At 41.8% G+C, this 117,921-nt stretch overlaps 3 protein-coding genes across 5 annotated transcripts; all 3 read right to left on the reverse strand.

Moving 5' to 3' along the window:
• Positions 1-2,703: 2,703 nt before the first annotated feature.
• Positions 2,704-59,858, reverse strand: LOC139414208 (interleukin-17 receptor D-like). Of its 2 annotated transcripts, none has more exons than XM_071162097.1 (14): positions 59,707-59,858; positions 18,571-18,637; positions 17,651-17,776; positions 10,760-10,878; positions 10,396-10,516; positions 10,133-10,177; positions 9,502-9,653; positions 8,460-8,525; positions 8,272-8,326; positions 7,948-8,058; positions 7,021-7,205; positions 6,384-6,543; positions 5,266-6,132; positions 2,704-4,506 (listed from the first exon to the last, which is right to left on the reverse strand). In XM_071162097.1, exons 1-14 carry the CDS (start codon positions 59,824-59,826, stop codon positions 4,379-4,381), a joined length of 2,322 nt encoding a protein of 773 aa, XP_071018198.1. In that variant the 5' UTR covers positions 59,827-59,858; the 3' UTR covers positions 2,704-4,378. The 2 variants fall into 2 exon arrangements, with proteins under 2 accessions (XP_071018198.1, XP_071018199.1); XM_071162098.1 differs by lacking the exon at positions 59,707-59,858 and adding an exon at positions 22,765-22,804 and having other exon boundaries at positions 4,258-4,506.
• An 8,920-nt stretch (positions 59,859-68,778) lies between these two features.
• LOC139414209 (homeobox protein ANF-1-like) lies at positions 68,779-71,716 on the reverse strand. Its single transcript, XM_071162099.1, has 4 exons — positions 71,578-71,716; positions 71,300-71,484; positions 70,866-70,967; positions 68,779-68,886 (listed from the first exon to the last, which is right to left on the reverse strand). The coding sequence occupies exons 1-4, from the start codon at positions 71,714-71,716 to the stop codon at positions 68,779-68,781; spliced, it is 534 nt and encodes a 177-aa protein (XP_071018200.1).
• Positions 71,717-72,605: 889 nt separating this feature from the next.
• Positions 72,606-105,262, reverse strand: LOC139413243 (DCC-interacting protein 13-alpha-like). 2 transcript variants are annotated; one of them, XM_071160384.1, is made up of 23 exons: positions 105,091-105,262; positions 90,921-91,019; positions 90,684-90,743; positions 90,411-90,482; positions 82,636-82,723; positions 82,328-82,361; positions 82,167-82,233; positions 81,879-82,025; positions 81,150-81,232; positions 80,817-80,975; positions 80,354-80,542; positions 80,159-80,201; positions 79,985-80,041; positions 79,654-79,745; positions 79,126-79,311; positions 78,922-78,974; positions 78,515-78,689; positions 78,390-78,426; positions 76,524-76,670; positions 76,161-76,211; positions 75,976-76,065; positions 72,804-75,783; positions 72,606-72,768 (listed from the first exon to the last, which is right to left on the reverse strand). In XM_071160384.1, exons 1-22 carry the CDS (start codon positions 105,142-105,144, stop codon positions 75,628-75,630), a joined length of 2,139 nt encoding a protein of 712 aa, XP_071016485.1. In that variant the 5' UTR covers positions 105,145-105,262; the 3' UTR covers positions 72,606-72,768; positions 72,804-75,627. The 2 variants fall into 2 exon arrangements, with proteins under 2 accessions (XP_071016485.1, XP_071016484.1); XM_071160383.1 differs by lacking the exons at positions 82,328-82,361; positions 82,636-82,723; positions 90,411-90,482; ... (1 more) ...; positions 90,921-91,019; positions 105,091-105,262 and having other exon boundaries at positions 78,922-78,971; positions 82,167-82,220.
• Between the last annotated feature and the right edge of the window lie 12,659 nt (positions 105,263-117,921).

Consider the following 117,921-nt stretch of genomic DNA (forward strand, 5'->3'; position numbering starts at 1 on the left):
ATTTGCTCACATCGTATATAGACTTGTTTATACTGTATTATTGACTGTATGTTTGTTTTACTCCAGGTGTAACTCTGTGTTGTTGTATGTGTCGAACTGCTTTTCTTTATCTTGGCCAGGTCGCAATTGTAAATTAGAACTTGTTCTCAACTAGCCTACCTGGTTAAATAAAGGTGAATTAAATAAAATATTTATTCTCTCTGTGTTTCCTAATTTTCATTCAATTCAAAAGAGACGGAATGTATCTTGCTGGAGAAAGCATCCGAGCGAGCACAACAGCGCCCCCCTGTCACTGTATGTGTAGTCCATCTATCTGATGCTGTCTGGTCAAAAATAGTATGATAATGTTGCTGCCCGTAGCATTGAACGTAAGGGAAGCCAGCGAGCATTTGGCCTCCCTTGACAAAAAAACAAAACAATAATAGCCATTCAGTGTTGAGCTAAACTGAGTGAGCTCTAGTCTGAATTGTCTTATCACACCATTTTTTGTGTGGTTTGGCTTCACATCACATCAGAAGCCAAATGTAATTTACAGAAGAAAATAAATGAATTGTTGCATCTTGTTGTTTTGTTGTTTTCTGGTGTCTAGCTAGCTAGCTAAAACTTGCCCTTTCCTAAATTAACCATGGATGGAGATCGGGATTTGGACTTTACTTAATTCTCCGTACTGGCCAACGATAATAATGGTGATTCTGATCCAACCATAAATTCATACATTGTGCCTCTGGCCTGAAAGAATGAGAGATCAATATGTAGCTAGATGTAGTAGGCTAATGTTAACTACCTGGCTAATCGTTGCCCATGAAAGGAAGTTACAGTGGTTCCTCCGTTAAAAGTTGTGTCATACTGCGGCACACCCTGCGGGCTGCTGCAGCATTCTGTGGCACGTCATTTAATTCTCAGCCATTTCTCCTGTTACTGCAAGTTATTGCTAGTTTGACCACCAGAGGGCATCTTTGAGAAGCATTTGATAGTATCCCGTATTGGCATTACCAGAGATTTTAAAACCTTTTTTATAATAACATAGTATATGGGATTGATTTTAAGAAATTTGGCTTATGGTGTTTCCATTCAGAGAAAAATGAAACCCTAAGGGTTTCCGTTAGGGTGGGATGGAAAATATGGCGCTGTAAAATGTGATTATCGGGAATAAGCTACAGGATTGGAGGATTCAAAATTATTTGCCTTCATTAGACAACTTTGTCCCAATATTTCTGTAAATCAGTGATATTTATTCCCATAGTAATTCGTTATGGATCCATAACTAAGTCAACATCTGCATTTTGAAAGAGTATTTTTTATCTTTATTTTATTAATGAAATGTGGTTATTTTGTTTATTAGGCTACTGTGCTCTGGTATTCTGCGCTCTGGTACACTCAGACGAGAGTGCTCTGAAATCCATGTAGATAGTAGCCTGGACACATAACATTTTTAACAACGTTCTTTTCTGATAGAAACTAGTTTATTGCATCCACCGTGGAGTCTAGTTTCATAAGATTACCATATTTCCCAACTGCTTGCCGTTGTTTTGAAGTAATCGCGAAAAAACAGGCCTTATTTTAGTGCATTTTTCACCCTGCCAGCTCCTATTAGGCAAGCAAGCATGTTAGCCAGGTAGCCTGGGACTACAAAAACTAAAATCGGGTACTGTATGAGTCATAGACCGTTTCGGCAACATGAAAGAGAGGAGGATGGCATTGGTGTTTCTTTACAAGTAGGTCAACTTGTTTTTTATACTTACACACACACACACACACACACACACACACAAATCAGTACCTTGGACAGACACATGATATTTAGCTTACGTTGGTTGATTGGACTCATTTGTTTTTGGAATCTTTTGATTTAATGCTGTTGAAATGTTGAAGTTGAAATGGTGCTGGAATTAGTGGAGGCAGCTCTTGTTTTCTTTGCGACTTGCGGTAACTCTCCGGTGTTCTAAATCAATAGTTGTTTAGTGGTCCGTAAACATCGGAAATATTAACTTGATTGATTGGTAGGTTCCTGTAACAGTTTGTTACATGCAATATGCAAGACAGATGTTGCTCTCCAATTTTGTGATGAAACAAAGAGCTATTGAAGATTGAAATCCCAAATCATTTTTAAAATATTTGTTTTTAAGTTGTGTTTTGTTCTCCATGCAACCCCGATTCAGAATGTAACATTTTCATAGTCATTGGCATGCTTGTTTCAATTGCTGTTGACGAGAGAAAACCGAATATCCAATATTAAACTACTTTTACCGTGTGTGTGTGTGTGTGTGTGTGTGTGTGTGTGTGAGAGAGAGCGACCAAGAGGTCTTTTACAGTGAGATACAGGTCAGCAGGGTTCTCCAACTGGTGGCCAGTGATTTTATTTGGACCCCCAAGTTTTCTGAGCAAAACATAATAAATAAAAACATGCTTGTTTTACAGATTTTTGACTGTTGGACATCTGCTTCAAGAGATTTTAATTTTTGGAAATCTGTTCAAGTATTCCCACACATAGAGACGTGATCGTATACAAATGTAAGCAAGGTTTGCAAATGATCTGTAATTATGTTCCGGACCCCCGTATCAGAATCGAGTTGTGTAGAGTGTAACACACTACATTACTCAGCACCAAGTAGGCCTATAGGAAATGTAGTCATTGGTGTGATTTCTAATAATCTCTCTACAGTGATTTTCTCTTTTGAATAGTAGAGTCTATTCACCATGGGATGGTAATCTACATAATCTTTTATTTTTTAAAATGTAGATTAATAATGGTTAATAAACTTCCCATATTGCTACTGAACTTGAGCAGTGCTGACGGACTGTCAGTCCTAATGCAAGCCATAGAGTTTATAATAGGCAAACTAACGTGACTTATGTAGGGGTAGGGTGAAAAAAAAACCAACCAATTATTACACCACATTTGACAGTTACTAAAACATGCAATAGGTTACATTGCATTTTAACTACCAGTTTGTATCTTGACTTTGGACTTACGGTGCACTTGGCACAGTGCTACTGGTGAAATCAGTTGCCACTTCAAAATGGGCAGATATCAAATATACATCTATGTTGCCATCTAAAAGGGTGTAAATGATATTTCAGATTGTGTTCTTGCAATGACATGTTTAGTTACACACTTTGAGCAGGAAAATGGGTTGTGTCTCACCGAGCCATCCTTCTAAATCTCGTCTCGACTTGGTTGTCCGAGGCTTCAATAATGAACAAATTACAATTTCATTTTTTGCTTATTTCCTACATTAGAGTACTATAAAACAGTACAAAGTGTGTATATAAAACGTAGAGAAAAAAAAGAATCTAAAAACTATACAAAACTGGAATAAAACGGATTATTTCCAAAAACAATGTGTTGTCAAAATGACTGGCACTGGAAAACATTAAAACATTGTTAGAACATACACTGAAGTAGACCCACAAAGACAGGGTTACTTTTTGCTCTGTAAGAGTTGAATAACAGTATATTTCCCAAGTTCCAAATAAAGGCATTTAGTTTATAAAATGAGAATGCCCCTAAAATCAAACCCCTGTCCATTACTGTGAGATAACATTTTCATAACTGCTGGTTTGAAAAATATGATAAAAATGTGAGTACTCCCAACCTATCTGCTCTCTTACACAACAGTTGTCAAAACCTTTTCTATCAGTAAACCAAATTGGTGCGAGAATTACATTTTTTTTTTTAAACAAGTAAAAGTGCTTTGACACTCAGTTCCAGCACCTTGTATCCTTGTGTTGGTGTACAATACTTTAAAAAGTTATTTCATATTTCATCATTGACAATAAATTAAAATAAAGTAACAAACAAATGCTCTTTCATTCAAAACATAATTGTCCCTGTATTTAACAAACTACATCATTGAAGTCACACATTTGTGTTCAAGCCCAGCACTAACACACCAGATTCGAGTAATCATGGATTTGATTATCAGTAGAGGAGTTGAAGCAGGTGTTTCTGCGCTGGAACAAAAATGTGTCACCTCTGATGCACCAGAGGACCAAGGTTGAGAAACATTGATGTCGACCATTTGATGAACTGGTAACCTGGTATGGGGTGGGGTGTTTTAAAAAGCAGATCTGGTGTAGTCTGAATTCAACATCTTTACACCACTAACAATTACAGGACAACACTGCAAAACAACATACAACCATTGTTAAATAATACATTGCCTTCACAGTCACACAACCGCTACTTAGAAGGTTCACAAAACAGTGACATCACCCTCGGCGTTCTAAAACGTGACATCATTCCTCCGTGTTTTATCAGCCCACAGAGATTCTGAAGCAGATGACATCACTAGAATCCATGGGCTTGGTCACTGGGCTTGATCCAATGATTCCTTATGAACAGGCCATGCATGTCCAGGTAATGTTGTTAAGTTCACTACAAGGGAGGAACAGGAAAGAGTCCCAGTCCTTCAGACTGCTCTAGATGGTGGTGATGAAGCTCAGCTTTACAGATGGTGGGCACGGTGTAGTGCAGAGAGCTGACAGAAGGGGGCTCCTCATCACCTGGAGATAAACAGACACACAATGAAGAGATATTCAGCAAATTTCAGAGGCACAACAAACACACACTGGACTTCACTAGTGAATAACGTTGGTGTTTAATATGAGGGTTTCAGCATAAAATATCCTTTACATTGTTTTTACACACTTCGATTATTTTACTATGTCAATATGTCTTTGTTTTAAATGTTTTGGTGCCAAACTGGTGGCAGTCAATAGTTGGAAGAGTTGCAGACTTATTTGAAAATGCCATTGTTGATTAGATGCCTTTTTAATTAGACAATTTTCTCTTGAACCATTTGGTCTATCTGCTAGAAACTCATGGACAAACATTTATTTATTTATTTTTCTTGAAGTTATTCAAGTATAAATGACCAAAGTTACCATAGATTACCTGTTAATTACAGAAGATTCTGGTAATTTTGGTAAATTAACAGTAGTTTTGCAACCCTAAATGGCACCAATGGTGAAATAGAAACAACCAGTGGTGGAAATGAGTCCGTATATGTCTGAAATGATGTCACTGACTCATCTGACTGAATCATCTCCGAATACGATGACTCATTCTTAAATCTGAATCATAGTTCATTATCAGTCCTATTGTACTTAAATGTGAAAATGTCATACAGCATAATTTTAGGCATAGGGCTTTAAATCTGAATCATTATCAATTTGGACTTACTTTGACCACTTACTATTTTGCAATGAAAATGTCAGATAATTTTAGGCATTTTTAGACATAAAACATCATTGGTCTCTTACCCAGTCCGGAAGAAGATGATTCGCTGTCAGCCAGGGAGGAGGAGTCAGCCTGGTCAGGTGACAGGCCCTCCATGAGGGGGATGGACAGCTCAGAAGAGGGCACTGACAAATCATAGATCCCAGAGTCCCGGGGCATTTCTGGGGGACTGGCTGACCCATCTCCAGCCTGGGGAGGTACGACAGGCCTCAGAGACCTCAGAGCCAGAGGACCCAAACCAGACGAGGCCCCCGACGTGAACCCAGATTCCCCCTGAGAAAAGCTGGAGCTGGAGAGGCTGTTCCTAGGCCCCCCGGGTCTGTCCAGGGAACAGTGGGCCAGGCTGAGGCTGGGAGAAAGAGACGTGAGCAGCACATTCCTCATCAGAGTACCTTCGCTTTCTGATGGCAACTTAAATAAAACCTCGTTGAGCACCAGCCCAGAGTCAAACTTCTCCATGCGAGGCAACGATGATGACAATGACGTACCGTCACGCGGTGCCAGAGGAGCGGGTTTCACCTGCCTCTCGAACCAATCAGGCTCCAATGAGATGTGCTGGTGCATGTTGCAGATGGCCACGTACAGAGACCGCCCTGACTTGCTCCGGAAGTAGTTCCTCTTGCTGATGTTGAGCGGCTGCGGCTCGCGTTCTGGTAAACTGAGCTGGCGGGAGTGGAGGCGGCCAAACATCTGAGGGAGCTGATCCATGAGCTTGAACTTGGGAGCCAGGCTCAGCATGGTCGGGACGTCGCCCTCGTGGGAGTAGTCGAAGTAGACGGCCATGAAGCGAGACAGGTCCTGGTCTTTCTGGCGCGCCTCACAGAGCTTCTCCGCAATCATGGCCACTGCGACGATGAAGAGCTCTGCTCCGTTTGCTGCAGCTGCTCCACCTACACCAAAAGAAACAATGGACATATAGTAAAATCATTGACTTTGAGTTTATCCTTGATAGTTTGTTAAAATGCATGTACTTGGCTGTATATGCATTTATTCGACTGAACATAACTAAAAAGACACCTGTTGTAACTGCCGTTGTTAATTCAGTAGATGTCTGACAATGTTTGACACTTTTGGTTTTCATTTGTCAAACAAATTAAATCAAACAATCATTCCCCCCCCCCAAAAAAATATATCAAATCACCTCTGGCTGGTGATTTCCCCCTGCGGCTCTTCTCTATATAGTGCTTGAGGCCTTTGGAGCAGACAGTGATGATGTAGTGAGCCTCATCTATCTGCCGACTCAGCCAGGACATCTGGCCCTCCTTACAGATCTGCAGGTGCTCCCACAGGTCCAGAGTCACCTGAAAAAAAAATCAAAAATAGGAACTGACGAATGGAATGGGGCGAGGTTAAACTATAATATCACCTGCAGGACTAACCACCACAGAGAGACGTAGTCAGATTCCAACGGTATATCATCATCACTATTATTGATTAATAATACAGAATAGTAAACCATTTTTGAGTATTTACTGAGCTAAACTCATCACATCGGGCTGGTGGACGAGACTATTACCATTATAAAATATATGCTGCTACTACTAATTCTACTATGAAGTCACACACTTCATGGGATCAACCAGCAGGTGGCACAAAGCACACTCCTGATTTACATTTTCCAACCCCATCACATTCAATTCTCTGGCCTGAGCCAACCCTTGGAGCCAACCCTTGGAGCCAACCCTTGGAGCCAACCCTTGGAGCCAACCCTTGGAGCCATAACCTAGCTACAAAGTTGTGTGCTTGAAGGAACATTATTATGGAAGTTTAGTTCCTACCTCACAGCCACAGAAGTCCTGGAGGAAGAAGGCGAAGCTCTGTACGACTGTGAGGTGTTTGGGGCAGTCCTTAGTGGAGTAGCAGACAAACACCTTAGTCCGGGGCCAGGGTCTGTCTGCATTCAGAGCTGTGGTGTGAGACGATGACTCGGCACTCTCCTCATCCAGATGGGAGTAGATATTCTCTGCACAGATCAAGTTACAACACCATATACAGTATTAATACAATATGAAGACCAAAGAAAGGTGAAGGGAAATGCATTGGCCTATTCTACTAAACGTCTACTAATGTTTGTAAATGTTGGATAGATTCAGTAAACAGACAGAAAGTAAACTGAGGGACTTTTTTTTTTACAAACCTAAGTCATTGGTAAATCTAAGTGCTGGCGGTAAGTAGCATTATAGGTCCGGGGGTGTGTCAGATTGGTTTTTGTTGCTATTCTAACAGCCGTTATTATGAGTTGGGTTTGATGAATAAACAAGTTGTAGGTGTGACGAGGGCTTGGCCAATCAAGGCATTTCATGGCTTAATACTGCATGCATGTCTCTAGTTCTGTAGGATTTGACAGTATTTGCATACTGTCAATCGGCTGAGGGCACGGAGTATTGTCAGAATCAACGCCATAACCAACCGCGTTACCGCTAAGACCAGACTTAAGTTGGTCTTAAATATCCGCACCAGCGTATACTGAAAGTGGCACTTTGGCGCATGTTTTTAAGGACACACCTCAGATATTGCCACCCTAACCCACCTCAGTGACTGTTAAGACAAGACGGGTAAATTACCAATCCTGGTGCTAGGGTTTGAAAATAGAAGACAGCTTTAACAGGTGAAAAATTGCATTTGACAATTGCACTGGCTTAATACCACCTGCAAATAGAGCCCTGGGCGTGAAATGTTTTATTATTAGGAATGACGAAAAGTACCTTGTTGTTTCTTCCGGCACATTACAGTGAAGAGTGTAGCGAAGGCAGACATGATGACTAGAGGGACAGTGATGGCCATGGCTCTGATAGGCCCTGCCCACGGGGAGTGGACTGGGACGGACAACAGACAGAAAGGCATTTAAATAACAAGCAAATACATTTCCAATGAACTATGAATGTGCTTTTTACTCAGCAAAGTGAACATAAAACACCCGGAAGACTTTGGCAACTCCCTAGTCATCCAGGCTTATGTAATGTGAGTTTAGTAAGTGGGTGTCAGTCTAGAGGCAATACTGTGATGTTAGCTAGTAACAGGCAGCTCACCTTGGCTTACGTGGTACTGGGCCTGTCTTCTGGTAGTGTTGGTGTCATCTCTCAGCTGAAGGACAAATGACATATATGGAAGAAAATATGGGTTGTCAGCTGAGATGGCTTCAGTGGGTTTCCATCAGTGCTGCGTCTACAATAGTAGTGCACTACTTTTAGCCAGCACCGTGAGAATCATGCTTTACCTCAATCGCATAGGTTCCTGGTATCACATCTTGAAGAACGCATGTCGTTATGGGCAGATTAAACTCCTTTGCAAAAATAGAGTAGAACAGTGCATTATTGTCATGCCGTTTCTGTAGTGATACAGAGCTGAGGAGTCTCATGCATTTCTGACTGAGGGTTTGGAATACTGACATCATAATAGTTGATTTTTTTCACCTCTTAACCAACCATATGGTTGAGGACCTAATAAGGTCCTGTTTCTAAAACACAGTATGGGAGAGAGAGGGGACCTGAATGAGAGCTACAGCTAGCTAGGAGGGGGGGGGGGGGCTTTGGCTTTTATCATTGTTCGAAAGACGGAAGTAGGGCAGGGCCGCTAGAAGACTTGACTGACAGTAGGAGGAACAGGGGAGATAAGATTTTTCTCTCCACAGCTAAAACAACACATCCTGGATACAAAGTGCTGTCTGTTCTGGCAACATGTGTGTGAGAGGAGACTCTTCTCTCCTCCAGCCCTGAATAATGAAGTTAAGTTCTGCTGGGAATATCTTCAGTAACTCAGTGGGTCTGATCAAACGCGTCCTTTCAAATGTGATTTGCTTTTGCCAGCCAGATGGACAGGGTTTGCACCTTCACTTTTCAAAATGTTCAATTTCAACAGGTAAACCTAAACAAGCACAGTTCAAGTATTGAAATGATTTAAATTGTATTTAAAGTAGGATAGTCTATGGTGTGTCCCATGAGGTTATAGGACGTCAGAGAGAGGCCCAGACGGTAGGGGCCCGGTAGATAGAGGCCGAGGACAAGACACGTCAACATACCATAACCGTACAACATCCCTCCTCAATGTCTGGGAAACACATTAGAAGCCGCTCAGGGTCCATATTACAAAAAAAAATGTCTCCGAGTGGGAATGCTTATCTCGGATTTTACCTTGACCCTATTAGATAATAATGAATGAGATATGGACTTTGCGGCAGATCAGCACTGGACAGATCGGCACTCTTAGCAAAGCCTCACCAGTAAAAACGACGTGGCCAACTCATGTAATCATGCTCTTACCGGTTTGCAGCGTTTAAGCCTGAATGGTCCCTCCTGTCGTAGTTTGTAGTACAGGTAGTAGATGGTGAAGCCAAAGGTGGAGGGGGCGTGGTCGAAGACAACATGGAGGTTGGAGCCCAGCTGGGAGATGTTGAGAGTCTTGGGCTTCCAGACTGGTCACAACCACCAGACAGAGACACAGAGACAGAGAGATTAATCCATGTATATGAGCATTATAGGAATTTCTGGTGGTTTCATCCATAATCATTATTTTTTTTCACAAAATTCTTTCATAACATTATTTCAATAAACAGTAGCGGACACGCAACTCAATTACAAAACAATTAGGATATAATATTTTTTATTATTATATATTTTTTTAACCTTTATTTAACTAGGCAAGTCAGTTAAGAACAAATTCTTATTTTCAATGACGGCCTAGGAACAGTGGGTTAACTGCCTGTTCAGGGGCAGAACGACAGATTTGTACCTTGTCAGCTCGGGGATTCGAACTTGCAACCTTTCGGTTACTAGTCCAACGCTCTAACCACTAGGCTACCCTATGTTACACAATATATTACATTTTAACACAATGCCGTTACGAGAGTAATTACAGTATTAGCAAACAGATATGGGAAACTTGATTACTTACATGGTTTGCAGACCAGGTTGTCTGGACCCAGTAGAACTTCACAGGCTGAAAACAAAGACAACAGGAGTCTTCAACAACAGTTAGAATACTATTACTGTTAGATACAACGTTATCAATAGGGCCAAGAGTTTTCCTCCCGATCAGGTCAAGAAAAACTCCTGTCCTGGCTGTATTGACATTCCAAGTTGGTGGTCGTGACTTAGCGCTGAGCTCGAGATCTAGCCTACAAATAGGGCCTGCAGTTTGAGCTGTATTCCACTTACAGTTTGTGCGCAGGAAGGATGGGGGGAAGAAGCTGTCGTTCATGACGGTGGGGAAGGGAACAACACGGACCATGTAATCGGTCTCATAGGCCAGGCCAGGGAAGGGCTGTGAGCTCATCTTCTGTCAGGGAATAACAGCGCATACTTCTGGGTAAAAAATCAGCCAGCACTCACAAATTAAGTATTGCTTCGATGTATTATCAGCAGTCAAAATGGATGCGCTTCGGTCATCAAGTCTTTGAACGGCTACGGCACCCAAACAACATAACTTGGTAAGACTTGAGCCAAGCTCATTCACACACCTTACTTCCAGATGCATGGAAGAAGAAAAAAAACCTGTTTAGCAGAGTGCGGTGTGACTTACCACAGTCTTGTAGGAGAAGTTGAGCGGTCGTGGGTCTTTGAGGATCATGTGTTGACACCGTTTGCCCTCTGGGTTCTTATCCTCTAGGTATACTCTGAAGCCCTTCACATGCTCAATACCTGGACACACACACACACACACACACACACACACACACACACACACACACACACACGTTCAATACCTGAATAGAAACATGCACATTCAAAATCGGTGACAAAAATGCACCCATGTCAGATGACAGCATAACACCACCACACCTGCGACACTATCCCACCCACGTATCACATACAGGAGTTCCTCGATGAAAAGTCGAGTCATACAGCAGTATAGCGTGCGGTATGCTGTGGCACTTTATGCGTTTACCGTTAATGCTTGTTCACACCACCAGAGGGTATGGTTGAGCGCATCTACCACACCATTTGACCGCTGCAATTAGATTATGTATTCCCTTTTCTCCTCGACGAAAAGAAGGCCGATCCTGGCCTTTAAGATTTACTTCTGATATTTCAGCTGAATATTATGGTGTTTCCATAACATGAATGAATTTGTGTTTCTATAACAAAATGTATTTTACACTATCCTATGTAGGCCTGTAGCTCACTGTACCTAAAAACATCTGTACATACAAGTCCTTCAAAAATAGAAAATGGGCAGAATATTATAGAAAATATTTGTATGGTCAAAGGCTGACAAAAGTCGGGTCATTTCAATTTAAATGCGACTCGTTCAATTCCCCGTTCCATTCTCGTGTCGATATGGCTATAGTCCCACTAACATTCCGTTATGTAATTAAGATTTCATGCGTGTTTTTCTGCCTTTATTACTTAAAAAAAGTATCTCATATTTTAGCTTAATTCATATTATGGTGTTTCTATTCCAATAAAAGCACCAATGCATTTTAGACGGCCTATAGCTTACTAGGCAAGAACAGGGACAATAGTAACAGTGCATTCGAAAAGTATTCAGAACCCTTCACATTTCCCACATTTGGTTACATTACAGCCTTATTCTAAAATTGATTAAATCATTAAAAATTCTCAATCTACACACAATAACCCCATAATGAAAGTAAAAACAGGTTTTTAGAAATGTTGAAAAATGGAAATATCACATTTATATAAGTACTCAGACCCCTTCACTCAGTACTTTGTTGAAGCACATTTGGCAGCGATTACAGCCTCGAGTCTTCTTGGGTATGACGCTACAATCTTGGCACACCTGTATTTGGGGAGTTTCTCCCATTCTTCTCTGCAGATCCTCTCAAGCTCTGTCAGGTTGGATGGGGAGAGTCGTTATACAGCTATTTTCAAGTGTCTCCAGAGATGCTCGATGGGTTCAAGTCCGGGCTCTGGCTGGGTGACTCAAGGACATTCAGAGACTAGTCCCGAAGCCACTTCTGCGTTGTCTTGGCTGTGTGCTAAGGGTCGTTGTGCTATTGGAAGATGAACCTTCGCCCCAGTCGGAGGTCCTGAGCAGAGTTTCATCAAGGATCTCTCTGTACGTTGGTCCATTCATCTTTCCCTCGGTCCTGACTAGTCTCTCAGTCCCTGCCACTGAAAAACATCCCCACAGCATGATAATGCCACCACCATGCTTCACCGTAGGGATAGTTCCAGGTTTTCTCCAGACGTGTCTCTTGGCATTTAAGCCAAAGAGTTCAATTTTGTTTTCTTCAGACCAGAGAATCTTGTTTCTCATGGTCTGAAAGTCCTTTAGGTAACTTTTGGCGAACTCCAAGCGGGCTGTCATGTGCCTTTTACTGAGGAGTGGCTTTCGTCTGCCCACTACCATAAAGGCCTGATTGGTGGAGTGCTGCAGAGATGGGAGAACCTTCCAGAAGGACAACCATATCCACAGAGCAACTCTAGAGCCCTGTCAGATTGACCATGGGGTTCTTGGTCTCCTCTCTGACCAAGGCCCTTCTCCCCTGATTGCACAGTTTGGCCGGGCGGCCAGCTCTAGAAAGTCTTGGTGGTTCCAAACTTCTTCCATTTAAGAATGATGGAAGCCAGTGTTCTTTGGGACCTTCAACGCTGCAGAAACGTTTTGGTACCCTTTCCTAGATCTGTGCCTTGACACAATCTTGTCTCGGAGCTCTACGACCAATTCCTTCGACCTCATGGCTTGGTGTTTGCTCTGACATGCACTGTCAACTGTGGGACCTTATATAGTGCCTTTCCAAATCACGTCCAATCAATTGAATTTACCACAGGTGGACTCCAATCAAGTTGTAGAAACATCAAGGATGATCAATGGAAACAGGATGCACCTGAGCTCAATTGAGTCTCATAGCAAAGGGTCTGAATACAAATGTAAATAAGCTATTTCAGTTGTTTTTCCTCTGTTTTAGCTTTGTCATTATGGGTTATTGTGTATAGATTGACGATGTAAAACATGTATTTAAGCAATTTTAGAATAAGGCTGTAACGTAACATAATGTGGGAAAAGGGAAGGGGTCTGAAAACTCTAAATGCACGTAGTTTCGTCTTCATCTTTCATGACTCAATAAGTAGATCTTACATGCAATTCTTTTTGACTGCCTACCAAGCATTGTGTAATTGGATTTAACCTTATAGCACCAAGTTAAAAAGGTATTTGCACAGATAACTTCCATATATTGACATATACTGACATATATTGAGTGCCAAAAGTATTGGGACAATTACATTTTTTGTTGTTGTTTTGGCTCAGTGTGCCAGCACTTTGACTTTGAGGGTATTTTCATCCACATCGAGAGAACCGTATAGACATTTTTGTAAATAGTACCCCCAACAGTAGGGGACCAAAAGTATTGGGGAAAATTCACTTGTGTGTATTAAAGTAGTAACAAGTTTTGATTACGAGGGGTTATGATATGTGTGATTCATTCCGTACCATCCATAATCATGGTAGCATCCACATTAATGTCGAAGTGTTGAGCAACATATATTCATATATACAAAAAAAGTGGCTCCAAAATGAGACAAAACATTTACCATTCAATTAGTTTGGGCACAAAATAATCTGTGTGCAAGCTTGATGTAATTATGAATATTGGAGCAAATCCTAAACTTATGACTACTTTAACATACAGTTGAAGTTGGAAGTTTACACCTTACACCTTATACACCTTAGCCAAATACATTTAAACTCAGTTTCACAATTCCTGACATTTAATCCTAGTAAAAATTCCCTGTATTAGGTCAGTTAGGATCACCACTTTATTTTAAATGTGAAATGTCAAAATAGTAGAGAGAATGATTTATTTAATATTTTATTTCTTTCATCACATTCCCAGTGGGTCAGAAGTTTACATACACTCAATTAGTATTTGGTAGCATTGCCTTTAAATTGTTTAACTTGAGTCAAACGTTTCAGGTAGCCTTCCACAAGCTTCCCACAATTGTTGGGTGAATTTTGGCCCATTCCTCCTGACAGAGGAGGGGTGGCAGGGTAGCCTAGTGGTTAGAGCGTTGGACTAGTAACCGGAAGGTTGCAAGTTCAAATCCCCGAGCTGACAAGGTACAAATCTGTTGTTTTGCCCCTGAACAAAGCAGGTCGTCATTGAAAATAAGAATTTGTTCTTAGCTGACTTGCCTAGTTAAATAAAAGGTAAAATATAAAATAAATAAAAGAGCTCGTGTAACGGAGTCAGAATTGTAGGCCTCCATGCTCACACATGCTTTTTCAGTTCTGCCCACACATTTTCTATAGGATTGAGGTCAGGGCTTTGTGATGGCCACTTCAATACCTTGACTTTGTTGTCCTTAAAGCCATTTTGCCACTACTTTGGAAGTATGCTTGGGGCCATTGTCCATTTGGAAGACCCAATTGCGACATATGTCACTTCAATATATCCACATAATTTTCCTCCCTCATGATGCCATCTATTTTGTGAAGTGCACCAGTCCTTCGTGCAGCAAAGCACCCCCACAACATGATGCTGCCACCACCTGTGGGTCACGGTTGGGATGGTGTTCTTTGGCTTGCAAGCCTCCCTCTTTTTTCTCCAACCATAATTATCATTATGACCAAACACTTCATTTTTTGTTTCATCAGACCAAAGGACATTTCTTCAAAAAGTACAATCTTTGTCCCCATGTGCAGATGCAAACCGTAGTCTGGCTTTTTTTTATGGCGGTTTTTGAGCAGTTGCTTCTTTCTTGCTGAGCGGCCTTTCAGGTTGTCGATATAGGACTCGTTTTTACTGTGGATATAGATACTTTTGTACCCGTTTCCTCCAGCATATTCACAAGGTCCTTTGCTGTTGTTCTGGGATTGATTTGCACTTTTCACACCAAAGTACGTTCATCTCTATGAGGCAGAATACGTCTCCTTCCTGAGCGGTATGATGGCTGCGTGGTCCCATGGTGTTTATACTTGCGTACTATTGTTTGTACAGATGAACATGGTGCCTTCAGGCGTTTGGAAAATGCTCCCAAGGAGGAGCCAGACTTGTGGAGGTCAACAAATGTTTTTTTTTCCTGAGGTCTTGGATGATTTATTTTGATTTTCCCATGATGTAAAGCAAAGAGGCACTGAGTTTGAAGGCAGGCCTTGAAACCATCCACAGGTATACCTCCAATTCACTCAAATGATGTCAATTAGCTTCTAAAGCCATGACAATTTTTCAAGCTGTTTAAAGGCACCATCAAATTGGTGTATGTAAACTTCTGACCCACTGGAATTGTAATACAGTGAGTTATAACTGAAATAATCTGTCTGTAAACAATTGTTGGAAAAATGACTTGTATCATGCACAAAGTACATGTCCTAAACGAGTTGTCAAAAATATAGTTTGTTAACAAGAAATTTGTGGAGTGGTTGAAATAACGAGATTTAATGACACCAACATAAGTGTATGTAAACTTCCGACTTCAACTGTGTGTGTGTGTGTGTGTGTGTGATATATATATATATATATTTATATTTATATTTATATATTTATGTCCCAATATTTTTGGTCCCCTAAAATGGAGGGACTATGTACAAAAAGTGCTGTAATTTCTAAACAGTTCACCCGATATGAATGAAAATACCCTAAAATGAAAGCTGACAGGCTGCACCTTAGCCTCAGGCATTGTATCATTACAGAGCCAAAACAACAACAAAAAAATGGTGTCACTGGCCCAATACTAGGAGCTCACTGTATCTCACATGTAAAGGACCATCTAAAAAGAGCAACTATGTGAATAACACATTTTTTAACCCAAAAACGTCAGATAAAACCCAAGGTCACAATATGTTACCGTTAGCAACTGTCCTTTAACTTCTAGGGTAACTTCCATAAAGCACAAACAATATTAACTGGGGCCCAAAATGAATAAAAACATTGCGAAAACATGACCAAAGTACACATTTTGTGAGGAAAATGTAAATCCTAATCATGAAGCGGATGTTGTTTGTGAAGTTAGTAGGAGTCCACACACATTAGCTAGTCACACACACACTTGAGGTAAGGGCATAGTATCAAACATGTTTTTATGAGAGACCATAATTTGAGCTGGCAGGAGAGAGAGGCTGTGCCCTGGCAGAGGACCACACCTGGGTTCAAAGACCATTTGAAATCTTTCAAATACTGTGTGTTTGTTTTAGCCTTTCTGGAGTACCAGGTGGGCAGGATTTGCACTTTTAGGACTTCTCCAAGAGAGAGGGTGTCTGCGTGCCAAGGAAGTATTCCCGTGCCCTTCAAAGTGTGCCAGCGCACCTCCCACGTTAATTACATTTCTTCCTTATCAGTCCGAGGCATCAGCAGAGGCAGAAAACACACATTCCCTGTGGCTTCTATTACCACTGTGGGGAGCAGAGGCTGTGTGTGTACGCTTAGAAGCTGAAAGAGCCTCCTCTTTGTGGTGGTGGTAACTCTACACCTCCTCCACTCTGTCCTTTACCTCTTCTACCACCACACAGATACCATCAGCCTCACCGTCACCATGTCAGACACAGAGGAGAGAGAAAAAACTGGAAGGAAAAAGCTGTCAGACAGGTTGGGCTGTCTTCCGGAGTGTTTTTTTCCCCCCTGGCGTCGGTAGCTTCAGCTTTCTAACTACTTGATTCAAAGTAGGAAAGATCCTCTTTCTCGCTCTTCTGCCCTTTAAGTTTATTTTTCCTGCTTCTTTCTTTAACCCTCTACCTGAGCAGTGGTGCCCCTGTCCTAGGGATTAACCCCTGGAGAATAACAGGCTACATTGTCATGAGGATCAGCCATGGCTTCAGCAGTGCCTCAGTTGACAGAAGAAGAGGAAGCCTCCCTTTCAGTCTTGCTCTCTCTGTCACACACACGCACATATAGCATGCCAACTGAGACACTTAAGACACACACACAGTGCTTGCACACACACACACAACCTTCAAACATATTAGTGTTGTTGTGTAAGATATGGATCTCTTCCTCCTCTCTTCCCTCTGAGGGGCAGATCTGTGACTGTCAGGATAGCAGAGTAAGCCTACTGGGGGAAGGTAAACTGCCCTGGGTCTTTGATGAGGACAGGCGCAAAAACACTGCACAGCACGGTGTTTTGAAGATGAGCCTTTTCTTTACCCTCCTATTCTCTCCTGTTCTCAAACCTCTTACCTCTACAAATGACTCTCCATGGTCTGAGATACTGAAGATAAACATAAACGACTCCTGTGTGCAACCAGCACACGTGTCTTCCCGCACACATACAGAGGGTTTTAAAATGTTAGTGTCTCCCAGATGTAATATGATCTACCCAAAACAATCTTGGTAGAAACATTTCAAAGTAGGTCAACCACTAACTTCTGGATACAGATTTCCGCACACTAGGAGTGACTGCTCAACTCTAACCTCAGACACTGGATTCGATTTTGCCCATTGATCTCTAGTCTGTATAATGACTATTTTATCATATGGAAGAATTTAAAATGCGTAGGGTATATGGTTCATACCTAGAGGGCTGGTCATCCAGTGGACCACCACAGCAGCCTGGCTGTCACAGGAGAGGTGGCTGAATGTCATATTGTTCACTCCATGGATGGCATGCTTCCCCAATGGACTCCAGTTCACAGAGCAGTCTGGCGGAGGAGAACAGAGGAGGAGACGACAAGAAAGAGGATATCAGAGTTAGAGTATGCTAATGACGGAGAGGAGAGGTTGTTGATTTTCTTTTAAGTCAAAACAACCTTAGTCACAATTAAATTTGTTTACAGTGTTTAGTCCTAAAATTAGACTCCCTTCCTCTTCTACCACACAGAGAATCACCCCCAAATCACACCTTAAAGAGAAGAAAGAGGATGGATCACAGCTCGTGGTTAAGATGGGAAGCTCAGAACAGGGCTCCCTGGATGAAGACTAATGGACAGGTGAGTGGGTGAGATTCTCTCTGAGCCAAGCCTGGGGACAAGAATGTGCAGCCATGTAAGGAGCTGTCCCCTCCTCTCCCATCTCCTTTGACTATGATCCCTATGTCCTCTCAGGTATAGGAAGAGGAGCAGTGGGCTGTGTCACACACACCCCCTGGCTCCGAGCTGCAGTCGATTGTGATGCTAAACCAGAGAGGGGCTTTTCAGAAAAGCTGTTCCCTCCAACAGTCATGGATAATAGCAGCTGACTGCTGGGGTGGTTGGGGGGAGGATCAGGATTTGTTACAGGAGAGAAAACGTTGACTTCGAGATATTAACTTCTTGTTGGTGGAGGGTCTGAGACAGAATTGGAAACTTGAGGTGGTAAAAGGTCAACTTTAGTATGGAATGGAAAGGGCAGGCAGTTTTCATGCAAGGCCATGTGAAATAGTGAACACACACAGAGAGAGCGAGAGAGAGCGCGCGAGAGAGAGCGAGAGCGAGAGCGAGAGAGAGAAAGGACTCACTGTCTGTTCGGAATGTGACCCCTCGCTTCCGACCATTCCCGTCAGAACTTGACTGGACCTGGAGCCCCTGCAAGAAAGAAAGATGGTGAAACCACAAGGACAACTGGCAGACAGTAATACACATCAATACAACCACCTCATGTTGCCGATGCTCAGACGGACAGGCTGCGGCCTCACAGGAATGCGAAGAAAATCAGCCTGAACAATAATCCATAGAATTACGTACTTACATGGAATATTGGATCAGTACACAATAACCCAGCAGTTGGAATACTGTTGTATTGCCAGCCAAACTGAAAGTAAGAGGGGCAATTCCACGGTAACGGAATTACGACGAGGTCTCTAGATTTTTCACTTTCAAATGTACTCCAAAGAAAAACTTCAGGTCACTTGAGTGACCCCAGTTCTCTTAACCTGTTGGATCTCTGGGGGCGCTATTTCATTTTTGGATAAAAAACGTTCCCGTTTTAAGCGCGATATTTTGTCACGAAAAGATGCTCGACTATGCATATTCTTGACCGTTTTGGAAAGAAAACACTCTGAAGTTTCAGAATCTGCAAAGATTTTGTCTGTAAGTGCCCCAGAACTCATTCTACAGGCGAAACCAAGATGATGCATCACCCAGGAATTAGCAGAATTTCTGAAGCTCTGTTTTCCATTGTCTCCTTATATGGCTGTGATTGCGCAAGGAATGAGCCTACACTTTCTGTCGTTCGCCCAAGGTCTTAGCAGCATTGTGACGTATTTGTAGGCATATCATTGGAAGATTGACCATAAGAGACTACATTTTCCAAGTGTCCGCCTGGTGTCCTGCGTCGAATTCGGTGCGCAATTGCCAGCTGCTTCCACTTTACCATTTGATTCAGGGGAGAAAGCATGTGTCCAAGAACGATGTATCAATGAAGAGATATGTGAAAAACACCTTGATGATTGATTCTAAACAGCGTTTGCCATGTTTTCAGTCGATATTATGGAGTTAATTTGGAAAAAAGTTCGCGTTTTGAGGACTGAATATTCGGTTTTTTTTTGGTAGCCAAATGTGATGTATAAAACGGAGCTATTTCTAATACACAAAGAATCTTTTTGGAAAAACTGAGCATCTGCTATCCAACTGAGAGTATCCTCATTGAAAACATCAGAAGTTCTTCAAAGGTAAATGATTTTATTTGAAGGCTTTTATGTTTTTGTTGAAATGTTGCGTGCTGGATGCTAACGCTAATGCTAACGCTAAATCCTTTGTTTGCTAGCTACTGTTACACAAATTATTGTTTTCCTATGGTTGAGAAGCATATTTTGAAAATCTGAGATGACAGTTTTGTTTACAAAAGGCTAAGCTTGCGAGATGGCATATTTATTTCATTTCATTTGCGATTTTCATGAATAGTTAACGTTGCGTTATGGTAATGAGCTTGAGTCTGTATTCCTGATACCGGATCCGGTATGGGGAGTTCCAAGAGGTTAAATTATGAGTGAGTCATCTTACAGCGGGATTCACCAGAATCTCCTAAGTAGCTTGAAGAACCAAAATCATACACGTCTGTCGGAGACAGGTCGAGTGGCGAATGAGGAAGCCCCTACCTTCACACTAAAAGAGCTATTCGCCTGCCCTCTGATCATCTCGAGCAAACCAAACGTCCAGCATTCCAGCAGCTCAAAAAAAGCCAGCTGTGAAATAGCCTCAAGCACAATTGACAAATCCCATGACGGGACTAAATGCTTGGGAACTGGACATAAGCAACATCCCCCAATCATGAAACAACATAACGGGGGAGGGGTGTCCCACCGTGTTCTTTCCAAAGCTTACAAGCTTACATGACAGGCCGAGATAGACCTTAACAGTGAAGAAAGCCTTCCCTCTGACCAAAAGGTCCTGCAGGAAGCATGCAACCTTGCATACAGAGCATTGGTAAGGGATGATCCCCTTTTCAGTCACACAACTTGTCAAAATGAATCACTTATTTCCGTACAATGAGCATGTAGGAGGGGCCTTAGACTATCCAGAGTGCTATGATCCCGAGAGGCAAGCCTCTCGCAACCAGATTTAACCTCTCACAGGCCAGGCCCAAAGGGCCATGGTTTCCGGGCCCAAAGGGCCATGGTTTCCAATCTGGCCAGAGTGGGGAGTACGAGGCTGAGGAAAAGCGTGAAGTAAAATCTTCGGCCAAGGGTGTGCTAGAGCGTCCACCCCCAGTCTCCCGCTAGCGCAAAGAACAACGAGCAGTGCATGTTTTGTTGAGACGCAAAGCGATCCGTTTCACCACTTAGGGAAAGAGTCTCCAGTCCGCTTGATGGGGATTCCCTCTGGACAATAAGTCTGCTCCTATGTTCAGTATGCCCAAAACATGAGTCGCATGTAGAGACAGTAGGTGTGCTCTGCTCAGCAGAATAATCCTGACGGATAGTCTGTAAGCACAGGAAGTGAGTGCTATCCTGGCTGTTGATGTACAATAACAGTCGTATTGTCCATTCTGATCAAGACGTGATTTTTTTCATTGAAAGAAGCACCGTCAGCAATTCAAGGTCATTTATGTGAGCAATATGGAGATGAGGCCCATACGCTGTTTTTTTGCATTTCCCTGATGAACTGCGCCCCAGCCCGTGAGTGACGCATCTGTCACCACTACCCCTAAGGGAATGCCAGGAACGAAGATCGAGGGACTTTTCCAGTGACTAAGAGTTGAAAGACATGCGGAAGTCACCCCTCTGGTGATTGAAAGTGACGCCTTATACACAAATGTTGGGCAAAACACCCAACGCTGGTGAATGATGGCTGACAAGAGGTAAGTTTGATAGCTAGTTTCTCTACTGGAAAACTAACCAACTAGCTAGATAATCAACTATGGATTTCAATATTGAAATTGAAGTAGCTATTTGTTCTTCTGTTATTAAAAGCAGGCTATTGATAAGGGCAAGCAAGGTTAATGTTAGCTATCTAGTCATGTGGTTTAACCAAAGCCAAGGTGGTTTCGTTTTCTATACAACTCTGGTTTAACTAAGAGCATTGTACCTAAGTCAAGGAGCTTAGCTTGCATGACTGGGTGGCAGAAGAGAGGTAGGTTGAGAACAGACAGGGAAGAGGTCAGTGACTGAGAAGGGGGAGCCAACAGACGTCAGGCTCTGATAGCGGTTTACAATGTTGGCTAACCGCATACAATTTGAAGTTGTTCTCTGCTCAGCTGACAGAGACAAGTGTCAATTCTGTTCCAAGTAGGGTACCTTGGCTTTCCTCTATACACAGCACTCTGGGGACTTCCTGTAGGTAACCAGGTCATCCACCAATCATCCCGTAACTTAATCATTAGTGATACTGAGTGTTCCTCCAATTTCTTTGATGCTGTATGAAGACATTGTGCACAGGACATTTGTCACGTAGAGAGGATGACCAGCTTCTGTCTATTGGTTAGAAAGATGCTTCTATACTGTATGGTGGGACATTGTGTCTGAAAAAATGTATCTTGTATAATAACCATCATATCGAAGTAAACTTGGGAGTCATGTGATGAAGAGTGTGGTCCTCCCATTTACGACTCTGGAAACCATGCAGTTCATTAGGCTACAGATTATTTATTTCAATTTAAAAAATATATTTAAAAAAAATGATTTCACTGGATGGTGAAATTGCTCAGTATGAGTTTGATGCTCCTTTCGAATAAATGTCAAAGGTCTTATTCTGGTGACATGATGATCGATGATTTGATGCCGTTTGACAAATACAAATATTATCCATAATAATCCATTATAATCTCATCATAACCGACCCGCAGTGCCTACCCCGCACTGTAGGCGTTTCTGCAAGCTGTTGGCTCGAAGGCACGTGCCAACACCAGAGAAGGCACAGGCAACAGTTTGTAACAAAACTAATCGTTCAAGTTGACAATGATGGCTTCTACCTCATTGCCCTGAGAGGACGCCAGGTTTGGACCATTGAATCGCCAAGTCTTCTTATGCCTTGCATACACAACTTAGCACATACTGTATCACTCAACCTTCCTCAAACTCCAGTGCCCGACATTTGTTTACCTTTTTTACCCATGTCTAAGGATTTTAAAATTGAGAATTCAACTCCATACTAAACCTAATTCCATATCCTGTATTGTTCTGCACTCTATAGATGATGCCCCGCTGTAAGAACCTGGAGATATTCACTGGTTCTGAGGGAGGTGACATGGACATGAAACAGTGCCAGGGACACACCTTCCAGCACTTCCTCAGTCTGGACAGCAGCCAGGGTGTGGTCAAGACATCTGCTGCAACTCCATCTTTAGTGTGCAGGCTCTGCTGCACCTGGGGGTAAAAAGGTATGGCAACACACTCCCAACAGTCATGTATGCTTAAACATACTTGTATGCTCATTTGTGTTTCCGGGGGCAAAATATATATTTAAAAAATAATAATAAAAAAATGTAAATAATTATTTTTTATATATATTTTTTTAAAGGCAGTAGGGATGTTCTCTGTTGATAAATATGTGAATTTGACCATTTAAGTCCTGCAAAGCATTCTAAATGTAACGAGTACTTTTTGGGTGTCAATGACAATGTATGGATTAAAAAGTGCATTATTTTGTTAAGGAATGTAGTGCAGTAAAAGTAGTTAAAAATAAATAGTAAAGTACATATACCCCCAAAAACTACTTTAGTTCTTCAAAGTATTTTTACACCACTGCTGTTACTACAATTTAAAAGGTAAAAACTCAAAAGAATTCTACAAAATAAGGAAAACTAGACCCTACAGTTGGGGGATGGGGATCGGCTGCCTGGCTGTATAGTAGGGCCGGGAAGATTACAGTATCGCAATATTTTTTCCAGTGCAAAAATTTTAACCAAGTGGACCAAACTCTGGTTCTTTAAAAACCTGCTGTATGTAAAGTATTGTGTATTATAGCTTGTGAAAATAAATACATGACTCTGGATGACAACATGATGTATGGTTCAAACATTAGGTCTGTTTTCCTAAATAAGTTAAATTCACTTCGTGTTTTGTTTCCTTGCCATGCTACTAAAAAGAGTCCTGACCCTACTGTATAGACTGACAGTCTGGATAGCTGGCTGGCACTGGCAGTATATCAAAGATCTTATCCATGCTGCCGTTTTAGAAAAGGATGCCCTTATCGCTGAGGCAGAATGCCACACAATTAACCCCAACTAGGGAAATAGATTTATACAAAGCCTGGGAAACAATAACAGACCATTCAGACTAGAGGTCGACTGATTAATCGGAATGGCCGATTAATTAGAGCCGATTTCAAGTTTTCATAACAATCGGAAATCGGTATTTTTGGGCGGAGATTTGACAATTTTTTATTTTTATATACCTTTATTTAACTAGGCAAGTCAGTTAAATAACTGTTCAGGGGCAGAACAACATATTTTCACCTTCTCAGCTCTGAGGATCCAGTCTTGCAACCTTACAGTTAACTAGTCCAACGCAATAACGACCTGCCTCTCTCTCGTTGCACTCCACAAGGAGACTGCCTGTTAGGCGAATGCAGTAAGCCAAGGTAAGTTGCTAGCTAGCATTAAACTTCTTATAAAAAACAATCATAATCACTAGTTAACTACACATGGTTTATGTTATTACTAGATATTATCTAGCGTGTCCTGCATTGCATATAATCTGACTGAGCATACAAGTATCTAAGTATCTGACTGAGCGGTGGTAGGCAGAAGCAGGCGCGTAAACATTCATTCAAACAGCACTTCCGTGCGTTTTGCCAGCAGCTCTTCGTTCAAGCCTATCAACTCCCGAGATGAGGCTGGTGTAACCAAAGTGAAATGGCTAGCTAGTTAGCGCTCGCTAATAGCGTTTCAAACGTCACTCACTCTGAGCCTTCTAGTAGTTGTTCCCCTTGCTCTGCATGGGTAACGCTGCTTTGATGGTGACTGTCGTTGTGTTGCTGGTTCGAGCCCAGGGAGGAGCGAGGAGAGGGACGGAAGCTATACTGAAATACAAATGATATAGAGGGAAATAGTCCTATAATAACTACAACCTAAAACTTCTTACCTGGGAATATTGAAGACTCATGTTAAAAGGAACCACCAGCTTTCATATGTTCTCATGTTCTGAGCAAGGAACTGGAACGTTAGCTTTCTTACATAGCACATATTGCACTTTTACTTTCTTCTCCAACACTTTGTTTTTGCATTATTTAAACCAAATTGAACATGTTTCATTATTTCCTTGAGGCTAAATTGATTATTATATTAAGTTAAAATAAGTGTTCATTCAGTATCGTTGTAATTGTCATGATTACAAATAAATAAATAAATAAATAAATAAATAAATATATATATATATAATAAAAAAAAGGCAGATTAATTGGTATCGGCTTTTTTGGTCCTCCAATAATCGGTATCGGCGTTGAAAAATCAAAATCGGTCGACCTCTAATTCAGACCATAGTAAGCCTTGTTACTGTGAGGCCTATGGTAGTTAAATGGAATCAAGTAAATACATGTAATGGAGCAGAATTTGCATCAGTTCATTTATTTACTTATCAAATTTACAAAACCCTGAGTCCTACCTTCAGATCCCCATGTGGAACTTGAGTTTTTGCAAAAATGTTCCATTGACGTCAATGCATGATTTAAGCACGTCTTGAACTTGCCTGTTCCTCTCCTCCTCTCAGGATGTGTATGGAGGCCCCCAACTAGTTCAAACCTTTCTCCCACCAACACACACACGCTCCCAATCAACACACACATGGTCCCATCAACATACACACAAACTCCCACCTCTCCCTGCCCCTACCCACAGATGTGGGCTCCCGAGTGGTGCAGCGATCTAAGGCACTGCATCTCAGTGCAAGAGGCAGTCCCTGGTTCGAATCCAGGCTGTATCACATCCGGCCGTGATTGGGAGTCCCATAGAGTGGTGCACAATTGGCCCAGCGTCGTCAGGGTTTGGCCGGTGTAGGCAGTCATTGTAAATAAGAATTTGTTCTCAACTGACTTGCCTAGTTAAATAAATTAAACATTTGTGTGTGTTTGGAGTGAAGCAGAAAGAGGGAGACCAGCTAGAGACTAGACCACCATGGCTGAACAGGAGAAGCCATTAACTGTGGTATCCACCTTCCACCACCATCCGTATCACTTCCATGTGTTCTTAACCCAACCATAACCTACTCATCAATAGATTTCCCAAAGGTCATACAGGAGAGGCTCCACTTAAACATGTTTTTCCACATTTCAACACTTTTCTTTCTCCCAGTCTCTCCATCCAACACTTTCGGCTAAAGACAGACCTCAGTCTTTTACGAGGAGCTGAAGATTAAGATTTGAAGCAAATTATCCTTAATTATTCTAATCCAATATACTGTATATCCCTATAGAGAACTCAAGTACTGTGCGTGTCAGATACCGTATGCGTTTTAACCCGTCACTTGTGGTCAGGATGTGCTAAAAAAGGGCCACTCCGCTGAGGAATTCTTCTGGAAGCGAGCTCTGCCTACTCTGGGCAGTAAGGTTGCTGACCAAGACACATTCTCCTGGAGAGGAAACTTGAGTTGTTGACCAATTTGAACCATTTATTTTTGTAAATTTTTGTTATTTTGTTAACGCCATATTTGAAGTATGGGTAGTTCTGTTCCGACCAATCTGAAGTGCATTATGCGACAGTACATAAGCCATTTAAAACCCTCAGGCTTGCAAGGCATTTGTTGAAGCATGACCCTTCCATCGTGATGAATTTAACAATTGAACAAGCCCAAATCAAACAAAAAGCTTTTTTTTTCTTTTTTTTTTACGCGTGCGAACGAGCGTGTACACGCTGGAATTAGAATGCATGGTAGTAAATGAGAAAATAGACAGTGTTGATGAGTGTCAAATTTGAAAGTAAGTATATTCTTACGGCTATGCAACGCAGGAAAAAATACGAGGATAAATTGCCAGAAAATAGACTTTAGTGCACTGTGACATCTGGAATTATGACATGTTTAGTTAAAGTGTCTATTTAGTGTTGATGATGATATTATTAATGCCAGTGCCAATAATATATATTTGAAGACAGTAACGTTATGCCTACCGGTGTTGAGTCGATCACAGGCATATAGCCTAGGCAGGCTATGGGCTGGGAAACTAAAGGAACTCCAATTTCAAGAGAGAATACTGTTAGTAGAAAGAACGAGACTAGCTAAATTCTTTATATACTGTTTAGAGCAGACCGGTAGGGTGGCTCCTGTAGGACGTAAGGGGAGTCAAAAAGGAACACACAATAATTCACAAGGACTACATAGCGAACATAACAAATACAACTGTTTATTATGGGTGCTGTTGAGAATTACATTGGCATACGCTACACAGTGTATGTGAATTGATGTTCTCTGCTCTCGCCTGCAAATTTTTACTTAGTTGACAGCGTATATCTGTGTGATTTGGGCTTCACTCCTCTGAATTCAATCTTCAGAGCAAAGACCTGACATTTTTATTGTGAGTCAAATGAACGTTGCTCATGGCTTTTTCAGAGTTTTAAAAGGCACATTTTCGGCGGTAGCTACAAGGCTAACTACTAACTAACAAAATGTTTACTACCACAGAGAGGAAGGCGGTAGCTCCCTAATTTCTCATTTAGCAGGGGAATGAAGTGGTGCCTTGGGGTTTTACTTATGGGCTCCTGGGCCTGCCGTCCTGGGGTTTAACACCCTGCTCTCAGCAGGAGGCTGGAGGTCACACACAAACAGATGCAGCAATACACATGACAAACACACACAGTTGCATGCAATGAACCCTTGCCACCCGCCTCACCTGTATCCAATCAGCAGTCTAACAGCCCCCTGAACACAGCATCACACCTCTGATACAGGCCGAGAGGTCTGAGTCTACGACACCCTCCCTCTCCCCTCTCTACACGTTGGCCATTTACAGCTCCCATATATAGGCCTTTGTTCCTGCGGCTAGATGATGTTGGTTTGGTCCTCCCTGCCTGCCTGCCTGGGGGATAGGGGGAGATGGGCACTCCCCAACCTCCTGCCAAATGTATGTCCATATTAGACATATTTCTCTCAGATTACACAGACGAAGAATTCAAAAACAAACCCAATTTTGATAAACTCCCATATCTACTGGGTGAAATACCACAGTGTGCCATCGCAGCAGCAAGATTTGTGACCTGTTACCACAAGAAAAAGGGCAACCAGTGAAGAACAAACACCATTGTAAATACAACCCATATTTACATTTCTTCCGGCGCCGACAGAGATGGCCACCTCGCTTCGCGTTCCTAGGAAACTATGCAGTTTTTTGTTATTTCTTACATTAGTACCCCAGGTCATCTTAGGTTTCATTACATACAGTCGAGAAGAACTACTGAATATAAGAGCAGCGTCAACTCACCATCAGTACGACCAAGAATATGACTTTCCCGGATCGGATCCTGTGTTCTGCCTTTCACCCAGGACAACGGAATGGATCCCAGCCGGCGACCCAAAAAAACGACTTCGTAAAAGAGGGAAACGAAGCGGTCTTCTGGTCAGACTCTGGAGACGGGCACATCGCGCACCACTCCCTAGCATACTTCTCGCCAATGTCCAGTCTCTTGACAACAAGGTTAATGAAATCCGAGCAAGGGTAGCATTCCAGAGGGACATCAGAGACTAACGTTCTTTGCTTCACAGAAACATGGCTCACTCGAGAGACTCTATCGGAGTCGGTGCAGCCAGCTGGTTTCTCCACGCATCGCGCCGACAGAAACAAACATCTTTCTGGTAAGAAGAGGGGCGGGGGCGTATGCTTTATGGTTAACGAGACGTGGTGTGGTCACAACAACATACAGGAACTCAAGTCCTTCTGTTCACCTGATTTAGAATTCCTCACATCAAATGTCGACCGCATTATCTACCAAGGGAATTCTCTTCTTTTATAATCACAGCCGTATATATTCCCCCCCAAGCAGACACATCGATGGCTCTGAACAAACTTTATTTGACTCTTTGCAAACTGGAATCCACATATCCTGAGGCTGCATTCAATGCAGCTGGGGATTTTAACAAGGCTAATCTGAAAACAAGACTCCCTAAATTGTATCAGCATATCAATTGTGCAACCAGGGCTGGTAAAACCTTGGATTATTGCTATTCTAACTTCCGCGACGCATTTAAGGCCCTGCCCCGCCCCCCTTTCGGAAAAGCTGACCACGACTCCATTTTGTTGCTCCCTGCCTACAGACAGAAGCTAAAACAAGAAGCTCCCGCGCTGAGGTCTGTTCAACGCTGGTCCGACCAATCTGATTCCACGCTCCAAGACTGCTTCCATCACGTGGACTGGGATATGTTTCGTATTGCGTCAAACAACATTGACGAATACGCTGATTCGGTGCGCGCGTTCATTAGAACGTGCGTTGAAGAAGTCGTTCCCATAGCAACGATTAAAACATTCCCAAACCAGAAACTGTGGATTGATGGCAGCATTCGCGTGAAACTGAAAGCGCGAACCACTGCTTTTAAATCAGGGCAAGGTGACCGGAAACATGAGCAAATACAAACAGTGTAGCTATTCCCTCCGCAAGGCAATCAAACAAGCTAAGCGTCAGTATAGAGACAAACTAGAATCCCAATTCAACGGCTCAGACACAAGAGGTATGTGGCAGGGTCTACAGTCAATCACGGATTACAAAAAGACAACCAACCCAGTCACGGACCAGGATGTGTTGCTCCCAGGCAGACTAAATAACTTTTTTGCCCGCTTTGAGGACAATACAGTGCCACTGACACGGCCCGCAACCAAAACATGCGGACTCTCCTTCACTGCAGCCGAGGTGAGCAAAACATTTAAACGTGATAACTCTCGCAAGGCTGCAGGCCCAGACGGCATCCCCACACTCAACGTCAACAAAACTAAGGAGATGATTGTGGACTTCAGGAAACAGCAGAGGGAACACCCCCCTATCCACATCGATGGGACAGTAGTAAGTTTTAAGTTCCTCGGTGTACACATCACAGACAAACTGAATTGTTCCACCCACACAGACAGCATCGTGAAGAAGGCGCAGCAGCGCCTCTTCAACCTCAGGAGGCTGAAGAAATTTGGCTTGTCACCAAAAGCACTCACAAACTTCTACAGATGCACAATCGAGAGCATCCTGTCGGGCTGTATCACCGCCTGGTAAGGCAACTGCTCCGCCCAAAACCGTAAGGCTCTCCAGAGGGTAGTGAGATCTGCACAACGCATCACCGGGGGCAAACTACCTGCCCTCCAGGACACCTACACCACCCGATGTCACAGGAAGGCCATAAAGATCATCAAGGACAACAACCACCCGAGCCACTGCCTGTTCACCCCGCTATCATCCAGAAGGCGAGGTCAGTACAGGTGCATCAAAGCTGGGACCGAGACTGAAAAACAGCTTCTATCTCAAGGCCATCAGACTGTTAAACAGCCTCCACTAACATTGAGTGGCTGCTGCCAACACACTGACTCAACTCCAGCCACTTTAATAATGGGAATTGATGTCAAATATATCACTAGCCACTTTAAACAATGCTACTTAATATAATGTTTACATACCCTACATTATTCATCTCATATGTATGCGTATATACTGTACTCTCATCTACTGCATCTTTATGTAATACATGTATCACTAGCCACTTTAACTATGCCACATTGTTTACATACTCATATGTATATACTGTACTCGATACCATCTACTGCATCTTGCCTATGCCGCTCTGTACCATCACTCATTCATATATCTTTATGTACATATTCTTTATCCCTTTACACTTGTGTATAAGGTAGTAGTTTTGGAATTGTTAGTTAGATTACTTGTTGGTTATTACTGCATTGTCGGAACTAGAAGCACAAGCATTTCGCTACACTCGCATTAACATCTGCTAACCATTTGTGTGACAAATTTGATTTGATGTATTTATTTTCCCTTTTGTACTTGCACATCATTACAACACTGTGAATATGAAAGACATATGAAATGTCTTTATTATTTTGGAACTTTGTGAGTGTAATGGTCACTTCACTTGCTTTGGCAATGTTGACATATGTAACCCATGCCAATAAAGCCCTTGAATTGAATTGATAGAGGGAGGGAGGGGAGACTCCAGGCACTCCTTACTTCCTTCTGATGTTCCCTCTCCTCTCCTTCTCTACCCCTGTGTGTCAAATGGCCTCAAGAGTCAACTGGCATCTTAAAACTTCAAATGAACAGCTCAGGGTGAGAGGGGTTGGGGTGGTGGTGTGGTGCAATTAACTGGCTGTATCCCATGTGGCAGACCAGCGGGGTCCCATGTTGTTGGCTGAGCGTGAGGTAGATGGAGGGGAGGGTCAGGCCCCGGTCACACTGCTCCCTGAATATTATAGGGCTGTAGAGGACACAGGGGGGCTGGGCCGGACCGGACTAATAACATACCATACTCTCTGGAGCTGGGAGGGGAGGAAAGGGGTTTAATTAGTTGTGGATCAACTGGTAATGCAAGCCCACAATTCCAACTAAAATCAATACAAATTTAAAATATAGATTTAGATTCATATAGTGCTTTTTCAACAGGTTGTCAATGTGCTTTAGAGGACTCCTAACTACTACGGAATGAGTTCCAAGATCAAAAAGAGAAACCAGGAAGTTGTGGTTGAACACAATAGGAATAAAGACAAAGGCACTTATGCTACACTCAACCTGCACCACTATACAGACAACATGTGGGCAGCAGTAGCTTTGTAGCCAGGACAGGGTATGATCATAAGGAGTGCGCAAAATCTCAGTGGGGACTTGTCTGAATACAGCTCTGCAGCAGCAGGTAGACAGTAGGTGAGGGCTGCTATCTTCGGGCCAGACTTGGGTTCAAATACTTTTACGTTTGTAATTAGCCTGTCTCCAGTTCTCAATCAAGCACAGCTGAAGTATTTGGAATGATTTCAAATACAATATGAACCCAGGTCTGCTATGGGCGTCCTCCTCTCTAGCTGCCGGAACCAGACTTATCAAAACCAGGTGTTCCTCCCTGCTCCTCTCTCCAGAATAACAATAATTATATCATCTGAGAGACAGCCGCTTCTCACGCACACACGCACGCCAGCCTTCTGCCCCGAGCCCAGCAAAACCCTTCAAGATGCTTGTTCGGTTAAGGGAACATGTGCGTCTCTCACCCTGTTAGGATATCGTTAAACACAGGCCTCTATGCTAAATCCACTCACAAGGACAGATGTTTAGGTTGGTCAAAATTATAATGTAGTTAAAAGCAAAAAGAGAACATTATTTATATCGGATGGTCACAGTTGTGCAAAGTGTTCAGAAGAGCCAAGAGGATTAAAGACAACTTGTTTTTCTTTCCGGCACAATATCCTCACAACACGTGTAATTAATCGAAGAGAACACAGCAGAACTGAGCAGATCCAGCATTATTACAGGTGGAGATGGTTCCCTTTCAAAAATCACCCATTAGCAGCTGAACATATGGAGACAACTCCACACAAACTAACTGAGAACTCTGTAAAAAAAATAATAATAAATTAAAGGCAACTATTTCTTTGATCTCCTGCCTATGCTCTGCCCCCATCCATTTCGTCTCCTGAACATCAGACTTAAAAAAAATAAAAAATAAACTTTTTGGAAGAAACATGTACACCATCATCTCTCATTTGGTAAATAGACTGCACGCCTCGTTGAGAGAAATCCCAAACACTGATTAATTACACTTAAATTACAGCTTCACCCTTGGAAGGAGGGAGGGAGAGATGAAGGGGAGGAGCAGTGGTGTAAAAAGTACACAAATGTCATTGAGTAAAAGTAAAAGATACCTTACTAGAAAATGACTAGTAAAAGTGAAAGTCACCCAGTAAAATACAACTTGAGTAGGTCTAAAAGTATTTTGTTTTAAATATCAAAAGTTAAGTATATTTTAGCAATTAAATTAAGTATCAAAAGTAAATAATTTAAAATTTTCTTATTTTTATTTTTTTTACAGATAGCCAGAGGCACACTCCAACACTCACACATAATTTACAAATTAAGATTTTTTGTTTAGTGAGTCCGCCAGATCAGAGGAAGTAGGGATGACCAGGGATATTCTCTTGTTAAGTGTGTAAATTATAAAATGTTCCTGTCCTGCTGAACATTCATAATGTAAAGAGTACTTTTGGGTGTCAGGGAAAATGTATGTAGTAAAAAGTACATTATTTTCTGTAGGAATGTAGTGGAGTGAAATGAAAAGTTGGGACAATAAACAGTAAAGTACAGATAAAATACTTTAGTACTTAGGTATTTTTACTTAATTACTTTACACCACTAGGGAGTAGGGAAAGGGGGGAGGGGAAAGAGGGAGGAGGCGAGGGAGAGGGTGGAGGGGGGCATAGGAGGGCAGGAAGAAGAGGTAGGGAGGAAAAAGGGAGGGTGGCAACTAATCTTACTGCCTGGAGGGAAGGAAAGAAAGACTTGCTCTTAATTAAAACCAGTAACATTTGTTGGTTGTGTCTTGTAAACTACAAATCACCCCACTTTTGAAAAGGGACAGGCAGACCTTGTTTGTGTGAGCAATATGTTAATCAGAAATCAAATTGATAGCACAAATAGGAAATAAAAGAGAAAATTAAACCCATCTGAAGTAGGGGGAAAACAGCGCCACTGGCCGCCCCACCACCATTGTTTTTGGTGCAGAGTTTAGGAACTTCGAGCAGTATGACATTGCACACGCGATACAAGAGCACAATGTCATCCAAGGGGTGGAATGTATTATTATTATTTTTTAAACTGTTCGCAGTACCTTCGTTGTTGATGCGTTTCACCATGTTTCAACCTTTTACTAAAAGTATGATATATTTTGGCTTGAAGTCGGAAATCTGAAGTAGGAACTTTGCGGAAATACGTGTCAATGACGTGTAAGTGTTTTTTGACTTAAGTGTTAGTTATAGGGCTGGCTTTAGTTCATTTGGAACCACCTACGTACAAACATGTTAGCGCTAACACGTGTGGGCATTGTCACTAGTTACTGCATTGTCACTAGTTACCACAGCATCAAAGTCAAATTGGCTATATAGTACAAATTCATGACCAAAAATGTGCTTTTTGACTGCTGGGAGATGTTGGATGGGCTGATGCTGGTGAAATGGTGGTGATACAGCAAGAGTTTACCTAGCTAGCGAGTAAGTAGCAGCTGCTCGCTAACTATACAAGTTTGGCTGGCTGGCGAGCTACAGTACTATCACCACCATAGTGGTGTAAACATACGCATTGCTGGTCTTCAAAACAGGCAGGGTTTCTCTACAGTACTACACCTAGCTTGCTGGCCAATGTGATACAAAATGCTTCAAAGTAATAACCAAAACGTGCAAACTACAGTTCAGGTACACACTGAGGATGTATGCAAGTCATTAAAACATGCTAACCCTCGCAAGGCTGCCGGCCCAAACTGCATCCCTAGCCGTGCCCTCAGAGCATGTGCAGACCAGCTGGCTGGTGTTCAGACATTATTCAAATCTCTGTAGGTCAGGCCTCTATACCCACCTGCTCCAAGATGTCCACGATCATCCCTGTGCCAAGAAAGGGAAAGTAACTGAACTGGATGACTACCAACCAGTAGTACTACCTTCCGTCATCAAGAAGTGCTTTGAGTGGCTAGTCAAAAGACCATATCACGTCCTCGCTCCGACACACTCAACCCTCTCCAATTCACCTATCGCCCTGAAAGCTCTATGGACGACACAACCGCCATTACACTGCACAATGCTCTTACCCACCCGGACAAAAAGACTGCATATGTGAGGATGCTGTTCAGACTACAGCTCAGCCTTCAATACCATAGTGCTCTATAAACTCATGGCCCTGGGTCTGAACTCCTTCCTATGAAGCTAGGTCCTGGACCACATGGTGAAGATAGGCAACATTACCTGACACAGATTATCAACATGGCGCCCCACAAGGGTGCATACTCAGTCCCCTCCTGTATGCATGTAAGGTTGAACTCAGAAGTTTACATGCACTTAGGTTGGAGTCATTAAAACTCGTTTTTCAAACATTCCACAAATTTCTTCTTATTAACAAACTATAGTTTTGGCTAGTCAGTTAGGACATCTACTTTGTGCATGACAAGTAATTTTTCCAACAATGGTTTATAGACAGATTATTTCCAAAATTATTTTCAGAAAATTTAATGGCTTTAGAAGCTTCTGATAGGCTAACTTACATCATTTGAGTCAATTGGAGGCGTACCTGTGGATGTATTTCAAGGCATACCTTCAAACTCAGTGCCTTTTTACTTTTGATTTTCCCATGATGTCAAGCAATCAGCCAAGACATCACATCATAAAAAAAAATGTAGACCTCCACAAGTCTGGTTCATCCTTGGGAGCAAACGCCTGAAGGCACCACGTTCATCTGTACAAACAATAGTACACAAGTATAAACACCATGGGACCATGCAGTGGTCATACCGCTCAGGAAGGAGACGCATTCTGTCTCCTAGAGATGAACGTACTTTGGTGTGAAAAGTGCAAATCAATCCCAGAATAACAGCAAAGGACCTTGTGAAGATGCTGGTGGAAACAGGAATAAAAGTATCTATATCCACAGTAAAACGAGTCCTATATCGACAACCTGAAAGGCCGCTCAGCAAGGAAGAAGCCACTGCTCCAAAACCGCCATAAAAAAGCCAGACTACGGTTTGCAACTGCACATGGGGACAAAGATTTGTACTTTTTGGAGAAATGTCCTCTGGTCTGATGAAACAAAAATAGAACTGTTTGGCCATAATGACCATTATGTTTGGAGGAAAAAGGGGGAAGTGATTTGATTTATAGTCACACAAATAAAAAATAAATGAAGCAGGAGCACATCACAACAAGCAGGAGGATTAAGATCGAAGCAAAAGCCTACCGGTCCCAGTGTAATAGGGAGAAAACTCACCAGCTGACCAGAGGCAGATGAAATCAAGGGGCAACATTGTTCCTGCACTGCAGGGTAGGTCTCCCAACAATAGATTTTTCAAACTGATACTACCTTGTGTACAATATCAGCTGTAGATAGCGATTATGCTAACAAACCACCAACAGCCTCGCCCCAACAAACACACCGTTCTACGCTAACTTCACAGGTTACTGCACACATGTTGCTAGGCTGATCCACACCCTGGACCTCTGGAGAGCCCAAGATGAAATGTCCACTACAAGCTTGCCACAGCAGTGGCATAAACCATGAGGCAAGAAGACGAATGCCAAGCCTCTTACAGAGGGGATGGTAGCAAAGGCAAAAGTGAGTGTGAGGAGAAGACCGGTCTACTACAGTTTCCAACTGTGACAGGTGAGCTACACGTGAATGCACCGTTTACGTCTAACGCATGTAATAACCAATTCAACCACAAATTATAAAAACACAGGCGAGTCCATTACATCTTCAACTGTTACATATCAAAAAAGACCTGTGTTTTAGACGTGGGCTGGTTCTTACTGTATATGCACAAATCCATGGTTCGCAGCAGAAACGGCAGGGTATGCATGAACATGTTTGTGCACCTCCCATGTTTGTAATGTTTATGTTCTCCGGACAGTGTCAGAAGTAACAGATGAAGATTCAAACGTACTGAAAGAAATTTAGCTCGTAGGTGTGCCTGACGTTGCTAACAGGCCCCCATTAGAAGTAGCAGTAGGTAAGGAGAAGTACCCAATAGGCAGTGCCTTGAGCTAGCAGGTAAAGCAATTGAGGAAACTTTTAAAACAAACATTTGATTTACAAAAAAATGAAAAAAATTGAATTCATGGAAATCAAGCATATTCAGCGATAATACTAATACATAATATTACAAACAAGAGTTACAGCAGGATTACAAATGCTGCATAATAATAAAATACGTATGTGTGAGTGCATGGACGTATTCGTGCATCACTGCAGCATTCCTGAGACCTAGAAATAGTGCCCTCTCCGTTGTGCAGAAGGTCGCTGCGTCAATGCCAGATTGGAGGCAAGGACAGGACATGCTACAGTTGAAGTCGGAAGTTAACACACACTTAGGTTGGAGGTCATTAAAACTCCTTTTTCAACCATTCCACAAATTTCTTCTTAACAAACTATAGTTTTGGCAAGTCGTTAGTGTATATGACAAGTAATTTTTCCAACAGTTGTTTACAGAATATTTTCAATTATAATTCACTGTATCACAATTCCAGTGGGTCAGAAGTTTACATACACTAAGTTGGCAGTGCCTTTAAACAACTTGGAAAATTCCAGAAAATTATGTCATTGCTTTAAAAGCTTCTGATTGACTCAAAATTATGTCAATTAGCCTATTGGAGGGGTACCTGTGGATGTATTTCAAGGCCTGCCTTCAAACTCAGCACGTCTTTGCTTGACATCATGGGAAAAATCAAAAGATATCAGCCAAGACATCAGAAAAAAAAAATTGTAGACTGTCCGGTCAGAAGTCTGGTTCATCCTTAGGAGCAATTTCCTGAAGGTACCACGTTCATCTGTACAAACAATAGTACGCAAGTATAAACACCATGGGACCACACAGCCATCATACAGCTCAGGAAGGAGATGCATTCTGCCTCCTAGAGATGAACATACTATGTTGCGAAAAGTGTAAATCAATCCCAGATCAACAGCAAAGGACCTAGTGAAGAGGAAACAGGTACAACAGTATGTGTTTCATACTTTCATAAAACGAGGTCTATATCGACATAACCTGAAAGGCCACTCAGTAAGGAAGAAGCCACTGCTCCAAAACTGTCATAAAAAAGCCAGACTGCGGTTTGCAACTGCACATGAGGACAAAGATTGTACTTTTTGGAGAAATGTCCTCTGGTCTGATGACACAAAAATATAACTGTTTGGCCATAATGACCATTATGTTTGGAGGAAAAAGGGGGAAGCTTGCAAGCTGAAGAACACCATCCCAACCGTAAAGCACAGGGGTGGCAGCATCATGTTGTGGGGTTGCTTTGCTGCAGGTGGGACTAGTGCACTTCACAAAATAGATGACATCATGAGGACGGAAAATGTAGATATATTGAAGCAACATCTCAAGACATAATTCAGGAAGTTAAAGCTTTGTCGCAAATGGGTCTACCAAATGGACAATGACCCCAAGCATACTTCCAAAGTAGTGGCAAAATGGCTTAAGGACAACAAAGTCAAGGTATTGGAGTGGCCATTACAAAGCCCTGATCTCAACCCTATAGAAAAGTTGTGGGCAGCACTGAAAGTGTGTGCAAGCAAGGAGGCCTACAAACCTGACTTAGTTACACCATTACTTTCAGGAGAAATGAGCCAAAATTCACTCAACTTATTGTGTGAAGCTTGTGGAAGGCTACTCGAAACGTTTGACCCAAGTTAAACAATTTAAAAGGCAATGCTACCAAATACTAATTGAGTGTATGTAAACTCCTGACCCACTGGGAATGTGATGAAATAAATAAAAGCTGAAATAAATCCTTCTACCTACTATTATTCTGACATTTCACATTGTTAAAATAAAAAGTGGTGATCCTAACTGACCTAAAACAGATATTTTTACTATGATTAAATGTCAGGAATTGTGAAAAACTGAGTTTAAAGTCAACTGTATGTTAGGAAGAATACCTATACAGATGTCTGTCTGCAAGGGTGTGTGATGACGAGTCTACTTCTTAAGAATGTGTGGCTGGAAGTTGGACAGCGTACTAACCACAAACCATATCTGGTTTATGTTTTGAATCTGTAGTTAGGGATCTTACAATATATACAGTGCCTTGCGAAAGTATTCGGCCCCCTTGAACTTTGCGACCTTTTGCCACATTTCAGGCTTCAAACAAAGATATAAAACTGTATTTTTTTGTGAAGAATCAACAACAAGTGGGACACAATCATCAAGTGGAACGACATTTATTGGATATTTCAAACTTTTTTAACAAATCAAAAACTGAAAAATTGGGCGTGCAAAATTATTCAGCCCCCTTAAGTTAATACTTTGTAACTCCTTCCATTTCAATATTATCGCTTGCACAGTGCTCCTAGGGATGTTTAAAGCTTGGGAAATCTTTTTGTATCCAAATCCGGCTTTAAACTTCTTCACAACAGTATCTCGGACCTGCCTGGTGTGTTCCTTGTTCTTCATGATGCTCTCTGCGCTTTTAACTGACCTCTGAGATTATCACAGTGCAGGTGCATTTATAAGGAGACTTGATTACACACAGGTGGATTGTATTTATCATCATTAGTCATTTAGGTCAACATTGAATCATTCAGAGATCCTCACTGAACTTCTGGAGAGAGTTTGCTGCACTGAAAGTAAAGGGGCTGAATAATTTTGCACGCCCAATTTTTCAGTTTTTGGTTTGTTAAAAAAGTTTGAAATATCCAATAAATGTCGTTCCACTTCATGATTGTGTCCCACTTGTTGTTGATTCTTCACAAAAAAATACAGTTTTATATCTTTATGTTTGAAGCCTGAAATGTGGCAAAAGGTCGCAAAGTTCAAGGGGGCCGAATACTTTCGCAAGGCACTGTAAAAATAAATCTTAAATTTTGGCTATTGTTCTTTCCACGTGCACCCTATGCTTTGCTCTGTGTCATCTTGACATCTGGTTCTGGCATTTGTAGGTTGGACTTTGCAAAGGAAGGAATGTTCAATCTCAGGCCAATTTCCTCCTCACCTTTCTCAATGAGAAACCCCTTGTCTGCCATGAGCCCATCACCTCTCTTAAGGTAGCCACATTGAAGCGGACTTTGCAGTAACTCTGATATTACACCGTTTAAATATTTCTCTGTCGGAAATGGATCCTGGTGGATGCAAATGTAACTGAGTCATGTGGATCACATTATCAGAGGCGTCGGTGTGTTGGTAGACTTGTAGTTGTAATAAGTTTGATGTTGCATTAGCAGTGAGCTTGGTTACTCCATCTTTAACTCTGTGCAATCTACACTGAACAAAAAATTAAACGCAACATGTGAAAGTGTTGGTCCCATGTTTCATGAGCTGAAATAAATTCCAGAAATGTGTTTACATCCCTGTTAATGAGCACTTCTCCTTTGCCAAAATATGCCAAATCTGTCAGGTGGATGGAGTATCTAGAAGCTGATTAAACAGCACAATTATTTACACCTTGTGCTGGGGACAATAAAAGGACACTTTAAAATGTGCAGTTGTGTCACACAATACAATGCCACAGATGTCTCAAGTTGAGGAAGCGTGCAATTGGCATCCTGACTGCAGGAATGTACACCAGAGCTGTTTTATATTTATTTGTTATATACATTTCAATTGACTGATTTCCTTATATGAAATTGTTGCCTTTATATTTTCATTCAGTATATTTTCCATAAACAAAAATGTTGTTTCAGCTGTTTCAAGCTGGTGAACAAAAATATATATTTTTTTAACTACAAAAAAAACACAAAAATTAGGAACGGGATGAATAGAAATAGCACACAGAACATACCTAATGCTTCTTAGACTTACTTTCAAGTAAAATGATAGACCAAAAACTCACATTTCTATGTGAATTTGGTCAGGTCGACCAAAAAGTCACATATTGCCACTGAGTCTCTGCGACTGTCAAGGTCTGTTGTCATGGTTACCAGACTGCCACAGCAACCAGACCAAATCCTCGTGACAAGATGCAGGAGTTCTAAAATTCTCAGATAGGTCATTCTACTTTTATTTAGTCACATTGTGGAGCCATTTTCTGTAAGCTCTCCATTAACTTGTAAATAATGTTGTGGGTGTATTTTCCTGTAATAATTCATTTTTAAAAAGCAGCTGAAGATGTTGTCAGCAATACTCTTGTACTTATTTGAACTGGCTATCCAGCTAGCTAGGAACGAACCAAAACATTTAGAAATGTTCTTTTAGTTTCCTAGCTTGTTAGGTTGACATTTACTGAAATCATTTTGAAAAACTGAGTAGTTTACTGGTATTAAAATAGAAAGTATGCTATCTGGAGTTCCGAGCTGCTGATGTCATGCAGAGGTTGAAGTTTTGTATTTATACACTGCTCAAAAAAATAAAGGGAACACTAAAATAACACATCCTAGATCTGAATGAATGAAATATTCTTAAATACTTTTTTCTTTACATAGTTGAATGTGCTGACAACAAAAATCACACAAAAATGATCAATGGAAATCAAATTTATCAACCCATGGAGGTCTGGATTTGGAGTCACACTCAAAATTAAAGTGGAAAACCATACTACAGGCTGATCCAACTTTGATGTAATGTCCTTAAAACAAGTCAAAATGAGGCTCAGTAGTGTGTGTGGCCTCCACGTGCCTGTATGACCTCCCTACAACGCCTGGGCATGCTCCTGATGAGGTAGCAGATGGTCTCCTGAGGGATCTCCTCCCAGACCTGGACTAAAGCATCCGCCAACTCCTGGACAGTCTGTGGTGCAACACAGTCTGTTGGTGGATGGAGCGAGACATGTCCCAGATGTGCTCAATTGGATTCAGGTCTGGGGAACGGACGGGCCAGTCCATAGCATCAATGCCTTCCTCTTGCAGGAACTGCTGACACACTCCAGCCACATGAGGTCTAGCATTGTCTTGCATTAGGAGGAACCCAGGGCCAACCGCACCTGCATATGTTCTCACAAGGTGTCTGAAGATCTCATCTCGGTACCTAATGGCAGGCAGGCTACTTCTGGCGAGCACATGGAGGGCTGTGCGGCCCCCCAAAGAAATGCCACCCCACACCATGACTGACCCACCGCCAAACCGGTCATGCTGGAGGATGTTGCAGGCAGCAGAACGTTCTCCACGGCGTCTCCAGACTGTCACGTCTGTCACGTGCTCAGTGTGAACCTGCTTTCATCTGTGAAGAGCACAGGGCGCCAGTGGCGAATTTGCCAATCTTGGTGTTCTCTGGCAAATGCCAAACGTCCTGCACGGTGTTGGGCTGTAAGCACAACCCCCACGTGGACGTCGGGCCCTCATACCACCCTCATGGAGTCTGTTTCTGACCGTTTGAGCAGACACATGCACATTTGTGGCTTGCTGGAGGTCATTTTGCTGGAAGTCATTTTGCAGGGCTCCGGCAGTGCTCCTCCTTGCACAAAGGCGGGGGTAGCGGTACTGCTGCTGGGTTGTTGCCCTCCTACGGCCTCCTCCATGTCTCTTGATGTATTGGCCTGTCTCCTGGTAGCGCCTCCATGCTCTGGACACTACGCTGACAGACACAGCAAACCTTCTTGCCACAGCTCGCATTGATGTGCCATCCTGGATGAGCTGCACTACCTGAGCCACTCACAACTGGGTTGTAGACTCCGTCTCATGCTACCACTAGAGTGAAAGCACCGCCAGCATTCAAAAGTGACCAAAACATCAGCCAGGAAGCATAGGAACTGAGAAGTGGTCTGTGGTCCCCACCTGCAGAACCCCTCCTTTATTGGGGGTGACTTGCTAATTCCCTGTAATTTCCACCTGTTGTCTATTCCATTTGCACAACAGCATGTGAAATTTATTGTCAATCAGTGTTGCTTCCTAAGTGGACAGTTTGATTTCACAGAAGTGTGATTGACTTGGAGTTACATTGTGTTGTTTAAGTGTTCCCTTTATTTTTTTGAGCAGTGTACTTTTTTTAAACTATAATGACAAGTGAGGTCAGATGACAGTAGATTGTTCATGATGTTGCTATGACAATTGTCTACAGACATGTTGATAGACAAACTGTAAACCAGCCTTTACATGTGCCCCACCGTTTCACCATTTTCTGTTCACTTGTAGCAGAGAAAGGATTTCTGCCTGCAGCCCACAGACACCATGAAGATTTTTTGCAAAAAGTGTCTGAGGTCCAAGTCATTGTTTACGGTTGCAATTGGACTAAGTCCAAGGCTGAACTGAACTGATGAAAGATAAACGAACAAATCCAAAACGCTAGACCCCTTCTCTGTTTGTGCAACAAATCACCAGGAACAGCAAAACAACAACGGAGAACACGTGGCTGCTGCATATCTACTTACTTTCACACTTGGATTGTTTAAATAACGGAAGGTTCAACAGTGTTTATTTATCCGTGAGGCAGTAAAAATAGTCATAGTCGATTATGCCTGAGAGATTGTTGGCCTGAAGGGTCCTTCTTATAGAGAGTTAAATCAGAGCTTCACTGTAGCAGATGTGATTCTGTTGGCTTGACATCAGAATGTTGACGACAGATCCAAATTGTAGATGCTTTCAGTACCAAAAGTAATTCCTAATAAAAATCATTCCACCCCTGACCCTCTCTACAAATGTTGGGATGTGTGTTTTGTTCCATTTTATATCCCAGCCGCTGTCCCCGCAGGAGGCCTTTTGGTAGGCCATAATTGAAATAAGACATTTGTTCTTAACTGACTTGCCTAGTTAAATAAACAAATAAAACATACAATCCTCATCCCAGCCCCTACCATAGATGCCCATGCTGGTTTCAGTCCTTCCTCTAACCCTCCCCTGGCTATACAGTTTTATTTCAGCCCTATCCCAATGCTACTGATCTATGGTTTTGCCGTGGTTCTTCCCCTAACTCCAGTCCCATCCTCCAACAGGGCAGGGCTGGACTAATCAGAGTTCTCCCTCCCTGAGCTGCTCTCCAGTACCTATCCACCATGCGGTTCTCATTACCCCAACATATGTCTCCCATTTCACATTCCCAACATTTTTTTCTGGGACAATTACCTTTGTGTCCTTTATCAAGCTCTATTAACGCTAATTAATCACTCGTTCTTTACTCCCCTCCTTTTCCCTTCTCTCACGGCTGTGTGTGTGTGTGTGTGTAAGTGCATGAATGGATGTATGCTCCAGGGGTGGTATATGCTTCACTGGAGTCCCAGTTCCATCTCTCTAGGGGTCTGGTTCAAGAAACCACTCCGTAGACCCATGTCAAAACCCAATACGTTCTTCACACTGACAGACTAGCATTAAAGAGAATGTCATGGACGTCTTAAACCGCCACATTCATATGCAGAGATGATAAATAAAAATTCTCCACTTGGCATTTCATCCACACAACGATGTAAGAACCACATAAGGTTGGTGGCACCTTAATTGGGGAGGACGGGCTGGTGGAAATGGCTGGAATGGTATCAAATACGTCAAAACATATGGTTTCCATGTGTTTGAAGACATTCCATTTGCTCCGTTAATATTAATGAACCATCCTCCCCTATGCAGCCTCGACTGGTAAGAACATGAATAGGCATGCATCACATGGAATCCAGACTGAATTCTCTGGATTCGGGATAAGGAGGTTGAATAAGTTAAGTCGTCTTAAAGATGGAATACGCATTTGGGGAAAACGGCACCACTGTTTGCCCCACACCTATGTTAATGTTTTTTGCAATACATATTGATGTCCAAGGGGAATTTTTTATTTTTAAGTCTTCGTTGTTATAATATCCCAAATGGATGTGGCAGTGTCTGTTCTCCATTGGAACATAGCATTAATATTCCAATAGAAGAAAAATGCATGGTCATTTAGTTGTTTCATTCCATTCCAAAATCACGGGCATTAATATAGAGTTGGTCCCCCCTTTGCTGCTATAACAGCCTCCACTCTTCTGCAAAGGCTTTCCACTAGATGTTAGAATATTGCTGGGATGTTCTTCCATTCATTAGTGAGGTCGGGCACTAATGTTGGGCGATTAGGCCTGGCTCTCAGTCCGTGTTCCAATTAAACCCAAAAGGTGTTCGAGGTTGTTGAGGTCAGGACTCTGTGCAGGCCAGTCAAGTTCTTCCACACTGATCGACAAACCATTTCTGTATGGACCTTGCTTTGTGCACGGGGGCATTGTCATACTGAAACAGGAAAGGGCCTTCCCCAAACTGTTGCCACAAAGATGGAAGCACAGAATCGTCTAGAATGTAATAGTAGGCTGTAGCGTTAAGTTTTCCCTTCACTGGAACTAAGGGGCCTAACCCAAACTGAAAAACAGCCCCAGACCATTATTCCTCCTCCACCAAACGTAACACTATGCATTCGGGCAGGTAGCATTCTCTTGACATCTGCCAAACCCAGATTTGTCTGTTGGACTGCCAGATGGTGAAGCGTGATTCATTACTCCAGAGAACGCATTTCCACTGCTCCAGTGTCCAATGGCAGCGAGCTTTTACACCCCTCCAGCAGACGCTTGGCATTGCGCATTATGATCTAGGGCTTGTGTGCGGCCATCAAAACCCATTTCATGAAGCTCCCCACAAACAGTTCTGGTGCTGATGTTGTTTCCAGAAGCAGTTTGGAAGTCCGTAGTGGGTGTTGCAACCGAGGACAGATTTGTTTTTTTTTGTTTTTTAAATGTACACGCTAGGCACCATTCCCTATAGGGATGCAAACTTGAGGGTCAAAAAAAAGGTGATACATTTTTCGCACAAAAAAAAAAAAAAAAAAACTGCACACAGCTCCAAAAAGTTAAGCATCCAACAGAATGTCACACCATAAAGAGATTATTTTTAATTCAGATTTAGCTAGCCAGCCAGGTAACATGACTAAACAAGGTTGTTTTTGATAAAAACTAAAAACTCACGGCCTGCGAGTAGTTTGAAACGGCAGGTGACATGGTTATAAAATGTAAAATCTGCGCCAATTTGGGATGGAATGGGGGGGGGGGGGGGGGGGGGGTAATATGGAGCATAACTGTTGAGTAGTTTGGGTTAGAAACTTGCTCCTTGTACATAACTGAAAAGCGCAAGCATGACAGTCACTGTGCTCCTCTATGGCAGTGGTTAAGGCACTCATTCTGATATGACATCACACTCTTTACTCTGATATTCCATTTGTAGGACGCATAGGGATGCATTCTGTGCTCAGTCATTCATTTTGATATGAGAAACACCATTTTTCATTGTTAAAATTTTTCATTGTTAAAACTTACGTTTTTGTGCTGCTGCCTACCTGTGCTACTGTGCTACGTAATACAGAAACCAAGCTTATAAATGTACTCCCTTGCTTCCTCCAATGCTTATAAGTGTTCCGTGGGTTATTACACAGAAGTGAAGTAAGCGGAGGCAACAGAGTTCTTAGGAAAGTGGATGGTACTGTTAACTTGCCAATTTAGGAGCTAACCTAGCTAACTAACGTGAACTGTCTCAGGTCAGGTAGCGATCATTAAGAACTTTGTGTATGCTATTGAAACATGCAACTATAATTTGCTTCGGATAAACTATAAAAATCCCAGCATTATTTTGAATACAGGTTGCTTACCTCGAGTTGCACTCAAATGTGATGCTTAATTAAAGATGCTTCAAATACAGCAGTTCTGCAACACCACTCCATTCTTCCCAGATTCTCTGACGTTGCTATGGCAATCAAGCTGTTTTTAACCATCCTTGTAACTGTCACTTCTGCGAGGAGATATGTTTTTAGTTTAGAAAACTGTCTACCTAAGAAGCATCAGCCTCTCGGTCTGATATGCGCTTTTGAACATGAGTGAGCTCCACTTACTGCGCTGGCGTCGTCTTAGCCTTGACCAAGGAATTTGATTACCGATATCCCCTTACATGCAATCAGTTAAATTATTTATTTTTCAAGGCCTGATTCACTTTGATCAGTTGCATTCTTAAAGCCCAAGAAACAAATAGTCAGCTTCCGAGTACATGCGGAAATTAAAAAGGTTTATAACTGGCTGTGGCGTTGTCCGGTATGCCAGTGTCCCTACAAAGTGCACTACTTTTGACTAGAGGCATATAGGCCCTGATAAAAAGTAGTGCATTAAATATAGGGAATTGGATGCATTTTGGGACACAAGCCCTTTTGTTTCCGGCCTGCATGCCTGACCCTCTGAAACATCACCATATGCTTTGACATTACTGAGCAAGAACTCACTGGATAATTTTTGTAAACACAGGGCCTGTTTTTAACCTTCAGAGGGGCCAAGTTTCTCACAAAGGCAAAAACAGGTGCTTAGACACGGAGGAATGATCACACACACAAATGTGGGCCTCCTTGGTATCCGCAAGAGACAAATCTCCATGGCAGTGAAGAATGCCCCAACTACCCTCAGGAGGGGGGATGCCAAGTGCAAGTGAACACATGCGTTTTAACACTCATGACTTTACCAGACACAGTCCTATCCTTCCATGAAAGCTTGACTTCTTTGTCAGGCTTCTCTGCTAAGCTGATGGCTTTTACAGCTTTGAAACCACACACAGTCTCTTCTCTCCCCTCTCCATGTTAAATGGATTTAGGGAGCTTCTGCACAGTTGACCTTAGCAGTCACACCACACGTGCCGGTTGCTAACCCCATGTCCTGACCAGCAGACAGGGCCAGAGCGTAGTGCGCTAAATAGGAAATAGGGTGCCATTTGGGACATAGCCCAGCAGACAGGGACAGCGAGGCAGAGCTTACCCCCTGGTATTCACAGCAGACAGGGCCAGATAGGCAGAGCTGACCCCTTGGTATTCACAGTGGACAGGGGCAGAGAGTGGCTAAACCCCTGGTCCATGAAGCAAACAAGGGCAGAGCAAGGCTGACTCCTCTGCTTCACCCAGCAGACAGGGGGAGAGAGTAGCTGAACCCAATGTCTTACCCAGCAGACATGGGCAGAGCAGGGCTGACCCCCAGCTACTCAAATGTGACACAATAGCTGTGTTTAGTCAATTAGGATTTGACATTCAATTAGAGGTCGACCGATTAATCGGAATGGCCGATTAATTAGGGCCGATTTCAAGGTTTCATGACAATCGGAAATCGGTAATTTTGGACACCGATTTTGCAGATTTTTTTACACCTTAATTTAACTAGGCAAGTCAGTTAAGAACACATTCTTATTTTCAATGACGGCCTAGGAACGGTGGGTTAACTGCCTTGTTCAGGGGCAGAACGACAGATTTTTACCTTGTCAGCGCAGGGATTCAATCTTGCAACCTTACGGTTAACTAGTCCAACGCGCTAACCACCTGCCTCACGAGGAGCCCGCCTGTTACACGAATGCAGTAAGAAGCCAAGGTAAGTTGCTAGCTAGCATTAAACTTCGTATAAAAAAAACAATCATAATCACTAGTTACACATGGTTGATGATATTACTAGTTTATCTAGCGTGTCCTGCGTTGCATATAATCGATGCAGTGCGCATTCGCGAAAAAGGTTGGCTGCTGTTGATGTGTTCTAGTTCGAGCCCAGGTAGTGGCGAGGAGAGGGATGGAAGCTATACTGTTACACTGGCAATACTAAAGTGCCTATAAGAACATCCAATAGTCAAAGATATGAAATACAAATCGTATAGAGAGAAATAGTCCTATAATATCAATAATAACTACAACCTAAAACATCTTACCTGGGAAGACTCATGTTAAAAGGAACCACCAGCTTTCATATGTTCTCATGTTCTGAGCAAGGAACTTAAACATTAGCTTTCTTACATGGCACATATTGCACTTCTACTTTCTTCTCCAACACTTTGTTTTTGCATTATTTAAACCAAATTGAACATGTTTCATTATTTATTTGAGGCCAAATTGATTTTATTGATGTATTATATTAAGTTAAAATAAGTGTTCATTCAGTATTTTTGTAATTGTCATTATTACAAATAAATACAAAAATTTGGTCCTCCAATAATCGGTAGCAGCGTTGAAAAATCATAATCGGTTGACCTCTACATTCAATTAAAAAAGGGAGAAAGCCATAAAAGGAAGCTTTAGACAACAATAAAACATTCAATTTAATTGTTTTAAAAAACATTTCCTTATCATATGTGAAGACTTAGTGGAAAGAATAGAGTCTTGGACTCAGGCTTTTTGAAGACAATAGCCCTATGGTGGGCTGAAAGAGAGCCTTATAAATAAAACAACGTGGGTTCCCAATAATGTGTGTTTTGCTAAAGCAGGACACTGCGGAGTGATGATCCAAAGCCTGATCCAGTGATCCAGGGACTAAAGAGCTGAAGGGCTTCCTGTCTGTTCTAGTCCTGGCCAGCCAGGTTTAGCTGAGAGAGCGAGATAATCTGCAAAATGACATTACCAAACACACCGTTACCACACAAAAACACACAAGTAAATGTCTGCATGGTGAGGGACAGTGGGATTTGGAGTGTTGTGGTTCATGCTGTAAGAATGCTGGATTCTGGATAATGACGAGAAAGCGTCTCTTTCCTCTCCTCTGACTCCATTTTTTATTTTTTTTATTTAACTAGGTAAGTCCGTTAATTAAGAACAAATTGTTATTCACAGTGACGGCCTACCAAAAGGCCTCCTGCGGGGACAGGGGCCTGGGATTAGAATAAATAAATACAACAAATATTGGGCAAAAACACACAACACTACATAAAGTGATACCTAAGACAACATAGCAAGGCAGCAACACATGACAACACAGCCTGGTAGCAGCACAAAACATGGTACAAACATTATTGGGCACAACAGCAAAGGTCAAAAAGGGAGAGAACAATACATCACACAAAGCAGCCACAACGATCAGTAAGAGTGTCCATGATTGAGTCTTTGAATGAAGAGATGGAGATTACAATGGGCCAGTTTTGTGTTTGTTGCAGCTCGTTCCAGTCATAGCTGCAGCGAACTAAAAAGAGCCAGTGATGTGTGCGCTTTGGGGATCATCAACAGAATGTGACTGGCAGAACAGGTTTTGTATGTGGAGGATGAGGGCTGCAGTAGATATCAGATAGGAGGAAGTGAGGCCAAAGAGGGTTTTATAAATAAGCATCAACCAGTGGGTCTTGCGACAGGTATACAGAGATGACCAGATTACAGAGTATAATAGAATGCAGTGGTGTGTCCTATAAGAAGCATTGGTGGCAAATCTGATGGCCGAATGGTAAAGAACGTCTTGCCGCTCGAGAGCACTCTTTCCTGCCAAGCTATAAATTATGTCTCCGTAATCCATCATGGGTAGGGTGGTCATCTGAATCTGGGTTAGTTTGGCAGTTGGGGTGAAAGAGGAGCAACTAAATCAAGGAAACAAAGTCTACATTTAACTTTAGCCTGCAGCTTTGATATGTGCTGAGAGAAGGACAGTGCACCGTCTAGCCATACTCCCAAATACATGTATGAGGTGACTGCCTCAAGTAGAGGTCGACCGATTATGATTTTTCAACGCCAATACCGATTATTGGAGGACCAAAAAAGCCAATACCAATTAATTCAGCGATTTGTATTTGTATTTTTATGTATTTGTAATAATGACAATTACAACAATACTGAATGAACGCTTATTTTAACTTAATATAATACATCAATAAAATCAATTTAGCCTCAAGGAAATAATTAAACATGTTCAATTTGGTTTAAATAATGCAAAACAAAGTGTCGGAGAAGAAAGTAAAAGTGCAATTTGTGCTATGTAAGAAAGCTAACAGTTCCTTGCTCAGAACATGAGAACATATGAAAGCTGGTGGTTCCTTTTAAAACATGAGTCTTCAATATTCCCAGGTAAGAAGTTTTAGGTTGTAGTTATTATAGGAATTATAAGACTATTTCCCTCTATACCATTTGTATTTAATTAACCGTTGACTATTGGATGTTCTTATAGGCACTTTAGTATTGCCAGTGTAATAGTATAGCTTCCGTCCCTCTCCTCGCTCCTCCCTGGGCTCGAACCAGCAACACAACGACAACAGCCACCACATTGAAGCAGCGTTACCCATGCAGAGCAAGGGAAACAACCACCCCAAGGCTCAGAGCGAGTGAGGTTTGAAATGCTATTAGCGAGCGCTAACTAGCCAGCTATTTCACTTCGGTTACACCAGCCACATCTCGGGAGTTGATAGGCATGAAGTCATAAACAGCACAATGCTTGACGCACAACGAAGAGCTGCTGGCAAAACGCACGAGAGTGCTGTTTGAATTAATGTTTAAGCGTCTGCCTACCACCGCTCAGTCAGATGCTTAGATACTTGTATGCTCAGTCAGATTATATGCTAGACACGCTAGATAATATCTAGTAATATCAACCATGTGTAGTTAACTAGTGATTATGATTGTTTTTTATAAGTGTAATGCTAGCTAGCAACTTACCTTGGCTTACTGCATTTACGTAACAGGCAGTCTCCTTGTGGAGTGCCACGAGAGAGAGGCAGGTCGTTATTGCGTTGGACTAGTTAACTGTAAGGTCGCAAGACTGGATCCCCCGAGCTGAGAAGGTGAAAATATGTTGTTCTGCCCCTGAACGAGGCAGTTAACCCACTGTTTCTAGGCCATCATTGAAAATAAGAATGTGTTCTTAACTGACTTGCCAAGTTAAATAAAGATTAAATAAAAAGGTGTAAAAAATATATAGTGCCTTGCGAAAGTATTCGGCCCCCTTGAACTTTGCGACCTTATGCCACATTTCAGGCTTCAAACATAAAGATATAAAACTGTATTTTTTTGTGAAGAATCAACAACAAGTGGGACACAATCATGAAGTGGAACGACATTTATTTGAAATATCCAACTTTTTTAACAAATCAAAAACTGAAAAATTGGGCGTGCAAAATTATTCAGCCCCCTTAAATTAATACTTTGTAGCGCCACCTTTTGCTGCGATTACAGCTGTAAGTCGCTTGGGGTAAGTCTCTATCAGTATTGCACATCGAGAGACTGAAATTGTTTCCCATTCCTCCTTGCAAAACAGCTCAAGCTCAGTGAGGTTGGATGGAGAGCATTTGTGAACAGCAGTTTTCAGTTCTTTCCACAGATTCTCGATTGGATTCAGGTCTGGACTTTGACTTGGCCATTCTAACACCTGGATATGTTTATTTTTGAACCATTCTATTGTAGATTTTGCTTTATGTTTTGGATCATTGTCTTGTTGGAAGACAAATCTCCGTCCCAGTCTCAGGTCTTTTGCAGACTCCATCAGGTTCTTCCAGAATGGTCCTGTATTTGGCCCCATCCATCTTCCCATCCATTTTAACCATCTTCCCTGTCCCTGCTGAAGAAAAGCAGGCCCAAACCATGATGCTGCCATCACCATGTTTGACAGTGGGGATGGTGTGTTCAGGGTGATGAGCTGTGTTGCTTTTACGCCAAACATAACATTTTGCATTGTTGCCAAAAAGTTCAACTTTGGTATCATCTGACCAGAGTACCTTCTTCCACATGTTTGGTGTGTCTCCCAGGGAGTTGTGGCAAACTTTAAACAACACTTTTTATGGATATCTTTAAGAAATGGCTTTCTTCTTGCCACTCTTCCATAAAGGCCAGATTTGTGCAATATACGACTGATTGTTGTCCTATGGACAGAGTCTCCCACCTCAGCTGTAGATCTCTGCAGTTCATCCAGAGTGATCATGTGCCTCTTGGCTGCATCTCTGATCAGTCTTCTCCTTGTATGAGCTGAAGGTTTAGAGGGACGGCCAGGTCTTGGTAGATTTGCAGTGGTCTGATACTCCTTCCATTTCAATATTATCGCTTGCACAGTGCTCCTTGGGATGTTTAAAGCTTGGGAAAATTTTTTGTATCCAAATCCGGCTTTAAACTTCTTCACAACAGTATCTCGGACCTGCCTGGTGTGTTCCTTGTTCTTCATGATGCTCTCTGCGCTTTTGACGGACCTCTGAGACTATCACAGTGCAGGTGCATTTATACGGAGACTTGATTACACACAGGTGGATTGTATTTATCATCATTAGTCATTTAGGTCAACATTGGATCATTCAGAGATCCTCACTGAACTTCTGGAGAGAGTTTGCTGCACTGAAAGTAAAGGGGCTGAAATTTTGCACGCCCAATTTTTCAGTTTTTGATTTGTTAAAAAAGTTTGAAATATCCAATAAATGTCGTTCCACTTCATGATTGTGTCCCACTTGTTGATTCTTCACAAAAAAATAAGGTTTTATATCTTTATGTTTGAAGCCTGAAATGTGGCAAAAGGTCGCAAAGTTCAAGGGGGCCGAATACTTTCGCAAGCACTGTATATACCGATTTCCGATTGTTATGAAAACTTGAAATCGGCCCTAATTAAATCGGCCATTCCGATTAAATCGGTCGACCTCTAGCCTCAAGCTCTAAACCCTCAGAGGTAGTAATAACACCTGTGGGAAGAGGGGCATTCTTCTTACCAAACCACATGACCTTTGTTTTGGAGGTGTTCAGAACAAAGTTAAGGGTAGAGAAAGCTTGTTGGACACTAAGAAAGCTTTGTTGTAGAGCATTTATCACAAAATCCAGGGAGGGGCCAGCTGAATATAAGACGATCTGCATATAAATGGATGAGAGAGCTTGCCTGATCTATGTTGTTGATGTAAATTGAGAATTGAGTGTGGGGCCTATGATAGAGCCTTGGGGTACTCCCTTGGTGACAGGCAGTGGCTGAGACAGCATATTTTCTGACTTTATAGACTGCATTCTTTGAGAGAGGTAGTTAGCAAACCAGGCCAAAGACCCCTCAGAGACATCAATTCACCTTAGCCGGACCACAGGAATGGAATGGTCTAACGTATCAAAAGCTTTGGCCAAGTCAAAAATAGCAACACAATATTGCTTAGAATCTATGGCAATGGTGACAATTTAAGGTTGCAGTGACACATCCATAACCTGAGTGGAAACCAGATTGCATAGAGAGAATACTATAGACATCAAGAAAGCTAGTCAGTTGATTATTGACAAGTTTTTCCAACACTTTTGATAAACAGGGGAAATTGAAATAGGTCTATAACAGTTAGGATCAGCTTGCTCTCCCCCTTTAAATAAAGGACGAGCTGTGGCTGCCTTCCAAGCAATGGGAACCTCCCAGGAAGGAGAGACAGGTTAAAAACATTGGAGATAGGCTTGGCGATGATAGGGGCAGCAACCTTAAAGAAGAAAGGGTCTAAACCATCTGACCCAGATGTTCTTTTGGGTATAAGGAGCTCCTTTAGAACCTCCGACTCAGTGACTGCCTGCAGGGAGAAACTTTGTAGCGGGGCAGGGGGAAAAGAGGGAGAAGCATCGGGGATAGTCGCATTAAAAGGGGTGGGAGATGAGGAAATGTTGGACGGGCAAGGAGGTATGAGTTAAATAGGACTCCTGACTTAATGAAGTGGTGATTAAAGAGCTCAGCCATGTACTTCTTATCAGTAACAACCACATCAATATTAAGGGACATGGGCAGCTGTGAGAAGGAGGGTTTATTCTCCAGGAATTTGACAATTTTCCAGAACTTCTTGGGGTTAGACCCAGAGAGAGAACTGCTCTTTAAAGTAACTAACTTCGGCCTTCTGGATAGTTTGAGTGCACATTTCTCATTTGCCTGAATGTGAGCTAGTCACCTGAGTATGCGTGTGCCGAGCCATTCGCAAAATGCAATTCTTGAGGTAGAGTAACTGCAAGATCATGGTCAAACCAGGGGCTGAACCTGTTTTTAATTCTCATTTTCTTTATGGGGGCGTGTTAACAATACCACTGAAAATAAAAAAAATGAAAAGGTCCAAGCGTCTTTGACAGAGGGGATCAAGCTGATTCTATACCATTTTACAGAGGCCAGTACATGAAGAATGGCATGCTCATTAAAGTTTTTTAGCCAGCGTCGATGACAAATCAGGACAGGTCATTTCACTGAGCAGCCATTACGAACACAGGCTGTAAAACAGTGATCACTAAGGTCAATAAAGAAAACACCAGACTGATACCCATCAGGATTATTTGTGAGGATAATGTCGAGGAGAGTAGCCTTTTCTGGGTGGTTGGAGTTATACCATGTGGGATTGGTGATAATCAGAAAGATTTAGGGAGTCCCATTGCTTTAGGACTTGGTCAGGGGGTTTAAGCATGTCCCAGTTTAGGTCACCTAGCAGGACAAATTCAGACTTAGTGTAAGGGGCCAGGAGAGAGCTTAGGGCAGGTAGGGTACAGGCCGGTGCTGGTGGAGGACGATAGCTCTTTGTTGACTGTTGCTGGGTGCTATTAGTAACCAGCAAATCAAATTGTTTGGGGACAGACTTGGTGGAGACAACCGAGCATTGAAGGTGATCCTTGGTAAAGATTGCCACTCCCCCACCTTTGGAAGATCTGTCTTGCCAAAAAAGGTTATAACCAGAAAGGTTAACATCAGTATTCAAAACACTCTTAACCACATCTCAGTAATGACCAACACATCTGGATTGGAGCTGTGAACCCACACTTTCAATTGATACATTTTAGGCAATAAGCTTCTAGTGTTAACGTGCAGAAAACACAGGCTTTTACAAGAGCAGAAATCAGTGAAGCAGATATCAGAGCACAAGTCAGAATTGGGGCTAGCAACAGTAGATGTGCATGTACACCCTGGTCAATTTACAGATATCATCAACAGTAATATAATCAAGGCACGGCATAGGACAAGGAGAGCTCTGCAGTGCAGATTTATGACATTTGAATGTGCATCAGATGGAAACAAGATCATATTGTACAGCAATTTCATCAGGTAACATGAATACAAAGCCAGCGAGAGGTGGTTAGAATAGGATGTGGAGGCCAAAAGTCTGTAACCAATAGAGAGAGTCAGAGTCCCGAGTGTGGGAACAAACAGTCTGTCCCACAGTTGGGTAAAGAAAGTTTGTAGTCAAAGTATGCAGGAGTCATGAGGCAAATTGCAAAATGCACAAGAAAGAAAAAAAAGAAAAAGTGTATACACACACACACGACTTGGAGCTAGGCATCGTAAGTTCAGAGTCACTCGCCCCAACAGTGTGTGTGTGCTGGAAGTGAGTGAAAGCTTGGGTGAGAGGGGTGAGTGTGGTGGAGGTACCTGTACCAGACGGGGAGATAGGCCAGGACAGACGGTGAACAGATCGCCAGGTAGAATCCTAGGAAGTGCAGCAGGGAATGGGAGTAGGTGTCCCACCCACTTGGGAGAAGCTTTTATTTCTGGAGGCAGATTTCTTGTTGAAATTGCCAGTGAATGGTCTTTGAACAGCAGGAAAGGGCTTCAGAGGACACTTCAAAAGACTCACACTTGTTGGGCCCAAATACCTTTTACTTCACACCGTAGTGCTAATTGAATTTGTATCTGGCTCAGTTCCAGGTTAGAATGGTGTCCTCAGGTCTCTGCTGTTTGCTGACTAGAGCACCCTCCGTATAGCTTGCAAAAATAAAAACTTGGAAGCAGTAATTTCTCTGGTTAAATTAGTCAAAATTAGGTTGTAGGTTTGGAGTTTTGATCTGGAGCGAAGGCCATGCTGTGGAGTGTAGCATCCTGCATATGTACCTGCCGAAAAATCCAAGTTTCTCTCACTCCAAATCTATCCTTTTGTAAAACAAAACATGTTGAAAAATGTGAGAGCCCACATTAAGCTGTGTGAGGGGGGGGTGAAAGAATGATTAAGACAGGGCGAAATAGAAACTAATGTGCATACACATGTTTGTCTCTTCCCTAATCGAATAAATGCATAAATTATATTTACTTGTTCAACTCCATGGAAGAAAAACAACTAAAATTGTGGATATTGAGCAACCAAACCAACACAACATAAAGTGCAGTAACACTTCCTACGGCAACACAAGGTAACAAACTACTATATTGAGCACCCTAACCTCTATGGCTGCGCACATTGTATGGTGGTAGTCATAAAATAACTACTGAGGCGTAACAATGAACACCGGAATGTACCTTGTGTTTCTTTAGCATTTGAATGGAGCACTGTGTAATCTCACTTTGGGGGTCTGAGCCGTTGTGTCACAGTAGTCATAATTAAATTACTGGTCAGTCGGGTCATATTGAAACACAGGCGAGTACCTTGTATCGTAACTTCATAGAGATGTCTGACTCTGGAGCTTTTGAAGAGACCACTGTATAATCTCATTCTGGGCTCTGAGCCTTTGGCAGGAAGTAGGAAGTGCCCCGGGTAGCAGATCACTGATGAGGTAAAGAGGAAAGATTGGATAATTGGTGGTAATGACTTCAGTCTGTCAGACTCATACAGTCACTGTATCTGAATACCCATACTAGCGTCCTACATACTTAAACTGCATACTAATTCGGCATTTGATCTAGTAAAAGTCACTGGTCTTTCCCGACTTGGGTGTTTGACTACAGCTGATAATCAGATACATTTACGCGCTGTACCAAAATGAAAGAATGGCGGGACTCAACGCAATCGCGCATTAGATGACACATTCAGAGTACTATTTTCCAAATTTCACATACTATAAAACATTTTTTCGCATAGTATTTAAAACGCTAATATGGGTAATTGGACACGGCCAGTCATTGAAAGTGCGTGTATGTGTGTGTGCACGCGGCTGCGCACGTTTGTACAAAATCTAATTAGATAAACAATTCCACACAAAAGCAAAACTTATGTCTAACTCTAAACATTTCATTATTTATTCATTTCTTGCACGGGTTCATTCATAAACCTAGCTTCTGACCAGCCCATCAACAATGCAGTGCACCCTGGTAGGGTGGACAGACACACTGGACTTTTAATTCACTTTTAACATACCTCCCGTTTACCAGGGCCAAGCAGCCATTCTTCCCTAGGAGCAGGATTCCCTCCCTCCCTGTCAAAGGCAGGCAGCCATGCATCTGAAAGGCCCAGGCCTCCTCATTGAGAAAAGCTCCAGGGCAATGGCTCTGTCCCGATTCAGAGCTAGCCAACCAGGAACTTTCCCACAGAACAGACACAAAACTGCCTCCAAGGATACGAGTTGGTTGGGTGGTTTTCAATGCTCCCTTAAGGAGGTGGAGAGGAATAACTCTAAACCTTGTTACCACAATGCACACACACAGGTGCGAGCATGGCGCACACACAGTTTCCATGTGTAACTCTGTGTCGCACTGCTTTACTTTATATTGGCCAGGTCGCAGTTTTAAATGAGAACTTGCCCTCAACTGGCCTACCTGGTTAAACAAAAGGTTAAATAAAAAAAATAAACAGAACACATTTCAGCATGAAAACACACTCTCCCTCTTACAAACGCTCTCTCCCTCCACACACCATCAACACTATGAAGCAAATGCACCTCCCTCCCGACATCATTCATCTGCAGCCAGATGTTACAGACATAAGAAAAGAGAGAACAAGAGGGGGTTATTTCTTTTGAGAGTTTGTGATTAACAAAGACAAAGTGAAGGAAACATGTGTCCCACATGTGCAGTCAAGCCAGGGCTGGTAAGAGATCCCAAGGCCACCACAATAAAAGACTTGGCCAGGCCACTGTTTGTGTACGTCTGGAGACATTGTAAAACATTGTCTTTTTTCTTTCCATCCCTTTGACACTGTAAATCAAGGCATGACTAGGAATAATAGGGACATTGACAATGGGTGCAAAACACACTAATGTAGGGTTACACTCCGGGAATTCACAATTCGGTCTTTTCTCATACATCAGACACAAATTGACATCTTGTTTTATGGTTTTGTCTTTGAGTCTATTCACAACAAGGAACCGAAAACAGAGTCGTATTGTGATTAGTGCTATTGCTGCTATCAATGTTATTGTTGCCTCTGATCGCATGGCTGTCCACATAATAGGAAGTACAGCAGACAATTGAAACAATTGGGAAGCAGTCTTCCAAATTACAATCAGAACATTTATTTTATGCCAACAAAAATACACATTATGTGTAGACCGTGTACTCTTCAAAATAGACTAATGCATTTCCCTTATTTAATTTAGTTCAGAGAAACGTTACAGTATGTGTTGAGTTCTCTGCTATGTTTTTAAACATTTTAACCGGCCCATAGAGGTACGACAGGGACCCTCTTCAAACAACTATCTCGTTGTCCCCTGTAGTATGGCGGGACTTTGTGGTTGTAAGCACAAAAGGAAACCAAAGGGGTGATTTCACCTGCCCTGCGTCCCAAATGGAACCTTATTCCCTTTATAGTGCACTACTTTCTCTGTGTCAAAAGTTGGGTACTATATAGGGAATAGGGTGCCATTTGGGACACATGACCTGTTATATATAAATGTGTTGATTGCATTTTTCCTCCAGACTTCCGCTGAAACCTATGATGCAATTCCCAGATATATCCATTATGAAAAAAAGTTAGATTCTTCAACTGTCCATCACTTGCAAATGAATATGTTTCATAGTTTGGCTGACATTACAGAATGACGGTTTGTGCCGTCGGTGAGAAAGTTCTAAAAAGCATTTTTTAACATGATACATTTCTGTTAAATTGAATTTGTGGAATTTCTTTCCTTCTAAATGCATTTGAGCCAATCAGTTGTATTGTGATAGCCCTATTTAGTAAAATACCAAGTCCATTTTATGGCAAGAACAGCTCAAATAAACAAAGAGAAAACGACCGTGCATCATTGCTTTAAGACATGAAGGTCAGTCAATCCAGAAAATTTCAAGGACTTTGAATGTTTCTTGGCACTTTTTAAATTATTATTATTTAATTTTACACAGAAATAGGCATAATGATTATTCTCTAATCATTATACTTCATGCCCCCTCTAAAATATAGGTCCCCAACACCCCTTGTGCCATGTCTACTGTCACAACATTATCATGACAATTGGCAGTGAAATGGGACTGTACTAAGGTCAACACCTTTTTGGAGACAGTGGATCGGAGACACACACACACCACTTCTATCCTGCAACAGTTTCACCTTATATAACTAATAGCCATTTCCAACTGTCCACTACTAGTTAGATTCGTTTTGCCCCTTTCCATGTTTTTGTAGGTGTAAAGTACGTCTGTGAAAACACTTTAAAGTACTACTTAAGTAGTATCTGTACTTAACTTTACTACATTTCCTAAAGAAAATAATGTCCTTTTTACGTCATTCCTTTTCCCTGACACCCAAATTACTCTTTCCATTTTGAATGCTTAGCAGGACAAGAAAATGGTCCAATTCACACATTTATTAAGAGAACATCCTTGGTCATCCCTAGCGCCTCTGACCTGGAGGACTCACTAAACACAAACACTTCGTTCGGAAATTGTCTGCGCGTTGTAGTGTGCTCCTGCCTATCCATAAATCAAAAACAAGTTCTTTACTTTTACTCAAGTAAGACAATTGGGTACTTTTCCCACCACTGGTAACATGGTTGTATGTAAATCCTTCGTGGGTTTATTGGGATAGACTATTATTATAAAATATCACTGTAAACTAGACTGGAAAAAAAGGTAAAGTAGAATATACATATCTTTCAACCAAAGCTTTGACTTCATGAAGTGTTCACTTCATTTGTTAAAAAAACTTCCGCCCAAAATGTTTTGGGATAAATAGCTATACTTCCTATAATTTCCACAACTAGGTTTAAAGAAAATGTCAAAACTGAGCATGAGAAGAACTCAGCAAGCTCCGAGACTTGGAACTTGACGCGCGCTCATGACAAGACGTTTATCTGCAGCTTTTTCAGAAATCCCTGATTTAAAAAAATGTTTTAAAAAAATGTTACCTTATTGTTGCATTTGTCCGAGTTTCCTTTATTGCTGCCTGGTGCCTGGGAGGCGGAGTAGTAGTTCGAAAACAGGAATACAATTGTGGCTAGATGAAATAGTCTCGCTCGCGCAGCCATACCCTCTCTAGTCCATGCAGACTATCTACTGTGGAGCTCGATCCGTCCCAGAATGTCTCTGTGATGCTGGTCTAATGTTCCCCCCCCAAAGTGGGGCTGTGGCCTGTAGTAGCCTACCTACAGCTCTTGAAGTTGGTTGGCATAAAGTTAATATATTTGGTCACTTTCTATCTGCCCCCCGCAAATATGTGAGCCTGTTCTTTCACTCTGGAATTGTACAAATGAAGTGACCATTTTGAATGAAAAAAAAAAACCAATCTCATCAGATTTGTCTTGGAAATCTCCAATAAAGTTCCTAAATTGTCCCCACCTGCTCCTCAGGTATACGCCCCCTTTCAACCTGTAATATGTCTTGAAGCATCCCAAGGCTGTTGACTTATGCGAATACAGAGAACATTTGACAATTGACTCCTATGGGTTGAAACCTTACATTTTCAAGTTTCCATAAGGGCTACCGGTATCTGTAGCCTACATTTTACATTATTTACATATTATTCCTTTTACCAAAGCTGTGTTGGAATACTCATACTTACCGCACTAACCATACTATTTGTGACGTTATTTCAGTATATAGTATGCTTATTGGTCATATTGGTCATAGTATGGATATAGTTAGTATGCCAAAAGTTCCCGGATTTTGTACTAAATTCACCAAAATACAAAGTATACATGCAGAGGGCACTATTTTGTACTTTTACGGCCCATAATGCAATTCATCCGAAAGTGGGCGTGGCTTCACAACGTTTTCAGATTTGAAGAAAATGGTGGAAAAAATGCAGCCGAAGTCCGTCCAGAGCGAATACAAATTCATTGAACTAATGGCAAATGTTAAGAAAATGTTGAGCAATGTAATAAAGGCATGACTTTTCAAATAAGTTATGTTGCACGTTATGTTGGCTGACAATTTGTTAGAAACACTATCCTTACGAACCGCATAGCATTACAGCAGTTACCTAACATTAGTTGGATAATAATACATCGAACTTGACAGGCAGTATATTAACTATCTGCTATCTAACTAACTAATCAACGTTTATTGACTTGATTATTCACATCATTCTTAGCTAAGTGGTATAGTCGTCATGCGTTTCAATGGACATTGAGAACTTTAGCATTGTCACATCTGGTGGCTTACCCGTTGAAAAAGTGTCAACCTACTAATACCTAGGTATTTGGTTGGATGACAAGTTGTCCTTTAAAGTTCATGTGTATAATCTTGTGACAAAGTTTAAAATTAAATTGGATTTTTATTTTTTGTAATAAGGCTTGCTTCCCGCTTATGGCTAGAAAGAAGCTTGTTCAGGACACTTTATATACGCAGAAAGATATATTTGTATGTGTTCATCTACAAAGCCCTTTTGGGTAAACTCCCTCTTTACCTCTGTAGTCTAGTCACCTTCACCACCAGCAGTTACCATACCCGGTCTGCTAGTGCCACTGAATTAATTAAAAATAATGATGGGAGACTCTGTTGCAGAGGAGTGTAAATGCTTTTAAAAATGTTGTATTGTATTGTTTTGTGTTATAATTATGTAATGTATTGATTGTTGCTGCCTTCTTGGCCAGGTATCCCTTGAAAAGGAGACTCTGGGTCTTAATGTGCTTTTCCTTGTTAAATTTCAGAGCACTCTAGTGCCCCGTTGAATATGGCCGGTGTCAGTAAACGTGTGGGGGAAAAAAGTGTAATTCTTGCTAGCAGCACATTTACAGTCACCAACGCTCTGGATAACCAGCCTAACCAGCTCTGCTACGGCAAGTAAAATGGTCAGAGTGAGGTGTTCTCTCAATTGTGTCTGGAAGTAGCTAGCCAACGTTAGCCAGTTGGCTTGGATGCTTGACTGCTGTTGAACGCTCGGATCAACCCTACTCCTCGCCCAGAGAGTCCAGTGTGCGCTCTGAACTCTCCAAGAGCGAATCGCTCTGAATTTACAATCTGATAACGCTCTGGAACGCCCAGAGCACACTCTGGTACTGCAGATTGAATTTACGAACACACCCGAAATCGTAAAATGTTTACCTAGTCATTTGTTATGCTAACAAGCTAGCAAGAGGTTGCATAGCAACAGCAGTGGCGGTTCTAACTTGTATGGCTCCCTGGGCGAACCGCCCCTACAGCGCCCCCCGTCCCCCTAAAAAAAAGCACCATTCTGCACTAACTGTAATTTTTATTCAGACATTTGGAACAACACAAATAAATAATCATAACATTTAAAACTATATAAATATAAAAAATATATACAAAAATAAGACACAAATATCAAAAAGAAGTAACAAAGGCAAATAGAAACAAATTTGTGTTGATTTGGCACTCGAGCATCAATACATTACCCATCCCCAACACTGTCAACCAAGAGTCAAGACTAAACCAATTCAACTTGGTGGTGTGCAGATTAGTTTTATATTATTGTTAACTACTTCATACAAACCAGAAAATAATGCGACAATATGTCTGTGAAACTATATATTAACAGTATTATGAATGAATTGTAGTTTATTTGGTAGCATTTCATAGGATGACTGATTTTACTAATTGCATTAATACTGTACAAAGTTAGAGGTGCGCTATTTGATAGATTCCCCCACTCCCCCTACTCTTGGACTTCCATTGGGGAGATCTGAGGTTAACCTACCCTCGCCCCCGCCCCATCTCGTACTTCTGAGTGGGAGACCTTCCCAGGCAGTAGCCTGCCTAGCTCACAAACTTGAATCAGGGCGCCCACTCCAACCAGGTTAATTGACCCACAGTCCCACACGGTGACATGATATAATTGACGTGACGTGCAAATGAGTGATAGAAAAGTGATCGCGCAAATGTCACCATTCCCCCAAAAATTGTTCAGGTGCCCCGTGCCCCGCCATGGGCGACTGCCCATGTCACCTATAACTAAATCCGCCACTGAGAAACAGCATCAACTTCCTGTAGACAGGCAAAGCTCTAGTACGATCAACAGAAATTATACAGTTCGTTTACAGTATACTAAAATGAACTTATAGTATGTAGTACATACCCATTAAGCATGTAGTACAGTATGTTAGTATGGTTATTCGAACACAGCTCATGTTTGTTCTTCTTCTATAAAGTTTTATGGCAGACTACACCTATTGGTGTTGTCGTGTCTTTGGCTATGCCGGATTAAGTGATATGACATGCTATTCTATAAAATAATTTCTCCGTAATGAATATCACCTGATTGAGCAAATCATGTAAATGTAATTAACTAGAGAGTCGGGCACCACAAAAATAATATTTATAGAGCTGTTATCTTCTGAATAAACTCTTAAAGACCTAGCAATATTTTACATCAATAGCAGTCAATATCAATCGTCATCTTACTTCATTCTCATCTGAAAGTTGTAAATTCTTGGTTATCTGCACGAACCCTGGCTAACAATTTGAATCAGCAATACAAAACTGAGCTGCGCTTCGGTAGGTTGGTGGTAGATGGAAGGCCATGTTGCCCAACCGGGTCCTTTGAAGAATGTCTCTGGTGGTCAATTGGATACGTTGTAGTAACGTCGTTGTGTGATAGACGGGATACTCTGTCTGTTCCTTCCTAACCCTTGTTTGCATCTGCTGTTGCTAACTCAACGGCTAGGAGGTATCACTTCTGTAGTGAATAAGAGTTCAAAGTTCATACCATTCGCAATCAAAGCTCACACTGATGTTGGCTTCGTTCTGTAGTTATTATCTGAACCATTCTGACATAGGACCGTCGTCCTCACATCTTCGGAACAGGAAGTTATATTGTCGTCAAGGGCTCATATAGGAAGGGAGAGGAGGGCATGTTTGAAAAGTTTTATAGCCCATGTCCCTTCACCGGGGCGGTCCACTGATTGAGCAGAGCCATATCTTATGAAGACCCAAATCTCACATTTTAGAAGCTAAAATTACATTTCATCCCATCACAAATAATTTCATATTCAAACATTTAAATTGAACAATAAATCCATGTGAATCCGATAACTCTGATGTGTAGACTTTCCACTGTAGAGTTTATGTCATCTTATCATTGACGAGAATGTCTCAGATGACAACCGAACTGACATCATATTCATTAAGTACCACCGCATATGTTCAATTGTTCGGATTACCAGAATATAGTTAATATCCCCCCACCTACTGATGTTCCCAGAATCTCTATGTTAACCAAGGGTTGTTGCAAATGTAACCTCAGTAGGGTAGAGAGAGGAAAAAGGGGGGAAGAGGTATTTATGACTGTCATAAACCTAACCCCAGGCCAACATCATGACAGTGTATTGCTACCACCTACTGTACAGGTTTGAAGATAATACAAAATACAAAAACAAATCAAAACAACCATCCCACTCCTTCAGTCACATTCAAATCACATCCCTACACAGGCTCAGGTGCCTGTGAGGACGGAGCATTCATTGACAGGATTACTGTCAATTGCAGAGAGGTTTAGAAATCTCTTTTATTTTTTTTATTTTACCCCCTTCCTCCGACCACCAATGTGTCGGAGGAAACACTGTGCGCCCGGCCCACCACAGGAGTCGCTGGTGCGCGATGAGACAAGGATATCCCTACCGGTCAAACTTTAGGCAACAACATTTTCCCTCACACCGTCAAGACACCAATGTTTATAAAGGATAAACATACAGTACCAGTCAAGAGTTTGGACACCTACTCATTCAAGGGTTTTTCTCTATTTTTACTATTTTCTACATTGTATAATATTAGTGAATACATCAAAACTATGAAATAACACATATGGAATCATGTAGTAACCAAAAAAGTGTTAAACAAATCAAAATATATTTTAGATTTGAGTTTCTTCAAAGTAACCACCCTTTGCCTTGATGACAGCTTAGCACACTCTTGGCATTCTCTCAACCAGCTTCACATGGAATGCTTTTCCAACAGTCTTTAAGGAGTTCCCACATATGCTGAAATCTTGTTGGCTGTTTTCCTTCACTCTACAGTTCAAGTCATCCCAAACCATCTAGGTTGGTTTGAGGTTGGATGATTGCGGAGGCCACGTCATCTGATGCAGCACTCTATCACTCTCCTTCTTGGTCAAATAGCCCTTACACAACCTGGAGGTGTGTTGGGTCATTGTCCTGTTGAAAACCAAATGAAAGTCCCACGAAGTGCAAACCAGATGGGATGGCGTATCTCTGCAAAATGCCATGGTAGCCATGCAGGTTAAGAATACATTGAATTCCAAATAAATCACAGACAGTGCCACCAGCAAAGCACCCCCACACCATCACACCTCCTCCTCCATGCTTCATGGTGGGAACCACACATGCAGAGATCATCCGTTCACCTACCGGCATCACCGGGGGCAAACTACCTGCCCTCTAGGACACCTACAGCACCTGATGTGACAGGAAGGCCAAAAAGAACATCATCAAGGACAACAACCACCCGAGCCACTGCCTGTTCACACCGCTACCATCCAGAAGGCGAGGTCAGTACAGGTGCATCAAAGCGGGGACCGAGAGTCTGAAAAACAGCTTCTATCTCAAGGCCATCAGACTGTTATACAGCCATCACTAACATTGAGTGGCTGCTGCCGACATACAGATTTGAAATTATTGGCCACTTTAACAAATGGATCACTAGTCACTTTAATAATGTTTACATATCTTGCATTACTCATCTCATACTGTACTCTATACCATCTATTGCATCATGCCTATGCCGCTCGGTCATCCATATATTTATGTTCATATGCTTATTCCATCCCTTTACTTAGATTGGTGTGTATTAGGTAGTTGTTGGGAATTTGTTAGATATTACTGCACTGTCGGAACTAGAAGCACAAGCCCTTCGCTACACTCACATTAACATCTGCTAACCATGTGTATGTGACCAATAACATTTGATTTGACACAGTGACTCTTTCCACTTTGTCTTATTGTAGCACACTGGGTGATGGAGAATGATGTAGTATTTACAGGCGCATCCATATATGATTTTGTTTCAACTTCGAACATAAATGTATGCCAACAAAAAGAAAGGAGGACCAAGGCACTCTTCAAATAATTAATTTAAATGCCTTTATCAGTATGGCATGTTCAATAGAAACAAGTTTTTTTTTTAAACCGACGCGTTACGGCTGCATGACCTTCGTCAGGGAGTACGGTTTCTCGGTTTAAAAAAAACTTTTTCTATTAAACATGCTATACTAATAAAGGCATTTTAATTAATTATATGAAGAGTGCCTTGGTCCTCCTTTCTTTTTGACGACCAATTTACCCCTTTTACCAAAGAGCACCTTCTATCTACCAAAATGTACTATTGTGTACCTTAGTAGCGCTTCCCTTCCTCCTCTTTCTACTATAAATGTATGCCAAATTGATACATTTGAGGTAAAACTACACATTCTACAGTGTAATTGTATTAACACATGACAAGAAAATCTAAAGTAAAGTGAATATTGCATTTTGAAAAACTATACTTAGATTGAATATGTATCAATTCAAAGAGTGATTTGGTACAGGGAAAAGTCTATTAAAAATGTGCTTAAGAGTTTTGAAACATGAAACGATCTGTTTTGATTTCTGTGCATAGAGTTGTGAAAATGTACCAGATACTTGTGAGAATTGCACCAAAGTGAGAAGAAAAGTGAAGAGTATGGCACTAGCAACACCAGAGTTGTGGATTTGATTCCCAATGAGTTCATAAATGAAAATGTGTGGACTCACGGTTGTACTTTTGATAAAAGCGGGTTCTACATAATGGCATATATTATGGTATGACAGTACTGTATTGACTAATGCAGTTTGAGTAAGCAGTGTGAACCCCCCCACTATCAAAAAGACCCCAACAACTTCATCGTGGATACATTTTTAATGTATTGGGGATGCATTTGTTATATACAGTAAATCTCTGTCAATATCAGATTTGTTTTACTTACTGTGAAGTAAAATCAAAATAGGCATCATAATAGTACATACAATAGTTTGTATTTTTATACTTTGCAAACATACATTTTCATTATGTAGTTCTCATAATCTGTAGTAGACAACTCAGTCGGTAAATGATTAAGCAATTATCAATTAAAGGGACAGTTTGGGATTTTTACAATGAAGCCCTTTATCTACTTCTCTAGTGTCAAAAACTTGTGGATACCATTTTTGTGTCTCTGTGTAGTTTGAAGGAAGTTGCTAAATATCATTAGTGCAATGACTGGAAGTCTAAGGTAGTATGCTAGTTGCCTCTCAAAACGACCTCCAACTTCCTTCATAGTGGATGCTGAGACATAGAAACGGTGGCACTCCTGCTGGCCAAGGTTCTCTGATTTCTACAGACATAAGATGTAGAAGATCAAAGTTGGAATAGACTCAGAACCTAATGGGAAAGTGATGCATGTGGGACAGTATCTGTGCAGTTACACCCATCACACATTTCAGGTGATCTGGTGTCTCCATTGAACAGTTAATAAAATCACCTCCGGACCATTTACATTGACCTCCCCTCCATTTTGTTTACTGCTGCTACTCGCTGTTTATCATCTATGCATAGTCACTTCACCCCCACCTACATGTACAAATTACTTCACTAACCTGTACCCCCGCACACTGTCTCGGTACCGGTATATAGCCTCGTTATTGTTATTCTTATTGTGTTACTTATTATTTTAGTCTACTCTGTAAATATTTTCTTAACTATTCTTGAACTGCACTGTTGGGTTAAGGGCTTGTAAGTAAGCATTTCACGGTAAAGTCTACACTTGTTGTATTCGGCGCATGTGACAAATAAAGTTTGATTTGAAGTCATGAAAAAAATATCCTCTTTTCTGCTGCATGAACGCTGAGCATTGGAAACATTATCACACAGGAGTCCAGTAGCCTACATGTGGGCAAAAAACAGAATCACTCACTCTTTCTGTGGGAAATTATATTTTATTAGTGTAGAATAGACCCAGAGAGTCAGAGAGTAGGGGGCAAAGGACTAGACAGAGAGAGAGGGGAGGAGAGAGACAGACAGAATCGTTTGATATTCTTTAGCACCCTCCTGTGTTAAGGCATTGAAACTGCAGCCATACCATGTTAGTAGAGTAGTGGGTTAATCAAGAGGTTGCCTATTGGTTTGAGTTGTAAACTTAAATTCCCTGTTCCTTATCTTTATTTTACTGCATGACACCACAAGTAGAGGTTTATGGGCCTACTTTAGTCAGAAAAGAGAGGTGCAGATGCCTGCCAGAGCATAAATGCAATTATCTGAAATTATCTTAAATATACTTTTTTCTTTTCTTTTCTTTTCTTTTCTCAAAGCTTTCTCTACGATCTAAACCTTTATACCTTCTCCTTCCTGTTGCCTGCAGGGCAGGCTTCCTCACTGCTACTCTTTTGTCTCTCACTCCCCTAAACTTAATTGCCTTGCTGAGGCGCTACTGAAGGAGACAAATTGGTTCCTACCAGGGTGTTTCTCGAACAATAAGAAGAGCTTAACTCTGGATGTTCTGGGAACACCCACAACCTGCAGCTGCTTGCAAACTAAATCATTTAATAATCTAAACTTTCAGAAATGTATTCTATTGTTGGAGAAGATAAACATTTTTGCCAATATAGCTCAATAAACTTCGTACCCACAAATGTATTTGACAATGGTCTTATCTGTTTATAAAAATGAACATACCCTGGAACAGGGTTTCCCAAACTCGGTGCACGTTTTGTTTACTTTTTTTGCCCTAGCACTACACAGCTGATTCATATAATCAACTCATCATCAAGCTTGGATTATTCGAAGCAGCTGTGTAGTGTTAGGAGCGCTAGGGAAAAAAGCAAAACGTGCACACCTTGGGGACCCGAGGACCGAGTTTGGGAAACGCTGCCCTGGAAAAATGTACATTTACATCAGAATATATTAAATATATATATATATAGAGAGAGAGAGAGCAAGAGAGAGGGAGAAAGAGAGAGTGATAAGCTTAATTAAGGTAATTAAGGCCCCTATAAGGTCTGTGTTTATCATTAGGACTATTCCTCTTCTTTGTCCTTGAGATCTGCGAAGGCTTTTTTCACCATGAGGAACTGTGACTCTCTGTGAGAACGTTTCAGTTTGGCCCTGCGGTTCTGAAACCAAATCTGTGGAGAACGGGACAATGTCAACAGAGCTTTTAAGAACAGCCTTTATGGTGTAATTTTTATCAACAAAAAATTAGCTTTAGTTTTAGAGCATGAAGATGCCTGTCTAGTAGGTTATTGCTGTAAGTACTCAGGCATATTTTTTTGTTGTTGACATGTTACATTGTAATTAACAGATTTTTTATTTCATGTTTGTTACAAGAAGAAAGAGTCCATATTCTGTGTAATAACAAGAACTGCTGAAAGCTGTTACAATGCAATTATAATTCAATAATCAAAGTAGAATCCCAAAACAATTAAGTTAGGCCTTGCAAAGTTGATTTACTGTTAAACAAATGTATATAAATTAATATTTTGTAAAGTGAGGCGATCAAGCGAATAGTTTTTTTATATAAATATAATTGCATATATATATACACACTACCTTTAAAAAATGTAGTGTCACTTAGAAATGTTTTTGAAAGAAAAGCACACTTTTTGTCCATTAAAATAACATGAAATTGATCAGAAATACAGTGTAGACATTGTTAATGTTGTAAATGACTATTGTATCTGGAAACGGCTGCTTTTTTATGGCATATCTACATAGGCGTACAGAGGCCCATTATCAGCAACCATCACTCCTGTGTTCCAATGGCATGTTGTGTTAGCTAATCCAAGTTGATCATATTAAAAGGCTAATTAATCATTAGAAAACCCTTTTGCAACTATGTTAGCACAGCTGAAAACTGTTGTTCTCATTAAAGAAGCAATAAAACTGGCAATCTTTAGACAAGTTGAGTATCTGGAGCATCAGCATTTGTGGGTTCGATTACAGGCTCAAAATGGCCAGGAACAAAGAACTTTCTTCTGAAACTCGTCAGTCTATTCTTGTTCTGAGAAATCAATGCTATTTCATGCAAGAAATTGCCAAGAAACTGAGGCTCTCGTACAATGCTGTGTACTACTCCCTTCACAGAACAGCGCAAACTGGCCCTAACTAGAATAGAAAGAGGAGTGGGAGGCCACGGTACACAACTGAACTCCGGGATGCTGGCTTTCTAGGCAAAGTTCCTCTGTCCAGTTTAAATTTTAAAAAATAAAATAATGTTTTAACCTTTATTTAACTAGGCAAGTCAGTTAAGAACAAATTCTTATTTACAATGATGGCCTACTGGGGAACAGTGGGTTAACTACCTTATTCAGGGGTGCTGTTTGCTGTTGTTCTGGGATTGATTTGCACTTTTCGCACCAAAATACATTCATCTCTAGGAGACAGAACGCGTCTCCTTCCTGAGCGGTATGACAGCTGTGTGGTCCCATGGTGTTTATACTTGCGTACTATTGTTTGTACAGATGAACGTGGTACCTTCAGGCGTTTGGAAATTGCTCCCAAGGATGAACCAGACTTGTGGAGGCCTACAATTATTTTTCTGAGGTCTTGGCTGATTTATTTTTGATTTTCCCATGATGCCAAGCAAAGAGGCACTGAGGTTGAAGGTAGGCCTTGAAATACATCCACAAATACATCCACAGGTACACCTCCAAAATAGCATATCAGAAGCTTCTAAAGCCATGACATCACTTTCTGGAATTTTCCAAGCTGTTTAAAGGCACAGTCAACTTTGTGTATGTAAACTTCTGTCTGACCCACTGGAATTGTGATACTGTGAATTATAAGTGAAATAATCTGTCTGTAAACAATTGTTGGAAAAATGACTTGTGTCTTGCACAAAATAGATGTCCTAACCAACTTGCCAAAACTATAGTTTGTTAACAAGAAATTTGTGGAGTGGTTAAAAAACGAGTTTTAATGACTTCAACCTAAGTGTATGTAAACTTCCGACTTCAACTGTATATAAATTAACATGAATCAAATTAATTGTTCAAAAACTTGTATTTGATTTATTTTTCATATTGAACAGTAAATTAACTTTGTTAGGCCTCAGGGTAAAAACATCCCCATTTTAAATGTAATTTCGAAACAGTTTTATGCCTACCTGTATTCTATCCTCATCCAGATGTAACCTTTGTGCCAGTTCATCTCTGATGTCAATACCCGGATATGAGTTGATGAGAAACACACTCTCCAAGACTTCAATCTGCCCCCCAAGAAGAAATCATATCAATAAATCATATCAATCAAATTGTATTTCCATGAAAACATCTGTCACAAATTGATACACATTTAACACAAATGTATATACTGATAAATGTAAATACTGATAACTGTAACCCTGCAGCAAAATCCCACAGTTATGACATCGTACAAACAAAATGTTGGTAAAATAAAACACTTTAACTGCCCTTCGGCCGATATATAGGCTATCTACAATAAATATGTTATTAAAATGTTTTGTTACTGATGCACCACGATGGAGGCATGTGAACACTGCGCATATCTGTGAATGAAACATATATTTTTTTTTTTTACCTGTGTGCTACTGAATGCCGTCCGCGGCCTGCGCCCAATGTACCAGTTTAATGTTCTCCTGTAGGACTCCGTAAAGTGTTGTTTACAGTTGAGCTTCTGTTCTTCTACTGTTCCCTTTATCTCTGCGGAAGGCTCCGATGGTCTATTGACTATGGTGTGACTTCTCTGTTGCGTTGGTTCCAATTCTGAAAAACACCAGACAAAACCTAATATAACTCCACAGACAATGACATTCGTTATTATCAGAATTTACTTGAGAGAAATCAATAGTGTTTTACCTGTCCAAGGTCGATACAGCTTCACAGACACATTTTGTAGGCCTGGCCTGTCCAAATTCAACCCAAGGATGCTGTCTATGGTGAAAACTGGCTTTGCGTCAACCAGCCTGATCTGGCAACTAACGGTAGGTGCAGCCATACTGTCAACCAACTCTCTTCTGAAAAGTTACTGGCCTCTGAATGCTGGCTGCTCGGGTGACGACTTAAACGAATCAGGGATTTTCATACGTCACTAATTAAAATCAGAGGTTCTAAAAAGTTTAGCATGTGAATCGAATACCCCCCACCACTGGGCGCGATGAGTCGCAGGTTACCCGATTCAGATTAGGGGGGTTGTAAATAGACCTAGGCATAAAGGTGTTATCTCCTAAGGACAGTGGATTCGTCAAACGTAATATTAGAACTGAAACAAAAAAGCAATGCCATCCTTTTCTTCAAAACTACCAAGGTAGAAAATCAAACCCATTCCCACATGTCGCCAAACCTGGGCACTATTTTAGATAGGCCTACTGTCTGCAGGCATCATTATGCGGGACCAGTCAAGTATCACATAATTCCAATCCTAATAATAATCCTCTAATACTATTAGGTTTAATCCTGATGAATATTCTCTCATCCTGCCGTTGTGATGCATATAGGACGGTGAATTATGTTGGGGACAAACAAAAGCCGTCAAAGCGGCAGGTTGGCGTGTTGTTGGAAAATCGTGTGTAACATTTGTTCCTCCTCGAATCGACCTATTCAAAAGCAGATTAGTGCTCGCTCGCTTTAACGAACAGAACAACGGGAGCTTTAAACAAATAACTCACTTGTTTACTTTTCGCTCTGAATGGAACGGAGAGGATTTGGACACAAGGGACGTCAATGTGCACGGGCGCGCCCAGTCTTTTTGTTTTGAAAGAAGAGCAATACTTAATAGGCTACTCTAAGAAAGAATATGGCTTATTTGCAGCCTATAGGCGCCACGCACGCACGCACGCACACACACACCACTTTGAACCAGGAGCGATAAAACACAACCCTAATCCTTGAATTGGTGTATATTTATTGTTGAAAAGCTATTTTAGGACACTGAAACAGTAATCACTGAAATATGTACATTAAATAGGTGCATATCCCCCACTGCATAAAGTACTAAAGTGCAGCCCCCCATATTAACATCTAGGTAACCCAGTTTACCACTCACAAAACCTTTCCCCAAAATGGAAATAATAAATATTCTCAACCCTTCTGGGATATCACTTCTATTTATATAAACCGAATCAATTTCACTTTGTTGATATGGTAGTTGTATTCTCTATGAGCTGATCAAATTTGCAGCCAGAGCTCAGAACAAATTTACATCTGAGCAATGGGTAACACCTCTGGAAATATGTCCTATACATAGCATACATACGTAGTGTGCTTCTTTATACAGAAATTATCTGAGAAACATACAAACCATTCCAATACATTACAGATTAACGTACTTAACGGGTTAAAAAAAACAACACCTTAAAGCCACAGCCCTAAATTTAGCACTTTGTAATACAGTATTGTTCTTGCTTCAACCTGGCAGATGAATACATTGACACTTCAGGAAGAAGGTATAGCAATACGTTGATTCATTTATGAGCATACCACTATTGGTGTTAGGGGTACAAGATCAACATCATCATCTTGAAACCAAAACACACTCGAAACAAAACATGGTTCATTCAAATGGTAGTAATAATGTTATGGAGGAAAAAAAATAACTGACAAGGATGTATGTGACAATTATTTATCTTCATGATAGGATCCAAAGCACATGCAAACCTGTTAGCTAACGACGAGAGGCTGAGTGTAGACAAGGTCCTGAGGCAGCAAAGCATCCCCAAACCATCACACCACCGCCGAGAACCAGGGTTCTTACTGCGGAATGCAGTGTTAGGTTTCCGCCAGGCATAACGGGACCAATGCCGTCCAAAAAGTCATACTTTTGACTCATCTGTCCATAAATCATCCTTCAAAGAGTCTTGGTGATCATCCAGGTGCTTCCAGGTGCTTTTTTGGCAAACTTGAGTCAACCTTTTGGATGAGATGGGTCCTATTATGCCTGGCGAAAACCAAACACTGCATTCCACAGTAAGAACCTCATACCAACGATCAGGCATGGTGGTGGCAGTGTGATGGTTTGGGGATGCTTTGCTGCCTCAGGACCTGGACGACTTTCTTCAATAGAAGGAACCATGAATTCTGCAGGAGAATGTCAGACCATCCGTCTGTGAGCTGAAGCGCAGCTGTGTCATTCAGCAAGACAATGATCCAAAACAAGTCTACATGAACATGGCTAAAAGCAATACATTTGAAGTTTTGGAATGGCCTAGTCAAAGTCCAGACCTAATCCCAATTGAGATGTTGTGGCAGGACTTGAAACAAGCAGTTCATGCATGAAAACCCACAAATGTTGCTGAGTTAAAGCAGTTCTGCAGGCAAAAGTGGGCCAACATTCCTCCACAGCGATGTGAGAGACTGATCAACAACTACAGGAAGCATTTGGTTGCAGTCATTGCAGCTAAAAGGTGGCACAACCAGTTACTGAGTGTAAGGGGGAAATCACTTTTTCACACAGGGGAATTGGGTGTTGCATAACTTTGTTAATTAAATCAATAAAATAAGTATACTTTTATTTTGTTATTTGTAAACTCAGGTTCCTTTTATCTAATATTAGGTTTTGGTTGAAGATCTGATAACATTCAGTATCAAAAATATGCAAAAACAGAAAAAAATCATGCAAGTACTTTTTCACAGCTGTAGATTATAAACTGGGTGCTTCGAGCTCTGAATTCTGATTGGCTGACAGCCATGGTATATCAGACCGCATACCGCGGGTTTGACAAAACATGTTTTACTACTATAATTATATCGGTAAATAGTTTATAATAGCAATAAGGCACCTTGGGTGGGGGGGGTATACGGCCAATACACCACGACTAAGGGCTGTATCCAGGCACTTGGTGTTTCTTCGTGCATAAGAACAGCACTTAGCCATGGTATATTGGCCATATACCACACCCCTTCGGGCCTTATTGCTTAATTAGACAATATGTATACTGTTTACGCAAACAATACAGAAATCTATTATTACAGTATTAACATGTGCAATGTCTTCCCTCCATATTAGTACACTCTATAATCTCTAACTTTTAGGAAGCCATAGTATTCAGTCAGAACTGCACCTGAATTTCCAAATAAACAAAACCGGAAAAGCATTATTTTTCTTCTTCCATATTATCTGACAGTATACTTCTATATAATTGCGAGTATAAAATACATGATCATTTACACAAGGTGGAGAATGATCCGGAAGGATTCTTTTGATTGTTCAGTCACATGGTTCTTTTTCTACTCTTCTTTTCTTAGCTTGTGGGGTCTTTTTTTTCTTTCTAGTTTTTTATGTTATGAAGTATATATTTTTTGCCCTTTATTGATCAAGTCTATCTGCACTCTGAATCCTGTTCCTTCATTGACCAACAGTAGGAGCCAGAGGTGAAACCAGAGAGAGGCTGTGTTTGTGCAGGCCCAGGGTTGAGGAGCCAAGGTGGGCGTCTGGAGAGGAACCAAGTCCACCTCTGTCTGTTTGTTTTCATGGGAAACTACTTTGTGGTAACACATAGTCAAGCCTGTCCCTTGTAGCCTGGGTGCGAGTCTGTTTCTGCTCTCTTGCCAACTCCTTATGGAATTGTCATGCAATTGTTTTGTTCGACAATGACAATGGAGTAGGCAAAAGCACAAACAGATCTGGGACAAGGCTATGTCTCTCGTGGGTGTTTCCTCTGAACAGCACATTGGGGGGGGGCTATCCAGCAGAGGATCAAAGCCAGCAGTTGCATCGCTGATGATTTGCGTAAAAGTTGAACTTTGGCTCAACTTGGTGAAATTGTCCCCAACGGTTGCATCTCTCATGGTCTCCTCAAGTCACCTCTTCAAGTTGCCTCCCTCCATTGAAAATGACTGACTTCCAGTGGTTTGGTCATCCAAAGTAGTATTCAGTGAAAGCCAACAGTAACATCTCTCGGTTCCATTCTTTTAGGCCTCTGACTCACCCTTCTCCCGCCCCTCCACTCCTGCATCGCTGTCCTCTGACTGGCTGTTGCTCAGCACCAGGAACTGTCCGTCAGTGCCAGCGGCAAGGGGGGTGGGGCGACTGAAGGTGGCAATCAAACGGCTCTGTTCCTCTAGGTCCTGTGGGTTCATGAAAATTCATTGATTAATCAAATCAATTAATCAAATCATTCAGTTTACTGTAACATCATTAAACACAGAATGTAATACAGCTGTGATTACAGACAAGAAACTGGCCAAGATAGGCGTTGATTTATGAGTCAACGAGAATAGGATTGTGATATTGTGATTTTGATAGAATTTCTGGGACACCTTTTCTATCTGTTTCTGTTTATTCAGCTCCTCCTGCTGTTTCTCCTTGGCCCTGTCCTGCTCCTTCTTCTTCTCCGTGGCTTTGCGATCCTGAGTCAGCAAAAAATAAAAACGTGAGCAACGACGGTTCATCTTAACAAATGAATTCCACTAGAACAGAGAGCTCGACTTCTCACATTTCTTACCATCTCTGAGTGGAACGCTATCTGTTTGGCCAACCCCACACTGTCACAGATCTGAAAGGAGGACAACACAACATACACTCAGAGATAACGAGAAATGACCATGGGTAACAGTAGACACACATGCAAATGTCTTCATTTTGCCACAACACGGAACCTATAAGCTGTTTTAACTGATAGTGCCATTACTACATAGACACAATATGCTTATTCCTAGCCAGGACTTGTTCCTGATCATAAAAAGACATTGGCATGTGTGGTGACCAGGAAAATGTGGTGTAACTATGCCCTAGTTACAGCCTTAAACTACTGGCTCTACCTACATATCATGGAATAAGAAAGGCTACACAGCAGAGCAGAATCTACCTTTTCCCCATCATTGTTGGACTCAAAGATGTAGCAGACAATGATTGGTCGTCCGTCCACCCTGCCTTCTGCAGTCTGCAGAACAAATCCAAAAAGACGCTTGTTCTCCTGGTGGGCAGCACACAACACCACGCTGGAGAGAGGGAACTGGGGGAGGGAGAGAGAAGGGGGGGGGGGGGCAGCAGGGAGAGGGGCAGAGAGAGAAGGAAATCAAGAAGTCACGTGAAACATCAAGTCTCGACAACCTCAAGTATCTTGACAGTGATATTACATACAGTTGAAGTTGGAAGTTTACATACACCTTAGCCAAATACATTTAAACTCAGTTTCACAATTCCTGACATTTAATCCTAGTAACAAATCCCTGTCGTAGGTCAGTTAAGATCACCACTTTATTTTAAGAATGTGAAATGTCAGAATAATAGCGGAGAGAATGATTTATTTCAGCTTTTATTTCTTTCATCACATTCCCAGTGGGTCAGAAGTTTACATACACTCAATTAGTATTTGGTAGCATTGCCTTTAAATTGTTTAACTTGGGTCAAACGTTTCGGGTAGCCTTCCAGAAGCTTCCCACAATAAGTTGGGTGAATTTTGGCCCATTCCTCCTGACAGAGCTGGTGTAACTAAGTCAGGTTTGTAGGCCTCCTTGCTCACACACGCGTGTTCATTTCTGCCCACAAATTTTCTATAGGATTGAGGTCAGGGCTTTGTGATGGCCACTCCAATACCTTGACTTTGTTCGCTTTTGGAAGTATGCTTGGGGTCATTGTCTGTTTGGAAGACCCATTTGCGACCAAGCTTCAACTTCCTGACTGATGTCTTGAGATGTTGCTTCAATATTACCACATAATTTTCTTTCCTCATGATGCCATCTATTTTGTGAAGTGCACCAGTCCCTCCTGCAACAAAGCACCCACACAAAATGATGCTGCCACCCCCGTGCTTCACGGTTGGGATGGTGTTCTTCGGCTTGCAAGCCTCCCCCTTTTTCCTCCAAACATAACAATGGACATTATAGCCAAACTGTTTTATTTTTGTTTCATCAGACCAGAGGACATTTCTCCAAAAAGTATGATCTTTGACCCGTGTGCAGTTGCAAACTGTAGCCTGGCGTCTTTATGGCGGTTTTGGAGCAGTGGCTTCTTCCTTTCTGAGCGGCCTTTCAGGTTATGTCGATATAGGACTAATTTTTACTGTAGATATAGATACTTTTGTGCCTGTTTCCTCCAGCATCTTCACAAGGTCCTTTGCTGTTGTTCTGGGATTGATTTGCACTTTTCGTACCAAAGTACGTTCATCTCTAGGAGACAGAAAGCGTCTCCTTCCTGAGTGGTATGACGGCTGTGTGGTCCCATGGTGTTTATACTTGCGTAATATTGTTTGTACAGATGAACGTGGTACCTTCAGGCGTTTGGAAATTGCTCCCAAGGATGAACCAGACTTGTGGAGGTCTACAATTTTCTTTCTGAGGTCTTGGCTGATTTCTTTTGATTTCCCCATGGTGTCAAGCAAAGAGGCACTGAGTTTGAAGGCAGGCCTTGAAATACATCCACAGATACACCACCAATTGACTCAAATTATGTCAATTAGCCTATCAGAAGCTTCTAAAGCTATGACATCATTTCCTTGAATTTTCCAAGCTGTTTAAAGGCACAGTCAACTTAGTGTATGTTAACTTCTGACCCACTGGAATTGTGATACAGTGAATTATAAGTGAAATAATCTGTTTGTAAACAGTTGCCAAAACTATAGTTTGTTCAGAAGAAATTTGTGGAGTGGTTGAAAAACGAGTTTTAATGACTCCAACCTAAGTGTTTGTAAACTTCCGACTTCAACTGTACAATCAATCAGTCACATGCCTACCCTCAGCCGTGTGACTTGTGTCTGAGGATCGATTAGCCTGAAAACAAAAACAACACACAGGATAAGTCTGTGAATTGAATGAATTTCCATGCCTGTATAATAAGGGCAAAGAGCTTGTGTCTCACTTCAGGCATTCACAGGTGACCAGCAGGTGAGACTCTGTCATCCTGAAGATGTTGTGTATGGCTCTGGCTGCTAGGATCTGTCTCATGGTCTCATAGATGACGTCAGAGCTGTCCGCATTCTGCACCTCCATACAGCCCAGGAAACGCGCAAAGAACAGCTGGTGCAGGATAGAGCCTGGATGGACACATATTGTCAATTTTCTTTTCTCTTTCCACAGAAATTCATCTTTCGCTTTTAACCTGACCACCTAAGAGAGAAACACACACACACACACACACACACACACACACACACACACACACACACACACACACACACACACACACACACACACACACACACACACACACACACACACACACACACACACACACACACACACACACACACTCATACACACACCTACCTTCACTCTCCTCAGCTGGTGTGCCTCCGGATTCACCAAAAGGATTGGTCCTTCTTTCAAAAAAGGGGAAGCAAAGAAACACACCCACATCTTAAGAACATGACTGGCACAGTGTAGTAGACTCAGAACTATTTTCCATTCAACACATACCATGGGTTAGTCCTGCCCCTATACACCGTTAAGGAAACCCTGGGTAGTACTGACCTTCCCAGTCCGGCAGCCTTCGCCCGTCCTGCGTCCTCCTCGCTGACTGGAGAGATGATGTCAAACTGGATGGGCGTGTTTGGAGCCACCAGTGCGTCCAAGGAGAGGACGGAGAGGGCCGGAGAGGCCATCTCAGAGCCTGCCGAGCTCACACTGCTGGCCCGCGCTGCCGGTGGCCGCCCTTGTCTACACGGGACGGATAGATGTAGAGACGGATGGACGAGACCCAGGGAACAGAAAAGAGATGGGAGGTTAGAGAGATGGAAACGAGGGATGCTAGCCTCATTGAACATAAGAAAAAAGGTGTACTCAAGAAACCTTTCACTACAGTAGGGTCAGGAGTTTTTCCAGACCATGTGACTAAACCAGGAAAAACACTTGTCTCCAAGTTACAGGGTGAGCTAGGCTAGTTATAGGCTGTAATGTGTATAACCAAGCCTAGAGATTTTCGTAGTCAGATCAGGAAAAACTCCAGGCCCAAATAATGAAGTCTATGATTGTGTGAGGAGAGACGGTTCAGAAACCCACGTGCTCGGCCGCAAACTCTCATGCCTCTGCTGGAAGGAGGGAGACGGTGTCACAGCCTCAAGAGCTGATTGATTCACTCTGGCTGCGATCTCCTGCCAATAGAAAGAGGGCATTTCAGCAAAGAGGAAATGCGCTTGGCAACAGAGAGAAAGAGGGCAGATGAGATTCACACTAACCACATCCCATCCCAGACATCCAGCACTGGCTAGGTGAATGTCACACCATGGACACACACAGGGGTGTTGGAGCATTGCTCTATCTATGATAATATCAATCTAAATATAAAGACGATGCAAGCACAGGCTTTTCCAGAGCATAGCAAGATACTCACCTCTGGGTTCTCACTGAGATATATCCTCTTTGAGATGTTGTTAATCGTTGCAATCCACTGAGGGAGGGAAGAGGAGCACAGGACAGTGTTATTAAGAGATACCACAGCTACATTATACATTTATACAATACATAAACACATCCACAATACATTTCATTAAAACTACTGTCGCACCTCTTCACAATCCTTCCTGCTCTCTGCCTGCAAGATGGCCACTCTGAAACAAAGACAGAGCGCATCAGTAACGTCTGTGGAAATTCACATTTTCTTTTGTGACTAAGTTAGAAATGTTCAGGTAAAAACAACACTTCATAAAGCGGTTATCGCTAGTTAAAAAATTTAAAAAAGCTTTAATATGCAGTCAATTACTTCTTGCCGTCGAAGGATGTGATCTGGAAGCAGAAGCGTCGGTCCTCACAGTCCACGGCCATGACGGAGCAGTTGTCTATATCCATGACAAGACCCCCCGCCACCTCCCCCCGCGCCTGGCTCATCAGGTTCCCTCCCTGGGTGAAGAAGTACTGCCGCTCCCAGGATGAAGACACTAAGCCCGTTTTACTTAGGAAACACATTTAGGAGTAAAAACATGGTAGAAACATATCGTCGTTCCGATTAAGGCATTTTGGACCGTATTCACTTTCACTAGAAATGAATAAAAGCATCAGTTTAAAAACAAGCAGGAGCTGCCGTACTGTTGCTTCAAATAGAAACGAGCAGACTTTTTATTTGATTTACTAACCCAGGTGTTTATTTAAAATATATGTTGGTCTTGAACTACAGTGTTGCAGGACTGAGGAAGGTCAGTTTGTTTGGCTAGGCAGTCATTTCTTACTTGCGAGTGTTGAGGTAGCCGGCCTTGCGTGTGAGGTTGCGGTTGACAGGAACCAGGCTGGGGTCAGGGTCGGGCATGTAGAGGAGGTCATTGGCCTGCTCCATATCCTGGATGGTCTGTTGCATCACATCCACCTCCCCGGCCATCTCCCTGCGGACACTGGACACAACCAAACACATTACACGCCCGGCCTTAGAAACATTGTAAGCAATATGACAATTCCACTTGGCCTCATGGAGGGCAAGATGGAGCTACCACCATTGCTGAAGACTATCCAATCTTTTCAGATCTCTACAAATCCCAAAGGGTTGGGGGATAGGAGATGAAGCTTACTTCTGAACACTGGTTCCTATGTCGGTGAGGAAGTCTTCCCACTGCTGGGTCAGGTTCTCTGATCCCAGCTTGAAGAAGCTGATCTGGGATATCAGGTTCTCCAGCTGATCCCGAGCTACAGAGAGCGAGCGAGAGAGAGAAAGAAATGAAGAAGCTGATCTGGGATATACCGAGAGACAGACATGCTGGTCAGAAATATATGCTCCAGCAGGGAGAGAAAGAAAGAAATACAAAGTGAGTGAGAGAGAGAAAGAAATACAGACAGCGAGCGAGAGAAAGAAATACAGAGAGCGAGCGAGAGAGAGAAAGAAATACAGAGAGCGAGCGAGAGAGAAAGAAATACAGAGAGCGAGCGAGAGAGAGAAAGAAATACAGAGAGCGAGCGAGCGAGAGAAAGAAATACAGAGAGCGAGCGAGAGAGAGAAAGAAATACAGAGAGCGAGCGAGAGAGAGAAAGAACTACAGAGAGCGAGCGAGAGAGAGAGAGAAAGAAATACAGAGAGCGAGCGAGAGAAAGAAATGCAGAGAGCGAGCGAGAGAGAGAAAGAAATACAGAGAGCGAGAGAGAGAGAGAGAGAAAGAAATACAGAGAGAGAGAGAGAAAGAAATACAGAGCGAGAGAGAGAGAGAGAAAGAAATACAGAGAGCGAGCGAGAGAGAGAAATACAGAGAGCGAGCGAGAGAGAGAAATACAGAGCGAGCGAGAGAGAGAAAGTAAGGCTGATGTACCTGTGCTTGCATGTATCCCAGCAGTGGCTCCAGGAGGGACATCTTCTTCTTGTACTGCAGCATGTTGAGGGCTGTGAAGTAGTGCATCATGGTCTGGTGCTGCTTCTTCCTGGAGGTGTACACATCCTCCATCACCTCACCCTTCACCTGGAGAGAAGACGCACACACACACACATACACAACAAACGCACGCAGACATACACACGGAAGCGCGCACACAAATGTCAGGTTTTATTTGGCAAGGAAGTTATTGTTACAACAACGTCACGTTATATTAAGAAACCTTACCTTCTCATTGTCCCTCCTTTTAGAAAGACGGCTGTATCTGTTGATGGCCATGTCGTGATCTGTCGACAGAAAATGTGTTATTACATTTACAACATGGGCTTTGTAACAAGACATCATGCCAACATCACAACATTAATTTTTCATGTTTTACTGAATAGTTGGCAATCTGGAACACTTCCTTCAGGGTCAGGATCTCTGTAGGGGAAGGGGAAGAGAAAGAGAAAGAGAAAGAGAAAGAGAAAGAGAAAGAGAAAGAGAAAGAGAGGTTAACGTCCATTTCAAACGTCTCACATTCTGCCACTACCAAGCGCAGCCACCCTCGAACGACATGCCCTTGGGGACCAGGGCTCCGATCCCCAGTCCCACCTCTTCACCATTCATCCCTCTAATCTGTCTCCATCTCTCTTAAATGTACATGATCTCTGTATAAACAATACAACATGAGAATGGAACTCTTTCAGAGTCCTACCTTTTAAGTCCCTCTCCTTAAACTGAGTGATGGGAAACATCATGGCATCAGCCAGCTGAGTGGACAGCACTGCATGACAGGAACTCAGCTGTGGGAGAGAAGACAGGTTAGTTACGTTACTGTTATCTCCTCAGGGAAACGTGTCTTGTGTTTCTCATCAGACAGGTGGAGAGGAGAGGTGGGGGAGGTTAGAGAGATGGAAGAGAGAGAAGGAAGGAAGAAAGATGGAAGGGATATGGAAAAAACAGAGTGAAGGAAGGGATGGCTTGAAGTGAAGAGTGAGGGAGTAGCCTGTGTGGAGTGAATGATGGGAGAGGTTAAGACAGAGAGAAGGAAAGGAGAGAAAAAAAGGGAGAGGTTAAGACAGACAGGAGGAAAGGAGAACAGAAAGAGAGAGGTTAAGACAGACAGAAGGACAGGAGAACAGAAAGGGAGAGGTTAAGACAGACAGAAGGAAAGGAGAACAGAAAGGGAGAGGTTAAGACAGACAGAAGGAAAGGAGAACAGAAACAGAGAGGTTAACACAGACAGAAGGAAAGGAGAACAGAAACGGAGAGGTTAACACAGAAAGAAGGAAAGTAGAACAGAAAGGGAGAGGTTAAGACAGACAGAAGGAAAGGAGAACAGAAAGGGAGAGGTTAAGACAGAGAGAAAGGAAAGGAGAGAAAAAAAGGGAGAGGTTAAGACAGACAGAAGGAAAGGAGAACAGAAAGGGAGAGGTTAAGACAGACAGAAGGAAAGGAGAACAGAAAGGGAGAGGTTAAGACAGGCAGAAGGAAAGGAGAACAGAAAGGGAGAGGTTAAGACAGACAGAAGGAAAGGAGAACAGAAAGGGAGAGGTTAAGACAGACAGAAGGAAATGAGAACAGAAAGGGAGAGGTTAAGACAGACAGAAGGAAAGGAGAACAGAAAGGGAGAGGTTAAGACAGACAGAAGGAAAGGAGAACAGAAAGGGAGAGGTTAACACAGACAGAAGGAAATGAGAACAGAAAGGGAGAGGTTAAGACAGACAGAAGGAAAGGAGAACAGAAAGGGAGGGGTTAAGACAGACAGAAGGAAAGGAGAACAGAAAGGGAGAGGTTGAGACAGACAGAAGGAAGGAAAGGAAAACAGAAAGGAAGAGGTTAAGACAGACAGAAGAAAAGGAGAACCGAAAGGGAGAGGATAAGACAGAAAGAAGGAAAGGAGAACAGAAAGGGAGAGGTTAAGACAGACAGAAGGAAAGGAGAACAGAAAGGGAGAGGTTAAGACAGAGAGAAAGGAAATGAGAGAAAAAAAGGGAGAGGTTAAGACAGACAGGAGGAAAGGAGAACAGAAAGGGAGAGGTTGAGACAGACAGAAGGAAAGGAAAACAGAAAGGGAGAGGTTGAGACAGACAGAAGGAAAGGAAAACAGAAAGGGAGAGGTTAAGACAGACAGAAGGAAAGGAGAACAGAAAGGGAGAGGTTAAGACAGACAGAAGGAAAGGAAAACAGAAAGGAAGAGGTTAAGACAGACAGGAGGAAAGGAAAACAGAAAGGGAGAGGTTAAGACAGACAGACGGAAAGGAGAACAGAAAGGGAGAGGTTAAGACAGAGAGAAAGGAAAGGAGAGAAAAAAAAGGGAGAGGTTAAGACAGACAGGAGGAAAGGAGAACAGAAAGGGAGAGGTTAAGACAGACAGAAGGAAAGGAAACCAGAAAGGGAGAGGTTGAGACAGACAGGAGGAAAGGAGAACAGAAAGGGAGAGGTTAAGACAGACAGAAGGAAAGGAGAACAGAAAGGGAGAGGTTGAGACAGACAGAAGGAAAGGAGAACAGAAAGAGGGAGAGGTTAAGACAGACAGAAAGAAAGGAGAACAGAAAGGGAGAGGTTAAGACAGACAGAAGGAAAGGAGAACAGAAAGGGAGAGGTTAAGACAGACAGAAGGAAAGGAGAACAGAAAGGGAGAGGTTAAGACAGACAGAAGGAAAGGAGAACAGAAAGGGAGAGGTTAACACAGACAGAAGGAAATGAGAACAGAAAGGGAGAGGTTAAGACAGACAGAAGGAAAGGAGAACAGAAAGGGAGAGGTTAAGACAGACAGAAGGAAAGGAGAACAGAAAGGGAGAGGTTGAGACAGACATAAGGAAAGGAAAGGAAAACAGAAAGGGAGAGGTTGAGACAGACAGAAGGAAAGCAGAAAGGGAGAGGTTAAGACAGACAGAAGGAAAGGAGAACAGAAAGGGAGAGGTTAACACAGACAGAAGGAAATGAGAACAGAAAGGGAGAGGTTAAGACAGACAGAAGGAAAGGAGAACAGAAAGGGAGAGGTTAAGACAGACAGAAGGAAAGGAGAACAGAAAGGGAGAGGTTGAGACAGACAGAAGGAAGGAAAGGAAAACAGAAAGGAAGAGGTTAAGACAGACAGAAGGAAAGGAGAACCGAAAGGGAGAGGATAAGACAGAAAGAAGGAAAGGAGAACAGAAAGGGAGAGGTTAAGACAGACAGAAGGAAAGGAGAACAGAAAGGGAGAGGTTAAGACAGAGAGAAAGGAAATGAGAGAAAAAAAGGGAGAGGTTAAGACAGACAGGAGGAAAGGAGAACAGAAAGGGAGAGGTTAAGACAGACAGACGGAAAGGAGAACAGAAAGGGAGAGGTTAAGACAGAGAGAAAGGAAAGGAGAGAAAAAAAAGGGAGAGGTTAAGACAGACAGGAGGAAAGGAGAACAGAAAGGGAGAGGTTAAGACAGACAGAAGGAAAGGAAACCAGAAAGGGAGAGGTTGAGACAGACAGGAGGAAAGGAGAACAGAAAGGGAGAGGTTAAGACAGACAGAAGGAAAGGAAAACAGAAAGGAAGAGGTTAAGACAGACAGGAGGAAAGGAAAACAGAAAGGGAGAGGTTAAGACAGACAGACGGAAAGGAGAACAGAAAGGGAGAGGTTAAGACAGAGAGAAAGGAAAGGAGAGAAAAAAAAGGGAGAGGTTAAGACAGACAGGAGGAAAGGAGAACAGAAAGGGAGAGGTTAAGACAGACAGAAGGAAAGGAAACCAGAAAGGGAGAGGTTGAGACAGACAGGAGGAAAGGAGAACAGAAAGGGAGAGGTTAAGACAGACAGAAGGAAAGGAGAACAGAAAGGGAGAGGTTGAGACAGACAGAAGGAAAGGAGAACAGAAAGAGGGAGAGGTTAAGACAGACAGAAAGAAAGGAGAACAGAAAGGGAGAGGTTAAGACAGACAGAAGGAAAGGAGAACAGACAGGGAGAGGTTAAGACAGACAGAAGGAAAGGAGAACAGAAAGGGAGAGGTTAAGACAGACAGAAGGAAAGGAGAACAGAAAGGGAGAGGTTAACACAGACAGAAGGAAATGAGAACAGAAAGGGAGAGGTTAAGACAGACAGAAGGAAAGGAGAACAGAAAGGGAGAGGTTAAGACAGACAGAAGGAAAGGAGAACAGAAAGGGAGAGGTTGAGACAGACAGAAGGAAAGGAAAGGAAAACAGAAAGGGAGAGGTTGAGACAGACAGAAGGAAAGGAGAACAGAAAGGGAGAGGTTGAGACAGACAGAAGGAAAGGAGAACAGAAAGGGAGAGGTTAAGACAGACAGAAGGAAAGGAGAACAGAAAGGGAGAGGTTAAGACAGACAGAAGGAAAGGAGAACAGAAAGGGAGAGGTTAACACAGACAGAAGGAAATGAGAACAGAAAGGGAGAGGTTAAGACAGACAGAAGGAAAGGAAAACAGAAAGGGAGAGGTTGAGACAGACAGGAGGAAAGGAGAACAGAAAGGGAGAGGTTAAGACAGACAGAAGGAAAGGAGAACAGAAAGGGAGAGGTTGAGACAGACAGAAGGAAAGGAGAACAGAAAGGGAGAGGTTAAGACAGACAGAAGGAAAGGAGAACAGAAAGGGAGAGGTTAAGACAGACAGAAGGAAAGGAGAACAGAAAGGGAGAGGTTAAGACAGACAGAAGGAAAGGAGAACAGAAAGGGAGAGGTTAAGACAGACAGAAGGAAAGGAGAACAGAAAGGGAGAGGTTAACACAGACAGAAGGAAATGAGAACAGAAAGGGAGAGGTTAAGACAGACAGAAGGAAAGGAGAACAGAAAGGGAGAGGTTAAGACAGACAGAAGGAAAGGAGAACAGAAAGGGAGAGGTTGAGACAGACAGAAGGAAGGAAAGGAAAACAGAAAGGAAGAGGTTAAGACAGACAGAAGGAAAGGAGAACAGAAAGGGAGAGGATAAGACAGACAGAAGGAAAGGAGAACAGAAAGGGAGAGGTTAAGACAGAGAGAAAGGAAAGGAGATAAAAAAAGGGAGAGGTTAAGACAGACAGGAGGAAAGGAGAACAGAAAGGGAGAGGTTGAGACAGACAGAAGGAAAGGAAAACAGAAAGGGAGAGGTTGAGACAGACAGAAGGAAAGGAAAACAGAAAGGGAGAGGTTAAGCCAGACAGAAGGAAAGGAGAACAGAAAGGGAGAGGTTAAGACAGACAGAAGGAAAGGAAAACAGAAAGGAAGAGGTTAAGACAGACAGGAGGAAAGGAAAACAGAAAGGGAGAGGTTAAGACAGACAGAAGGAAAGGAGAACAGAAAGGGAGAGGTTAAGACAGAGAGAAAGGAAAGGAGAACAGAAAGGGAGAGGTTAAGACAGACAGAAGGAAAGGAGAACAGAAAGGGAGAGGTTGAGACAGACAGAAGGAAGGAAAGGAAAACAGAAAGGAAGAGGTTAACACAGACAGAAGGAAATGAGAACAGAAAGGGAGAGGTTAAGACAGACAGAAGGAAAGGAGAACAAAAAGGGATAGGTTGAGACAGACAGAAGGAAGGAAAGGAAAACAGAAAGGAAGAGGTTAAGACAGACAGAAGGAAAGGAGAACAGAAAGGGAGAGGATAAGACAGACAGAAGGAAAGGAGAACAGAAAGGGAGAGGTTAAGACAGACAGAAGGAAAGGAGAACAGAAAGGGAGAGGTTAAGACAGAGAGAAAGGAAAGGAGAGAAAAAAGGGAGAGGTTAAGACAGACAGGAGGAAAGGAGAACAGAAAGGGAGAGGTTGAGACAGAGAAGGAAAGGAAAACAGAAAGGGAGAGGTTGAGACAGACAGAAGGAAAGGAAAACAGAAAGGGAGAGGTTAAGACAGACAGAAGGAAAGGAGAACAGAAAGGGAGAGGTTGAGACAGAGAAGGAAAGGAGAACAGAAAGGGAGAGGTTAAGACAGACAGAAGGAAAGGAAAACAGAAAGGGAGAGGTTGAGACAGACAGGAGGAAAGGAGAACAGAAAGGGAGAGGTTGAGACAGACAGGAGGAAAGGAGAACAGAAAGGGAGAGGATAAGACAGACAGAAGGAAAGGAGAGCAGAAAGGGAGAGGTTGAGACAGACAGAAGGAAAGGAGAACAGAAAGGGAGAGGTTAAGACAGACAGAAGGAAAGGAGAACAGAAAGGGAGAGGTTAAGACAGACAGAAGGAAAGGAGAACAGAAAGGGAGAGGTTAAGACAGACAGAAGGAAAGGAGAACAGAAAGGGAGAGGTTAAGACAGACAGAAGGAAAGGAGAACAGAAAGGGAGAGGTAACACAGACAGAAGGAAATGAGAACAGAAAGGGAGAGGTTAAGACAGACAGAAGGAAAGGAAAACAGAAAGGGAGAGGTTGAGACAGACAGGAGGAAAGGAGAACAGAAAGGGAGAGGTTAAGACAGACAGAAGGAAAGGAGAACAGAAAGGGAGAGGTTGAGACAGACAGAAGGAAAGGAGAACAGAAAGGGAGAGGTTAAGACAGACAGAAGGAAAGGAGAACAGAAAGGGAGAGGTTAAGACAGACAGAAGGAAAGGAGAACAGAAAGGGAGAGGTTAAGACAGACAGAAGGAAAGGAGAACAGAAAGGGAGAGGTTAAGACAGACAGAAGGAAAGGAGAACAGAAAGGGAGAGGTTAACACAGACAGAAGGAAATGAGAACAGAAAGGGAGAGGTTAAGACAGACAGAAGGAAAGGAGAACAGAAAGGGAGAGGTTAAGACAGACAGAAGGAAAGGAGAACAGAAAGGGAGAGGTTGAGACAGACAGAAGGAAGGAAAGGAAAACAGAAAGGAAGAGGTTAAGACAGACAGAAGGAAAGGAGAACAGAAAGGGAGAGGATAAGACAGACAGAAGGAAAGGAGAACAGAAACAGAGAGGTTAAGACAGAGAGAAAGGAAAGGAGATAAAAAAAAGGGAGAGGTTAAGACAGACAGGAGGAAAGGAGAACAGAAAGGGAGAGGTTGAGACAGACAGAAGGAAAGGAAAACAGAAAGGGAGAGGTTGAGACAGACAGAAGGAAAGGAAAACAGAAAGGGAGAGGTTAAGCCAGACAGAAGGAAAGGAGAACAGAAAGGGAGAGGTTAAGACAGACAGAAGGAATGGAAAACAGAAAGGAAGAGGTTAAGACAGACAGGAGGAAAGGAAAACAGAAAGGGAGAGGTTAAGACAGACAGAAGGAAAGGAGAACAGAAAGGGAGAGGTTAAGACAGACAGAAGGAAAGGAGAACAGAAAGGGAGAGGTTGAGACAGACAGAAGGAAGGAAAGGAAAACAGAAAGGAAGAGGTTAACACAGACAGAAGGAAATGAGAACAGAAAGGGAGAGGTTAAGACAGACAGAAGGAAAGGAGAACAGAAAGGGAGAGGTTGAGACAGACAGAAGGAAGGAAAGGAAAACAGAAAGGAAGAGGTTAAGACAGACAGAAGGAAAGGAGAACAGAAAGGGAGAGGATAAGACAGACAGAAGGAAAGGAGAACAGAAAGGGAGAGGTTAAGACAGACAGAAGGAAAGGAGAACAGAAAGGGAGAGGTTAAGACAGAGAGAAAGGAAAGGAGAGAAAAAAGGGAGAGGTTAAGACAGACAGGAGGAAAGGAGAACAGAAAGGGAGAGGTTAAGACAGAGAAGGAAAGGAAAACAGAAAGGGAGAGGTTGAGACAGACAGAAGGAAAGGAAAACAGAAAGGGAGAGGTTAAGACAGACAGAAGGAAAGGAGAACAGAAAGGGAGAGGTTGAGACAGAGAAGGAAAGGAGAACAGAAAGGGAGAGGTTAAGACAGACAGAAGGAAAGGAAAACAGAAAGGGAGAGGTTGAGACAGACAGGAGGAAAGGAGAACAGAAAGGGAGAGGTTGAGACAGACAGAAGGAAAGGAAAACAGAAAGGGAGAGGTTGAGACAGACAGAAAGAAAGGAAAACAGAAAGGGAGAGGTTAAGACAGACAGAAGGAAAGGAGAACAGAAAGGGAGAGGTTAAGACAGACAGAAGGAAAGGAGAGAAAAAAGGGAGAGGTTAAGACAGACAGGAGGAAAGGAGAACAGAAAGGGAGAGGTTAAGACAGACAGAAGGAAAGGAGAGAAAAAAAGGGAGAGGTTAAGACAGACAGGAGGAAAGGAGAACAGAAAGGGAGAGGTTAAGACAGAGAGAAGGAAAGGAGAGAAAAAAGGGAGAGGTTAAGATGGACGGAATGGAGGAAGCAATAGAAGAAAGAAAGAAAGAGTAAGGAAGGGAGCGGTTAAAGTGTGAGTGTTTACAGTGTGGTGTAACTAATGGAGGTTAAGACACAGAGAGAAAGAAAGAAGGAAGAAAAGGAAAGGAGAGAAGAAAAAGGTTAAGATGAAGAGAACGGAGAAAAGAAGAGTAGAGGAGAGGTGAACGTGCAAAGTGGGAGAGTGTGTATAGTGTGGTGTAATTAAGAAAATGTAGAGATGAAAAAGGTTAAGACGGTGTAATCCTATTTGAGCAGCAGCGTGCCACAGCGAGGAGGATGAGTTAATGAGGGCAGAGCAGTGGACCCGCTGCGTGTGTTCTCACCTCGTCTATGACTTTGGCAAACTGCTGCAGAGTGGAGCTCATGACCTCGTCATCGCAGCAAAGAGGGAAACGCTGCAAAGACAGCCCAGTCAGCCCTAAACCATTTTACATTCGCGAATTCAGCCATTTATCAGACGCTCTTATCTGGAGGGACATAGTCAGCGCATTCAACTAATGTTCAAACCGTAAGGGTTTCTTGGAAGATGCATGAAAAAGAAATACATACATACTGTACATCATTCCAGCATGTTGACACTGACAACATAGGCCTACCTGTTTCTCATACCCCTTCAGAAGCTTGGAGGTGAGATGGGTGGCAGCACTCAACTCATTCTGAAAAAAAAGAGTCATGTCCGTTTCATCTAACTAGCTGTAAGAGCAATATAAAGAAAAGGTGTGTGTGTGTGTGTGTGAGTGAGAGTATTGAGTGTGTGCATGCTTGCATTTTTGCTTGTTTTTAAAAGCCCGGACACTAACTGGCATGAGCATATCCCAGAGGTCATTGCTCACCTGTGCATCGTAGATTCTGTGCATGGCCTGGAAGAGCTGCTGGGAGTATTTCGATATGGCAGCTGCATCCTCCTCAAACACGCCGAGCAGGGAGCGCGTCTGGCAACAGAGAAACACACTGGATGAAGGAAGCACTCAACTCAGGAAACATTCAGGTTATGTTTACCTGAAGTAGGTAGCTTAGATGGCACACTTATGTCACCCTTGTGCAAAGCTAATCTGGTCCCAGATCTGTAGCTTTAGCCAACCCCTCTGACTATTGTAGTCACGCTACCGATGGAGGCTCCTCAGTGGAATGGGAGGTCCATCCCACTCAGTGAATTTAATAAAAATTGAAATAATGAACATAAAAAATGTTATCCTTTTTAAATTAAATTATACTAAATACTACATAACTGATTAAAGACACTGTTTCGCAATGAAGTTCTACAGTAGCCTCAACAGCACCCTCTGGGTACATTGACTTCAATACAAAACCTAGGAGGCTCATGGTTCACACCTTCTTCCATGGACTTATAGAGTAAATATGACGACGTGTTCCAACCTATCAGATCTCTTGCAGTATGAACTAACATCTCGCCCATCCAATCAAAGGATCAGAGAATGAACGTAGTACCGAAAGCATAAGCTACAGCTAGCTAGCACTGCAGTGCATAAAATGTGGTGAGTAGCTGACTCAAAGAGAGGAAGGCAATAGTTGAACAATTTTGAACAAATTATTTTCTTAAAAAATTAAGAAGCAGCAGAGAGAGAGAGATATTTAATTGTATATTTTCTTCTTCTTAGTTTACCTTTCACTTACTTCGCTAAAGCAGCTAATTTAGCCTACTCAACCTGGCTCAAACAGAGAGGAATGCTATTTATGTTAGCTAGCTGGCTAAGGCTATCCAACAACGCAACTCTTCCAAGTCAAGGTAAGCTTTCGTTTTTATTAATTTATTGACACCGGGGACCACCAGTGTAACTGTTAAACTGCTTGCTGTACACTGTACTGCGTGATAGTACACATGGATTAGATTGTGGGTTTACTACTGCGTTAGTTCTAGTTTGCTGACTATAAAGTTAATATGGTAACAACAATGTAGGCTGGTTAGCGGTTATGGTATGAAGGTTTGACTTGGAGAGGTTTTTGCGCCTGGTCACAGACAGCTGTTGTGTTATGTTGTGAAGTCCACAAGTGAAGGGAAAAGAAGAGAGGAGAGTGTGTAGATGCAAGAATTAATTATATAACAAGAAAAGTGATGCTTTATGTGACTGCTATGAAAGTGAACTGTGTGCGCGTGTGATCAGGGGGATGTATTCATTCTGCCGATTCTGTTGCAAAACGTTTCTTAAAAAGATGCAAACGGAATGAAACAAGTACAAAAATTCCCAAACAGGTCCATAATAGATGAAGACTAAATATGTTACAACTTCCCCCGGTCTCCCCTAATAATAGTAAATGCGCAACTTTCAAACAATTTCCCCCATTCTTCCCTACCAGCGACTGAAGGAAAGTTTGAGAATATGTTTCAATGAAAGTAAAAGGACAGTAATGTCACAAGTAAAGTAGGATGCCCAGGTTTCAATAGATAAGGTATTACAGTTTTTCTCAATACAAGCATTTTTCAGAACAATGTTGTAGATTTTCAAAACAGAGTCCACAAGACACAGAAGTCTGCAAAATACATACAGTACCAGTCAAAAGTTTGGACACACCTACTCAAACACATGATAGTCCCACTGAGCGCAAACCAGATGGGATGGTTTAATTGCTGAGGAATGCTATGGTAGCTATGCTGGTTTGCGCTTATAGGGACTATCATTTGTTTTTCAACAGGACAATGACCCAACACACCTCCAGGCTGTGTAAAGGCTATTTGACCAAGAAGGAGAGTGATGAAGAGGGCACGATAAAACCTATTCCCCCCCAGGAGACTGAAAAGATTTGGCATGGGTCCTCAGATCCTCAAAAGGTTCTACAGCTGCACCATCGAGAGCATCCTGACTTTTTGCATCACTGTCTGGTATGGCAACCACTTGGCCTCCAACCGCAAGGCACTACAGGGGGTAGTGCGTATGGCCCAGTACATCACTGGTGCAAAGCTTCCTGCCATCCAGGACCTCTATACCAGGCGGTGTCAGAGCAAGGCCCTAAAAATTGTCAGACTCCAGCCACCCTAGTCATAGACTGTTCTCTCTGCTACCGCATGACAAGGGGTACCGGAGTGCCAAGTCTAGGTCCAAGAGGCTTTTAAACAGTTTTTTACTTCCAAGCCATAAGTCCAATGAAAATCTAATGAAATGGCTACGCAGACTGTTTGCATTGCCCCCTCTTCCCCTTTTACACCGCTTCTACTCTGTTGTTATCATATATGCATAGTCACTTTAATAACTCTACCTACATGTATATACAGTTGAAGTCGGAAGTTTACATACACCTTAGCCAAATACATTTAAACTCAGTTTCACAATTCCTGACATTTAATCCTAGTAAAAATGCCCTGTCTTAAGGCAGTTAGGATCACCACTTTATTTTAAGAATGTGAAATGTCAGAATAATAGTAGAGAGAATGATTTATTTCAGCGTTTATTCCTTTCATCACATTCCCAGTGGGTCAGAAGTCTACATACACTCAATTGGTATTTGGTATCATTGCCTTTAAATTGTTGAACTTGAGTCAAACGTTTCAGGTAGCCTTCCACAAGCTTCCCACAATTGTTGGGTGAATTTTGGCCCATTCCTCCTGACAGAGCTGGTGTAACGGAGTCAGAATTGTAGGCCTCCTTGCTCACACATGCTTTTTCAGTTCTGCCCACACATTTTCTATAGGATTGAGGTCAGGGCTTTGTGATGGCCACTTCAATACCTTGACTTTGTTGTCCTTAAGCCATTTTGCCCAAACTTTGGAAGTATGCTTGGGGTCATTGTCCATTTGGAAGACCCATTTGCGACCAAGCTTTAACTTCACGACTGATGTCTTGAGATGTTGCTTCAATATATCCACATCATTTTCCTCACTCAGGATGCAATCTACTTTGTGAAGTGCACCAGTCCTTCGTGCAGCAAAGCACCCCACAACATGATGCTGCCACCACCCGTGGGTCACGGTTGGGATGGTGTTCATTGGCTTGCAGCCTCCCTATTTTTCCTCCAAACATAAAGATGGTCATTATGACCAAACACTTCCTTTTTTGTTTCATCAGACCAAAGGACATTTCTTCAAAAAGTACAATCCTTTTCCCCATGTGCAGATGCAAACCGTAGTCTGGCTTTTTTTATGGCGGTTTTGGAGAGGTGGCTTCTTTCTTGCTGAATGGCCTTTCAGGTTATGTCGATATAGGACTCGTTTTTACTGTGGATATAGATACTTTCGTACCTGTTTCCTCCAGCATCTTCACAAGGTCCTTTGCTGTTGTTCTGGGATTGATTTGCACTTTTTGCACCAAAATACATTAATCTCTAGGAGACAGAACGCGTTTCCTTCCTGAGTGGTATGACGGCTGTGTGGTCCCATGGTGTTTATACTATTGTTTGTACAGATGAACGTGGTACCTTCAGGCATTTAGAAATTGCTTCCAAGGATGAACCAGACTTGTGGAGGTCTACAATTTTTGTTATGAGTTCTTGGCTGATTTATTTTAATTTTCTCATGATGTCAAGCAAAGAGGCACAGAGTTTGAAGGCAGGCCTTGAAATACATCCACAGGTACACCTCCAATTGACTCAAATTATGTCAATTAGCCTATCAGAAGCATCTAAAGCCATGACATCATTTTCTGGAATTTTCCAAGCTGTTTAAAGGCACAGTCAACTTATTGTATGTAAACTTCTGACCCACTGGAATTGTGATACAGTGAAATAATCTGTCTGTAAACAATTGTTGAAAAAATTACTTGTGTCAGGCACAACGTAGATGTCCAAACCGAATTGCCAAAACTATAGTTTGTCAAGAAGAAATTTGTGGAGTGGTTGAAAAACTAGTTTTAAAGACTACAGCCTAAGTGTATGTAAACTTCCAACTTCAACTGTATTACCTCAACTAACCTGTATATGGTCTCACTATTGTTATTTTACTGCTGCTCTTTAATTACTTGTTGCTTTCATTTTTTATTCTGATTGTTTTTAACTGCACTGTTGGTTAAGGGCTCGTAAGTAAGCACTTCACTCTAAGGTCTACATTGGTTGTATTCAGCGCATGTGACTAATAAAAATTGATTTGATGAAGTACAACATCAGATGACCTAGCCTCCACAATCACCCGACCTCAACCCAATTAAGATGGTTTGGGATGAGTTGAACTGCAGAGTGAAGGAAAACAGCCAACAAGTGCTCAGCATATGTGGGAACTTTCCAGGTGAAGCTAGTTGAGAGAATGCCAAGCGTGTGCAAAGCTGTCATCAAGGCAAAGGGTGGCTACTTTGAAGAAACTCAAATCTAAACTATATGTTGATTTGTTTAACACTTTTTTTGGTTACTACATGACTCCATATGTGTTATTCCATAGTTTTGACGTCTTCACTATTATTCTACAATGTAGAAAAACCCTTGAATGGGTAGGTTTGTCCAAACTTTTTACTGGCACTGTACAATCATTAAAAATGACAGTGACTTCAGAAAGTATTCACAGCCCTTGACTTGTGTTGTGTTACAACCTGAATTTAAAATGTATTAATTTGCAATTGTGTGTCACTGGCCTACACAAAATACCCCCTAATGTCAAATTGGAAAGAAGTACTCAACCCCTTTGTTATGTCAAGCCTAAATAAGTTCAGGAGTAAAAATGTGCTTAACAAGTCACATAATAAGTTGCATGGACTCACTCTGTGTGCAATAATAGTGTTTAACATTATTTTTTAATAACTACCTCATCGCTGTATCCCACATATACAGTGCCTTGCGAAAGTATTCGGCCCCCTTGAACTTTGCTACCTTTTGCCACATTTCAGGCTTCAAACATAAAGATATAAAACTTTATTTTTTTGTGAAGAATCAACAACAAGTGGGACACAATCATGACGTGGAACGACATTTATTGGATATTTAAAACTTTTTTAACAAATCAAAAACTGAAACATTGGGCGTGCAAAATGATTCAGCCCCTTTACTTTCAGTGCAGCAAACTCTCTCCAGAAGTTCAGTGAGGATCTCTGAATGATCCAATGTTGACCTAAATGACTAATGATGATAAATACAATCCACCTGTGTGTAATCAAGTCTCCGTATAAATGCACCTGCACTGTGATAGTCTCAGAGGTCCGTTAAAAGCGCAGAGAGCATCATGAAGAACAAGGAACACACCAGGCAGGTCCGAGATACTGTTGTGAAGAAGTTTAAAGCCGGATTTGGATCCAAAAAGATTTCCCAAGCTTTAAACATCCCAAGGAGCACTGTGCAAGCGATAATATTGAAATGGAAGGAGTATCAGACCACTGCAAATCTACCAAGACCTGGCCGTCCCTCTAAACTTTCAGCTCATACAAGGAGAAGACTGATCAGAGATGCAGCCAAGAGGCCCATGATCACTCTGGATGAACTGCAGAGATCTACAGCTGCGGTGGGAGACTCTGTCCATAGGACAACAATCAGTCGTATATTGCACAAATCTGGCCTTTATGGAAGAGTGGCAAGAAGAAAGCCATTTCTTAAAGATATCCATAAAAAGTGTTGTTTAAAGTTTGCCACAAGCCACCTGGGAGACACACCAAACATGTGGAAGAAGGTGCTCTGGTCAGATGAAACCAAAATTGAACTTTTTGGCAACAATGCAAGACGTTATGTTTGGCGTAAAAGCAACACACCATTCCCACTGTCAAACATGGTGGTGGCAGCATCATGGTTTGGGCCTGCTTTTCTTCAGCAGGGACAGGGAAGATGGTTAAAATTGATGGGAAGATGGATGGAGCCAAATACAGGACCATTCTGGAAGAAAACCTGATGGAGTCTGCAAAAGACCTGAGACTGGGACAGAGATTTGTCTTCCAACAAGACAATGATCCAAAACATAAAGCAAAATCTACAATGGAATGGTTCAAAAATAAACATATCCAGGTGTTAGAATGGCCAAGTCAAAGTCCAGACCTGAATCCAATCGAGAATCTGTGGAAAGAACTGAAAACTGCTGTTCACAAATGCTCTCCATCCAACCTCACTGAGCTTGAGCTGTTTTGCAAGGAGGAATGGGAAAAAAATTCAGTCTCTCGATGTGCAAAACTGATAGAGACATACCCCAAGCGACTTACAGCTGTAATTGCAGCAAAAGGTGGCGCTACAAAGTATTAACTTAAGGGGGCTGAATAATTTTGCACGCCCAATTTTTCCGTTTTTGAGTTGTAAAAAAAGTTTGAAATATCCAATAAATGTCGTTCCACTTCATGATTGTGTCCCACTTGTTGTTGATTCTTCACAAAAAAATACAGTTTTATATCTTTATGTTTGAAGCCTGAATTGTGGCAAAAGGTCGCAAAGTTCAAGGGGTCGAATACTTTCGCAAGGCACTGTATGGTGCATTTCAGGAAGTATTCAGACCCTTTGACTTTTTCCACATTTTGTTACGTTACAGGGGCGGCAGGTAGCCTAGTGGTTAGAGCGTTGGACCAGTGGCCGAAAGACTGCTAGATCGAATCCTCGAGCCGACATGTCGTTCTGCCCCTGAACAAGGCAGTTAACCCACTGTTCCTAAGCCGCCGTTGTGAATAAGAATTTGTTCTTAACTGACTTGCCTAGTTAAAATAAAGGTTAAATAGAATAAATACAGCCTTAGTCTAAAATGTATTAAATTGTTATTTCTTATCTATCTACACACAATACCAGGTAATATCAAAGCGAAAACAGGTTTTTAGACATTTTAGACAACAGAAATACCTTATTTACATAATTATTCAGACACTTTGTTATGAGACTCGAAATTGAGCTCAGGTGCATCCTGTTTCCATTCATCATCCTTGAGATGTTTCTACGACTTGATTGGTAAATTCAATTGATTGGAAATTATTTGGAAAGGCACACACCTGGCTATATAAGGCCCCCTAAGCCATTAGGTCGAAGGAATTGTCCGTACAGCTCCGAGACTGTGTCGAGGCACAGATCTGGGGAAGGGTGCCAAAAGATACAAGCAGCTTTGAAGGTCCTCAAGAAAAAAAGTGGCCTCCATCATTCTTAAATGGAAGAAGTGTGGAATCACCAAGACTCTTCCTAGAGCTGGCCACCTGACCAAACTGAGCAATCGGGGGAGAAGGGCCTTGGTCAGGGAGGCATCCAAGAAGCGAATGGTCACTCTGACTGTGGAGATGGGAGAACCTTCCAGAAGCACAATCATCTCTGCAGCACTTCAACAATCAGGCTTTTATGGTAGAGTGGCCACACGGGAGCCACTCCTCAGTAAAAGGCACTTGACAACCCGCTTGGAGTTTGCCAAAAGGCACCTAAAGGACTCTCACACCATGAGAAACAAGACTCTCTGGTCTGATAAAACTTTGGCTTAAATGCCAAGCGACATGTCTGGAGGAAACCTGGCACCATCCCTACGGTGAAGCATTGTGGTGGCAGCATCATGCTGTGGGGATATTTTTCAGCGGCAGGGACTGGGAGACTAGTCAGGATCGAGGGAAAGATAAACAGAGCAAAGTACAGAGAGATACTTGATGAAAACCTGCTCCAGAGCACTCAGGATCTCAGGCTGGGGCGAAGGTTCACCTTCCAACAGGACAACGACCCTAAGCAGACAGCCAACAACACAGGAGTGTCTTCGGGACAAGTCTCTGAATGTCCTTGAGTGGCCCAGCCAGAGCCTAGACTTGAACCCAATCGAACATCTCTGGAAAGACCTGAAAATAGCTGTGCAGCAACGCAGCAACGCTCCCCATCCAACCAGACAGAAAAATGGGAGAAACGCCCCAAATAAAGGTGTGCCAAGCTTGTAGCGTCATACCCAAGAAGACTTGAGGCTGTAATCACTGCCAAAGGTTCTTCAACAAAGTACTGAGTGAAGGGTCTGAATACTTATGTAAAATGTGATATTTCCAACCCTGTTTTTGCTTTGTCATTATGGGGTACTGTGTGTATATTGATGAGAGCAAAAAAAATATTTAATCAATTTTAGAGTAAGGCTGTAACGCAACAAAATGTGGAAAAAGTCAAGAGGTCTGAATACTTTCCAAATGCACTGTACAGGCCTCAATCCACACCAAAGCAATATTATAATTGGAAAGTCACAATGTTGGTTAAGATGACTTAGGACTAACCAAAAGTCACTTCAAAGTAACCCAACTTCAGTCTCTGCACTATAAAATTAAACAATCACCATTGCCTAGCACGTTGCCTATATTGTACATGGTGGGACACTGATGGGGGGGATTTAGACTTTTGTGCACTAGTATTTACTGATTGCTGGAAACAGTGAAGACAATTGCACACATTTCTCTTCTGATCAAAACAATGTCTTAAGATTCTGTGAACAAAACAGTTAACAGTGAATTTTGTATTCACAGATGATATTGGTTTTTAAAGGTTGGCAAAAGGGGATCTAAGATATTCAACAGGCCCAATTTTTCAGTTTTTGATTTGTTAAAAAAGTTTGAAATATCCAATAAATGTCGTTCCACTTCATGATTGTGTCCCACTTGTTGTTGATTCTTCACAAAAAAATACAGTTTTATATCTTTATGTTTAAAGCCTGAAATATGGCAAAAGGTCGCAAAGTTCAAGGGGGCCGAATACTTTCGCAATGCACTGTATGCTTCCTGGCTGATGTTTTGGTCACTTTTGAATGCTGGCGGTGCTTTCACTCTAGTGGTAGCATGAGACGGAGTCTACAACCCACACAAGTGGCTCAGGTAGTGCAGCTCATCCAGGATGGCACATCAATGCGAGCTGTGGCAAGAAGGTTTGCTGTGTCTGTCAACGTAGTGTCCAGAGCATGGAGGCGCTACCAGGAGACAGGCCAGTACATCAGGAGACGTCGAGGAGGCCGTAGGAGAGCAACAACCCAGCAGCAGGACCGCTACCTCCGCCTTTGTGCAAGGAGGAGCAGGAGGAGAACTGCCAGAGCCCAGCAAAATGACCTCCAGCAAGCCACAAATGTGCATGTGTCTGCTCAAACGGTCAGAAACAGACTCCATGAGGGTGGTATGAGGGCCCGACGTCCACAGGTGGGGGTTGTGCTTACAGCCCAACACCGTGCAAGACATTTGGCATTTTCCAGAGAACACCAAGATTGGCAAATTCACCACTGGCGCCCTGTGCTCTTCACAGATGAAAGCAGGTTCACACTGAGCACATGTGACAGACGTGACAGAGTCTGGAGACGCTGTGGAGAACGTTCTGCTGCCTGCAACATCCTCCAGCATGACCAGTTTGGCGGTGGGTCAGTCATTCTTTGGGGGGCCGCACAGCCCTCCATGTGCTCGCCAGAGGTAGCCTGACTGCCATTAGGTACCGAGATGAGATCCTCAGACCCCTTGTGAGACCATATGCTGGTGCGGTTGGCCCTGCGTTCCTCCTAATGCAAGACAATGCTAGACCTCGTGTGGCTGGAGTGTGTCAGCAGTTCCTGCAAGAGGAAGGCATTGATGCTATGGACTGGCCTGCCCGTTCCCCAGACCTGAATCCAATTGAGCACATCTGGGACATCATGTCTCGCTCCATCCACCAACTCCACGTTGCACCACAGACTGTCCAGGAGTTGGCGGATGCTTTAGTCCAGGTCTGGGAGGAGATCCCTCAGGAGACCATCCGCCACCTCATCAGGAGCATGCCCAGGCGTTGTAGGGAGGTCATACAGGCACATGGAGGCCACACATACTACTGAGCCTCATTTTGACTTGTTTTAAGGACATTACATCAAAGTTGGATCAGCCTGTAGTGTGGTTTTCCACTTTAATTTTGAGTGGGACTCCAAATCCAGACCTCCATGGGTTGATAAATTTGATTTCCATTGATCATTTGTGTGTGATTTTGTTGTCAGCACATTCAACTATGTAAAGAAAAAAGTATTTAATAAGAATATTTCATTCATTCAGATCTAGGATGTGTTATTTTAGTGTTCCCTTTATTTTTTTGAGCAGTGTATTTTTTACTCCTCTGGTCTTGCCTGAGTCCTCTTTGTCCAGGACCGAGTAAAAATGTATCTGACACTGAGACAAGACCGAGACACTCAATATGTGGTCTTGAGACCAGATTCGAGAACGGTCTCGAGTACGACAACACTGAGTCGTAGATTAAAGGATAATAAATATTTCTAATTGTGGTGCACTTTATTGTTATCGCATTAATTCAGGCAATTTATCGCAATATGGATTTTTCTCCATATGACCAACTCTAACATAGTATAGCGCCTCAACCATAGAAATAGAATGACTAGAATGGAATGTATTCTATTTCTATGGCCTAATTCCATTGACACCGCTGTTCAGAGCCAGACTGTTCTGCAACAGACAGGAAAGACTGACGAATAGCCTATGAATAGTATTGTACATGTTTTGTTGGATACTCTAGGTAGCTAGCTACATACAGTACAGTAGCTGATAGGGATTGGATGACATATCAAATGCTTCGAAAATGAAAATGCATGAATGTGATGGTTCTCTCTGTGCACGTGCAGCGCTCATAGTCAAGCCAAAAACAATTTATAAAAGGCATTACAATATTCTACTGTACTCTTTTTTTTTATTGTACTCTACTCACAGTACTGTACTCGGTACTGTTTTGTACTTTACTCTACCCACTGTACTGTACGATCCAAACTTATGAAACATACATCTATGATACGTTCCGATTTGGTCCAGTCCATCTGTGAACGTAACATCAAGGCCAGGGTGGACTGACCAAATGTTCAATGTCCATGAACGTCCGGTGTTGGTTGGTGCTCAGTGGGTGAGGATGCTGGTTACAGTAAATGGAAAGAGGGGGCTCATGGGTAGGTGTCTGTAAGAGCTGGGAGAGGTAACGAGTTTGAATCAATTCATAATTCATAAACAAAATTGATATCAGTAAAATCACTATAGGTCTACCATTGGTAGGTCTACCATTACTTGTTACTTCTGTAAGGGAGAGACATTAGAACATATATTAAAGATGTGGGTTTTTGGTAACAGAATTACAAGGCAACATATCTTAAACTTACAGAAGGTAAACAATTTCTCCTACACTATAGATAAGTGTTGATGTTGGTTGGTAGGGGTCTTTACGTCAACATGATTGTGTTTTGATTCATTTGATTCCCTTTAAAACTTTTTCTGGTAGATGTTGTCCAAGAACCCCTTTCCATCTGTTCATCGAGAAAATGAAACCATGAACTTATGCCATATTTTTAAGATGGAAAATTGTCAAAAAAAGATATCATTGACTTCATTTACCAAAAACATAGTCTTCGCTTTCATTTAACCCCCAATTTGATATGCTCCTAAGAACTTTACATGTTGGTGCTCACGGGTCCTTTTCGATGAAAATGCCCTTAGGCTAAACATTTTGTTTCATGTAATAAAGTGTATTTTAAAATGGAGCACACTGTTAATAACATGTATTAAATCATGGTAAACAATGTCGTTAAAATAAATTGACTCACCCACACAATTATACCTGGATGCACGTGTCAGCTTTGAAACATGATTTTCTTTGTTTGGACTAGGCTCATGTGGCTTCTACCTGAGTACATGGCACCTGGTAATATACTGCAATTCACACCTATGTAGATGTTGATCATTAGCTCAACTCTCAGTGGTCGGACCCTCTTTTTGGCCCAAACATTCCTTTGTTCTTAGAGCTGCATGAGCTAGGCGGTGGAGACCAAATACAGCGCTGCACATTAGTTCCTCACGGAGTGAACTTTCGCTGCGCTCACATGGATCATACTGGGGTTACAGATGAAAACAAGTACCTCAATCTGCCGTTGGCACCCAGTCAAATTAGGCCAAAGGTTGCCTTGATAAATCTGGTTCATTCTCTTAAATGAAATACAATGACTGTTATTGCATTAGCTGGGGGTGTTGTTTGAAATGTCTGATACAACATACGTTGGTGACATAGCTTTCAACCCACTGCATACCCCTTACAAAATAACATTTTCATGTGCAGGGTGTGCTATGACATGAATATACAGTACCAGTCAAAAGTTTGGACACACCTACTCATTCAAGGGTATTTCTTTATTTTTACTATTTTCTACATTGAAGAATAATTTGTGAAGACATCAAAACTATGAAATAATATATGAAATCATGTAGTAACCAAGAAAGTGTAAAACAAATCTAAATATATTTTAGATTATTATCTCAAACCATCTCAATTGGTCAAATAGCCCTTACACAGCTTGGAGGTGTGTTGGGTCATTGTCCTGTTGAAAAACAAATTATAGTCCCACTAAGCACAAAGCATCCCCACACCATCACACTTCCTCCATGCTTCCATGCAGAGATCATCCGTTCACCTGATATGCGTCTCACAAAAACAGGGAGGTTGGAACCAAATATCTCAAATTTGGACTCATCAGACCAAAGGACAGATTTCCACCGGTCTAATGTCTATTGCTTGTGTTTCTTGGCCCAAGCAAGTCTCTTCTTATTATTGGTGTCCTTTGGTAGTGGTTTCTTTGAAAAACTTTGACCATGAAGGCCTGATTCACAGTCTCCACTGAAAAGTTGATGTTGTGATGTGTCTGTTACTTTAACTCTGTGAAGAATTTATTTGGGCTGCAATTTCTGAGGCTGGTAACTCTAATGAACTGAGGCTGGTAACTGCAGCAGAGGTAACTCTGGGTCTTCCTTTCCTGTGACAGTCCTCATGAGAGACAGTTTCATCATAGCGCTTGATGGTTTTTGGGATTGCACTAGAAGAAACTTTCAAAGTTCTTGAAATTTTCCAGATTGACTGACCTTCATGTCTTAAAGTAATGATGGAATGTCATTTATCTTTGCTTTTTTGAGCTGTTCTTGCCATAATATGAACTTGGTCTTTTACCAAATAGGGCTTCTGTATACCACCCCGACCTTGTCACAACACAACTGATTGGCTCAAATGCATTAAGAAGGAAAGAAATTCCACAAATGAACAAGGCACACCTGTTAATTGAAATGCATTCCAGGTTACCTCATGAAGCTGGTTGAGAGAATGCCAAGAGTTTGCAAAGTTGTCATAGAGGCAAAGGGTGGCTACTTTGAAGGATCTCAAATATATTTTTTATTTGTTTAACACTTTTTTGGTTAATACATGATTCCATATGTGTTATTTCATAGTTTTGTCTTCACTATTATTTTACAATGTAGAAATTAGAAAAATAAAGAAAAACCCTTGAATAGGTAGGTATGTCCAAACTTTTGACTGGTACTGCATATCAATGGAACGAAGGTATACCCAAACTCGCTTCAGCCCATCTTAAATGAAAAAGGGGAAATCAGGTACTAGACTGTGGGACTTGAAAATCCCCAAAACATTCCTTACCCCAGGATACTTCAACTGGTGTCTTTCCAGGATAATAAAAAAAGGAGCGCTCTGTTGCAGCATAAATCTGATCGTTTACTTGTCCCGTCAATAAATCTACCAGATCTACGCAGCAACAGAGTGTGCTCCTTTTTTTTATTCTCCCGGGTTATCACCAGTTGAAGTATCCTGGGGTAAGGAATGTTTGCGCATGTGCCAGGTGAAATGTCAACCTCAGTACATGCGCTCCAAAAAGTCGGGTAAATAATAGTGCCTTGTGGATATTAAAAAAAAACATGTCGACCAGCTGAAGGACCAACCACACAGACAACAACATGCGGTAGAGTATGTTCAAACGTAATTTCATTAAACATTCTGTGCTTTGTTATTTGGCAACCTCGTCCCTAGGCAGGAGAAAGTGGTGCACCCTGCCCAGAGACTAACAGTAGCCAGCCAGATAGAGTAAGGATGGTCACGTAACCTGGCAGTAGCTAATTTATGTGTTCATCAACACAGTGTGATGTGTTTCACTAGAAAAACATTAGCGTGCATACTTTTAGCAGGTGGTGCAAAGGCCGATATTAATAATGTTATTAATAATGTTGCATAAATAGATAATACCATATGACGAGGCCAGTTATCACTTTTTGAGCCATTTGACAACTCTTGATGCTTGCTCGAGCGAGTTAGCAGGGCTAGCTTTTGCTGCGCTTTTGCAAGGCACAAAGACGAGATATAAAGCTAGCAGGCTACAGAGCATAGCGTGAAATATATTACCTGCGGACTGTCTTCGAATGTCTCCTCTATCGGTAATTTATCTATTCCAGGCATGGCTATAGCTAGCTATTTCAATTCGTATCAATATGAACTGTAATATGTCAATAAGAAACAAAAGAGCTGACAATCACTCCCACTGAATTTTTTTCCCTTTACAGATAGATCCACAACACCCCAAACAGCTCCTCCCACATGCGGATATGGGACACACTTGGAGCGGTAGTCACTAGTTACCTCAGTCACGAAGTCATAATTATGGCTAAACCACAGAGTTTCTAAAACTCAGAGGCGCAACATTGCGATACTTCCGGGAATTTGCGAAACAAACCATGCCGGGGTTTGAGAAGTCAATATGAGAAGTGAAAAAAGATTCCGTAGTTGTTCATAATCTTGAAATCTAAAGGCACAACCTACATTCGAGCCAATGTCTTATGTAGTTGAACATGATATTACTTCAACCTCGTGAAAGTGACAAACTGACACTTTTAGATTTTGGTCAAAAAACAACTTTAAATCGAAGGAGTGCCCTTGATTTGATGGCCTGCACATGAACAATTTGGCGAGAAACTACCATTAAATCCATGCCTGCATTCCAAACACTTAAAAAATACACCCTATCCCCTCAGCCCTCAAATTAAGTGGACACTTCTGATGACGTATCAGGACTTCGGACGAGTATACACTTGCAGGGCAAGGAAGGAAGGAATGATTTTTAAATGGACCGCCCTTGCCTGGAAATTCGTAACTCGTTCATTGTGTTTTCAGCCACCGGTAGGTTGTGGTTGCTTTATATGTGCTACAGTCAATTTTGATTGCATGTCTACTTATATAAACTATATAATTATTAATATACACCTACTGTATAATAGCTAGCAAATTAACTAACTAATGTTAGCCTGCTTAGCTGGAACTTCTGAAGAAGGAAAATGTTTTTATTTCAAAAATTTCCAAAAGCTAACCAAACAAAAACTATTTCTTTTATGAGATGTGTTTGTGCCATCATGTGCATTAGCAGCATAATTTGTAACCTTTTTACATTTGTTTTGACTTACTCTTGACTTCTCCATATTGCCGTTGAGGTTTTAAGTTTTGGCTGAATTTTCTTACTGGATGTACAATCATCGCAAATGGAATTATGGGGCGTTTCAGGCCCCGAATTGAACATAATTGTACACTTGCAAACTCAATCAAGAATGAGGGCTGAGGGGCTTATGTTGCAAACTTCCCTTGTTTGGCTAATCGTTTGGACCGACGTTTGGACCGACGTCCAAGATGGTGACAGTGATTCTGCCAAGGGCATCAGCGAGGTTAAGTGGACGAGGGTGTCTTTTATGAGTTTGAAATGCAGCCCATGTCAAACAATAAGCGGTTTGTAAAGAGCATGAATGAGCGTGTACATGCTAGAATTCTTCTTCGATGACGTTTAACGGAGGTTGGCATACAATAAATTTCCTTCTGCACACTTCTCACACCTAGGAACCTCCCTCCTACACACTGCTGCCATGTGCCCATAAGCTTGACACCTGTAACAACGTAATGTATTCGGTACAAAATCTTGTACAGGATAATTTAGTTGAAGTCAGAAGTTTACATACACCTTATCCAAATACATTTAAACTCAGTCTTTTACAATTCCTGACATTTAATCCTTGTAAACATTCCCTGTCTTAGGTCAGTTAGGATCACTGCTTTATTTTAAGAATGTGAAATGTCAGAATAATAGTAGAGTGATTTATTTCAGCTTTTATTTCTTTCATCACATTCCCAGTGTGTCAGAAGTTTACCAGGTCAGGTCTTCATAGCAGATTTTGAAAAGGCATTTGATAAAGTACAACTAGAATGTGTATATATAAATGCCTGGACTACTTTAATTTTGGTGAATCTCTTATACAAAGGGTTAAAGTTATGTACAGCAACCCCAGATGTAAAATAGTAAATAATGGTTACTTCTCAGAAAGTATTGAGCGTTTAAGAGGAGTAAAACAAGGCTGTCCAAATCAAATTTTATTTGTCACATACACATGGTTAGCAGATGTTAATGCGAGTGTAGCGAAATGCTTGTGCTTCTAGTTCCGACAATGCAGTAATAACCAACAAGTAATCTAACTAACAATTCCAAAACTACTGTCTTATACACAGTGTAAGGGGATAAAGAATATGTACATAAGGATATATGAATGAGTGATGGTACAGAGCAGCATAGGCAGGATACAGTAGATGGTATCGTGTACAGTATATACATGAGGTGAGTATGTAAACAAAGTGGCATAGTTAAAGTGGCTAGTGATACATGTATTACATAAGGATGCAGTCGATGATATAGAGTACAGTATATACGTATGCATATGAGATGAATAATGTAGGGTAAGTAACATTATATAAGGTAGCATTGTTTAAAGTGGCTAGTGATATATTTACATCATTTCCCATCAATTCCCATTATTAAAGTGGCTGGAGTTGAGTCAGTGTCAGTGTCAGTGTGTTGGCAGCAGCCACTCAATGTTAGTGGTGGCTGTTTAACAGTCTGATGGCCTTGAGATAGAAGCTGTTTTTCAGTCTCTCGGTCCCAGCTTTGATGCACCTGTACGGACCTCGCCTTCTGGATGATAGCGGGGTGAACAGGCAGTGGCTCGGGTGGTTGATGTCCTTGATGATCTTTATGGCCTTCCTGTAACATCGGGTGGTGTAGGTGTCCTGGAGGGCAGGTAGTTTGCCCCCCGTGATGCGTTGTGCAGACCTCACTACCCTCTGGAGAGCCTTACGGTTGTGGGCGGAGCAGTTGCCGTACCAGGCGGTGATACAGCCCGCCAGGATGCTCTCGATTGTGCATCTGAGGAAGTTTGTGAGTGCTTTTGGTGACAAACCGAATTTCTTCAGCCTCCTGAGGTTGAAGAGGCGCTGCTGCACCTTCTTCACGATGCTGTCTGTGTGAGTGAACCAATTCAGTTTGTCTGTGATGTGTATGCCGAGGAACTTAAAACTTGCTACCCTCTCCACTACTGTTCCATCGATGTGGATAGCGGGGTGTTCCCTCTGCTGTTTCCTGAAGTCCACAATCATCTCCTTAGTTTTGTTGACGTTGAGTGTGAGGTTATTTTCCTGACACCACACTCCGAGGGCCCTCACCTCCTCCCTGTAGGCCGTCTCGTCGTTGTTGGTAATCAAGCCTACCACTGTTGTGTCGTCCGCAAACTTGATGATTGAGTTGGAGGCGTGCGTGGCCACGCAGTCGTGGGTGAACAGGGAGTACAGGAGAGGGCTCAGAACGCACCCTTGTGGGGCCCCAGTGTTGAGGATCAGCGGGGTGGAGATGTTGTAGCCTACCCTCACCACCTGGGGGCAACCCGTCAGGAAGTCCAGTACCCAGTTGCACAGGGCGGGGTCGAGACCCAGGGTTTCGAGCTTGATGACGAGCTTGGAGGGTACTATGGTGTTGAATGCCGAGCTGTAGTCGATGAACAGCATTCTCACATAGGTATTCCTCTTGTCCAGATGGGTTAGGGCAGTGTGCAGTGTGGTTGAGATTGCATCGTCTGTGGACCTATTTGGGCGGTAAGCAAATTGGAGTGGGTCTAGGGTGTCGGGTAGGGTGGAGGTGATATGGTCCTTGACTAGTCTCTCAAAGCACTTCATGATGACGGAAGTGAGTGCTACGGGGCGGTAGTCGTTTAGCTCAGTTACCTTAGGTTTCTTAGCTCCATCGTCTCCATATCTATTTATAATGGCAATTGAAATGCTAGCTATTAAAATTAGATCCATCAATACATCCAGGGGATAAAAACAAAAGTGTCAATGTATGCCGATCACAATTTTTTTCTTAAATCCACAATCTGGATCCCTGCACAGTCTCATTGAAGATCTTGATCACTTTTCTAGACTCTCTGGTTTAAAACCTAATTATTACAAGAGTACCATATTACATATTGTATCGTAAAAAAAAGTGTTTACACTACCTTGTAATTTACCAACAAAATGGGCGGATGGTGAAGTAGACATACTTGGTCTTCACATCTTCAAAAATATAAATCAACTTTAATAATTCATTTCAATAGAAAGTTAGCAGAAATAGATAAGATTCTGCAACCATGGAGAGGTAAATACTTGTCAATTTATGGAAAATCAGATTGATGAACTCTGGTCCTATCACAGTTGACTTACTTACTAATGGCAATGCCTACTCCGGATGACTCGTTTTTTAAATCATATGAGCAAAAAATATTTCATTTGATTTGGAATGCTAAGCCAGACAAAATTAAACGTGTTTATTTATACAATGAATATGAGTTTGGGGGGATAAAATGATTAAATATTAAAGCTTTAAACCTCTCACTAAAAGATTCACTCATACATAAGTTATACTTAAACCCCAAATGGTTCTCTAGTAGGTTATTAAGAAAGGCTCATCCTTTGTTCAAAAATTGCCTTTTTTCCTTCATACAGATTACAACTTCTCATTTCCGACAAAAATAAATGGGTTGCAAAATAAATGGGAGGAGATTTTCGATGTACCAATTCCAGATGTACCAATTCCATGGCACATGGTTTATGAAATGGTACAAAAAAAAACTACACTTGATTCATCACTTAGAGTTTTTCAATTAAAATTATTATATACAATTCTTGCCACCAACAGAGTGCTTATATATGGGGCATACAACAATCTCATCTCTGTAGATTTTGTTGCGAAAAGACAGAATCAATAGATCATTTATTCTGGTATTACCCCTCGTCAGAAGTTTACATACACCTTAACCAAATACATTTAAACTCAGTTTTTCACAATTCCTGACATTTAATCCTAGTAAAAATCTTAGGTCAATTAGGATCACCACTTTATTTTAAGAATGTGATATGTCAGATTAATAGTTGAGAATGATTTATTTCAGCTTTTATTTCTTTCATCACATTCCCAGTGGGTCAGAAGTTTACATACACTCAATTAGTATTTGGTTGCATTGCCTTTAAATTGTTTAACTTGTATCAAACGTTTCAGGTAACCTTCCACAAGCTTCACACAATAAGTTGGGTGAATTTTGGCCCATTCCTCCTGACAGCTGGTGCAACTGAGTCAGGTTAGTAAGCCTCCTTGCTTGAACACGCCTTTTCAGTTCTGCCAACAAGTTTTCTATGGGATTGAGGTCAGGGCTTTGTGATGGCCACTCCAATACCTTGACTTTGTTGTCCTTAAGCCATTTTGCCACAATTTTGGAAGTGTGCTTGGGGTCATTATCCATTTGGAAGACCCATTGTGACCAAGCTTCAACTTCCTGACTGATGTCTTGAGATGTTGCTTCAATATATCCACAAAATATGGTGCCATCTATTTTGTGAAGTGCACCAGTCTCTCCTGCAGCAAAGCACCCCCACAACATGATGCTGCCACCCCGTGCTTCACGGTTGGGATGGTGTTCTTCGGCTTGTAAGCCTCCCCCTTTTTCCTCCAAACATAACAATGGTCATTATGGCCAAACTGTTCTATTTTTGTTTCATCAGACCAGAGGACATTTCTCCAAAAAGTATGATCTTTGTCTCCATGTGCAGTTGCAAACCGTAGTCTGGCTTTTTTATGGTGGTTTTGGAGCAGTGGCTTCTTCCTTGCTGAGTGGCCTTTCAGGTTATGTCGATATAGGACTCGTTTTACTGAGGATAATATAGATACTTTGTACATGTTTCCTCCAGCGTCTTCACATGGTCCTTTGCTGTTGTTCTGGGATTAAGTTTAACTTTTCGCACCAAAGTACATTCATCTCTAGGAGACAGAACGCGTCTCCTTCCTGAGCGGTATGACGGCTGCGTGGTCCCATGGTGTTTATACTTGCGTACTATTGCTTGTACAGATGAACGTGGTACCTTTGGGCATTTAGAAATTGCTCCGACGGATGAACCAGACTTGTGGAGGTCTACATTTTTTTCTGAGGTCTTGGCTGTTTTCTTCTGATTTTCCCATGATGCCAAGCAAAGAGGCACTGAGTTTTGAAGGTAGGCCTTGAAATACATCCACAGGTACACCTCCAATTGACTCAAATTATGTAATTTAGCCTATCAGAAGCTTCTAAAGCCATGACATCACTTTCTGGAATTTTCCAAGCTGTTTAAAGGCACGGTCAACTTAGGGTTAGGCACGGTATGTAAATTTTGACCCACTGGAATTGTGATACAGTGAAATTATCTGTCTGTAAACAATTGTTGGAAAAATTACTTGTGTCATTCACAAAGTAGATGTCCTTACCGACTTGCCAAAACTATAGTTTGTTAACAAGAAATTTGTTAGTGGTTGAAAAACAAGTTTTAATGACTTCAACCTAAGTGCATGTAAACCTCCGACTTCAACTGTAGCTTGTCTCTGGTCACAGGTTCAGGAATAGTAAAAAAAAATCACAACATGCAAAAAAATTAACCTTACAAATAGCAGTGTTGGGTGATTTTGAAAGCCATAGGCAGTCAATAAATAATATAATAATACTTGTGGGAAAGGTTTTTATCGTTAGCTCACCATTTGTTGATAATATATGATAGGTTCAAAAATTGTCTAAAACATCGCAGCACAATTAAAAATATATGGCACATGGAAACCAAACGAGGGTGGTCTATGGCTATAGGTGGGATGGGCTAAGATTGGCTAAAGGTTGGGATTAAAGAGTTTGTTTGGTATTGTATTATTGTTATGTGACTGCTTTATATAAAATTACCATGTATATGTATAATGTATGTATATGTTACAAAAAAGCTGTAAAAAACTAAGATATGTGTCCTCCGAGGAGGAGGAGGGGTGGTGGTGGAGGGGTTAATAAAAAATAAAATAGAGAAAAAATAAACAAAATATTAAAAACACAGTGTGCCTTAGAAAACAGTGGACTCCCGTTTGATTTCAGTTTATCAGAATCTCCTCTGGTGGTGATGAATCGGTAGTAATTTCAAAAAATATATATATATATTTCCATCCACCGTATGCTCACCTTTCTTGAAATGGGGTAAACTGTATCATATCCAACCAATTTCAACCTGATTGGATATCGTCGTCTCATTCAATTTAACTAAGAAGTAAAAATTGACAGACTTACCTTTTCAGGTGGATCTTTGTGAATTATATCCAAATTCATTGGTCTCTACAAATAAGACAATTTTTAAACTTTTCCACATTAACCTAAATCCCACACTATGCTTTCAGGTTAATTAAAGATTAACTCCAAAATAGCCTATACAGGTTTAATTTATCATTAACATTGATTAATCAATTCAATTTGCTTTAGCAAGATCATTGAGTCCAACTCCCACTTCACTGATCTAGTATTGACAGAAGTCCCGCCTTCACGGGAATCCCATGTGGTTTCAGCCCTCAGGGAAAAGTGACCCCTGCTGGTAAAGAATAAAAACAAAATGTTCCATTGAGGTCCAACGTTGTCTCACATTTGTAAGAAGTGGTTAATCTTCTGATATCCAGCCAATCTCCACTGATTGGATATCGTTGTATCATTCCCCTTAACTAAGAAGTAAATTGCCGAACAAATCTTTTCAGGTGACCATAATATCCAAATGGATTTCTTTCTGTCTATGTGACAATCTAAACATTCCTACATTAACCTAGATCCCACAGCACTGCCTTCAGGTTAATTAAAGTGGAATTCCCAAATAGTCTATACAGGTTTGATTTATCTGCACTACCTGGTTTGAATTCAGGCTGCATCACATATGGCCGTGATTGGGAGTCCCATAGGACGGTGCACAATGGCCCAGCGTCGTCCGGGTTTCGCTGGGGTAGGCCGTCATTGTAAATAAAAATGTGTTCTTAACTGACTTGCCTAGTTAAATAAAGGGTCAATAGATTTTTTTAAATGTGCGCTTAGAGTATGTAAGCGTATGTTACCTAAAATAAGTAAATTAAAGGAGCCATGGGAGAATGCGAATGCATATTTATTAAATATCTGGGATTAAATTACGGATTTCTTACACTGGGAAATGTACGACATTTGCGGCAGAGGGAAAAAGTAATACATTGGATAATAATGTTATCAGGTTTAATTGTATCTAAGGGTAGCATGTTCATTTAAGTAAACATATACGTTGACAATGTTTAAAAGTTATGATTAATGATTTGAGTCAAAGGGGAATTATCATTAGGTTTTAGTTATAGTTCACTTATTGAGTTTCTGAATCGAAGTAGCATAGTGAATGCTAGTTAGGCGTGTTGTGTCTCACTGTTAGAAGCCTCCTGGGATTATAATTTTGGGGAGAGTGGGGGAGAGAGCGGCCATAAACGACCAAATTGAAAAAGGTCTGCAAATATATACACACAAAACAATTGTTAGAACTATTTGTTTTAGTGCAAAGGTATTTTAAAGAGGATGCTCACATATGGAACCTTATGAGTTTTTATTTTATGGGTTTTAATTACACAGGTGATTATTTTTATTTTAAGGATAAAGGGTTCTTTATGTCTAATATGGTATGACCTTTTGACCTTATCGTGGCTATCTTTTGGGGTCTGATCAGCCCCGGGGGAGAGCCATTTGTATAATGAATTATGGTCAGTGGGGTTACTAATTTTAAGGTAAAGTAGTTATAATGGAGTGTTAGTTTGGGGTTTAGAATTATTGTTTGAATCACTGAAGCTGATTTACAATATTAGCTGTGAAGTTTTTGAATTGGCTATTATGGATTTGATATTACAACAGGAAATAGTTATATTTATCATAGAGAATAAATAGGGGTGATAAATTACTATAGATAAGGTATTCCATGTTATTGTCAGATAGAATACTGCGGATCCCTGAAGTAAAGAGCTTGTAAAGTGTAGGAAGGATTTTGATATGGTTAGCATTTGTTCAGGCTCTGGTTAACCATTAGGAGGTCTTTTAAATAGTATTACATTTGACAGGAATATAGGACATCTGTGGTGATTTAGGATTATTGTAAGGATTAAGATAGATTGAGTAAGGAAATGTAAGGACTTTAGAGATGGCCACTTATAGACATGTTTTTTCTAAAATCAATGATTTTAGATAGTGACATTTTGAGAGATAGGAGAGAAAGGAATTACTGTTTAAATCGGTAAATATATATATATTTAAGAACATATATAAATAGCACAGATACTTCTTAAACTAGATAAGCCACTGGACAGAGAATTCATACAGGATTGGGATGAATGGATGCCCAAGAGAGAATTGGACAAACATGATAATGTCAGAAAATAAGGATAATTTACTAATCCTACCTAAGTCATTATTTAGGGTTTATAAGGTTGATACCTGGGCAGAGCCAGGTATCAAAAGGGGGGTGGGTAAGTTAGTGGCCTATTGGATAAGAAACTAATAATAAAAAATAAATAAAAACATTTTTTAGCTAAAGATATAATCAGATAAAACATATGAGAAACTGTTTGTTAACCAAGCCTGTATGTCCAGGATTTTATGCATTACAGGTGAACTACAGGTGAAGTCACTCAATCCAGTCCCAGAGGCTTGTTGGGGGGACCATACCAAGGGCTCCTGGTGACCGCTAGCTGAAAGAGCTACCCGGATTCATATCGCACGGCGGGAGGGTAAGACACATTGACACTGTCGAACAATAAACAGTGTTCGAGAGGAGAACTGGAATTAACAGAATTCCGGGGGCCATCTCTCGAATGAAGTAACCCTCCCTGTCTTTTCACCCCTGTTTTTGTTCATAGAAGTGAAGATGTCTGGCTCTTGCTAAGTGATGTGTTCTCTGGGAGAGGGTGGGGTTTCACATGGAAGCTGTTCATCTGAGCTGTTTTATCGTGGGTGACATATTCCTGATACAGCACGTCCTACTTGAGTATGCGGAGAGTGGTAATTTGGCCCATGGTTTAGACGATGATGATTTTGTTCCAAAATAAGCATAAGAGATCCCTAGATCTGGGTAGACAGGAAGTTAGAGTAGAGGTTGGGAAGGATCTCTCAATGGAGTTTTATGTAGACCAAAATGGAGTCTCTAACTACATGGCAGTCTAGGACTCTGAGCCATTATGGCATATATCGGTGCAGGTTCCCATATTGATCGTGGACACAGGTCATAGCTCATTTTGAGAGAGAGGGCTATATGAATCCACTCACCTAGTATGAAAGAAGGTAGAGTATAGTGAAGGTGAGAGTTTTTGATTGTAATCAGGAGAGAGGGATGTATTGCATAAAGATACGCCTAACCCTTTAAACTGAAAATGAAGGAGGATCTAGGGTTGTGGTATGGATATGACCAGGTCTTGGTCGACACCCTAGTACGGTTCTGGGTAGAGGAGTTTAGGCCGGTATGGTAAAGCTGTTCACAAAAGCAGGAATGCCAGATAATGACAGTTGTATTGATTTGCATTATTTAAATCCCCAGGTTCCTCCCTTTACAGTGACCGGAGGAGATTATTACCGTTTGGCCCGGTACAGTACTATTGGGAAATGATGTCAGGGCGAGCTTTTACCGACAGATTGGACGGGATTATGCTCCATTGTAATGCCTTTCACACTCATTCAACACCAAGACATGAAGTATAGCCAAATGGGAGAAAAGAGCTATTCCATCCGGGTCTCTTATTGACTAAGTATACATTGATAACATTGGGGTTCCAGGGGGGATGCCAGATGAGTCAAAGCAAGACATCAGATCCTAGCAGGATTAGAGTTAAGCATTTCAGGGGGGTCTACTCTCAATAAGAACGTGGACTGGATTAATTATATTTATGATAATCAACAGCGCTTTAACAAGAATACCAGAGATGCTATTAAAGGTTTTGCAGAACAGACTGAAGCAACCAGCTGGATGGCTTGGCAGAATAGAATTGCATTTATTATGTTAATGGCTGAAAAGGGAGAAGTATGCGTGATTATCAGGACCATGTTTGTGCTTACATCCCAAATAACACAGCTCCGGACGAATCAGTGCCCGAAGCCTCAGCTGGTTTGAACACCCTGGCTCACGGTTTGGCAGAACTCTGGGGTGGATACTTCTCTGACTAATTGGGTTTGATAGTACGTTTGGAAAATGGAAGAATGTTATGATCACTGTGTTATGGGCTGCATTCACCTGTGTGACTGTTTTAGTTTTATGTGGCTGTTGTCTAATTCCCTGTGTGCGAGGCCTTATTTCCAGGACTCTGGAGAAATCGATGACAATCAATGGTGCGGTATGGGCTGATTCCAGGTTCTGACCCGTGGAGGACTGAATGCATGTCTACAGAACAAGTGGACGAATCTGGATCTTTTATTTGTGGGGAATTTATATTTGATGAGACCATTTTTGATGTTTAGAGAGGCTAGGTAATATCCCGTCTCAATATTAGACTGTTTTTTTATGAAGATTGTAACGAAAATCGTGATAAGAAGAGTTATGATTCTGATGATTCTGATGTAGGCCTGAGAAACAGTTATGGCGAATGCAAGTATGGGGTTTAGGTTTAGGTGATGTTTTGATGACAAGAAATATCTCTAATAGAAATAGGCTTTTTAATATTACAATATATGTGTGATTGGATGTATAATATTTAATCAAAGGGTGGATATGTTAAGGGAATTTTTGTCTATAATGACTAATTATGTATACATTTCAATCAGGATGTACTAATCAGAATACAATTATGGTACTGTATATGTACTAATCAAAATACTAAATATTACTGTATATGTATGAATTTTCTTATCTGATCCCAGTACTGAAGGGAATGTGGTCAGGAGTTTAGTAACAATGACAGTCTGTTCATTGGTACAAATGAATCAGACTGGCTAGAATGCTTATCTACACAAGAAACCCTTGACTCGTAAATTATATTAAATTGGTAGGGAGACGGATGTGGGAAGGCTTGAGAACACAGCCTTGGTACTGGAACGGAGGTGTGTGAACGTGGGCAAAAGTTGGAACAATGATGGTCTGTTCCTTTGTACAAATTAATGAACAATCTCCAGATGGCAGGGACGGACTATCTCCAGACTGTCTAGAATGCTTATCTACACTGACCTTGGCTTTAGGTGAGGAGGGAAGGCTTGAACTATAGGGCCTTTCTACCAGTGTCAAGAATAGACGGAACATTAGAAAACGCTGACGTCATTTTCAGTTTATAACCTGTGGTAAAATGTGCATGTACCCAGTACTCTCTTGAATTAAACGCTGTTACCTGACTTTTAAGACCGGGGCTCTGTCCATTCTTATAAAATATTAGGGTCTTTCAAACCCTTCGAATGCATTGACAGAGTATTGAATTCTGATTGGGAAATAATACAGAGGAATTTAGAATTCCTTCAACACCCAACCCAACACATCCCTCTCAGCTTTAGGATCTTAGTGAAACATTTATTATTGTTTGTTTCAGATGTGTTAGGCCGAGGCCAGAGTGACAACCAACAGTTTGGCAGACCCCCAGGGCCAGGACTCAGCAGCCTAGCAGCTAGGGATTGCCTAAACAAGTATCTCCTCTGACCGTGGGCATGTTTTCGATACAGACTCCTTATAAGGCATCCAGACCTTATGAAAGTTGCACAGTATACCCTTAATTTGTAATAAATGAAATCTAGTGACACATAACATGACATTACTGACATTCATTGTGACATTGTGGGAGGATAACCAATCCTCCAATTAATGGAAATGCATTTCTTAGACACTATAAATCTTAGGTGACACAGTTTCTTCTGATATCAGTCTCCAGTATCAACATTTCCAAGCAAACAAAAACCCTAACCCTAAAACAGGAAGAAGGGAGAATCTGTATACATGCTGAGATAAAATAACATACTCTTTCCCAGAATTTGGTTAGCCTTTACAAGAGCATAACATATTTAAATACAGTCCATTTGGAAAGTATTCAGACCCCTTGACTTTTTCCACATT

Source organism: Oncorhynchus clarkii, chromosome 7, assembly GCF_045791955.1.
Source record: "Oncorhynchus clarkii lewisi isolate Uvic-CL-2024 chromosome 7, UVic_Ocla_1.0, whole genome shotgun sequence".
Taxonomy (NCBI): Eukaryota; Metazoa; Chordata; class Actinopteri; order Salmoniformes; family Salmonidae; genus Oncorhynchus; species Oncorhynchus clarkii.

What these genes read in the sequence shown, in the direction of transcription:
- LOC139414208 (XM_071162097.1), bottom strand. Translation starts at nt 59,826, where the DNA reads ATGGCTGCGCGAGCGAGACTATTTCATCTAGCCACAATTGTATTCCTG. An exon ending in CAGGAACCTATGCGATTGAG is followed by an intron (nt 8,327 to 8,459) that starts GTAAAGCATGAT and finishes TTTGTCCTTCAG; the next exon opens with CTGAGAGATGACACCAACAC. An exon ending in GGGGAAATCACCAGCCAGAG is followed by an intron (nt 6,133 to 6,383) that starts GTGATTTGATAT and finishes CTTTTGGTGTAG; the next exon opens with GTGGAGCAGCTGCAGCAAAC.
- LOC139414209 (XM_071162099.1), bottom strand. Translation starts at nt 71,716, where the DNA reads ATGGCTGCACCTACCGTTAGTTGCCAGATCAGGCTGGTTGACGCAAAG. An exon ending in GCTGTATCGACCTTGGACAG is followed by an intron (nt 71,485 to 71,577) that starts GTAAAACACTAT and finishes GGTGTTTTTCAG; the next exon opens with AATTGGAACCAACGCAACAG. An exon ending in CGGCATTCAGTAGCACACAG is followed by an intron (nt 70,968 to 71,299) that starts GTAAAAAAAAAA and finishes CTTGGGGGGCAG; the next exon opens with ATTGAAGTCTTGGAGAGTGT.
- LOC139413243 (XM_071160384.1), bottom strand. Translation starts at nt 105,144, where the DNA reads ATGCCTGGAATAGATAAATTACCGATAGAGGAGACATTCGAAGACAGT. An exon ending in GTCACCTGTGAATGCCTGAA is followed by an intron (nt 78,427 to 78,514) that starts GTGAGACACAAG and finishes TTTTGTTTTCAG; the next exon opens with GCTAATCGATCCTCAGACAC. An exon ending in TAGCGTTCCACTCAGAGATG is followed by an intron (nt 76,066 to 76,160) that starts GTAAGAAATGTG and finishes TTGCTGACTCAG; the next exon opens with GATCGCAAAGCCACGGAGAA.